The sequence below is a fragment of the Antechinus flavipes genome, chromosome 1 (genome assembly GCF_016432865.1).
Source record: "Antechinus flavipes isolate AdamAnt ecotype Samford, QLD, Australia chromosome 1, AdamAnt_v2, whole genome shotgun sequence".
NCBI lineage: Eukaryota > Metazoa > Chordata > Mammalia > Dasyuromorphia > Dasyuridae > Antechinus > Antechinus flavipes.
In genome coordinates this window covers 85,181,432-85,325,610 of record NC_067398.1, presented here as the reverse complement: position 1 = coordinate 85,325,610, position 144,179 = coordinate 85,181,432, and the positions used below count along the sequence as shown (strand labels likewise).

The following is a 144,179-nucleotide window of genomic DNA, read 5'->3' as shown; positions in this document are numbered from 1 at the left end:
GGTGACCCCTCACCATTTCTGAGTCACACAGTACAATACCTGGCACATAGAAATATTTTAAAATGCTCATTTCCTTCCTTAAACAGATTCTCACATTGGACATGATGCAATCTAGATATGGGATACCTAAATGAAATTAGGATTTAATTGAGGTCTAGGGGTAGGTTTGGGGTACAGGGAGTCAAATAGAGCTCCCCTGCAACCCCATTGGATTCAGCACAAGGATATGGAGTTAAATGAGGTCCAGTCATGGCGTGAGTCCCCTGCAAAGGAATTTACAGGCCCAAAAACCTAGATTGATAAAAGAGGTTTATTATGGGGTTTGGAAATAAGGTTAAAGTATCATTATGGAAATAGGTGAAGATAGAGATAAGAGGACACTGGAAACAGGATTCCAGCGGACAGAAAGTCCCTGGAATGCCAGGCGTAAGGCTGGCATGTTTGGAACCTCTGCAAAGAGAGGATTTCAGTTTGGCTCTTTTATAATGAGAGATTTAGCTAAAGGGGCCTGTGGGTGGAGTCCCAAGTTGGTTCCTCACTGGATTTCAGTGGGGGCTTGAGTTCCCTTGGTGGGGGTTGGGAAACGTGAGCAGATCATTAGAATGGGGGCTGGGACAACCCAAGTTGGCTCAGATCCGATGGGGGTTGAGACAAGCCCGGATCTTCTATTGGAATTCAAAGGGGTGCTTTTGACCAGGATTTGGGAATCAAAAGGTCCTAGCTTCCTGGATTGATCAGCTAGGAGGGATTGGGAATCAGAAAGACAGGAATAAATCAATTCTTAAAGGGACCACAACCCACATCAGACATAAGTTATAGAGTTAGAACTCAAATTTAGATTAGGGTTTCAGTTTCTAAATCTAGGGTACTTTCCATACCAGACTGATTCCTTAGATAAGCTCTTATAAAATATCATCATTAATGTTCTTTGTTATAGGTTTTAACCCTTTTTTCAGCAACTGTGGGAGGAAGGAGTTGTATATTAATCAATAAGCATTTATTAATCATCTATTATGTGTCTGGCACTGTGCTAAGCAAGAGGGACACAGGTGCAAAGAATGAAATCATACTTATGTGCAAAAAACATACCTATGTGTACATTCTAGGGGAAAAAGGGAGAGAGAAATACATATATAAACATAGACAGAATAAGTAAATACAAGTTAGTTTAAATAGAAGGTATTTTGGAAGGCAGTCAGCTACAAGTTGGTGGTAGAGATTAGGAAAGGCTTCATGTAGAGGAAGATAGAGTTTTGGAGTTTTAGTCTTTAAGAAAAAGAGGATTTTGTGAGGTGGAACTAAAGGGAAAGCTTATTTCAAGCATTTGGGACAGCCTGTTCAGTAAATGGGAGATGAAATGCTACGTAAAAAATGGAGAAAGGCCAGTTTGGTTGCATCACAGATTCTTGGAAGTGGACTAAAATACAAGCAAAGGAGTTATATTGGAGTTTAGAGGTAATCTGGGAAGCAATGGAATTTAATGAGCAAGGAAGGAACATGATTGGATGGATCTGTGTTTTAGAAAAATCACTTTGGTGGCAATGTGCAGAATGTATCAGAGTTAAGGAGAGGCCTGAGGTAAGGAGGCCAGTTATGAGGCCATTACCACATAATAGTTGAGAGGAGAGAAGACTTGAATTAAGGTAGTGACTGTGTGAATAGAGAAAAGAAGTCAGATGCAACAACTGCTGTAGAGGTAGAAAAATCAATATCAACTGGATATGAAGAGTAAGGGGGGAAAAAGTAGTTGAGGGTAGTACCAAAACTTGGGAAATTGGAAGAATGGTGATACCTTTACTGGAAATAGAAAAGTTTAAAAGAGGGATGGATTTGGCAGGGAGGAGGAAGATGAGTTATATTTTAGATGTGTTGATTTTGAAATTTCTCTGGGACGTGGCAGTTTGAACTATCCAATAAGTACTTGATGATATAAGACTGAGACTCAGAGGAAAAATTGGTTCTGTACATTGAGATATGGAAATCCTCTGTATATTAGAGATCCATATCATCTTCTTAGAAATGATAATTAAACCCATGAAAGCTGACTAGATCACTGAGAGAGAGAATAAAGTAAGAAGAGAAAAGGGTCTTTGACAGAGCCCTGGAAAAGATACTTATAGGGAATATGGTATCCAACATGAGTCAGCAAAGGTAACTGAGAAGGAATTGTCAGGTAAGCAAGAAACAAGGATAAAATAGAGCCAGAGAGACAAAGGTGTTCAACAGTATCCAAAGCAGAGAAAAAGTTGAGAAGAATGAGAACTAAGACAGGATCAGTAGATTTGGCAACTGAGATCATTAGTAACTTTGGAGATCTTTTGGAAAATGTTTAGTTGAGTGAAAATTTGGTCAGAAATAAGATTATAGAATTAGGAAGTGAGAGAAGATGGCATTTAGACAGCTTTTTTTTTTTTTTCAGGTAAATTGACAAAGGGAGGAGAGATATAGGACAATAGCTTGAGGGGAAAGTAGTGTCTAATGAAGTTTTTAAGGATGGAAGAGATTTTAACATATTTGAATGCACTAGGGAACAAATATATAGGAAGAGGTTAAAGATCTAAATCAAAGAATAGATAAGTGAGTGTGCAATCTGGAGAAAATGGGAGAAGAGAGGATCAAGTATATATGTGCAGTAGTTGGTTGTGGCAAAGAGGAATGATGAGATGGGGATATATTAGTGTTGGGGTTCAAAGCAGACCCCAAATGGTTGGGGTTCCAGAACAATGGTGAGGTATCTCAAAAGAATTTGCAGGCTGAGACCCATTTCCAAATCAAAGGGCAAAGTTTATAACAATGGAATGCCAAATTAAAGAGCCAGAAACAAGAAGATAATTTTATAGGAAAGAGAAAGAACGATTAGGTTGGAGTGCTTGATATGTTCATTTTATGGCTTATAGGTATAATTGAGGAATGGTAGGGGTAGGGCTACACCCATTACTGAATTCTATGGCTGCTTGAAGAGTATTGAATAAAGGTTGGAGCAGTTCCCATCACTGAATTCTATAACTTACTGACCAAGAGATGGTTCTCTGACAGCCAACATTGTTTGTGGTACTCCCAAGGTCAGAGAGCCTTATGGTTTCTCAGAAATTGCTACATTCTTCCTAGGAGATGTACCTCATCATTCCTCCCCATCAAAACCCAAATTCATTTGGGGCAAAGGGATTAAGGTCTCATCTTCTGGAGCTGCTTCAGGTTACAAGGAGGGGAGAGCTGGCCCTGCCTAACTGAATCCAGACTGAGGAGGGGAATCTTGAAGATGATGGTGGCAGCCTCCAGAGTGTGTTTAGTCTCAGAATTAGGTGGCTGGTGTTATTCAGGTTGCATAAGTAGTTGGAAGTTGATGGCCTGGAACCTAGGAGAGATAAAGCTCACGAAAAGGTCAAATAACAGTTGGCATGGAAACATGAGTAACAAAGTAGAGAATTTCTGCTTCTAGGGTAAAAAGACTTAGAAGGTCATTTAAAAAAACCATGTCTGTACCACAGGGCACATAATACAAACAGATGTTATTTCCACACTAGTAACAAACTTGAATAAAATCAATTTTGTCATTGAAGTAATACAAAATATCTCATTAAGTTACATCCTTCTAAGAAAACTGATTGCACGAAAGTTCTTTTCTAAATCATACTGAAGATATTTCAGATTTTGTTTCAATAATCAATGAAACAATAGGTTTCATAGATAAGCGTATCCATTTAGGAATGTAATTTTATATAGATGTAAGTTTATATCTAGTAACAGGTAAATGACTAGGCCAAATACTTATTTAACATCAATTATTTAGGATATAATGACTACATATTTTCAGATAGAGATATGGCAAGATCGTACATACTTTATTGTGCTCAGCTCATGGCTTATACTGACCACTTGCTCTGATTACAGAAATTTGCTATAAGAGGAAAAAGCAGGGACATGATTTCCATAACATCAAAGCAGGCCCTTCAGGCTTCAGCCTGAGAGCACAAACATGACAGGATAAAGTATCCTTAGCTCTGTTTCACAAATAACAACCAATATATGCAGCAACAATTCCATCTCATAGTCAGACTCAGGAATAATAACGGTGGGAAACAAACACACAGAACTGGGAAACTGAGTCAGAAGGATTTGACCTTGAGCAGAGGCCAAGGTTGTCCTCCCAATTCTTTTCCAGATAGGTGTCTATCTGGGACAATTCAGGAGGGCATCCTTCGGAGTTACTTATGGCATTTCTCTCGAATGGTGGGTACTGACTTAATGATCCATCAGAAAATCATATCCAAATTCAAAACGGAAAAGAATAATCAGTTACAGTCCCAAAAGGTTTTATCTTCAATAGCAAATTCTATTAATCATAGTCTAGGACTAGATACATTATTTTTACTCTTAGGAAGTTGCAATAAACAAGATTAGCGATTCTTAGTAAACACATTCTTTGTTTGGGAACTATACATCCCAAACCAGTTCATTTCTCAGGGTTTTGTGTGGGATGGGTGCAAGACCCCCTTTCCCAATGAACTAATCATAGACATCATCAGGTACAAAGAGGAAGCATTTATTTAATCCCTGCAGGGAGAGGCCCATTCACACCTGGGAGACACCCCAACTCCCCCACGTGCTCCTGGAACCTGGCCAGCTTCAGGCTTGTCCAGGATTTAAAAGCAAAAGACCCGAGCCTTCTCATTGGATAGACTAAAAAGATGTGATCATCCCTGACCAGTGGTCACCAATGTGGGCTGCCTCCCACAGGTCACATTACTTCCTCCAACTTCACTAACTTCCTGTATCCCAGAGTTCAAAGTTCATCCCTCCAGAGATCATATGACCCCTCCCTCAAGAGTTCCAGCTCTGGGTACAGGGATCATGTGACACAATACTGAGAAATACTTCATCTAATCAGTCCTATTCAGTTTAAAGAAAACAGTCAAACTTACAAATTAAGGAGAATTGACAGATACCGGAGAGAAGGGGCTGAGCTCGCTGTTGCCCCGGGCAACTATTGGCTTCCATGGTTTGTGTTGTTTGAATGGGAAAAAAGATAAGGTTTTCACCTCATTCCTCTTGTTCCATACAGAGTAATTATCAATTTTAGGTTTGACACAATGACAATAACTTCTAATAACTTAGTTAACACTCTTAAAATATTCATAAGTAAATAGCCAAATAGTTTTAGCTGTAATTTCCTCTTAATTTTCTAGCAAAGTTGGAAATAATCTATTTCCCTAAATTACATTTATGCAATAAACTTCCCACCTTCTTTTAGTTCTTAAATTTATTCTGTCCTCAACTTGATGCAGCTTTGGAAGTTCTCAGGGAGGGTTCCAGCTTTCTCTCATGTTCCCTTAAGTAAGTTTCCTTTTTTGTTTTAAGGAGAAAACAAGATAATTCTTAAATTTGAGATAGAATAGAATCTATCAAAAATATGAATAGAAGTCTCATAATTTACAGTCAAGTTTCCAATTTTAACATTAAAAAAAGTTATTTTTAAATTTATTTAACTTCAGTTTATAAGATTCCCTAAATTCTAATTAAATGTTCCAGTCAAACTGAATTACTGCCAGAGTTTTTAAAGTAACAGCAAACTGCTTTTCTCTCTCTTTTTTTTTTTTAATATTTTATTTTATTTAATAATAACTTTATATTGACAGAATCCATGCCAGGGTAATTTTTTTTACAAGATTATCCCTTGTACTCGCTGTTCCGATTTTTCCCCTCCTTCCCTCCACCCCCTCCCCTAGATGGCAAGCAGTCCTATATATGTTAGATATGTTGCAGTATATCCTAGATACAATATATGTGTGCAGAACCGAGCAGTTCTCTTGTTGCATAGGGAGAATTGGATTCAGAAGGTAAAAAACAACTCCGAAAGAAAAACAAAAATGCAAATAGTTCACATTCGTTTCCTAGTGTTCTTTCTTTGGGTGTAGCTGCTTCTGTCCATCATTTATCAATTGAAACTGAGTCTTTGTCAAAGAGATCCACTTCCATCAGAAAACATCTTCAAACAGTATTGTTGTTGAGGTATATAATGATCTCCTGGTTCTGCTCATTTCACTTAGCATCAGTTCATGTAAGTCTCGCCAGTCTTCTCTGTATTCATCCTGCTGGTCATTTCTTACAGAACAATAATATTCCATAACATTCATATACCACAATTTACCCAACCATTCTCCAATTGATGGGCATCCATTCATTTTCCAGTTTCTAGCCACTACAAACAGGGCTGCCACAAACATTTTGGCACATACAGGTCCCTTTCCCTTCTTTAATATTTCTTTGGGATATAAGCTCAATAGAAACACTGCTGGATCAAAGGGTATGCACAAATTTGGTAACTTTTTGGGCATAATTCCAGATTGCTCTCCAGAATGGTTGGATTCGTTCAGTTCCACCAACAATGCATCAGTGTCCCACAAACTGCTTTTCTCTTTCCCAAAATTCTCTTAACTCTTAAATCTTCTGTTAATGCTCTCACTGCAAATAGATTACAATTTACATATATGCCTTTAGTGGACTTTGATTAAAGCTCCTTTAAAACTACTTTTACTATTGATATAAATTGTGTCCCCTTTTGGGGGAAAGGGTGCTCTTGACTCTCAACCTCCTGCCTCTGGGAGGGGCACACCCTTCCCAGACAACTCCTAAAATAAGTAATCTCATTCAATTTTGAATTGAATCGAATTGAAAATCTTCAGATCTCTCAACTCGGGGCCAAAGATCAAAGAAGTTCCAGACTTCAGAAGGCTTGTAAAAGACAGCTCTGAACCCCAAAGCTTTGCTAAATGCCCTTCTGGACTTGGCCCACTGATGAAGATATTTTCTTTTCAGTGTAAACCCATCTTTGCTAAATTCCTAATCAGGAGTTTGCCAGCTAAGAAAGCTGTCTTCTTAGCATACTGCTTTCTTAGGGTGAATAAACCCATTCTTTGCCACAAATCTGGTTGCAAAACCTGCCACCAGCCAAGGGGATCCCATTGCTGTTAGAGAATTGTTATCTCAATTCTCACACCTCATCACTATCATATCTCAAATAAAAAATTTCACGGAACTGACTATATATTCTTTCTCTCTCTCTCATTCCTCAATCCATGTATCTGAAAAAGGGACCCCGAAACTCTAAAACTGCTTGAAGGAGAAAATCTCCTTCAACTCTGCCTCAGTGAGGGACCCCACCCAAGGGGAACAGAGCAGTTTCATTCTGCTATCTTCTATTCAATTCTGTTCAAATTCCAGCTCAAGTTGAAACCCCGCTAGTAGATGAGCCAACTTAGGACTCCACCCTCGAACCCCTTTCAGCTTGCAGCCAAAGCTCCTATTATAAAAGAGCCAACCTAAAATCTTTTCTTTGCAGAGGTTCTAAACATGCCATGCTGTGCCAAGGAAATCTCGGCCCACTGGATAATATTCTTTTCCATTGTCACCCTCTCTTTACCCTCTTTACACCTATTTCCCTAATGAGACTTTATGCCTCTCTCTCTCAGGATTTTTAACCTTACTTCCCAATCCCTATAATAAACCTCTTTAATCAATCTAGGTTTTCAAGTCTGTAAATTCCTTTACAGAGAATCTCTGCCAAAAGAGGGTTCCCCAAAAGTCCCTACCCTTGCGCCAAATCCCAAGGAGTACAGGGGAGCCAAACCTCTCCATTTGGTTCCCTGAACCCTGAACCTGCCATTAGACCTTATCATTTAACTTCCTGACCACCAGAAACCCTAATCTCATTTTGGTTCCCTAAATCTAGATCTTATCATTTGGTTCCCTATTAAAGGGAACCCTAAAACCTAAACCTCATCATATTTTTGGTTTCCATATCAGGAGCCCCCCAAACTAGACTTTACCTCATCATATCCATGCTGCAGTCAAGGAAGGAGAGAAAGGAGGAAGGAAGAGAGACTTTCTTTTCAAGGTGCACTATCCTCCTTGTCCTGGGGAACCCAGGCATGGCAACCTTAATTTAGTTCAATGTGCTTCTAAGTTATTTTTACACACACACACACACACACACACACACACACACACACTCATACACACACACACATCATGAAGCTCAACATTGGCCTATGGTGGTCACACCTAAAAATCCATACAAAGTTATGGGATGCAATTACATCCAGTAAAACAGGCAGCTTTCATATAGCCTTTAATTCATACTAGGTACTTTTGCTATTATGTGATCTTCACACTAGCAACAGAAAAAATAATTTGCCACAAATTACATAGCTAATAGATTTCTGCAACTGAAACAGAGAATCCCTCAGGAGGCTCACCAAATGCAGAGGCTGATTGGCTTTCTCACCTCACATTGCCATGCTAGGTCTTGCCAGGAGCACCTGAATTCTTCACAGACTATTGCTGGACAGAAGCTGCTGAAGGCTGGGGTGGCTAATGCCAGGATTTTCCTTTGATGGTAGTTTCAGGTGCCAGGTATCAGGGAATGGTGACCATGGGGTCTGAGACTCACTGTTGACTATCACCTAAGGTGGGTTGGAGAGGTGCTTGGGCAAGGTGTCTGAAGTCCCCAAGGCTGTTGCTGCTTCTCCCATTTCTACAAGCAGGGCAGAATTTGAGTTTCCCTACAGTTCTTCAGCATTATCTTTTCTTAATCTGGCTGTAGAGATGAGAGGGACATGGGCTATATCGATTTAGCAGCCTCTACAATTGAGATACACTCAGGATTCCAGGAGTGGATCATGTTGAGTTATCAGGGTTAAAAGGCTTTGTCAAAAACCATAAAATTTCTATTCTTATATCATTACCCTTCTCTGACATCCCAGGGAGAGTAAAAAGATGGCAAAGGTTCCTTAAATAGGACTTTGCTGAGAAATGGCAAGAAATTCCAAGTCCAGGTATCCCTGATCAAGGAAAGTTTGTAGAACATGGAGCTCCTGAAGACCCAAATAAGCCTTCCTAGGTGCTTGGAGTGTCCCAGTATAAAATGAGGGAGAAAAGAATAGGGAGGTGTACCTGAAGCGAGTTGTGGTCCCTTTAAGAAACTGCATTTGTGATTCCTTTCAGATTGATTTGTGATTCCTTTCTGATTCCCAACCCCTCCTGGCTGCCGCATTATCAATCCAGGATGTCAGACCTTTGAATCACAAATCCTGGTCAAAAGCACCCCTTTGAATTCCAATAGGAGATCCAGGCTTGTCCCAGCCCCCATTGGGATCTGAGCCAACTTGGGCTGTCCCAGCCCCAATTCCCATGATCTGCTTGGGTTTCCCAACCCCCACCAAGCAAATTCTAGCCCTAGCTGAAACCCAGAGAGGAGCCAACTTGGGACTCCACCCACGGGCCCCCTTTAGCTAAATCTTTCATTATAAAAAGAGCCAAACTAAAATCCTCTCTTTGCAGAGGTTCCAAACATGCTAGCTATACCATGCTTGGCATCCCAAGAAGCCTCTGCCCACTAGAATACTCTTTTCCAGTGCCATCCTCTCTTTACCCTATTGATTTCCCTAACCAGACTTTATACTTCCAATCCCCCTAATAAATCTCTTTTATCAATCTAGGTTTTCAGGTCTATAAATTCCTTTACAGGGAACTTCTTGTGCCGCTAGAAGGGGTTTCCCCAAAACTCCCTATCCTTGCACCAAACCCCAAGGGGGTGCAAGGAAACCAAACCTACCCTGAACCTCAAACCTGCCACCAGACCTCATTTAACTCCCTGACCACCAGAAACCCTAATTTAATTTGGGTACTCCAAACCTAAACCTCATCATACTTTGACAAGGAGGGGGTAAAACCAGGGGAGACCAGACTTTCCCCATACACAGGACCACCAAATATTGGCTTCAAAGGAGATCCCAACAGGTTGGGGCTCCAAACCAGTGTGTGAGGTATCTCAAAAGAATTGCAGGCTCACACCCTCTCCAAGTCAAGGAGCAAAGTTTATTATAATTGAAATGCCAATTGAAGCGGTCTAAGTTCTAAAGTAATTTAGCAAAGGGTCAGAAGCAAAAAGATAATTTTATAGGAAAGAGAAAGATCAGATTCTAGTCTCTGATATGCTAATTTTATGGCTTAGAGGTACAATTGAGAAGTGGTAGGAGAAGATTGCACCCATTACTGAATTCTATGATTTCCTGAAGAGTATTGAATAGAGGTGCAGTAGCTCCCATCATTGAATTCTATAGTTTCCTGACTAAGATATGGTTCTTTGACAGCCAACATTGTGGCATTCCCAAGGTGGGATAACCTTAGGGTTTCTCAAAAATTGCTACATTCTCCTAGGAGCTACATCTCATCAGAAGCACCGAATCCCAAAATATATTAGCATTTTAGGATCTCCAAAAATATATTGGGGCTCCTCTATGGACCACCAAATGTTGGTAGAATGGGTTGAACCCCCAAAATCACAAGGTATCTCAAAGGAATTTGTAGGCTTGCACCATCTCCAAATCAAGGGGCAAAAGATTTTATTGCACTGGCTAATTTCTAAAAGGGAGTTTTAATAATTAAAAAGGGGAGAGACCTGGGCTAAATTCCCTAGTGGAACTCCCCATTAACAAAAAAGAAGAGACCATTAGGCAGGGCAAGTTCCTTATAAATAAGCTACAATAAGGGGAAGGATGCCATAAAGTAGGCAAAAGTTCCTAGAGAATTTATTGTTCTAAGGCACTTAGACACCAAAAGAGGGTTGAATTTCTAAAGAAGTTAGCTAAAAAGTAGGGTACCAGTAGGTTCTTTTATAGGAGAAATCCTGGAAGTGGGGAGGAGTTGAAATCATAACTTGGCCTTCTGATTGGATAACTGTAGAGTCATGATGAATTTGGTCAATTCAAGGAATGGCAGGAATTCAATAAAAGCCTGCTGCAAGAAAGATCTACTTAGTATAACCAAAGGCCCACTTAAGGACAGGTAATCCTATGGGTGCTCCTCCTTGCTTGCCTCAGGGAGTAAACTGGCTTCCCAATTATTCATTGTAATTCAGTAAGCCTTTTCCAGTAAATGCTCCTCTATCTATCCATCCACTCATCTGTCTAATCAGCTATCAAGGCCCTGGGGTCTCTTTCTTGGGGTCTTATTTATTCCCTCAGAACCACCTTATTTTCAAAGATGGAGTAAAGGAAGAGAGAATGGACAATGCTATCAAAGAGTTTCCAAGTGAACAAAATAGGAAAAGAGCTAGCGCAGGTTAAATGGCCTCATTTTCTTAATAAATTTAAGAGGAGAGGGCCTCAGCTGAGAAAAGGGAACTGGAGGTATGAGAAGAAAAAAGAAAGCAGAGAATAGCGTTTGTGGGAAGATGTGAAATCAATTATGGGGAAATAAAAAGATAGCCTTGTTGCAAAGAGAATTCAGTTCAAGTTGAATGGATGAATTTGCATTATATTCAGTTAGCATAGTTATGTGACTTCTCTAATTTCATTCAGCAGGACATGATGATAAAAGAATTCCAGGACAGAGATATGATAGGAAATAAGTGGTGTTAAAACAAGAGGATGAGGGATTTGGGAGTAGAGGACATTTTTTACTTGAATTGACTAATCATAGAGTTGAAATTGAAAAGGGAAGAAAGTGAAGGCAGAGCAGAGAAAGACTTGAGAAAGTACTGAGGAGTACAAGGAGTGGAGATCATGATGAGAGTAAAAAATAAGTTTAAGGACAGATGAGATTGATGAAGTGTGTGAATGAATGAGATCCTTTTTGCCTGTAGAGGTTCAGAAGCTGATGATTGCTAGCCCCAAGGGTCTGTGGAAAAAATGAGGAGGTTTTCCCTTAGTGGGCATATTTTCTTAATGAAGAAAATTTGTCAAAGAATGACTGGCAAAGACCTACTTTTATGAGCAAATCTGGGGCAGTTGAATTGATAATCAGATCAGGATTTCTCAATTGAATGAAAATTGAAAGTTTTAGAATTTCCTGAATGAGGATGTGACTTCCCAAGAGATCAATGGGAGTTGATTTGCCCTTGAATAATGCTGCTTATCTCACCCTGAGAGGATGGGCCTTCTCTCTAGATTCCTTGGAGCCTGGGAAGCCCTGATCTCTCTTTTTCAGATCAAAGGGGACATGGTTTCAGTGATTATTTTACACAATTTTCACAGAATTCACTTGTGTTGAGATGAAATGATAGGAAGTCAAAGTCAAATAGAAAAATGTCAGTTTTTTGATTAAGTGGAAGAAATATAAGTGATGTGTGGAGGTATGAGTAATGTGTCATGGTACTCTCTTTGAAAGAATTCAGCCTCAAACTCTCCAAACCAAGCATGAGCATTTACTGATTATAATGTACCCCTACCATGTGGGCTGTCCTCAAGAGAGGAAGGCAGTCTGGCAGAGTAAGGAAGGGTATTATATTGAGAAGGCAAAATAAGAAAGAACAGAAGAACTGGGTAAAACAGGAAAATTGGACAATCTCAGATAAGATGGGTGTGGGAAAAATCCCTGTGATTAGATATATCTCAGATAGAAAAGGAAAAATCCTTTTTTCTTCCCCTAGTGAGGAGAGAGAGAGAGAGAGAGAAAGAGAGAAGAGAGTGAGAGTGTCAGGATATTGGGGCTAGGGTAGCAGCTAAGATTCCATCAGTGATGAGATTCATGGTATAACAATCTTTATATATAATTAAGATGGAATGAGAGAGGAGATAGTGGGATTTAAAGCCACTGAAGAACTGGGGAATTGAGTTTGAGGGAACATTCATGTAGATAGTGAAGTTCCCCTAATTTAAGAGCAGGAAACTGGGAGGAGAGAACAAGGTGAGCCAGACACTGAACTCTCAACGAGAAAGGAATGACAAATTAGCACAATTTGGATTGAGTAGAAAACTGTAATAAACTTCAAAGAAGAAGTTGCTGAATGATGGTAGTAAAGAGAGAATCTGGGGTGATTAGGGAGTCAGCTATAATATTCTGCCTCTCTTAGTAAGACCATTGTGTGATGACCTGATGACCACTATTTGACTGCCCTGTGGAGAGAGGAATATAAACTATGTGAATTTTAAAAGTCTGTCAAACATCATTGTCAACACTCCCTAGAGTTTCTGTATCACAATGGGAAGTTTGCTCATTGCAGCTCCAGTTAAATTTGGATAACCTCCTCCTCCTCAAAGGAGTTAGGCAGGTCCCCAGGAAGCAGTAGCAGAAGATAATTGGCCCAGATTAACAGAGGCATTGCTCGCTCCCTATCATAGTTTACCCACAGTTTATAACACCAGACCAGACTACTACAGAGGATATTGGGCTTTATGTCCAGGTATCTTGGTTGTAGACTCTAGTGAAAGTTACTAGTCTTTGAATCAGAAGTTAGTAGTCATGTGATTCAGTGAATGTCAGTGCCCTGCTCTGAAACTTTCTTCATCCATAAAATGAGGCTAATGAAAAGATCAGCCTATCTCATGGGGTTGTTGCAAACTATAACCTGTTATCTCATGCAATTTGCACTTTTGTGGAGAGGGGAGCAGTTACCTTCTCAGAGGCCTAGTATTCTAAAATTGAACCTAACCCACTTTGAATAAGAAACAGGTCAGAATCTTGATCAGACTCTTCCAACTCAGGTTCATTGCTTCCTTGGATGTAACACCTTGTCTTCTCTAAAGTTAGAAAAACAAAACAACCAAAACACTATGGCCTTGTTCATCTTCACCACAGTAGATGATATAAGCTGATAAAGACTCAAATATGGAAAAGGTCTGAGCACTAAGTATAATGGGAAGAAGCTTTACTCTTGGAATCAGGTGGCCTAGGATCAAGCCCCAGCTCTGCTACTTCTTACTTATGGGATTTTGGGGCAAGTTACTACAATTTCAGTTGAGTCATCTGTCCAATAAAGGGTTTGGACTAGAGAACCTCTAGGGGATTTGCAGCTCTATAATTCTGTCTGCCAGAACTCTGGTCTAAGCACATAGATTAACTACAGTGCCTTTGGCAAAAAGGGATCATGGAAAGATACAGGGACATTCAGAAATAAGAAACGACAACTTTAGTGAGCCCAGGCTACTCACTATTTTGAACCCTTATATACATGCCAATTTCACATTATTCATGACAGGAGGAGAAAGGTACCAGGACATGTAATGCAGAAATAATTTAGCATTGGTCTTGACATGTCTCATAGTAATTTTTCTCAGGTGTTTTGCCTAACTACATTTTATTTTTCCTACCTTCCCCTTCCTCCACTGATTAAAAAAAAAATCCATGTTATAACAAGATCAAATAAAAACAAATTCCCACATTGACCACGTCCAAAAAATGAATGTCACATTCTACATATGAGTCTATCCCTTGTCAGGCAATGGGTACTGTTCTTATCATTGGTCCTCTGGAATCATGGTTAGTTATGTTAACAACTTAGGTTTTGAAAGTTTTTAAAAGTTCTTAGGTTTTAAAAATTGCTCATTTTTTACAATGTTACTGCATAAATTGTTCTGTTTCACAATATTAATTTGTGTAAGTCTTCCCAGATTTCTCTCAAACTGTCATCCATCATTTTTTATACAAACAATAATATTACATTCATATTCTATAATTTGTTGAGCTTTCCTCAATTGATGTGCATTTGTTTTTGGTTCTTTGCTGCTGTGACAAAAAGGACTGCTATAAATATTTTTGATACATATAGGACTTTTTCCTTCTCTCTACTCTCTTGAGAGATATTGCAAGATCAATGGATATGCATGGTCCTAATTAAACTTTACATTGTATATTAGAGAGGCAGTCTGATATAGTACATTAGTGTTAATCTCAAATAGAAAATGATACCTTTGGGTACATCTTGATTTAGATATGGTCAGTTTGGGAATTTGTTTTTATTTGATCTTATTTGTTATAAACTAGTTATCAACTGAGAAATGACTGAACAAAATGTAGCATGTTCTAGTATATTAAAGTTTTGGAATATTAGTCAGAAGTATCTGGAGTGGGAATTAGTAAAAGGAGGTTTCAGATTCTAAATTTGCCACTTACTTCCTGAGGACTCTTAGGCAAGTCACTGAATTTCTGGGCACCTTAGTCTCTTCCTCTATAACATGAGAGGTTTAGATCTCTCAAGTTCTTGTTTTCAATCTAAGTCACTTTATGATCATCTTAATAAACATAAGAAATTCAGAGAAACATGGGAAGATGTGTATGTGAACTGATGCAAAGCAGAAATAAAACAAGAGAATGACAAAAATGTAAATGAAAAATCATACTAAAAGGCAGCTGAACTCAGATTAAAGGCAATGATCCATGTAGATCAGATCTATGATGAAAACAGCATCTGTTTTCTTGATAGATAGTTGGAAGGATTATGGGTGACAAATGTTGCAGATAATATCATGGGTCCATTTTGTGACAGGGAAGGGATGGTGATAGAGAAGGGGAAAGAGATAAGTAGCAAGATGCATCTTTGGTATTTATTTAAAAAAAAAAAAAAAAGGCCTGGGGCAGCTAGGTGGCTCATGGGTAGAGCACTAATCCTGAAGTCAGGAGGACTTAAGTTCAAATCTGACCTCAGACACTTAACACTTCCTATCTGTGTGATTCTGGGCAAGTCATTTAACCCCAATTGCCTCAGGAAAAAAAAAAGGCCTCAATAAAACTTTTAAAGCATCAGAAAGGTTGGACAAGATGTCCAAAAAAGATCTTTCAGATCTTAATATCTCATTATCTAAGAAATATAACTTTGAAATATGTTTCTAGATATATTATATCTAAAATATAAAGATGACTCTTCATTCTAAGTTGTGACAATTGAGGAAGTTGAAAGAAGGAAGTCATCTGTTGGGGGAGGAGTTGTGTAAGAGGTAGGCAGCTTGGTATTTATCAGCTTTAACTTCTCAAAAAAAAAAAAGCAACCTGGCTGAAGGAAATTTTTCTTTTCTTTCTAAATAATTTTTGTTGACATCTTTTGTTTTTACATAGCCTAAAATTTCTCCTATATCCTGCTCTTTTATTCTCCCATAGAGTAATTCCATATAATAAAATAATTTTTTTTAGTAAAAAAGAGGATGGGGGGGAACAAAATCAATAAATTGGAAAAAAAATCTGTCAATATATTCTATATTCCATATTCATGGACCCACACCCTCTATCTCTCTCAAGAAGTTGGGGGACATGCTCTGCTCTATTTCTTCCTTGGGCCAAGTTGTTCTTTGTTTTGTTAAATAATATTTAATTTTTCTCCCATTACATGTAAACACAATTTGAAAAAAAAAGTTCTGAGTTCCAAATTCTATCCTGGCTGAAAGAGAATTTCTAAAAAATGATCTCTTTCAAATCTTGTCTCAAGACCTTCTTGGGCCCCCACAAAACAGGCTGAGTATCTAAAGATAGAGCCATGAATGCAAAACAGTGCAAAGGCCCCTAGCAGCTAAGGTCACTTAGCAGTCAAGTAGCATTCCTGCCCTAGCTATTTCTCACAGGCTCCAAAATTGCAGTGTTATATCTTCAAGAGTTTTCTGAGCCTTTCCCAAAACAAACTCTCTCTGTTATTAGTACCTCTAATCCCCAGTAATGACTTTGTCTTTTACATACTTACAAACATAGACACACACATATGTGTATATATACACATACATGTACATATACACATATATGGTCAGCATGGTGCAATTGAGAAAGGAGTGTTGGAGTTGGCATTGGAGAGTCTTGTTTCAAATTCTATTTGTTCCATTAATTCTCTGTGTGACCCAGGACAAATCATTTAAACTGAGGATTCACAGGTTCCTCATCTATAAAATGAGGTCAGTGTACTAGATAATCTAGAACCCTTTGATGTCCCTTCAAGCTGTAAATATGTGATCCTTGAGCTGTATGCATCCCCTTCTCACCCACCCTCACCCCAAAATAAAAATATCAGCTCTTTGAAATCAGTCATTTTTTGTCTTTAGATCCTTAACTCCATAAATCACACAGTAGATGATTTAGTAAATGCTTATTGAATTGAATTTTTTTAGCTTCCCTTACACTTCTGAAGGGTAGGACAAGGTAAATCAAGGAAAGCTATTTCACAAATTATAGATTCAGACTGGGAGGAATCCAGTTCAACTTCTTCATTTCAGAAAGGATGAAACAGACCCAGGAAAGTTTCTTGAGATCACAAAGCTTTTAAGTGGCACAGCTGGAATTTCAACTTAAATCCTCATATTCCAAATGCCTAACTCCTCCTCCTCCTCCTTCCCCATTCTTAAATGCATAAAGGTTGGGCTTATTAGACTTTTAGAAGGCCAGAGAAATGACCCCTATAAAAGATGGAAGGACCTTTTTAAAAAATTTACATGGGGATTAATCATCAGATGTCAAGTATTATTAAATTAAAAGCATTGTGGTCAAAGGGAATAAGTGCTGGGGGGAAAAGTGAAAAGCTTAGGAATCCAGTCCTGGCACAGACTCAGGAAAGCTCAAGCCAGCTCTAGGAGGTACCTTTCCCTTTAATGGTTAATTTGAGATGACTCAAATTAATGAGGGGAGAAAGGACAGCAGACATAGGGCAAAAAATTTTGTAGGGGAAAGGGTAAGGTTGTGAGATTCTTGGAGAGGAAGGGTAACTAAGTAGATATTGTTCTGAGGCTCCCAGGAGGTTGGAATGGAGAACTTTGAAGAAGTGGGAAAACAAGGATGAAGGTTGTTCTAGGAAAAGAGCCAACTTTTTTTTTTTTTAAGTAGTTTTTGTGAATGTACGAAACATTTGGGGTTAAGCTATTTGCTCAAGATCACACAGTTAGGAAGTGTTGAGCATCTGAGGCTAAATTTGAACTCAGGTCCTTTTCACTTCAAGGCTTGTGCTCTGTCTACTTCACCACCTGCCTCAAGAGCCAATTTTTAAATAGATTTTTAGACTGTCATAATTGGGACCAAAAATCAGAAGCACTATACAGGTCTCCTGAATTACTTGTAGTCAATCAATCACTTTTTACAAAGCTCTTATTTTCTGCCAGGAATTGTGCTTAAGCCTGAGAATACAAAGAAAAATCAAAAATAATTCCTCTCCTCATGAAGTCCACATTTAAAAAGGGAAACAAAATGCCTATAAATTGGTACATTCATGATATATATGGAGTAGATAGAAAGCAAGGGGATGAGGGACCAGTAGCTAGAGGGACCAGAAAAGATTCTAGTTCTCAAAGGCAGCTCAGAATTTGTGCAACACTGGGTGAGGAGAGTCAAGGATATCGAATAAAGAAGAAAATTTAAATAAACAAAAGCTATAAATAAAGATATAAATAAGTAAAAAGAGGAAAGAGTAGGAAAGCTACAGGTTAACTGGATATAGTAAAGAGACTTCAGAGACCAGGTGTTCACCTTAATTCTAGTCCCATTAATTCTCTGAGCCCCTTGGCTAGCTTATCTCCCCTTTAGGGTTTTTATCTTCTTGGTCTGTAAAATGGAAAAGTTGAACTAGATTAGTTCTAAACTCCAAAATCTCTCCCAGCTTTGATATTCTATGATTCAACAGAGAATATGTATTTTGACATTGTTGCTTCTTCCTACACAATATTATTCAGTGTTTTGTTTGTATTTACTTATAAGTGTATCTGTTACTGAATAGAAGCTTCTTGAGGGCAGGTATTCTTGCTCACACTTTGTCTTTATCAGACCAGCTCCTAACACAAAGCTTGGCACATAGTAAGTTCTTCAACAAATAAGTTTGTGGCCTAGAATACTCACTTCAGGGATCCTGGGGAGAAGTACAGGGTGATCAAGATCCAGGCCAAAGGTGTCGTAAAATGCAGCAGCCAGTGCTGTTTAGTAGCCTCTTTTCTATTTGAATCGATCCCACAAATCAAAGTAAAAACCAACTAAATGATTGTATGATCAGAATGGCCTTTGGGCTGCTTTCTGTTTCCCCTCTGTTTTAGAGGGTCCTTTCCTCAGGATAAAACCCTAGATAAATTCCTGGAGCTTAACAGTTTCAAGATGGAAAGCAAAGAACTGTACTGAGCTCATTATAGCTGGAGGGTTTTTTTAAAAATAGATACAAGTTTGCCACACAAAAGACACAGTATCAATTTTAAAGGATGGGAGAAGAAAAAACTCTTTTTCTTAGATGCTTTATCTTATAAGTCTTAATGGGAGTCTCTAGGCCTACAGAGGACAATGATTCTCTGGTGTGAACACCAGCAGGGCCAAGTGTATTTCTGCCATATAAGTACTTAATTGGTAGCTTTGCATTAGGACTCCAGCTTTCAAGGTGGGGTGGGAGAAGCGTTTCAACAAAAGCACTCAGCAAACCTTAAATTGTGAGTCATGGTGCTTATATACATGTTCTATCTCCCTGACAAGAGAGGAGGAACAGGGATTTGTTCTGCCTCACTATATATGGCAGGTGAAAAATGGGTCTGCTGACTGATTTCTTGTGAAGCAAGTTCTCTCTGGGTCAATGCTTAACAAGGAAAGACTTTAAAAATGTATTCTACACAGTAGAAAGCAGCCTTTGCAACTCTAAAAAAGGCTATCTAAGGCTAACAGGAGTACTACTATGCTCAATAACAGCCAGTCACAAACACTGGATTATCACTTTTATCACCAGCCTATATCCTCTGCCAGGGGGTTGACCTTTTTTGATAACAAAAGGAAGGTAGCAGGACCAGGGGTGTTTAGGGGGAAATCATGAAAAGAAAAAGGTAGAATTTCACTTATTTCATTCCACCACCACCCCCTGACCCCAGAGGCTCCCTGAGGCGTTTGCCTTAGTCTATGGAGGAGGAATGGAGTATCCAGACTGATGGACTGTTTGATCATATGCTCCCTAAAAAGCCTGTTAAGACTCAGCATGGAAGTGGCAGGGAGTTCAGGTATTTAACTGTACATAATGTGGCAGGACAAGAATTTTAGATTTTTATTAAGAAAGGCCATGGCTGACTGAACAAAACAGAGTCTGTGATCTGAATGGAAGGTGGATGAAAAGAAGCCAATTCTATTTACTGAAAAGAGAGGCAGTGTGGTAGTGATATATTAGGATCAGCAGATGGAGGTTGGAATATAGCTTAACTAATTATTAGCCAAATAACCTGGGGCAAAATAATTCTTTTCCACTTATAGGATGGTCTCAGATGATCTTTAGGGTTTCAGCCTGTCATCTCAGGGAAGAGACAACATGAAATGTGTTTGGGAAAGGAAAGGAAATCAAAGGCCAATTCTGTAAATGAAAGACATATTGTTTTTCTTCTGGACTTTTATTAGAATACACAGGCACTTGAGCTATCCAGAGTAAAGGCGAGGCAGGCCACTAGAGTCTCATGGAGATTTTACAAGCAACATCAAGTATTCTTTCTCCTTAAAGGTTTAAAAAGAATACCATCATAGATAAAACCCACATGGACCATTAGCACCTTTCTGCCAAACCCCAGACAACCCATTTCAGAGGAGAAAATCGGGAATGCTCTGAGCAGTAGCTGCATCTTCTTAAGACATGGGGCCTTAGGCTTTTTTGGGCACCTTGGCCAGGAGCTCCTCGATATCCTTTTCAATGTTGATGGTTTCAAATCGCCTGCTGTACCTCTTCACTGGCACACCATCAGGATCCACCAGAAACTTCTCAAAATTCCAAGAGACATCATTCCTGCACACTGGAGACCAGATGATGAACTTGGGGTCGGTCATTAGAGAAATGGCATCATCACTTGGGGCCGGCAGTGCCTCCCGTAGGAAGGCAAAGAGAGGGTGAGCCTTCTCTCCATTCACCTCACACTTCTCAAAGAGCATGAAGTTAGGCTCAAACCCGTTGCCCGGTCGGACGAATTTCAGGGAATTCAGAATCTCCTCATTCTTGCCATTCTCCTGGTAAATCAGACACCAGAATCATATTATGGAGGGAGACAAAAAAGTTAGGCCAATGTTCTCTGAGCCCCTATTTGGGGGAAACCTTTAAAAGGCAAAATAATAAAGGATTTCTTTATTTTCCCCCATAAGTCATGACAGGGGTGTAACTCATGGCAGCAAAAAAAAAAAAAAAGAAGAAGAAGTGGCTTAGCAAAAGCCCTATATTGCAAAATTCAACTCGGGACCCCTAGCCCCACTAAAAAAAGTCTTAAGACATGCTTATTTTTAGTTCATAATTCAAGCAAAGTCCCCAGGGGACATTCTCAGAAAAGAGTCATACAGGAAATGGTTTGCCTGTTAATTTCCCTTTCCGTATTCTCTATTCCAGACAAACAGGCCTGGCATCTTCATTCTCCCCATTCTGCCCTTTGATGAGGGCACTCCCTATTCCACCCCCAATATCTCCATCTCTTGAGGTTCATTCAAGGCCTCAATGGGGGTAGGAACTTCTCTATGACAACCCTCACCCTCATGATCTCTCTTTCAGCCAGGATCATTTCTTTATTTTCCTACTAGTTTAAAACATCCTCGTTCATCATCTTTCCCAACTCTTTTCCCCCACATTACGAATTCCCTATTTTCCTAGCTATACCTGTCCTTGCTCATCATCTTTCCCAACTCTTTTCCCCCACATTACAAATTCCATATTTTCCTAGCTAAAAACTTCCTTGTTCATCATCTTTCCCAACTCTTTTCCTTCACATTACATATTCCCTATTTTCCTAGCTAAAAACTTCCTTGTTCATCATCTTTCCCAACTCTTTTCCTTCACATTACAAATTCCCTGAGAACAAGTCTGGGTCATACCTATTTTTGCCTATTCAACTAATAGAGTATTAGATTTTGCATAATGGAAATACTTAATAACTATTTGCTGAACTGGATTTACAATATGAGGCCTAGGCCTGGGCCTGCCACAGTCCCTCCCACCCTCATCCTTTATTCATCCTTTAGCATCACTTAGAACATTTCCCAGGAGGCTTCCAATGAGTAACTATTTTCTTCTCCCCTAGACCTCAGGCAACATTTTGTTTTATGACTGTTTAATGGACTTCAGTATTACACTGTAATAATTATCTATGTTTTAAATTGGTGCCTCACTCCCCAAAGAGGGAGGCGTTGAGTCTTATCTAAGCTTGCATTTCCCCAAGCACTGGACTCTGGACTCTGTGGGATACTGATTGAAGTCAAAACACCCAATTTACCTCCGAGGAAGGCGCCTCCCTTTACCCTACCAGGGAAGTGGGGGTAAGGTGTGGAAAGTTTTTGGCCCTCCTTACAAGTACCTAGTACATTTCCAGTATTTCCTGGCAACTTTAGTGAGATTTAGAGAATGATTAAATCGATGTGTATATATGCCTACTAAGTTCTGGGCCTCGGGTGGAAGAGGGGGAAGGGGGGGAAGCAAATTAGATTCATCTGCCCACAGTCTAGAAAGACTAGCAGAGTGACCTTGAGCAAATGATTTAATCTTTGGGATCCACTGTTTTCTCATCTGTAGAATGGAGATGATGTTTGCACTGCCTCGCTATCTCGAGGGGCTGTTGCGAGGAAGGTCACTGTCAATCTTCAAGCTTGGAAGATCCTGAGCTCTTCTACCCACGGAAGCTAGAGGAAGGGCAGTTCGAAGGTTGTTTGGTTTGGGTTTGGGTAACCTTTGCACCGCCTCAAATTTCCTTTTCCCAGGACAAAGGCGTCCTCGGAGGCACGAGAACCCTGACGGGTTTAAAGAGGCTTTACATAGAGTCGTTATGGGACTTGATCTTTGTAAGCTGTAAACGACACACAAGGGGCCAGTGGACGGGCGAGGGTTAACCTAAAGGCTGGGGGAGGTTGGGACTTGCGGGGGGCCGGGAAGTGGGTGTCTGGGCACCCGGCGAGTGCCCGAGGGAGCATGGGAACCACTTTCTTTTGTGTGGACTCGAGCAACTTCCTTCCCCCTCCCTAGGCATCTCGGCCGAGTCTGGAGGTGGCCCCGCGCTTCCCGCCAGGCGCCCCGCTCACCTGGTGGCCAAACTGGTTGCAGGGGAAGCCGAGCACCACGAAGCCGCGATCGCCGTGGCGCCGCTGCAGCTCGTTCATCTGCGTGTAGTCGCGGACCGTGGTGCCTCAGAGGGACGCCACATTCTCGATGAGCAGAACCTTGCCCCGCAGGGTGGCCAGGTTCACCAGCTCCCCGCTGCCCAGCAGGCGCGCGGAGAAGGCGTGCACGGAGCGCGGGACGGCCGCGGCGGCGCACATCCTGGGGCCGGTCGCGAAGCAGCCTCGGGACCCCGCGGGAGAGATGCGGAGAAGCAGAAACCCTGCAAACAGCGGTCTACTGGGGCCTCCGCAGCCACGCCTTTTAAAGAGGCGCAGGGCGAGCTTTGACGTAGGGCGGAAGCCTGGGCCCCAGTACCAGCCCCAACCCCAACCAAAGGGGGAGGGACAGTCCGTTCAACCTCCAGTCACCAAATGGGGGAAGGGCCCCCGGCTTCTCCCTCTTCCATCCCCGCTTCTAGGCTGACCTTTGTAGCTCACCTTGACACTCTAGCTCCAGCCTTCCAGATGAAGCAGGGAAGAGGAAAGGGAGACTTCTCCCTAGGCTCACCCGTTAAACTATTGGAGCTGGAAGAAGCATCTGGACCCACCCGTCTTGCTCTCCCATTATTTCTTCTCTTTTTATGGAAGGCCTGAGCCCCAGGGAGACAACCAAGATCACAATTAGAAGGGTCCTCAGAGGCTCTCAAGTCCGCTAGATTATCAAGCCCGTTACAACACTGGAAAGACCTATTAGGAGCTTTCTAGTACACTTAAATCTGTCTGGCCACAGTTTCCACTTCCATCTATTGCTTTGTGGGGCTAATGATAATAGCTAACATTTATGGAACACTTATTGTGTGACAGGTGCTTAAATATTTTCTCACTTGATTCTCACAATAACTGGGAGAGGTAGGAGCTGCTATTCCCATTTTACAGATAAGGAAAGTGAGGCAAACAGAGGTTGACTTGCCCAGAGTCACACAGCTAAGTATCTGAGATCAGATTCAGGTTTTCCGAGTCCAGATCCCAGCCAGGCTCTATCCATTGTAATACCTCTCTGACTTGCTTGCCAAAAAGAACAAGGCTTATTACTACCACTACAAGGCCATGCATGATGCAGTTTAGCATAATGGAAAGTGCCATTACCTTGGAGTCCCAAGACCTCACTTTGAACCTCAGTTCTTCCATTTACTGATTCCAGGAACCCGTGAAATAATGTCTCTGGTCCTCAGTTTGCTCTTTGAGGTAGTCGGACTAGAACACTGGAGGACCTCCAAGGTCCCTTCTATTAAAGCCAGTTTTCTTTTTAATTTTTTTATTAAAGCTTTTTATTGTCAAAACATATGTACAGATAATTTTTCAACGTTGATTTTTGCATAGCCTTGTGTTCCAAATTTTCCCCTCCTCTCCACCCTCTCCCCTAGATGGCAAGTAATCCAATATGTTATAAGTTATGTTAAAGTATATGTTAAATCCAATACAGGTAACCATATTTATACAATCATCTCGCTGCACAAGAAAGGTCAGATCAAAAAGAAAAGAAAATGAATAAGAAAACAAAATGCAAATGAACAACAACAAAAAGAGTGAGAATGTTATGATATGATCTACACTCAGTTCCCACAGTTCTCTCTCTGGATGTGAATGTCTCTTTTCATCACGAGACCATTGAAACTGGCCTCAAGCATCTCATTTTTGGAAAGCATCACATCCACCAAAATTGATCATTGTATGATGTTGCTGTGTACAATGATCTCCTGAGTCTGCTTATTTCACTAAGCATCAGTTCTTGTCTCTCCAGGCATTTCTAAAATCATCCTGATGATAGTTTCTTTTTATTAATTACTATAACTTTTTATTTACAAGATATATGTGCATAGGTAGTTTTTCAGCATTGACAATTGCAAAACCTTTTGTTCCAATTTTTCTCCTCCTTCCCCCCACTTCCTCCCCAAGATGGCAGGTTGACCAATACATGTTAAATATGTTAAAGTATAAGTTAAATACAATATATGTATACATGTCCATACAGTTATTTGCTGTACAAAAAGAATCAGACTTTGAAATAGTGTACAGTTAACCTGTGAAGGAAATAAAAAATGCAGGCGGACAAAGATAGAGAGATTGGGAATTCTATGTAGTAGTTCAGAGTCCTCTCCCAGAGTTCTTTCGCTGGGTGTAGCTGGTTCAATTGATAACTGCTCTATTGGAACTGATTTGATTCATCTCATTGTTGAAAAGGGCCACGTCCATCAGAATTGCTGATGATCGTTTCTTATAGAACAATAATATTCCATAACATTCACATACCGTAACTTATTCAGGCATTCTCCAATTGATGGGCATCCATTCAGTTTCCAGTTTCTTGCTACCACAAAAAGGGCTGCCACAAACATTTTTGTTCATGTGTTTGCAAACAAATTTGCAAAGACAAGTTTTCTTATCTATTTACCTCTCAACCAGGATCTTGAAACAGAAGCCTAAGTGTTGGATCCATCTATGGGACCAGAAGTTTCTACTATTTATTGGTTCAGTCTTGCTTTGTTTTTCTTCCTGAATAATAATGATTTTTTTTAGTTTATCCATATCCCATGTTTTGAAGCTTCTCTAATTTTCCCCATTAGAATAATTTCAATCAACAAGCATTTATCAAATGCCTAGTGTGTGCCAGAGACCAGGCATACAAATAAAGACAAAAGCAATCCCTACTTTCATACAGCTTAAATTTTACCTTGGAAGATGTGTGTGTGTGTGTAGAATAAATAAGAGAATAAAGGCAAATGATTACATGGTAACTAAATTTTCAAAGAGGGAGCACTAGCAGTTGAAGGAATCTGCAAAAGCTTCATGTACAAGAGAGGGCTTGAGTCCCACTTCTACATGAAGAAATATAGATTTTTTTTCAAGGGGAAGTGATGAGATTGCATACATAAGGAATGGCCAGTACAAAGACAGGAAAACAGGAGATGGAATGAGGAAGAGCTAGGAGAGCCAGAAGTAATATATAATGAGTCTGGAAAGATATCTGGGGACAAATTGTGAAAACTTTAAACGTGGAACTATGGTGTTTCTTTTTCTTCTTTAAAATAATATAAAATGAAGGTTCTCTCTGGGGGAGAGTAGGTTTCTCGGGGAGGTTTTCTGAAGGCAGCCTTAGTATCAGTTCAGATCAATAATTACCCCAAATGCAGCCAGCTGGGAATAATACAAATGTTTATTTCTCTTTCCAAATCTTGTCTCTTTCCTTGGGCCCGGCTAGCTGGATTCTTAGAGGCCTATCTCTCTGCTTGGTTCCAAGAGCTATTGCCTCTTTGTCCTTTGCTTCTGCCTCTGCTTTCTTCAGCCTTCAATCCAGCTCCACTCTTCATGTAATTCTGTTGAAATCTGTCCGAGAGCCTCTGTCTGTTTCTTTTATACGAGAGAGAGAAATTGTGGGATATGAGAGAGAGGGATTATGGGTTTTCTCCCATAGTGCTCTCTGGCCCTAAAAGCTTCAAAGGAGGTGTGAATTCACAAAGTTACAAAGTTTACTTTGTGAATCTCACATACTTGTGAACTCCAATGAGTAAAGGTGTAAACACAAGCATTGTATTAATTAGTACCTTAGTACCTTGTTTCAGGTTCTGGCCCAAAACATTTTCTTGTAAGATTAGATCAATAATCTATCAACTCTAATGAGTTAGCAGTTTGTAAAGATTCCAACATGAAACAGAGGAATTTACATTTGATCCTAGGTAATAGAGAATTAATTTGTAGGGGAGTGACAGGGTCACATTTGTGGTAAAGGAAAATCCCTTTGGTTGCTGTGTGGGGAGGATGGATTGGAATGGAGAAAGATTTGAAGCAGGGAGTTCAATTAGGAGCACACTCTAATCATCCAGGAAAGAAGAAAGTTTAAAAGAACTAAACTAAAGGTGAGAGCTATGTGAGTGGAAAGATGAGAGCTCTCAGAGACAAGTAACAGCAAGCAACTGATTTAAGATATGTGGGATGAAAGAGAAATGGAACATAGCTCTCCTGAGGCACCTGGTGGTATAGTGAACAGAGTGCTGAGCTTGAAATCAAGAAATCCTGAGTTCAAATGTGACCTCAGGCTCTTATTAGCTGGATGGCCTGAGTTAAGTCACTTAATTTCTTCTTTCTTTGAATAATAACTTTTTATTTTTAAAATACATGCAAAGATAGTTTTCAACATTCTCCCTTGAAAAACCTTATGTTCCAAGTTTTTTCCCTCCCTTTCCCCAACTCCCTCCTCTAGACAGCAAGTAATCTATTATAGGTTAAACGTGTAGTTCTTGTATACGTACTTCCACATTGATCATGCTGCACAAGAAAAATCAGATCAGAAGGGGGAAAAATGAGAAAGAAAACATCTAATCAAACAACAAAAAGAGTGAAAAGACTATGTTGTGATCCACATTCAGTCCCCACAGTCCCCTCTCTGGATGCAGATGGCTCTCTCCATCACAAGTCTCTTGGAACTGGCCTGAATAACCTCATTGTTGAAAAGAACTATGTCCATCAAAATTGATCCTCAAATAATCTTGTTGCTGTGTACAATGATCTTCTGGTTCTGTTCACTTCACTTAGCATCAGTTCATGTCAGTCTCTCCGGGCCTCTCTGAAATCATCCTGTTGGTCATTTCTTACAGAACAATAATATTCTATAACATTCATATATCATAACTTATTCAGCCATTCCCCAACTGATGGGTATCCAGTTTCCAGTTCTAGGCGGCTACAAACACTTTTGCACATGTGTATTCTTTTCCCTTTTTTATGATCTCTTGGGGATATAGGCCCAGTAGTGAGATTGCTAGATCAAAAGGTATATGCACAGTTTGATAATACTTTGGGCACAGCTCCAAACTGTTCTACAGACTTGTTGGATCAGTTCACAACTCCACCAACAATGTATTAGTGTGCCAGTTTCCCCACATCCCCTCCAACATTTATCATTATTTTTTTCCTGTCATTTTAGCCAATCTGACAGGTGTGTGGTGGTACTTCAGAGTTCTCTTAATTTGCATTTCCCTGATCAACAATGACTTAGAGCATTTTTTTATATGACTAGAAATAGTTTTAATTTCTTTGTCTGAAAATTTATCCTTTGACCATTTATCAATTGAAGAATGGCTTGTATTCTTATAAACTTGAGTCAGTTCTTTATATTAATTGGCTCAAATTTATAAGAATTCAAACCATTCTCCAATTGCTAAATGGTCAAAGGATATTGTTAAGGACTATGCCTAAGTGTGAAACCCAAAAAACTTGTAAAGGGTTAAAGGAGAATGTCCATTAAGGGGCTAGGCGTTCTCCAAAAGCCCCCACTGCTGTGAATCATAATACACTTGAAGAAATTGCAAAGTAGCCTTTACTGAGGAAGATGTTGCTTGTAAATTGGGAATGAAATAAATCAGAGGAAGCAAGAGGGAAAAGGAGAGAAGCCAGAGAATGCACCTGCCTCTCAGAGAGTTTCCTTGTAGTATCATCCTCTCTCATGAAGAGATCCATTCTGCTGGTCAGAATTAGATCTCCAGCAGCCATTAGCAGGTGGTTCCCATAACAGGATATGAACAGACAATTTTCAGATGAAGAAATTGAAATCATCTTATTCTTTTTGTTTGTTTGTTTGAATTTTATTTTTTTTTCTCATTTTTAAATTTTTTGATCTGGTTTTTCTTATGCAGCAAGATAATTGTATAAATGTTTGCTTATATTGAATTTAACATATATATATATATTTACCATATTTAATATATATTGGATTACATACATGCCTTCTAGGGGAGGGAGTAAAGAGAAGGAGGAGAAATTGGAACACAAAGTTTTTTCAAAAGACATTGTTGACTGTGGAAGAGGAAGGAATTTATGACCAAAGAAGAACTAGAGATCATTATTGAGCACAAAATAGAATATTTCGATTATATCAAATTGAAAAGTTTTTGTACAAACAAAACTAATGCAGACAAGATTAGGAGGGAAACAATAGACTGGAAAAATATTTTTACAATCAAAGGTTCTGATAAAGGCCTCATTTCCAAAATATATAGAGAATTGACTTTATAAGAAATCAAGCATTCTCCAATTGATAAATGGTCAAAGGATATGAACAGACAATTCTCAGACGAAATTGAAACTATTTCTAGCCACATGAAAAGATGCTTCAAGTCATTACTAATCAGAGAAATGCAAATTAAGACAACTCTGAGATACCACTACATACCTCTCAGATTGGCTAAGATGACAGGAAAAGATAATGACAAATGTTGGAGGGGATGTGGGAAAACAGGGACACTGATGCATTGTTGGTGGAATTGTGAACACATCCAACCATTCTGGAGAGCAATTTGGAACTATGCTCAAAAAGTTATCAAACTATGCATACCTTTTGATCCAGCAGTGTTACCACTGGGCTTATATCCCAAAAAGATCTTAAAGAAGGGAAAGGGACCTGTACGTGCAAGAATGTTTGTGGCAGTCCTCTTTGTAGTGTCCAGAAACTGGAAACTGAGTAGATGCCCATCAATTGGAGAATAGCTGAATAAATTGTGGTATATGAATGTTATGGAATGTTATTATTCTGTGAGAAATGACCAACAGGATGATTTCAGAAAGACCTGGAGTGACTTACATGAACTGATGCTGAGTGAAATTAGCAGGACCAGAAGGTAATTATATACTTCAACAACAATTACTATATGATGATCAATTCTGATGGACATGGCCCTCTTCAACAACGAGGTGAACCAAATCAGTCCCAATAGAGCAGTAATGAATTGAATCAGCTACACCCAGTGAAAGAACTCTGGGAGGTGAGTGTGAACCACTACATAGAATTCCCAATCTCTTTATTTTTGTCTACCTGCATTTTTGATTTCCTTCACAGACTAATTGTACACTATTTCAAAGTCCAATTCTTTTTGTACAGCAAAATAACTATATGGATATGTATACATATATTGTACTTAACCTATACTTTAACATATTTAACATGTATTGGTCAATCTGCCATCTGGGAGGAGGAGGTTTTGCAACTGTCAATGCTGAAAAATTACCCATGTATATATCTTGTAAATAAAAAGGTATAAAAAATTAAAATTAAATTAAATTAAAAAAAGAAATAAAACAAGCTTTTCTCTAATATAGGTAAGAAAAAAAGTCATTGTTGAAAAATTATCCTTGCATATATTTTGAAAGTAAAAAAAAAAAAACTTCAATAAAAAAAAAAGAATGAGGTCTTTATCAGAACCCTTGAAGATAATTTTTTCCTCTCAGGTTTCTCCCCTTCTAAACTTGGCTACATTGGTTTTGTTTGTACAGAAAATTTTAGTTTAATATAATAAAAATTATCTATTTTGCATTTCATAATATTGTCTAGTTCTTCTTTGACAATAAATTTGCTTCTTCTCTATAGATCTGAGAGGTAGACTATCCTTATTCTCCTAATTTGCTTATAGTATCGCTCTTTATAAGTAAATCATGAACCCATTTTGACCTTATCTTGGTATAGGTGTTAAGTGTCGGTCAATGCTGAGTTTCTGCCATTAAGTCACTTATTCTGCCTCAGTTTCCTCATGTTAGAAATAACACGACACTGAAAATCAAGTTGTCTTAACGTTTCTGGACAGAAGCAGGTCCTATTTCTCTCTGGGAAGAGAAGTGGGAGAACCTTTATATTTGCTAGTGTGGTGCAACCCTTGGTCTGTTCTTCCGGGTTACAATCTCTCTAATATGCACATTACGTTTCCCCTTAATATGTATAAAACATGCTCCCTCCCTCACCTCATACATTTCATGTTCAGAAATGTTGGAAAACTCCTTCCTCTGGGGTGTGTTTTTAATATTCAATTAGCCTGTTAAGCAGGCACAGCAGTGATTTGTCAAATCTTGTCATTGACCCCAACTAGTTTGAGCTGGATGGGCTATTATCTTAAGTTTATGGTTTTCTCAATGAATGGATGCCCATCAATTGGAGAATGGCTGGGTAAATTGTGGTATATGAATGTTATGGAATATTATTATTCTGTAAGGAATGACCAGCAGGATGAATACAGAGAGGACTGGCAAGACTTACATGAACTGATGCTAAGTGAAATGAGCAGAACCAGGAGATCATTATACACTTCGACAACGATATTGTATGAGGACATATTCTGATGGAAGTGGATTTCTTTGACAAAGAGACCTAACTGATTTCAATTGATAAATGATGGACAGAAGCAGCTACGCCCAAGAAAGAACACTGGGAAACGAATGTGAATTATCTGCATTTTTGTTTTTCTTCCCAGGTTATTTTTACCTTCGGAATCCAATTCTCCCTGTGCAACAAGAGAACTGTTCAGTTCTGCAAACATATATTGTATCTAGATATACTGCAACATATCTAACATATATAAGACTGCTTGCCATCTAGGGGATGGAGGGAGGGAGGGAAAAATCGGAACAGAAAAGAGTGCAAGGGATAATGTTGTAAAAAAATTACCCTGGCATGGATTCTGTCAATATAAAGTAATTATTAAATAAAATAAAATAAAATATATAAAAAAAAGTTTATGGTTTTCTCAAAACCACAAGCCTCTGATTGGCTGAATTCACCTCTGCCTTCCTAGCCTACCAATCCTTGTTTACTGGAAGCTTCTATTGATCACTTAATTGTTCTGTGGATCCTAATCTTCCTTAACCTCTCACATTCTGAAAGCCTCTTGGTCAGTAATAGCCTCTATCCCACACTACCTCAAAGCTTGCAGCACTGTGGAAACCCAACTTTACAGCATTTCTCACACTCTAGCTGTAAACTGGGGATAACCTACCTCCCAGAATTGTCACCAGGACCATAGGAGATATTGTTTGTAAAGTATTTAGTCCAGTGCCTGACACATGGTAGATAAGATATATTTTTAAGACTAACAATTAGATTTTCCTCTTTCTTTTTTTTAATCAGGTTTACTAAGGGTTTGTCTATTTAGTTGGTTTTTTTCATAGAACCAACTCTTTCTTTTATTAATTCATAGTTTTTTTACTTTCAATTTTATTGATCTCTCCTTTTATTTTTAGAATTTCAAGTTTGGTGTTTAACTGGAAGTTTTTAATTTGTTCCTTTTCTAGCATTTTAAATTAAAATTTAATTAATTCATTGACCTTCTCTTTCTCTATTTTATGCAAGAAGGTCTCTAGAGATAGGAAATTTCCCCTTATTATCACTTTAGGGGCATCCCACATATTTTGGTATAACATCTCATTATTGTCATTTTCTTGGGTGAAATTATAAATTATGTCTATGATTTGCTGTTTCACCCAATCATTCTTTAGTATGAGATTATTTAGTTTCCAATGATTTTTTGGTCTATTTTCCCCTGGCTTTTTGTTGAATGTGATTTTCATTGCATCGTGGTCTGAAAAGGATGCATTTACTGTGATTTCTGCCTTACTGCATTTGAGTTTGAGGTTTTTATGTCCTAATTTATGGTCTATTTTTGTATAGGTGATAAATAGTATAGTGATAGTATACAAATATGTATACATATAGTATATAAATAGTATAGTGTATAGGTTTCATGAACTGCTGAGAAGAAAGTATATTCCTTTCTGTCTTCATTTAGTTTTCTCCAGAGATCTATCATACCTAACTTTTCTAGTATTCTATTTACCTCTTTGACTTCTTTCTTATTTATTTTGTGGTTTGATTTATCTAATTCTGAGAGTGATAATAGTCCCCCCTCCATTCTTTCTCTCAGATATAATAGGTTTCCTTTGCCTCTTCATGAGATGTAGTACTCTCACTTTACCCTTTTTCTGGTACAATTTCCTTTCCACCTCTAGTTTCTAAAACAAAGTATACATGTATTCTTTATATATCTTTATAGCAGAAATATAGTTCCCAAGATTTATTTTTACCTTTTTAGGTTTCTCTCGAGTTCTATATTTGTAGATCAAACTTTTTGTTAAGTTCTGTTTTTTTCATCAAAAATAGGTGAAATTCGCTTATTTCATTGAATGTCCATCTTCTTCCCTGGAAAAAGGTGCTCATTTTGGCTAGGTAAATCCTTTAATGTGGATGCTGCTAGATCCTGGGTAATCCTTATTGTGGCTCCTCTATATTTGAATTGGTTTTTTTCTATCCGCTTGCAGTATTTTTTCCTTCGTCTAATAGTTCTGGCATTTGGCCACTATATTTCTTGGCGTTTTGATTTTAGGATCCCTTTCAGTAGGTGATCCATGAATTCTTTCGATGTCTATTTTACCCTCTGTTTCTATGACTTCGGGGCAGTTCTCTTTGATAATTTCCTGGAAAATAGTGTCCAGGCTCCTTTTTTTCATCACATTTTTTCAGGAGTTCAATAATTCTCAGATTGTCTCTCCTATATTTTTCAGGTCTGTTGTTTTCCCAAAAAGGTATTTGACATTTTTTTCCATTATTTCGTTTTTTTGGTTTTGCTTGACTGATTCTTGTTGTCTCCTTGAGTCATTCAATTCCATTTGTTCGATTCTGATTTTCAATGAAGTATTTTCTTCACTCACTTTTTAAAAATCTTTTTCTAATTGTCCAATTGAGTTATTTCGTTCTATGGAATTTTTTTCCATTTCGCCAATTTTGTTTTTTAGAGAGCTATTTTCTGTTTCCAGTTCACTAATCCTGTTTTTCAAGGATCTTATTTCTTTATCCACTCTGTCTTTAAATGAGTGGGATGACTTCTCCAGACTCTCTTGCCAAGTCTCCCTCTCCTTTTCCCATTTTTCTTCTAGCTCTCTTGTGAGAGCCTTTTTAATTTCTTCTATGAGATTCATCTGTGCTGAGGAACAGATGATCTGCTCCTTTGGGGATTCACCTAGAGACAGTCTGTTTTTAATCTCCTCAGGGTTTAGAGTCTGCTCTCTATCCATATAGAAGCTGTCAAGGGTTAAAATCCTCTTCAATTTTTTGCTCATTTTGTCAGAGAAGAATCAAAGACAAGCTAGCAAAGAAAAAAAAAGAAAAAAAACCCTAAATGGAGTTTGCTTTTTGGGGAAGGGGCTGGGTGGTGTTACCGAGCTTCCTCTACAGACTGCAGGGACAGCAGCAAGACACTAACAGGACAGCAATGGCTGTGCTGCGCCTGTGCTCTGAGACTCTGAGAGCGTGCTGAGACACTGTGGGGGATGGGTGGCCAGGTCCCGAGAGACTCCAGCTGTTTGGGGCTGCCTTCTTCACCCCCTGGGTGTTTTTAGCTTCTCTGCTGGGTTACTGACTTGCTGCCAGGGAAAAGTATCCAATCCTGTAACAAAGTTCTCCCTGCAGAGACGGCTGAGATCACACCCCACCACGTTCCGATCTGTTCGGCTGTGAGCTGCCTGCCTGGCTCTCACTGCCACTGCCTGCCCTCAGCCTGCGCCTGATCTAAAACCGTCCCCACCCTCAAGCAAAAACAGACTTTTCCTGGGGAATTTCAAGGATGTCTTCTCTTGCTAATTATTTGTGGGTTTTTTTCAGTCAAGCATTAATTCAGAGGCTTGTAATGAAATGGATTCTGAGAGAAAACGTGGAGCTTACACAGCTATGTGCTTCCTCTCCACCATCTTGGCCGGAAGTCTATAATTAAGCATTATACTACATTCTTAGGCTTTGGCATAAAAATGGATCCTTGGAAGATGTGAGGCAGAAAGAGACGTATATTTGTGTGTGATAGAGACAAGGACAGAAACAGAAATAGAGTTCAAGTCAGTGTGAAGATCATGGGATCACTTGAAGTATTCATTCTTGTCAGCTTTAAGTAGTGTTAGATATGTGACCAAGAACTCATTTGTCATTAGTTCTCCTAAGCAGGGTCACTCCAGATTAACCCAACCACAGATCTTCAGCAGGCAGACTGATGAAGACAACAGCACCATTGCAAAAAAAAAAAAAAAAGTAACAGGTCAATGCTTCACAAAGCTCAGATACTCAATCGTATTGGGTAGATGCACCAAAAAAAGGAACTGAGGCAACTTTTGTCAGTCAGTCAGTAATTGGTTGACAAACATTTATTAAGTATTTATAATGCACCAAGTATTGAACTGGAAATCTTTCTCTGTGTGTATCTTTGTATCTCTGATTCTGGAGGTAGGTAGCAGAGCTGGAGAAACCTCCTGTATAATATCAGATCTAGAAGGAAATTAGGAGAAACTAAGAGGCAGACGTGAGTGAGGAGTACATTCTAGTTATGTTCAATAGCCAATACAAAGACACAGATATAAGTAATGGATTGTCATCTTTAAGGAATACTATGTCAGTGTAGAGGGATCATATGGAGGTGAGTCAGGTGTAAGAAGACTGAAAAGATAGAAAGAGGTTAGTTTGTGAAGTTCTCTAAATACCAAAGAAGTTTGTATTTGGTCCTGGAGGTAACAGAAACACACTAAAGTTTATCAAATATAGGAAGTCAGACCTACTTTAAAAAACAAAAACAAAACCCAAACCAAAAAAAAAAAAAAAAAGTTTTTTTTTAAGTCTTTGAAATGATCAAAGGATATGAACAATTTTCAGACAAAGAAATTAAAACTATTTCTAGTAATAATGAAAAAAATGCTCTAAATCACTATTGATTAGAGAAATGCAAATTAAGACAACTCTGAGGTACTTCTCCACACCTCTCATATTGGCTAAGATGACAGGAAAAGATAATGACGAGTGTGGGAGGGGATTCAGGAAAACTGGGACACTAATACATTGTTGGTGGAATTGTGAACTGATCCAACTATTCTGGAGAACAATTTGGAACTATGCCTAAAATTCTATAAAACTGTGCATACTCTTTGATCCAGCAGTCTCACTACTGGTCTGTATCCCCAAGAGATCATTAAAAAGGGAAAAGGACTCACATGTGCAAAATGTTTGTAGCAGACCTGTACCTGGAAACTGAGTGAATGTTTGGAGTTGGCTGAATAAATTGTGGTATATATAAATGTTATGGAATATTATTGTTCTAAAAGAAATGAACAGCAGGATGATTGTAGAGAGGCCTGGAGAGACTTACATGAACTAATGCTGAGTGAAGTGAGTAGAACCAGGATAATATTGTACATGACAACAGCAAGATTATACAACCACAAGATGGACGTGACTCTTCTCAACAATGAGATGATTCGGGCCAATTCCAATAGATTGGCGATGGAAAGAGCCATCTGCATCCAGAGAGAAGACTATGGGGATCGCAACACAGTATTTTCACCACTTTTGTTAGCCTTTTTTCTTTCTCATTGTTTTTTCCTTTTTGATCTGATTTTTCTTGTGCAGCATGATAAATGTGGAAATATGTATAGAAGAATTGTACATGTTTAACCTATATTGGATATTGTTTTCTAGTAATATATTGCTGTCTAGGGGAAGCGAGGGGGATTGGAGAAAAATTTGGAACAAAGTTTTGCAAGGATGAATGTTGAACATTATCTTTGCGATTATTTTGAAAATAAAAAAATATTTTAAAAAAGCCTTTATTTGAAAGCCTTTATAAAAGACTCAATGATTAATTTTTAACATTCTTTTTAAAATTTTGAGTTCCAAATTTTCTCTCTCCCTATAGCCCTTCCTCTACTCATTGAGAACACAAGCAATATGATATCAATTATACATGTGAAATCATTCAAGTCATACCTACAGTTAAAGAACATTCCTTTGGCAACTTTGTAGACAATAGATAAATGGGAAAAAAAACTTGTGAGAATCCAGGACACATTTGTAAAATTCTGATCTCTTGGAAAGAATTCTCAGGAAAAATAATTTCATTCCCAACATATGTGTTAGGACTGTAAAAAATAACTCAAAGCAAAAAGGTCCACCCTTGAACATCTGTATGGACAATGCAGTAAGAGTGTTTCTACTGAGCTTATATCCCAAAGAGATCTTAAAGGAGGGAAAAGGAGCCACATGTGCAAAAATGTTTGTGGCAGCCCTTTTTGTAGTGGTGAAAAACTGGAAACTGAGTGGATGCCCATCAATTGGAGAATGGCTGAATAAATTGTGGTATATGAATATTATGGAATATTATTGTTCGGTAAGAAATGACCAGCAGGATGATTTCAGAAAGGCCTGGAGAGACTTAACACGAACTGATGCTGAGTGAAATGAGCAGGGCCAGGAGATCATTATATACTTCAACAACAATACTATATGATGATCAATTCTGATGGACATGGCTCTTTTCAATAATGAGGTGATTCAGACCAGTTCCAATGATCTTGTGATGGAGAGAGCCATCTACAAGAGTGTGGACCACAACATAGTATTTTCATTCTTTTTGTTGTTTGCTTGCATTGTTTTCTTTTCTTTTCTTTTTTTTATTTGATTTTTCTTGTGCAGCAGGATATTTGTGGAAATATAGAAGGATTGCACATATTTAACACATATTGGATCACTTGCCAACAAAAAAAGAAAAAGTAAAGAAAATGCAGCAGGTCTGAGTTGTGATATTCAGATCCTTGATGATGTTTGTCTATACCATTCTTTGTCCCATCCTCTATTTGGTGCCAGAGGATGTTAAGAACTATCTAATATTTGGAGTTAAGAAACAACTATGAAAGCATTCCAGAAAAGAGGAAGAAGAAGAAATGATTGCCAAGGAATAGTGATAGTCACATTGGGTGCTATTTATGTGAAAAATCACCTATAAGGATAAGGGGAAAAAAATGTCAAAGTGATCAGAACTGTAACTAGCACTTATTTAATTTGAAGTAAAAGTTTGGGATTAGATATGATAGTGGCAGAGAGGTAAGTCTGAATATAGGTAAAGTGCAACTATGCTGAGAAAGAGGCAATCCTTTCCCCAGAAAATTTAATTCTCACTTCTTTGAAGGGGTGGGTCCTGAGACCTTGATTATATTGACTGTGCTCTTAGGTGAGAACCTGACTCAGGCCAGTACATTGATAATTTAGGTCTGGTGTTTGAATGAAAGGAGACATCCATAGATTGTTCAACAGTTAACAAAAGTATCAAGAGAAACGTTAAGAAGAAATGGGAAGGAAGGAGATCTAGAAGGGCCACATCTCAATCCACACAACAATTATAAAAAATTCAGGGGTTAGGGTGGTGTAGTGGATAGAACACCAGCCCTGAAGTCAGGAGGACCTGAGTTCAAATGTGACCTCACACACTTAACACCTCCTAGCTGTGTGACCCTGGGAAAGTCACTTAACCCCAATTGCTTCAGGAAAAAAAAAAGTATTAGGTTAATTATCAAAACAATTTGATGCTGGTTGAAAAAAGTTTGATCAGTTTAGCAGATTCTGTACACTACACACTGAACACTTAAATATATGTAGTTATCTAGTATTGATAAACACAAAGACTCCAGCTACTGGGATAAGGATTTGATATTTTAGCAAAACTATTGGAAAAATTGGAAAGCAATATAGAAAAAATTAGACTAATACTTTGCACCTTATAAGTTCCAAATGGACATGTGCCCAATGTTATCAAAGGCACACTCTAAATTCAATATACATGGGGGGAAAATTACCTATCACATCTAAGAATAGGAGAAAAGTTCAAGACCAAACAGGTAGTAAAGAGGATCATAGAAGATAAAAGGAATCATTTTGATTCTATAAAATTAGTTTTTATATAAACTAAAAAATGAAGATTAAAAAATCTTTAGAACAAGTTTCTTTGATGTTTTATTTTTGAGATCTATAAGGAGCTAATTTAAATATATAAGAAAGTAAGCCTTTCCCATATTGATAAATGATGTAAAGACATGAATAGACAATTCTTAGGTGGAGAAAACCCAGGCTATCACCATATGAAAAATTGCTTCAAATCACTAATAATTAGAGAAATGCAGATTAAAGACATTATGAGATGGTACCTCATACTTATCAGAGTGGCAAAGAGAATAAAAAAGAAAAAATAATAAATGTTGGAGGAGCTATAAGAAAATAAGCAGTTTGATGCATTTTTTGGTGGACCAGTGAATGGGTACAATCATTTTGGAAAAGAATTTGAAAATATACTTTAGAAATTACTAAACAGTATATGCCCTTTGACTCAGATATACTATTGCTAGGCCTATTGTTTGCCTGCTTCCCTTCCTCCCCCCAAAAATAGGAACATACACTTTTTATATAAAATAATTTTAGCAACTCTTTTTGTGCTTACAAAAAGGTGAAAGGGGATATCCAACTGAGATTCACCTGAATAAGATATGGCATATGAGAGTGTAGAATACTGCTGTGCCGTAACAAATGAGGAAATAGATGATTTCAAAAACTAATATGAACTGATGCAAAGTAGGTAGAATCAGAAAAGCAATCTGTACTATAACATCGAATTTTAAAAAATGAACAATTTTTAAAACTTTATAAACCTAAAAATGATATAAACAGAATAACTTATACAATAACTATTTTGAAAGTTGCAAGAACTATAATCAGATCAATGAATATTTGAGATTTCAGAGGTTTGATGATGAAACATGCTATCATTACTGAAAAATGATGGATTTAAAGTGCAGAATGAGATACTTTTTTTTTTTTTTTTTTGGGTTATACAGCTATTGAGAAAATTTGTTTTGTTTGGTTATGCATTTTTTTTTAATTTTTTTTTTTAGGTTACAGTATATCCTGGATACAATATATTTGTGCAGAACCAGACAGTTTTCTTGTTGTACAGGGAGAATTGAATTCAGAAGGTATAAATAACCTGGGAAGAAAAACAAAAATGCAAGCAATTTATATTCATTTCCCAGTGTTCTTTCTCTGGGTGTAGCTGCTTCTGTCCATCTTTGATCAATTAAGGCTCTCTTTGTCGAAGAGATCCACTTCCATCAGAATACATCCTCAAACAGTATCGTTGTTGAGGTATAATGATCTCCTGGTTCTGCTCATTTCACTCAGCATCAGTTCATGTAAGTCTCGCCAGTCCTCTCTGTATTCATCCTGCTGGTCATTCCTTACAGAACAATAATATTCCGGTTATGCATATTTGTTACAAGCAAAAATTATTTTTCAATGTGTGAGCCATGGGAGAGAGGGAAAAAAACAAAGTTTGTTTTTTAAGAGCAGGGGAAGAGTTTGCTATAGATGGGAAATGTTTTGTGTACTTTCTGATGGGGTTATTCCCTTACCTTGTCATGAGGGGCCTCTCCTGAAGTGGGATTAATCTATAAATGCTTTTTATGTAAAAAACAAAACTATTAAAATTTAAAAATATTTATATTCGTATATATCAAGCTTGGTTCAGATATTTTAATGGCATAAGAAAAATTGATGTATACCCACTTAGATTCAAGTTGTTTTGCTTAGAACTATTCTTTTCCCATTCATAGTTTCCCTCTCATATTACTCCCTCATTACTAATTGTTTCCCTGTTGATGTATGTCTATACCAAATTGTGTGTGTGTTCTATAAGATTGATTGATAGAAAAGAAAAATAAGTGTTGGAGAGGATGTGGAAAAATTGGGTCTACTGCCTCGATGTAGTTATGAACTGATCCAACCATTACAGAGAGCAAATTTGGAATGATAAAATTGTCCATTCCTTTTTCTTTTTCTTTTTTTTTGCTGAGGCAATTGGTGTTAAGTGTCTTGCCCAGAGTAACACAGTTAGGAAGTATTACATATTGAGGCTGGAATTGAACTCAGGTCTTCCTGACTTCAGGGTCAGCACTCTATCCATTGCACCATCTAGCTGCCCCTCTGTCCACTCCTTTTGATATAGCAATACCACTACCAGGTGTGAATCCCAAAGAGATTTTTTTAAAAAGGGAAAAGGACCCATTTGTTACAAAAATATTTTTAGCAACTGTCTTTGTGGTGGCAAAAAACTAAATATTGAGGGGATGTCCATCAATTGAGAAATGGCTGAAAAAGTTGCAATAAATGATTGTGATAAAATACACCACATGTACCATAAAAAATGATAAGCAGTATGATTTTAGAAAAATTGGGGAAGACTTGTATGAACTAATGCAAAGTGAAATGAGTAAAAAAAGAATATTTAAAAAAATATTTTAGCATTTTATATTATTTTTCCAATTGCATGTAAAGATACTTTTCAACCTCCATTTTTGTAAGATTCTAAGTTCCAAATTTTTTCTTCATCTCTTTCTTCTCCAAGACACAAAGCAATCTGATATAGGTTATTATATGTACAATCATTCTAAACATTTTAAATTCTGTATCACTTATATTGTGAAAGAAAAATCAGAACCAAAGAAAAAAATGAAAAAGAAAAAAAAAAAAGGTAAAAATTGCATGCTTCAATGCCACATTGAATCCATAGTTCTTTCTCTGGATGTGGATATCATTTTCCAACCTAGTCTGTTGTAATTCCCTTAGATCATTGTATCATTGAGAAGTTAAGTTTATCATAATGGATCAGCACACAATCTTGCTATTACTATGTACAATGTTTTCCTGGGAATCACATTATACAGAATAATATCAATATTTATGAAGATCAACTATGAATGACTCATGATGAAAAATGTTATCCACATCCAGAAAAAGAACAGGAATCTGAATACAGATCAAAATATACTGTTTTCCACTTTTATATTTTTAAATTGTCTTCCTTCACCATTTAATATGAAAATAATTTGCATAATTGCACATGTTAAAATTGCTTAACATGTCAGGGAGAGGAGAGCTGGAGAGAAAATTTGGACCTCAAAATTTTTATTTTATTATTACCTGTTTTGACAGGTAATTTGGGGAAATATTTTTTAGAATTTCATAATGTATTCCCAAAGGAGATTTTTTTAAAAAGGAAAAGAATCTATATGTGCAAAAATATTTCTAGTAGTTGTTTTCTTAGGTCCAAGAATTAGAAATTTAAGGGGATGCCCATCAATTGGGGAATGGCTTAATAAACTGTAGTATGTGATTTTGTTGAAACATTGTTCTATAGGAAATGAGCAGGATGTTTTCAGAAAAACCTGATAAGTCCTCCATGACCTCAAGCAAACTGAATATATTGTGTATAAATAGCAATGGTTATAGGATGATCAGCTGTGAATGATTTTACTCTTTTCAGCAATACAATGATCCATGACTACTTATAATGAAAAATGCTGTCCATACCCAGAGAAAAAACTGATTATGCATACTTTTTTTTTTTTTAAAGCTTTTTACTTTTGTGTGTGTGTGTGTGTGAGTGAAGATGGTTTCTTTTGTGACATGACTTTCATAAAAATGTTTTGCTTAACTTCACATGTCCCTTCTTAGGGGGGAAAGGGAGCTGGAGAGGATGTGGAGAAAAATCTGGAAAAGTTTTTTAAAGAAATGTAAAAAAAAATTGTTTTACAGGAAACTGGGTAAAATAATATGAAATAAAAATCATACATCTATTTAACTTCACTCCCTTCATGCTTTCATGTTGTATGTTATCATATATGAAAAATAACAAGTCCTTTTTATTTATATACATATTTTTTACCCTCAATTCTTTCCCTTCATAAAACTTTTAGAAAAAGAACCCATTTACTCCTAGGTTTTTTCTTATTTAACAAAAATGCCTTAAAGACTTAAATTTTGGGAGAAAATTTTTCCTTCCCATTTAGAAAATCTGCATTATATGTACATACATTCCTTTCCAATTATTCATGTTAACCTTCCAAGAAAAAAGGTTGGCTGGACTTACGTGCTCAGTCCTGGTCTTTTCATCAGAAATACTTAATTCCTTTAGTCCATTAAAAATCCTTCTCTTTTCCCTGCCATTACTCAGATTTGGAGGGCTAGCTAGCTAATCTTGGTTATAAGTCACTCTTTCGTTTTTAAAATATTTTATTCCAAGATGTCCACTCATTTAAATAAAAGCTGCTACATTCTGTGCTTCCTTTGTACTTCAACTGCTTTTGGATATTTGAAATATTTTGTGATGTGGGGATTTTGGATTTTGGCAATGATATTTATGGGACCTTTCATTTTGAGTTTCCTTTCAGGTGGTGATTCAATTTCCATTTTACCCACAAATTCTAATAGATGAGTAGTTTTCATTTATGAGTTCTTGAAATAGTGCCAGCTTTTTGCCATTTTAATTATCAAATAACTTTTCAGTTTTAAAATTTTAACGTTTTCAATGAATGAAAATTGACTTTTCTTTCCTCCCACTTTTAGCAATTAAAAAAAAGTTAAAACAAAATAACCCACAATTTGTCCAATGGCTCAAATTATCTTCAATCTTTTTTGCAATTTTAAAAACATTTTTCATATATTTTCAATTTTTCAAACTTCTGAAATTTAATGGGAGTCATTATTTGATCCGTTCTAGTTCTCAGGGAATTTATAATTTGGATAAGATGCATCATTTTATCTTCCAAGCCATTTTCTTTCCTCTTTTCTCCAGATCTTGTATGTGAATTTTTTTTAAAAAATTGCTTGTATTTAATTATATATTTACTGTTTTGCTTCATTTCTTCTTTGAATCTCTGCTTGCTGTTACACTTTTTGGGGGGGGGAGGGAGGAATCCCTAGATTTGCAATAATTTATTATTAATTTCTTCATTTCTCCATCATGTTCCTAAATTGGAAATTCATGGCAGGACTCATCTGATATGTTTTTGGGTAAAGTGGTTAGGTTTTATTTTATTTTTTTAAATTTTTAATAGCTTTTTATTTACAAGTTTTATGTATGGGTAATTTTACAGCATTGACAATTGCCAAACCTTTTGTTCCAATTTTTCCCCTCCTTCCCTCCACCCCCTCCCTAGAGGGCAGGATGACCAGTAGATGTTAAATATATTAAAGTATAAATTAGATACACAATAAGTATACATGACCAAACCGTTATTTTGCTGTACAAAAAGAATTGGACTCTGAAATATAGCCTGTGAAGGAAATCCAAAATGTGGGCAGGCAAAAATATATAGATTGGGAATTCAATGTAATGGTTCCTAGTAATCTTTCAGAGTTCTTTCCCTGGGCGTAGCTGGTTCAGTTCATTACTGCTCCATTGGAACTGATTTGGTTCATCTCATTGCTGAAGATGGCCAGGTGTATCAGAATTGATCATCATATAGTATTGTTGTTGAAGTATATCATGATCTCCTGGCCCTGCTTGATAAAGTGGTTAGTTAACCCTGCTTGGTCTTACCTTAGGATCTTTGAGATTCAGAGTGATGGATCTTCAATCTGCCTCAGGGACAAAGTATTAAGATTTTGACGTTTTGGAGTAAAGTATCCAACTTTACTCTTAGTTCCTATCAAAATCACATTGCTACTGCTAGAGGTTTCAGTGGTATATACCTATTTCTGATTCATTTTTGACCACTTTGGGTTTGTTTGGGCTGATGGTCCCCCTTTCTGTTATCCATTGACATTTCTGTGCAATCTTGGGTTGGAAGGACTCACTTTAGCTTCTCATTAAATGTCTTGATCATTACTCAAGTCTGGTGTGGAGGTTTTTTTGGAGTAGGTATGGGGGGGTATGGAGAACATCAGAAAGCTATTTTGCCCTGTTATGTAACATTTTTTCAGTGATTGGAAGGTAGAGATCAAATATGTAGATAAGAAAGTAGGGATAAATGACACTTAAGTAACAGGATTCAAAAAGACCTTGGCAAACTAAACTATTAGGTTAAATTGAATAAGATGAAATGTCATTAATACTCTGGTTCAAAAATCAACTTTAGGAGTATAAGACAGGGGGAGTTGTGGCAGCTGAAAATTTTAGCATAATAGAATGAAAACCCAATTAGGAGGCTGTTGCAATAGTTCAAACTAATATTGATTAGTAAGATGAGAGACATGAGACATCAAGGTAGAAATGGCAAGACTTGGCAACTGATGGGGAAGAAAGATGAGGTCAATTTTGCACATGAGTCTAACATGCTTATGGGATGAGAAGTTTATATGGAAGACCTTCTCTTCCCCATACTAGATTTAAGACTTCCTACTGGACTACCTTACTTAACTCTATAAGGATAAGGATCATCTTTCTTAATCTAACTCTTTTTGTGACCATTAGTGTTCTGCATACTGCAGGCAATATGTGTGTAAAAAATGTTTGCTGAATTTAAGTATAATTATTCCCTAATCTAAAAGGATTTAAAAGACTCCTCCAAATATGCTATCTTTGGTCTTCATTTCCCATACTCAACAACCACTGGCTGACTAAAGGCATTCTACCCTCGACCCCCTTCCCTTCCAGGGACAACAGTCATAGCAATTCTAATTTTAATCTAGGGCAAGTTAGGCTGATTTACATGCAACTCGTAACACTACAAAGTGCTGCTTTTGGTAATTTCATTTTCTTCCCGTTCTCATATCTTGGGAAGGGTAATACTGTCTCCATACTCCTCAGAAATAAGAACAAGAAAACTCTTAACAGGCTAGCCTTGAAAATAAACCTCAATTTTTTTGTTCCTCTCATAATCTTTATAACAGAGGCCTGACTGCCAGACTGATGGGCTAGATAAATAAAATGAAATTAAATGTGAGAATCTCATCTATTTTGATATCATGGTCTAATTCTGCTATTTTGCCAATTATTAATCATCAGAAACATCATATGTAAGGAACAAATTATAAGGCAAAAAAACCTGTCAAGGTTATGCAGAATCCAAAGTATTTTTTTCTTGAGGAAGCAATAATATTAGTGAGAAGAGGTAAAATGATTATTTCTGTTTAAAGTCCTCTCTCCTCCCTAGTCAACCTTCAAAGGAAAACATGCCCTGTAAATGCTACTCTCAGAATCCATTTTACTTGCTAAAAAGTGGACTCTGGAAAGCAGATCTCAAACTGGGGTCCATACTCAAGTCTTATGAACAATTTTGGCCCTTTCGGGGTTACCTCTTCCACTCCTGTGTATACTGCTGGTTCCAATAAACTGCCACCCAGAAATGTTAATAACCTCTTTACCAATCTTCCTACTTACTCTTTTATTGATCCTTCAATCCTAAATATGCTATATCTAAATTTTAAGTAATCATTCTTAAGTTAATACATTTGGCCCCACTAATTCCACTTTAGGAATTGTTTCCCAGGTCAGGAAGGACCTTCTTCCTTCTATAGTATTTTATTTGCAACTCTAGCCAAGATAGTATGGCTGTTTTCCTACTGCTTTTCTGAATCTCTCCCTCCCCTCTTAACTCCATGAGGACAAGGCTCCTATTTTACTAAGGCTGATTAATACAGGATTCTGGATCCAATAGAGACAATGTTTTTTTTTTTTTAAAGCATAACTAAACCACTGAAGTTAGTCTATCTCAAAGTTTGTCCTGGGACACCCCCCTCACCTGCCACTGTTGGCCTGGAGAGTGAGCGAGACAAATACCAGGATACAGGAAGTTTAGAAAACTGCCTTTATTCTATTAGTAGTTGGAAAAATTAACTGATACAGAAAAAAGTTTAGTCAGCTGGAGAGGAATGAGAAGTTCTTCCAAGGGGGGACTTTGGCCACCAACAAAGAGAATGGGTAGCAAGCTCCCCAAGGAAATTAAGGGGAGTCACCACTTTTAGAGTAAGAAATAAGAAAACATTATATATACCAAGATGCTGCAACTTGAGTTTAGACACCATCACTCGAATTTCTGAACCCATAGCATTGCCTTACAGTGGAACAAATTCCCCATTCACTGGCCCCAGCTCCAGGGGATGAGGTGGACACTGGAGTATGTTGTGTAGAAAAGGAACTGCTAATGGCTGTCATTCACTGGAGAAATTGACAAAAAGGGATTTCAAATGTTTTTCCACTGACTTTATGTTCAAATGTTCTTTAAAAAAAAAAAAAAAACCAAAAAAAACCAAAAAACCCCATAACAAAAACCAAAGAGACCTTCTGTAGAGATAACAAATATCAGTATTAGGAAATCCAATTATACAAAAAAATACTACATCTAAGCTGGGGTAGATATATTTATTTTTTGGTAACATACATTAAGTGGCACTAATTACACAGTAACTCTAAGGTAACTAACATGAAACCACAGAACTGTAGCTTTGCTACAGCTGCATGGGAACTTACTTGTAGCCTATTTGGCTAGGTCCCATTTTCAAATAACTGAATAATACCCCAGAGTTATACCAATAAAAGCCTTATAAGTGGTCCTGCTCTGAAGTGACTCCGTATTTATTCCCCAGAGGGCCCTGCAGCTGACAGCAACAGGACATGTTAGGTATAAAAGTAGTTAAAGCCCAATTCACAAAAGTTATCACCTTTCTCTTTCTAGAAAGAAGCAAGAAGTTAAGAATTCCCTTGAATTAGTGCCAGATGTGCTGGTTGGGAGAATGAAGAAGGTTATTAAGAGTAATGTCAGAGGGACCCTGGTGTGCACAGATGTGTTGGACACAGACTGTCATTAAACAATCATGGTTGGCTTCTAAATACTGGTAGCAAGATGATTTCTGATTTGTAAATCTCTTAAAGTAAATTATAGATAAATGAAAAAGGCCAGTAATCATACACTAAGATTAATAAACAGCACTTCAAAAATTAACCGAGTGAGGGCTTGGGCTTTCCACTGTGTTTACAAGACAAGGCACCCGGATTTTTTCTTTCCACGTCTGGCTTGCAAAGCCGCTCTTGTGGCCATTTCAAAAACCTCCCTCACACCGTCTTTGGTCTTTGCTGAACACTCCATATAACCAAATGCACCAATCCGATTTGCCATATCTCTGCCTTCTTCAGGTTTCACTGGCTCCTGTGGAGAGAAAAGAAACCCTTTTAAGAAAGTAGGAGTGAATTATATGGCCATATCCTGGGAACCATCCACACAAACCATCTACAAAAACTACACTAAATAATTAATATTTATTCTGACCTCTTCATTTCACTTCAAGAGGAAACAATAAAAGTAACAGAGCTAGGACATGATAATCCATATTCTCTGAAACTAGCTAAATTTATGTTTTATACTATAAAATTTGAAAAGATACTATCCTCAGGCACTACTTATGACTATAATCAGCAGAAGGAGCTTCTCTACCAATTTAAGATGGAAAGTAGGGGGAAGTTTTCTAATGCCAATTCCCAGGAGAGCAATAAAACACTAGGCCAGATAAATATCTGTTAAAGGATTCTAATCTCAAAATATCTATCCAGAGACTGAAAACCTGGCTGGCAAATACTGGTCTAAAATACAAATTCTCTCTTGAAAGGGACATATTTGCTTTCTTGAAAGGCTGTTGAGATTTGTGAGAAAAGGCAAATATTATGGATAATAAGGACATCTACCCCAGAGTTCACACCAATAGCCATATGGTCCCTAAATAAACCCAGGACCTCAATGTCTCTTGGGCTGTTGACCCTAAGAGTCAGCTGCTTCAATTCTGGTAGAAGAAAAAGTTCTCATGAGCTCACTTATATACAGTCAAAGGAGAACTAGAATGGACTTTGGAGAACACCAAATCCATCTACTACAACATCCTAATTTGACAGATGAGGAGAAAAAAGCCTAAAGAAATGAAGTTATTTGCTATTGTATATCCAGAGCTGAGATCTCAAAGTGGTGTCTGGTAACTCTTCCTACTTAAAAGCATATGATCTTATTCTGATATACCTAATATTTGATTTCTTGAGCTGAAAATAATCATTTCCTATATTCTTCTCTAAACCACCATTAATATTCATTTTTGGTGAATAGAGTTATTTATTAAAGTGATGGAATCCTTATTTTAAAAGCAAAGCAAAAAGTACTTTCAATTCATCTTCGTAACAGTCAGGAAAATGGAGATTTCTATGAACCTCAATGTCTTTGTTTGAAAGCAGCAGAGTCTAATGGTAGAATGCTGCAACAAAATAGGCTTTGGAGAGATCTGATGCAATCCTTTCACATTTTATAGACGAACAAAAATGAGGCCAGAAGAGAAACACTAAGTGGGCAGCAGAGCCAGAAGTAACTAGTTTGACTCTGTAACACAAAATGTGGATTACTGAATCCATCATTTTGGTTCTGCAGCAGCTACTTAAGGACTCTAGGAAGTTTTTTTCCCTGCTGCCCCTCATCGCGCCCCCCCCCCCCCCAATATCTTTCTGTAACATGGAGGTAATTATTTCTACCTAAGTTAGAGAGTAAAATGGCTGAGATGGAATCGGCAGTCAGATGCCCACTACTTTCAGTCTCAAGCTATTTTTACTTTAAGCTCGGATTTCTGGGGAAGAACACAGAGAAGACCTTCAAAACATTCTTCTCAGTGACACCCAAGCCAAGCTTGTTAGTTGTGAAGAGGTTGAGAAGAGTCTGGGCCAAAGAAAGAGCACACACACAGCTTCCCATATTCTGCATATACAGGGCCCGGCAGTCCACTCCCCTCTTCCCCTCCTGAGGACATGCCTGTTTCATCTTGGCCAGCTCCCTTCTTGTGTGCTCATCATTTCGAAGATCCTTCTTGTTCCCAACCAGGATGATGGGCACATTGGGACAGAAATGCTTCACCTCTGGGGTCCACTTCTCTGGGATGTTTTCTGGAAGAACCAAAAACAAGAATCATGAGGGCATAGAAGTACATAAAAATTACAGAAAGAGCTCTGATTAAAAAGTGTTAAGTATTTGAGGCCAGATTTGAACTCAGATCCTCCTGACTTCAGGGTTGGTGCTCTATCCACTGCATCACTTAGCAGCCCCGAAGCACACTATTCTCTATTAATTTTTTTTTTAATTTTGTCTTTTTGGTCTGTTTCTTCTTTTACAACACGACTAATGTAGAAATTTGTTATTTAAAATTATTTTTAGGAAAGGAAAAAATTTCAAACTCAAAATTTTCTTTTTATTTTGAATACTTATTTTCAAAACACACAGTTTTCAACATTCACCTTTGCAAAACAAACAAACAAAAAAAAAACCTTGTGTCCCAAATACTTTTTTCTCCCTCCTTCCCTTCCAACTTCCTCCCCTAGACAGCAAGTAATCCAATATAGGTTAAACATGTGCAGTTCTTCTATACATATTTCCATAATTATCATGCTGCAGAAGAAAAACCATATTAAAAAGGAAAAAAAGAGAAAGAAAACAACAATTAAAAAGTGAAAACACTAGGCTGAGATCCACGTGCAACTTCATAGTCTCTCTCTGGATGCAAATGGCTCTCTCTTCATCACAAGACCATTGGAACTAGTCTGAATCATCCAATTGTTGAATTGTTGAAAAGAGCCACATCCATCAGAGTTGTTCATCATATAATCTTGTGGTTGCCATATATAATGTTCTCTTGGTTCTACTCACTTCACTTAGCATCGGTTCATGTAAGTCTCTCTGGGCCTTTCTAAAATCATTCGCTGATCGTTTCTTAGAGAACAATAATATCTTACAACATTCATATATCATAATTTAATTCAGCCATTCTCAAACTAATGAGTATCCAATTTCCAGTTTTCTTGCAATTATAAAAAAGGCTGCTACAAACATTTTGCACATGTGGGTCCTTTTCCTTTTTTTAATGATCTCTTTGGGATACAGGCCCAGTAGAGACAATGCTGCTGGATCAAAGAGTATGCACTCTTTGGGCATATGAATTCAAATCCCCGCCTCCCCTAATCAATGTTTTAAATTGTCTTTGTGTGTAATTGGAAAAATAAAATACCATTAAAAAATTTACTAAGTACTTTCCTTACCACGACCCCCAAAACATATCTATAATATCTATAAAAGAACTGAAGAAGGCTATTATGGCAAACGACTCTAGTATTTCTGTCAAAAAAAAAGTACCAGAATGTGGTCACAACTGAAATGAGTCTACTTTTCTCACTAAGACACTTTTACATAGACCTACCTGCCTTTGTGACAATTAAAAGAGACTTTAAAGTTACTTTAAGGCTGGTTTACCAGAGAACCTTACTTGCTCCAATTCACAAATATCCCAGGGCCTTAATTACTTAATTGCAGCCTATGGAGGGACTTTTAAGTTTATCAGGGAAACATGGGCTTTTTATCAATTTAATATAGTCAGATACATTTGAAGGGTGACAACAAGTTTCTATCTTTTGGCAACATCATGGCAATCCTAAAAGAGGTTTAAGTAACTTTAAACACAAATTATTCTTACACCCTAAAACTGAGACATTTACCCAATTGCTAAGACTATTATCATAAGAAGCATATTATGCTACTGGGCCAGAATTCTATTTTGTAGAAGGGAAGTTTTGTCATATCAGAAAATAAGCACCAGCTCACCAATTATTCTCAATGCTATTACTTTAGCATACTAAATAGAAAACATCACAACGCTTCAACTATAGCTAACTTTATTAATATACTGATGTTGGAAAATGAATAGATGCTCCTCAATTGAGGGGATGAATAAATCATGGTATGTGAAATAATGGAATATTTTTTGTAAAATAAAATGAACAAGTTGGTTTTAGAGAGATCTAAAAAGATTTTGCATGAACTGATGCTGAGCTAAAGAAGTAGAATCATGAATACAGTGAACACATTAATAGAAAGATTATGTGATGATTAACTATGACAAATTTAGTTTTTCTCAGTGGTTCAGTGATTCAAGGCAATTCCAATAAACCTTGGATAGAAAATGCCATCTGTAGCCAGAGAGAGAACTACGGCCACTGAATATATATCAACACATGCTATGTTCATTTTCTTTTTCTTCTGTTTCTCCTCCTTTCTTTGTGTTTTTTCCCTTTTGTTCTGATTTTTCTTTTCCAACATGATTCATAAAGAAATGAACATATTAAAAAAGAATGTACATGTATAATCACAAAACAAAACAAAATAGATAGCACTCGAAACTATTATTATGATTATAGAAATCTATTACAATTTCATTAAACAAAATCAGTATTAAGAAGGTTTATGGGCAGAACAACAACAAAAAGTGCTGCTATTTTAAACCAAAAATCTTAAAGAACTAAATTTGTATTTGGAATATACTCCTTTTCCCGGAAAATTTCCCCAAATTTCAAATTTGGAAACAGGGTACTTTTATCTCCTTAGAACTCATGGAAGTTTCCCAAACTGTCATCCTGAGTTTGCTGGCTAGGAGTCTCTCTATGTCATAGTCATAAATTATATATCAGAAAAAAAAGAAAGATTAGAAGAACTAATCCCCAGAACAGAGGATTTTCTCCCTGGGATAAAACAGTAGCTACAAAAACTAGTGTTTCTCAAGATTTAGACATTTTAGATGGCTGAACCTTTATTCTATTCATTGTTGTCTCTATTCGTGGAAATACCTCCTAATTCTCAGCTGAGTGTTTCTAACTTCCACAAACCCTCCCTCACACTGTTGTGCAATCTGGCCCAGATCTTGCCACATGACGCTTTAACTGCTTGGTGCATGCATCTTGTTACTTAGTGATGGGAAATGGATGGGGGATGGACTAGGGTAAGGGTGGGATCCAAATCTAGCACTGCAACTTACTCAACAGGAAGTTACTGTCAAACAAATGAAATTTTATCACTAGATGTACATGTACAGGGCTTGATTATCACTCCTCCACATTTACCCATATACAAAGCATTACGACTTACCTAAACTATCAGGGCTATCGATGGAAAAACACATAAGTATAACATCGGTATCTGGGTAGGAAAGAGGTCTAAGGCGATCATAATCTTCTTGACCAGCTGTGTCCCACAAAGCCAACTCCACCTATATGGAGAAAAAAGGCAGATTATTTAGGTAAGATAATAACCACAACCATAAGAAAGCAGGATGAACATAAAGTACCTACATCTGGACAGAAGAGATTCTTTCAAAAGATGAAAACATCTTGTTGCTTTCAAGATTCACTGCTTCTCTAGGTGTAAAAAGTTTACAGAAGCACCTACATTTTACATAGATGAAAACCTTTATGGAGAAAGAATAAATGGGGTACAGATAGTAAATTGCACACTTATTGAATTCAGGCCCCTTGAATCTAAGATCAATACTTTTATACTATATTGTGCAATCTCCCAAGCTGGGGGTAGAATTGGGCAGGGATTAAACTAAATTTTATATCATTACTGGAGTTTATCCATGACCTTAGTCACTAAACTTTTATGCAGAAGGGGAAGTGGGCAGTCAGAAAGGATAAATATGAACTGCCAAGGAAACTGAATGAACTATAAATAGCAATCTACTGGCTGAAAAGAGGATGAGCCTGTCCAGGAGACACATTTGCACAGAAATTCCAACCTAACCTTTCCTGATACACTCCTGCCAGAAACACTCCAGAATTCTCACTCCCTTCAGTGTCTGTTAGTTGTAGCAGAAATAGGCTAACTTGGAAAGGGGGGAGAGGAGGGAGGGAGAATCTACTGGAAGCTGGTAGAAAAGGCAAAAGGAATCAGAAAGGATCCAATTTTTCCCATTTAAGGATAAGGCTAAACCACAGTTATGAATCTGTGGAGTTCATCAGATGAAGGAACATGGATTATTTTGTATCTCATCTATCAGAGAAGATGCTATTTCAATAACATTATTTATAGGTTATATTCACAGAAGATAGTCCTATCAAATCTTGCTATTTCCAATTTGTAAAGGTTTATTAGCTGTGGCAAAGGATGAAACTGATGTATAAGACCTGTGCAACACCAAAAAAGTGGGAAGGAATAAACATTTAGTATCTAACTGATTCTCATGATCCTATAAAAACAGAAACTATTATTATTATAATTTTACACTCGAAGAAAATAAAACAGAGAAAGGTTAAATGATCTGTGTACAGTCACAACGCTCTATTAAGTGACCAACACTGGATTTTAAACTCTTGTCTTACTGACACCAGGCCTAATGTCTTATACACTGTCCAGCCTGGCTGTCTGAGTTAATCCTTAGGCACTTAGGTCATCTAGCTCAAGACCCACAACCTCTGTGTATTCAGCTGTCACAGAAGAAGCAACACTCCCCTGTTCCTCATCAACTGGCAAACAGTATCAAACAGCCAATGCTACTGAGCGCTGTAAGGTTTGTAAAGCACTTTTTGTGCTTTTTGCATGCCTGAGCCTCATCTCACAGGGTTATCCCTGTGAGATGAATAATGCAAACACAATTTCTATTTTATAGACATGAAGCCTGAGCTCTAAGTAGTTAAATAAATGATTCACCTACTGATAGGACCAGCAGTGGACATGGCTCTGGGCCTACTCTCCTTTAAACCATTACTTCTCTTCTCTTTCCCCACCTCCCCCAGGACAGCCCTCTTTTAAAGACCAGCACCTGCAATGAAAGGGCATCCCCCTCTCACCTCTGAACAGTCAGAGGACAGGAAGGTTTTTCTTTCTACTCTAAGGTAGCTCAACATTTGTTGCTCCAGCAGAATCTGTCCTGCCCCCAGGACAACTCCACTCCTTCTCCTCTACAGGGAGTGTGGACACTTATTAGGGAGTAGGAGAAAGATGAAGACCAAGGCCCAGCTTCTCAACCTTTGGAGGGTGGGAAAATTAGACTTTATCCCTTACACCTTTTCCCATAATGATGGGGAGCACTACGCAAAGTGGTCAATGATAAAGGTCATTAGGGAAGACTACAGAATAAGACAATCCTGGGCCTCATTTTGCTTTTTTTATAAACCAAGAAATTTATATTTTTCAAGGTCCTTTCTAGTTGAGCAATGATATACAGGACATATTGCAATTCATTCAAAAATAGTGATCACCTGGAAAATCTAAGCTGCATCTTCAATTATCACTCAAGCAACAAATCATAACTTTCATATAAACATATTTATATGGTAATGGAAGTGAAGCAAGAGATATACCTTACCCCAAACAGCTGTTGAATCACAGAATGTATTCTAAAAAAGGACCATTAGACTGCTGAACTATCAGCTATACATGTGGTCATATCTGTAGCACCCTACTTTAGTGGACTATTTGTGAGCACCAAGTAAGAATATTCATGTAAAAGTGCTTTGCAAAATGTAACATACAGCTTGTTATTATATAGTGTATATCCATTTCCATTTAAAAAGCTTTACAAAAGAGCCTGTTTGGTACTGTGTAAATAAATAACCTGCTTGGTGTATTTGGAGTTAAGAGGAGTCAAGTTAAATCTTGACTAGTTTGTATGAATGCACTTTAAAGGGAACTTGGAAGGAGAGAACAATTCTTCCCTTCCCAAAAGAGTATTTCACTTCTTCATGTAAACCGACAACACTAATAAGAAAAGCCTTCATACCAGAAAACAGAGTTGATGAATTTTTGTTAGGACTTCTCAGTCTGTTTCTCTGGTGATATTGTCCTCTTTCGACTTAAACCTGGCATAGCTCCACAAAGGGCATGACCTTTTCTGCTGTTCTAGTCACTGCCACCTGTCACAGTCATTAACTATCTTAACCCATGGATGTCTCTTCTTCCCATAATATGTTGCCTTCCGCTCCCCTGTCCCCTCCCCCTATTTAACATTTCTCAATCAAAAAAGTTGAGCTCCCCTGGAGTTTATGTTTTTGGGGAAAAAAATGGTAACAATTCTAGACTGCCCCACAGGAAAAAAGATGTTGCCAATGTACAGACATTAAACTCATGGATCTCTGTAGTTCGGGAGTGATCTTCATATCTCAGGATGATGAGAAATATTAGATGGGTAGTATGAGGATGGGGGAAGGGAAGAGAAGAAATGTGATGTAGTTTAAGAGTACTGATAAAGAAGAACTATATTTATGTTCTTGCTATATGAATTAGGGAACCTCATTTTTTCTTCCCTGGGTCTCACATTTATAAAATGAAGATATAACTCTTTAGTAATTACTTAGTACTCGTTCTTGGCATATAACCATTAATTACCCCAAATTGTTTTTCATACAGCCCGTTAGGATGGGTTGTATGAAAAACGATTTGGGGTAATTTTTAAGATGTTACATAAAATTGAGCTTTTTAGACAAAATGAACTGAGAAGTCACAATCAAGTTCTTTCACAGTGACTAGTACATAAAAACTGGAGGAAAAGCATTTCTAAATTACTACCATCTGAAATTGGCTAGATGTCTATTGCCCATCTACTAATAAGAGTTCCAGGACCATGGTATTTTTAAACAGTAAAAAAACAGAAAATCGTGGTCCAGGGTGTGCTAAATAGTTCTCTTGCATATTGTAAGGTAGGATTCTCTTTTATTGTATTTCAGATAATAGTTTCAGCATGTGGCATACGAATCCTAGGCCTGAATCTAAGAATGGTATGATGAGCCAGGAAATATATCTAAATTGTGGATTGAATGAGAGATTATCTTGGTATAAAGAACTTCCTTCGAATCCTTATTTGTTGACAAAGGCCAAGATCAGGAATAAATTTAAGGAGCCTTCTGTTTGAGAGGATTCATGGTATACTTTTGTCACAAATTGGAGGAATAGATTGGATTGTATGAAAGGATCTAGGATAAATTAAGATTTTTTTCTTTTACTATCACTTTGCCATTGAAAGCTATCTGCTTAGGCTATCTTGTTAACAAACCTAGACAGGGCCAACAGGGGATTAATAAAAGAGATGAAATGTTACCTTTTAATACCATTTACCTTCTCCAAAGAACCTTGTTCTAAGGCCAGCAAATATACTTTAAGATTACATATTTTCCTACTATTTTTATGTATGACAAAATGGGAAATATACAACAGCTTTCATAGAATGTCCACTTACCTGTTTTCCATCCACTTCAATATCTGCTACATAATTTTCAAACACCGTGGGCACATAAACTTCAGGGAATTGGTCTTTGCTAAATACAATCAGCAAGCATGTCTTCCCACATGCACCATCACCAACTATAACCAACTTTTTTCGGATGGCGGCCATAGCTGGAAAATAAGAAGAGGAGAAATTTGTTACAAAAGTACATTTACACTTAGCATATGTGAATACATGATTTTCTTGGGCATGCAGGTAGATAAAACAGAAATGCAAAAAAATGCAATTCTTACAGGTACCCCTGGGACTTGTTACTTGTCCAGAAATATCTACATTTCCAGACTGATTGAAAAGAAATTTTATCAATGAATAGTCAACATTATATAGTTAATTTAGGACTAGAACAGATTTCTGAATTGAGGAAATAGAGAAACACAATTCAATTCCTTCTTGCTTCTATTCAGAACCACCCTCATTAAATTAAAAAAAATTATTACATCTTTATTTACAAAACATACATAATGGAAATTTTTTCAACATTTGACCACCCTTGCAAACCCTTCTGTTCCAAATTTTCCCCTCCTTCCCCCACCTCTCCCCTAGATGGCATGAAGTCTAATACATGTTAAACATGTTAAATTATATGAAGGACCCTCATTGCTGGTGTTCACACATGTCTGACTGAGCCCCCAAGTGAGGTTCTTTTGGCAAAATTATTGGAATGGTCTGCCACTAATTTGCTCCATAGATGAAGAAATTGAGGGGATGTTAAGTGACTTGCCCAGGGTCACATAGCTAAAAAGTGCTCGAGGCTGGATTTGAACTCGGAAAGATTAGTCTGACTTCAGGCCTGACACACTCTATTTTATTGTACTGCTTAGCTGTCCTCAACCCTTTTAGGAGTAGGACATATGAAATTCACTTTCTAACCTAAAGCCACTTCTTTTCCAATCAATAGTGACAATATATATGGCAGCTAGGTGATGCTGTGAATAATGAGAGTAACAGATGTGCTCCCTTGCACAAGTCACTTAACCCATTTGCCTCAGCTTCCTCACTGTAAAATAGGAATAAGAGCACAATGAAATATTAAGGAATCTGCAAAGCAAATTTTGCTTTGTCTGACAGGAGTATATAAATGTTAGCCATCAATGCATTTTATAGCTCCTTTTCCAGTTCTTAACTGAAATGTGGCATAAATAATGCCAATAATATTTTATAAAAAGTCAGATCAAGAAGGTGGAAAAAGGCTTGAGATTTATGAAACTGAGATTATCTGCTGCCCTGATTTTATGAAAGTATACAAAGTCAGGCCAGACTATTCATCATCTAGTTGGTTCCTTTCTCCTAAACATTTCCCAAGGTGGTTCTTAGGAATGAGGGTGATGTTTGAGAAAAAGAGAAGAAAAGAAAAGGCTATGATGAAACTGACACCTTGAAGACCTCAGTTCTTTCCAATCAAGTTGAATATTATAACATCTATAAAAGACTGAAATAATATGTTATTAGGGACTATAGTACAGTGGAAAGAACCCTGAATATATAGTCAGAAAGAAAAGCCTAGGTTTAAATTTTAGCTGTGATATCGACTAGCTGTGGTAACACAGGAAAGAATAACCCCAGTTTGTCTACTGATAAAATGAAATTATACTAACTTCACAGGATCTTTTTGTGAGGCTTATGTGAGATAATATATTCAAAACCCTAAATAAATATCAACTACTATGCAGGGCTGCCTAAATTGAAATACATGAGACTAGAATAGAAATGACATACTGTTCTAATAAAAATCACTCACAGCAGGATCTCCAAGTATCAGCTGAAAGCCTACTTAATTTTTTTGACTTGCATTTCATACATTGTGCTGGGGAGGAGGAGAAAGAAGGTAAGAGGGGAAAGGACATCTTTCAAAGTCTCTAGACGTATGGTAACAGATATGATAAAAGCCACACTCAGAACTCTAGAGTCCAGCCTGCTTCTAATAATAACAAGCTGTGTGGGCTATAGGCAGATGATTTCTCTCTAAAACTATAATTCCTTCCTTAAAACACTTCTAATGGAACTGATTTCATAAGGAGTTAAAAAGAAAGCATTTTATGTGAATTAGAAAGATCCTATCTCAAGGGTAGGCAACCCCCCCAATATTGATTTGATTCCCTAGACAGAGTCATACTTTCTTAAGGAAAATTTAGAGTCACTTAGTATGGTTTTGAAATTATTCTAGCACCAAGAACATAAACCATTCCCCAATTGATATGAACAATTTTCAGATGACAAAATTAAAGCCATTTATAGATATGTGGAAAAAAAGTTCTAAATCACTATTGATATTGAGAAATACAAATTAAAATAATTCTGAGGTACCACCTCACATCTCTCAGATTGGCTAAGATAACAAGAAAAGACAACAATAAATGTTGGAGGGGATGTAGGAAAACCGGGACACTAATGCATTGTTGGTGGAATTGTAAATTGATCCAACCATTCTGGAGAGTAATCTGGAACTATATTTAAGGGCTATCAAACTGTACATACCCTTTGACCCAGCAATGCCATTACTGGGTCTGTATCTCAAGGAAATCGTAAAGAAGAGAAAAGGATTTCACATGTGCAAAAATGTTTGTAGCAGCCCTTTTTTTTTTTTTTTTTTTTGGTGTGTGTGTGTGTGTGTGTGTGTGGTAGCAAAAAATTGGAAAATTAGTAAATGACCTTCAATTGGGGAATGGCTGAACAAGTTATGGTACAAGAAGATAATAGAATGTAATTGTTCTATAAAAAATGATGAACAAGCTGATTTTACAAAAGCCTGGAAAATTTTACATGAACTGATGCTGAGCAAAACAAGCAGAACCAGAAATACACTGTATACAATAACAGCATTGAATATACAATAATTAACTATTAAAGACTTCACTTTTCTCAGTGGTTCAGTGATCCAAAGCAATCTTAAGACTTTGGACAGAAGATGCCATCTGGATCCAAAAAAAGAGCTAATAAGACTGAATATTTATAGCAGCTCTTTTCTCTGGGCAAAAAATTGGAAATTGAGGGGATGCCTATCAAGTGGGGAATGGATAAATAAATTGTGTTAAGTGGTTGTGATGGAATACTATTGTTATATAAAAATTTGCAAGATATTCTCAGAAAAACTTGGAAAGTCTTCCATGAGTTCATGCAAAATGACATGTGTTGTGTACAAAGGAATAGCAATGATGTGGGATGATCAGATGTGAATGACTTTGCTATCCTCAGCAATAAAATGATCAAAGTCTACTTTGAAGGACTTATGATGAAAAATGTTATCCATACCAGAGAAAGAATTGATTACAACTGATTGTGTCTTAAAACAGATTGAATCATACTTTTTTTACAGTTTATTTTTCTTAAGTTCTTTTCTTTTTTTTGCTGAGGCAATTGGGGTTAAGCAACTTGTCCAGGGTCACACATCTAGGAAGTGTTAAGTGTCTGAGACCAGATTTGAACTCGAGTCCTCCTGACTTCAGGGCTGGTACTCTATCCATTGTGCCACCTAGATGCCCCAGGATTCTTCTTTAATGCTAGTGACATTCATTTTGTTGATGCAAAAAGTTTTCAATTTTATGTGATCAATATTATCTAATTTACTTCCTGTGCAGCTGTGTCCTAACCTGTTTGATATTAAGAGCGAAGATCTTTGATTTTCAATTCACTCATTTATTTTAAATTTATTGAGGAATAAGACATAAAATGCTGGCCTACTTAATTTTTCCAGAATGCTTTTAGTCTTTCCAGCAATTTTTGTCAAATAGGGAGTTCTTTCTAGGTAATCCTGTATTTAGATCTATTCAACACTGGAATTATTGAATACTACTCTTTGCTTATTCTTCCTTGTCCACTTAAGTCTGTTCTACTGATCTACTTTCCTACTTACTAAGCAATACTTAATAGTTTTGAAGATTATATGTAGTCTTAGGGCTGGAGGTTTATTTCCTCCCTCTACTCTTTCTTTTAAAATCATTTTTCTTACCACCTTCTTCTGTGACAAGTAAGATTAAGCACCATTCTTCACTATTACAATTTTTAAAAACCCTTTAAAACAAATGTTGCTAACTCAAATCTTACAGGATAAATTTGCTTTTATTCTCATTTATGTCAAGACACCATATGACATAGTAAAGAGTTCATCTGTATTGTTTTATTCAGAATCAATAAAAACAGAGCCTTTTATTGAAAACAAAAGCCCAATTCCAAACACAATTTCAACTGGAGAAAAGTGAAAATGCTAACAGTACAAACCTCTAGGCAACTGTTTTGAAGAGCACCTAAATACTGAGAAGTAGACCACTATTCTAGTTACAGGCTTAAGTAGGAACAAAGGAAAACTTCATAGTTAGGTGGATTCTGGACAACATAGGCGTGAAAAGAATATCATATGAAAATAGAGACATTATAAGACAGATAACAGAAGACAAAAGACTTGCCATTTTTCCTCTTTCTGCTTTTACAGAATCTCTTCACTATGCTATTACCTAATTTTTTTCAAACATGGCTGCTTGCCAGTTTGAGAAAGGAAACCATCTCAAGCTCTCCCCGCACAGCTTGGGTCAGATGACTCATTTTCCTGAAGGGTTTTACTGAGGATATTTCCAAAGTCCGTCTAGCTTGTCTAAGAGTTAACTGCAACAGCTTTTCTCAAGGAGTTTCATTCCATTATCACTCATAGTTTCAACAAATTTCTTTACTAGTGACCTGGAAGAGTACTATAAATTTAAACCCCCCCCAAAATTTTGAGTTTCTTCAAGATAGGCAATTATAAAAACCATTATAATACTTGGTATCAGAACAACCACTGATCAGGCCAATGGAAATAAACAATTCAAATTCTGCTTCTAGTTCACAGCAAAGGTATGATCAAAACAGGATAATGAAATCTTCCTGTTTGTACTTTTACTTTACTTCCCCTCCCTCTCCCCCGGCCCTCTGTCGAGACAGTTGGGGTTAAGTGACTTGCCCAGGGTCACACAGCTAGGAAGGGTTTAAGTGCCTGAGGCCAGCATTGAACTCAAGTCCTTCAGATTCCAGGGTCAGTGCTCTAACTTTTTAAGAATTCTGCCTCTAGAATTAGATAGACTACAAAAGGTCCCATAGATAACTGACATTTTTTGGTTCTTTCAGATTTAAAATCTGGGTTTGAGACTTAGGTCTCCTACTATGTCATTTAACTTCTCTGAAACTGATTAGAAATCTAATTTGTCAGTGAAGTTCCTCTTTCAAGCTCCTATCTTTGATACGATATTGTTGCAACTTCACATTTGACTTGACCTAATGCTTTCACATACTTTTCAATTAATTTTTGCAAATATTTATCTGAATTTTTCATTAGACATATCAATCAAAGAATCCCAAGCCCATGTTCTCTATAGGACATTGTGCCTCTCTGGGCTATTTCATCTATAAATCTAAATCCATCTTCTACCTGTGTGACAGAAGTTCTGCTGGCCAACAGCTACTTCCCCCAAACCCTTAACTAATCCATCTTTCTCAAATCTGAATGGAGCAGTTTTGGAATAGCAAACTGGAAGAATCTTTTTGGAGAATTATCTGATAGTACAAAGAAAATATTGGACAGAGAAGTTGTTTTGGTTTTTTAAAATACCTTTGATGTAATGATACAGTTCAGGGTCTCTTATGGGGCAATCTTATGGGCCCAAACTATTATGAGTAATGTAATAGAGGAAGGGGGAAAAAGAGATGAGTTGTTGAACCATTGACCTCCTTTAATGTCTCTTTCACTTTCCTGCAAATCTTGTGCTTACTGGATACCATGAAATCTTTCACTTTCTGACCTTATATTTTTCACACTTCTTAAACATACATAGAATATCTCTGACCAAATCTCTCCACCTAATTATTATTTTCCTTTCAAAATTTAGTATTCAATTAGTTGCCCTTTCATTAGGGTTTTATAATATTCAATCAGTCATTAGTTATGAAAATCTGGCTATCTTCACACAGTTCAGCTGTGATGCTATACTGGGGTAGGGATAGAGTATATTTAAGTGATCATACGGTGTCAGAAACCTTCTATTATTTACTCAATGGTTAATCTCATTTTCAATTTTTAAAGTGGCTTATAAAATTTAGAAGACTATGAAACTAATGTTGCTATGATACATATTTTATACTACCAAAATATACCTCTTGTCTACAATTACAATCTCAAATATCTACAGAGATTCAAAGACCAGCAAGCAATGACTATGAAAATGACAAGATACCAGTATCACAGCTATGAAAAGAAAACTACTCCAAAAGTCCTAGATTCTCATCTTATTTCCTGATTCCTAGATGGGAGCAGAAATTAAAATGTAAGATGATAAAATAAAGGCTATCTCTACACAGGAAAACTAAATTTATCTAGCTTAAAAAGATTTGTCCATGAGTTTGGGGAAATACACACACACACACACACACACACACACACACACACACACACACACACACACACACACACACACAAATAACTTCAGTCTACTGTTGCTTACACCCACATCATTATGAGTCCTGGGAGAAACAAGTAGCCATCTTCCCACTCACTTCCTGTCTCCCTCTGTTCCCAGATGCAGCTGCTTCAGAGAACACAGGAAAAGGAGAGGAATCGTTAACTAACAAGGAAATGTGAGATATACTCGTCTTGCTTCATTTCTAATCTCTCCTAAATCCCTGGGGATCGAGGTCTTAATCTTTGCCGCTGTTTAGGATTGAGACCATTATTCAAGTCAGTTAAGAACAATTTCTAGGAGCAAGAAAAAAGCTACCTGCCCAATAATTTTCTTTATATACCTAGATTTCACTCCTTTTTTTTGTCTGACCTCTCCCAGAGGGAAAAAGAGGTATAAAAAATTTTAAATCAGTCAACACATCAAACAAAAATAATTTAACATTAAATGTAATGTTCTATATCAAGGTCTACAAATAGAGTACAGGGAAATGTCTTCTAGTCCCTTTTTTGGGAAGGCCAAGCTTGTTCTTTATAATTTTATGGTTCAGTTAAGATTGTGGTTTTACTCTTCATATTTTCATAGCTGATGTCCCTGTGTACACTCCTGGTTCTCCTTATCTCATTTTGGTCAGTTACACAAATCTTTCCATACTTCTCTTTGGGTTTATCATCTTCATTCCTTACAGCTCCCCAATGATTTAAAATTCACTATATTTTATGACATGGCTCAACAATAGAGTTATTAGGTCATCTTGGCACTAAGTAATTTCATCAGAGCGGTTTTCAGAACAATCGACTTTAAAGCTATAGATATTTTCACAAGATTATGTGATGAAGTCAGGAGGACTTGAGTTCAAATCTCACCTTAGACACAAACACTTCCTGGCTGTGTGACCCTGAGTAAGTCACTTAACCCCAACTGCCTCCCTCCACCCTCAAAAAAGATTGTGATGATTTCTTTTCAACAACATGGTGATTCAAGGCAATTACAATAGACTCGGGATAGAAAATGCCATCCACATACAATGAGGAGTATGGATTGAAGCATAACATTTTTTACTTTTTGTTTGCTTTTTCTTCCTCATTTTTTTTCTTTTGGCCTGATTTTTCTTGTATAATGTGACAAATATGGAAATATTTAAACTATATCAGATTACTTGTTATCTTGAGGAAGGAGTGAGGTAAGGGAAGGAGAAAGAAAAATTTGGAACACAAAGCCTTACAAGAAATGAAAGTGGAGATCTTTACATGTGTTTGGAAAATAAAATATTGAAAAAATTAAAAACCCTACTTGCGTCCACAATTTGAAGTCACAGTTCTGGAAAAGACTTTAATGCCATTACAGATATTCAATGTTCAGTGTCTGGGGCCAAATTTGAATTCAAGTCCCCCTGATTCCAGGGCCAGTACTCTTATCTACTGTGCCATCTAAATTTTTTCTGCACTCTTCACATCAATTCTTTATTCATTATTTCATAAAGGTCTTTCCAGATTTCTCTGTATGTCTTATCCTTGTTGGTTGAATACAGTATTTACATTCCATTAATGTACTACGATTTCCAGTTGACACTTAAACTGTTTAAGTTTACATATGATGTTGCTATAAAAGCAAACAGATTTTTTGAAAAGTATTCCCACTCAAAGTAGTATCATTACATCAAAGGTATTAAAAAAAACCAAAACAACTTCTCTGTCCAATATTTTCTTTGTACTGTCAGATAGTTCTCCAAAAAGATTCTTCCAGTTTGCTATTCCAAAACTGCTCCATTCAGATTTGAGAAAGGTGGGTTAGTTAAAGGTTTGGGGGAAGTAGCTGTTGACCAGCAGAACTTCTGTCCCACAGGTAGAAGATGGATTTAGATTTATCAATGAAATAGCCCAGAGAGGCACAATGTCATATTCAGGTCATGTATCTTCTGGAATACTTACATGTCTCTACCTTAAAGGGTGGTTGTGCCAGCACTCTCACCCCAGCTATATGTAAAAACATTTTTTTGAGGGTACATATTTCCATATGTATCATATTGGGAGGAAAAAAAAATTACAACAAAAGAGAACAATCATAAGGAAAAAAAAGGTGAATATAGTATGTGTTGATCTACATTCAGTCTCCATAGTTCTCTTTCTGGAAGTGGATGGCATTTTCTATCCAAAGTTTATTAGGATTACCTTGGATCACTGAACTGAGAAGAATTAAGTCTGATCATTGCACAATCCTACAATGTTTTTCTGTTCTGCTTGCTTCACTTCATGTAAATCTTTCTAGGCCTTTCTAAAATCAGCCTGTTCATTACTTTCATGTATCATAACTTATTCAACCATTCCTCAATAGATGGGCATCTACTTATTTTCCAATTTCTTGCCAGCACAAAAAGGGCTTCTACCATTTTGCACATATATGGATTCTTTCCCCTCTTTTTTGATTTCTTTGGAATACAGACCCAGTTGTGTGCGTTTGCCAGCATTCTATAGTATACAGTGAGTGCTACATAATTATGTGCATGTGTACATGAACATAATTGTGTACATGAATCTGTACAGTATAGCAGAGATGTAATGTGATGTGAATGAAGGTCTCAAAATCAGTGCTTTGCTATTACATTCCAGATCAGATTGCAATCTGGACAGAGGCTTTCACCAAACCTTTCCAGAAAATCCTTAGAAGATTGTGATGACTAATTTGGGTGTTAGGATGAGACTAGAAGCAAATGTCCTCTAGCTCTCTTTGAAAGCCCTCTGCTTTCAAAAAACTAGATTAAGTTAGAATGCCAAGGGCTGGAGTCAGAAGACTCATTTTCATGAGTTCAACTCTGGCCTCAGACACTTACCAGCTAAATAATCCTGGCAAGTCACTTAACCCTTAGTTCCTCTCATCTTTAAGATAAGCTGGAGAATGAACTCACAAACCACTCTATCTCTGCCAAGAAAATGCCAAATGGAAGTCATATACAGTTAGACATGACTAAAAAGACTGAACCACAACAAAGCTCTTTTTAGGTACCATGCTAACCCCTTAAGATGGCTCTTTGGAAAATTGGGGTCCTTAGACATGTTGATAATGTGGTTTAGATGAGAGATTCCATTTGGAGTCATGGAATTCTGGTTCTGTCACTCATAATTTGCACAGCCAGAAACAAACCATTTGAACCATTTTGTTTCTCAAGTTTCCTCAAGAAGTTTCCTTCCAGTCCTACATATGATTAGATTCCATGGATTCAAATATTAGTGTTCTTTTACAGAGGCATCATTATTAAAACAACACCAAATACAGCTGTTCTTGATAGCATTTTTTTGTCCATGCATTTCAAAGAAACAAACAGTAGTCTCCATTCTCCTGCCTCTAATATTATAGTATATGCCAGGAGAATTGCCACAAAGGGAAATAACATAAAAAAATTTTTAGGCTGTAAAACGTTTGATTAAGAGTACATAAGGTCAATGCTTTGTCCATAAATACAAAGGAGAAAACTCAAAATTTTTACTCTGGATGATGTCTTTACCCACAAGGAAAAATGATCACTTCTCCAAATAAGATTAGAAGGTGGATGGTGCTCAACTTAGCTATTATTAGGGAGGGAGGGATGGATGTACACTTTGACTAACCGCTTAAGCATGGAAAATCAATGCGCCAAAGTTGAACAGCTTAGACAACAGCCATGCTCTGTACGAAAACTTCAGATGATTACCAGAGACCAGTCAAATCACAAGCACAACCTTTAAATTAAAATAATGGACATGGAGATTTGCTTTGCGTATATTTTTTATAAAATGGAGAAAAGAACTTCAGTAGTGTTCTTTATCAAATAGACCACTTTTCACTGATTTATAAAAACTATCTTCAAAGTCAGTTTTTTAAAAATTTAGATCAATAGCTTAACTGCCTTTATTCCTTGCAATATACTGCGTACATACACATACCTTATAATTTTTAATTGCACAAACCTCAAATGCATTTACATACCCAAGATAATAATTGGAAAACTTCATTGAAAGTCACCTATTGCCAGAGTCAGGTGGAACTCTGGTAAACACTGTATACATTAAAGAGAAAACAGGGGGAAAAGAACACTGATTAGTCAACAGGGGCAAGAGCACCTGGGTTCAAATATCATTTTTGATACTCTCTACCTGTGATGCTTAAGATGTTTAACAGGTATCAGCCTCAGTTTCTTCATTTGTAAAATAAGAGGTTTGATGTCCAAAGTCCCTTCTAATTCTATGATGGTACTTAATGCTTACTGTTCAGTGAGGTTACTACTACTAACAAAATGAATTAATTAGGATCCAAAAAAGCAAGGACATACCACAAAAAGAAAAACGACATTCCAATGGTCTGGCTTCTTCCAAGTTAGATGTATAATATTCTTTTCTTGGTTGATTGGTGATGTAAAGTGAAATGAATGTAGTGGTATGGGGCTTTTCTTTGACATAGGCCCTCCCTGCCAAGTTATCAGTATCTGACACCTTTTCTCTTCCCAATGTCTCCTTTTGTATCCTAGTCTCCTTGTGTTATGAAAGCTCCACATCAATCACAATGGTTGAAAGCAAGTTAAAAAAAAAAAAAATGGGACCACACTGGTCTTTTTTTTTTTTAAATGTCTTATGAATTTGGTTGAATTTTTTAAAGGCCTTATGTATTGTTGACCAGGTGGAGAATATGGTCAGTTTTCCACCCAGGCTCACCATGGCCAATTTAGAATTCAATACTTTAACAGTACAAAGATGAACAAAATGGCTATCTATAAGAATCCTAGTCAAGTTTCAGTTTTTTCATCTGTAAACACAGTGCCTACCCTAGGGAGATAAACTAGACCATCTCTACAATTCCTCCTAATGATAAAATCATTCCAGGACCCTAATTCACAGATGGTATCAGCAACATTTCTGCACATCTGACTGATATGGAAAACAATGATAATGCTCACAATTGCACTCCTTGAAGATTCTTTTAAGGAAAAGAAAAGAAAGATATGAGCTAAAGACTACCATCCAAAGAAACCAACACTACATGTGTTGTGATTTTTTTACCTGAGAGACATTAGTTATGTAGGACTTAAGAAATAGTTGTTTTGGAAATGAAATGTGACATATGGATTAGATGCCATCTAGGAAGGGGGGGAGAGGGGGAAGGAGTGGAACACAAGGTTTTGCAAGAGTCAACGGTGAAAAATGATCCTTGCATGTGTTTTGAAAATAAAAAGCTTCAATTAAAAAAAATAGAAATGAAATGTGAGTTTGCCAATGAAATAGTTGAGATCCCATACATTAAGACTGCTACTGGCAAAGGAAGCCTAATAGCTCGCCTAAAAACAATTACATTTTATGATGTAAATACCCCAGAGGTACATTTTATACTAATATGTCTTGTCTTACAAGAATATACTTTGGACAATCCCATATGAATGGCAAGAAGCAGCTGATGCTTAATATTTAACTGATAACTGCTTTGGCTGAAAGTGCATATACACCACTGGGAACATTATAGTAGCATATATATTCAAAAGAAAAAGGGTTAAGTAAAGGCCAAAATATCATGTAATTGTCAGGGGGAAAATGACAAACTAGTGGGGGGAAAATGGTTTTGAGAAAGCTACGGTTAGATATTGGAGAATTCTAACCAAAGGATAGTTGGATTTAAATTAGCCAAATGTGTTTTGTTTTAGCGAATGTAAATCAAATAGGATCTCAAACATTTAAAGTGAGTCTGTTCTTCACCAGTCAAAGATTACTACTATAGAGCAAACTTACTTATAGTTCATAGCTACTTGTATATATCAATCCCAAACCAATCTCATACAGCTTTGGTCCACACACTTAAGTTTCACAGGAATTAATATTGCTCACAATTACTTCTTAATTTCTAGGATAGACTGTAGGGAATTGGAAAATTAACCACATATTTACTTCTAGCTCTGATTAATATGCTTGCAATATTCTTAAAATCAAACCAATCCTCTAACAGTAAATGACTATTTAAGAAAGCACCTTTTGTTGGAATCCTTACTAACTGCTAACTAATTAGAGTTGATCTAATCTTACAAGAAGATGTTTTGGGCAGAACCTGAAACAAGGTACTAAGTAGAACTAATTAATACAAGGCTTGTGTTCACACCTTTACTCATTGGAGTTCAATGAGTTCACACCTCCCTTGAAGCTCTTTGGGCCAGAGAGCACTATGGGAGAAAATCCACAATCCCTCTCTTGAAGAAGCACAAATAGAGCTTCAATGGGCCAGTCAAAGAAGTTCTTCAGAGTGAAGAAGCTACAAGTCGAGATTTCACCGGAATGACATGAAGAGTGGAGCTGGCTGGAGGCTGAAGAAAGCAGAGGCAGAGGCTGAAGGACAAAACCTTTGGATTTGGCGACATTCGGAGAGAGCTCTTGGAACCAAGCAGAGAGATAGGCCTCTAAGCTAACCGGGCTATATTGGAGATAATAAAAGATCTGAACTTTTATCACCTGGCAGCGTTTTGAGAAGAAAAAGCTCACCACACCTTTAATGTAAGAGTATTCTTTCAAAATTTTTTTTTTTGGCTTATAAGTAAGAGTTACTGCCAGACTCAGAAGTCTATAAAAATTTGTCATAATTTTTAGAACCATAAATTGCCTATGTATGAATCAATTAATTTTTAAAATTAATTATCCCCCTCAAAATTCACTGTGGATAAATATTGAGATGAATATAAAGTCTCTGACCTAAAAGTATAGGGCCTCCTAGTTATAAGCATTTTATACTTTTTGAAAGAGATTCCACTAATGGGCACATATTTTCCCTCATGGAGGGCAAAGTCAAAAAGGAGATTCTACATGCAGAACAAATTTTTTTGGGGCAGAAAAGAAACAAAAACAAAGTAAATGCCCATTAATTTGGGAATAGTTAACAAGCTCAGCTATGATTTTATACCCATTAAAGGATAAGAATTTTTTTTGCCTTTTTTTTTTTTTTTAAATCTTTAACACAATACAGTGCCTGGAATATAATAAATGCATAATAAAACTTGTGTTTTTTGTTTTATCTGCTAAATGCAATTGATGTATAGGTTAGTTTTGCCTTTTCTTTCTTTCTTTTCTTTTCTTATAAGGCTGGACTCATGAAGAAGGGAAAAAAGAGAGAGATTCAGCTAGATGAATCCTGATAATGTAGTTCATATTTTTTAGGAACTGTTTTCCCTCCCCCCAACTTCCATACGCCACCACTTTACTTTTCCAGGGATGTCCATCCTTCTTAGGATGTACCTAATTAATTCATTGGTACAGCACCCATACTTCACAGTAAGCATAAAGTACTATCATAGAGCTAGAAAGAGCTTTGAAGATAAAACCCCCTTATTTGACAGATGAAGAAACTGAGGTTGATACCTGTTAAAATGGGTCTTATGAAATATAAAAAGGTTTGTTGTGACAACATTTTTACATGATTTGAAATAAAAACTTAGATCACACATGAATAAGGCCAAATGAAACTAAAGACTGAAGTTGTGATACAAAACATCACATACTTAGCACAACAAACACAGAAGTTATTTAGTTCTTTGAAATTAAAAAGTTAGTAAATATGTAACTATATATAGATATTTTTACATTGCATACACACACACACACACATACACACGAAATGATGTATTGGATGGTACACAAAACTAGATCTATTTGCAAATGAGGTAGTTATAAATATAACTTGTGAAATCTGTTTAGACAAGGCAGAACTTAAGTCGGAACATTACTCACAGCTAAGGAGGCCTCCAAGTCAACTCCACCCATGTTAGCCTATACTAGGAAGTCAATGAAATAGGCCAATTCTACTTATCCAACATGTCATGGAAATTCTGAACTCCACCTGATTAATAACTTACATAAAGGTAAGTAACAGACTCTAGATCAAAAGGCCTTTTGACATTAGACACAAACCACATTGAGGAACAGTTGGTAGTTCAAATTGGTATAAAAACATTAGATGATGGACTGAAAATGAAACTTAATGAAATAAAACTTTTTTTTTTTTGGGGGGGGGGGAAGGGGAGGGAGAGAAGGAAGCTTAATGATTAGAACTCAAAGAGTTTCCAAATCAGGAAAAAGTTGTCTTTGTCTGGATACAAACTAGAAATAGTCTTCTAAAAAGGAATAATTCTATCAAGATTTGCAGCATTTCCATCCCTCCCCCTTTTAGGTTCATTCTAACTGCAAAAATGAAGAAAAAAGAGCTTTCCCTGGGACTCAAGAGATGCCAGAGACATACTAAAATGAATGGTCTAGAACAATCATTATGTAGTATAAATGTTTTGGGACATACAATATGACACAAGATTTTTAAAAACAAAACAAATCCACAGGTTCCACTGCTATGGACTATTCTAATGAACCTGGAAACCTAGAGAATCATCTAGATAACTCAAGGAATAGTCAAGAGATTAAAATGGTTCCAGGAGAGTTTGGTGGATGAGATACTAAACCTGTAACAGTAAAAGACAAGACCCCTTATCTCTCCTTTGGGTATAGCTAGTATTGCTACCTGGAGAGACCTCTCTCCTGTATTTAGTCATGTGACTAACATGAAAAACATGAGAAAGGGATTCTTGAGAGGGTACTTTCATATGTGTCTTAGATGTAGAATGAATTTCAAATCAGGTTTCTTCTCAGAAATATGGCCATTGCTCTTTTATGTATTCATTGAACTAAAACTATGAGCTATTTGAAAATTCTCAGCTGTTACAAATTAGTTTGCTCATTTTCTGGGATTATTCCTAATTGCCACATTGGTCTTGCTTGATTTTATTGTAGTCTTTTGCTTAATTAGAATGTTAAAAGATTCTGCCTCCCTGGCCTACTGATAGAAATGAGACTATTTCCTTATGATACAGTAAATTAACAATAAAAATCTGAAAATTGTAAATAATACACATTAATTAGTCATACTCCTTGGGAGGTTTCTATTTTCAATGAAGGAGAATGTACTTGGCCAGAAAAAATAATTATTGACTCAGAAAGAGACCGATCTGCTCTAATGACAAATTTTGGGGAGGTGTTGCTTAAAAATAATACTTCCTGATAAAAATCAAAAGAGATAGACATTCCAGATCTGACATCTTCTCCAGCATACCTTGAAATTCAAACAAGAGAGAAGTCTAAGGAAAAACTTTAAGACATCACTTACAAGCAGTGACTCAAAGGAAAAATGAATTTTCCACAAATGCCCCATGAATAAAAAATGAATTAACATAAAAAGTTAAGGAAGAAAATAAAATAGTTTTGTACAAGAAAATCATAAACTTTACCTAAGGAGTACCTGAAAACTACCCAAGAGACCCAACAAATTAATGACTGCATAAGACACCAAAAAATATTAAAACAAAACCAAAATATTGAAAAAACAAAAGAAAATGTCATGTATGATATAAAAGCAAGTTGTTTAGAATATAGGAATAAAAGAGAAACTGATCATTAGTGAATTTATTGTGGAGGAGAAAGCTAAAAAGTTTAGCTAAAAAGGGGAAAAGAGCTTTAAGATGATAGCTTGAGAGTAATGCAGGATTTCTAGTAAAGGTTTTTCAAAGCTGAAAAATCAATGGATAGTGAGAAAGAGAAAAGAGGTGGAGATGACAGTGCAACTTACTAGAGAGAAGATGTGATAATTATATTAAGGATAAGGAGTCCCTCGTTTTCAAAGGCTGGGGAAGAAAGGAAGAGAATGGGAAACGATGTAAGATAAACAAGGGAGAAGATAAACTTCACTTTTGAAAGGCTTCTACTGAAAGAGAAGGCAGAGGTGCAGGTACAGTAAGCTTGAAGTGAGGAGAGAAAGTTTAGAATAGCTTCTTTGGAGAGTATGACTGAAGAATACTGAGGAAATATTACCGAGAAATAAAGAACCTGACTGGCTATATAGCTTATTTCCTTCCGCCCTGTTTTAAGAGACAACTTCTGTTATACCTTTCTTCTTCCTACTTAGTTGGATCCTTAAAATTATCCTATGATATAGATATTACAAATATTATTATTCTCATAGTACAAACCAGACAACTGAGGCACAGCAAGATTAAATGAGTACTGAGAGACTGGATTTGAAACCAGATCTTTCCTGTCTCATTTCAGCACTCTTTCTACTATACTAGGGCTTCCTAAACTCTCTTCTACTTATGATTTCTTTTTGCCAAAAATTTTTACATGATCTCAGGCATATAGATATATAAAATAGGTATAGCAATCAAATATTAACTGATAATAAATTATAATTTCATGACCCTTACATTCAGTTACACAATCCTACATGGGGCCACAACCCACAGTTTAAGAAGCTTTGCACCATACCATGCCGCTTATAAACAAACAAAACCAACACCATAACAACAGCCACCACCACCACCAAAAACCAGGAAATCTAGTAGCAGAAAACAACTGATCTTCAATGATTAAAATACTTAATAATTTTTCTAATCTGTAAAATATTTGTTTTAACTTTTTTTTGGGGGGGGGATTTAAATACTTTTAAAAGCTAAATTCTCTAATACTAAAAAAAAAAAAGTGTCAAGAATTTTAGAAGCAAAACCACATCTGACCAAGCATTCACAAGATCAAAAAATAATTCAATTTCAAATTACAAAGATAAAATTCTAAAAGCTTAATTCTAAAACATCACTATTAACATCTGTCTTAGTTTTCTGAACTGTTCAAAATACCTTCAAGATTCACTCAGAGGTAAGACTGTGTAAAAGAGCAGGCATTTACCACCTGTTCTTTGAAAGATGATGGGAATTGTCTCAGGAAATAATTTGTTTAGGTCTCTATTCCTCTAAATGACTGCTTTTCACTGGATGTCTTTTGTTCTAAGCATTAGATATATAAAGGAAAGAACACAGAAAAGAAGAAAAAGAAAAAAAATAACAAAACTTTGCAAGTATAACAAACTAGAACCCAAAGAATACTTTAAAACTTATACTTTGGTTTCCTGTTCTACAATTATATTAATTGTAATAACCAACCCTACTTAAAAAGGACTAGGAGCTTTGTTCAACAGTTACTAGTTGCCCTGTTTCATACTTGAGAGTTGAATCAAGGAAACGGGTTAAAAGTTTATCAAACGAAGATATTTCAGGGCATCAAAGTTGAAATAACTAACACTAAAGAGTAAACAAAACTAAGACAATAATAAAGTGTTCTTTGTGAAACAATAAGCAAGGGAATACTTGCTAAAATTATTTAAATGATACAAGAATGCACTTCATAAAGGACTACAAACTTTTAAAAGACAGGAACTAAATTTAAGAGGAAATGAATGCTTCCTTTGACTAGAATAGAGTGGCTGCCTACAATTAGACTAAACAAGTTCTCCTTCCTATAGTACATAGTAACACACCCTGGGCAGAGGGAAGGCGTGGCTTTATTTCACAACCATTTTCACAAAGTTAACCTGGATGATAGCTCCCATCTCATTTAAAACTAAACTTTATTCAAAACTGGTTAAACTCAAGTGGATCAATGAGCTCTCTCAATATTGGATTCTAATTTAACAACCCCTCCTTTTCCCACAATCACTCAGTTCCAAATATAACCTTCTTTAGGCACTTCTATGGTTTAAAGTACAAACTTCCCAGCGAAGACTTACATTTCCTGTCTTGGTGCTTAGTTGTATCAAAATATTTTAGTAACTCAATTTTCTTGTAATATGATTTCTCTAGAATCCTTGGGTATGCCAGTCACTCTGCTTTACTTCCTGCTACCACTGCTACTTATTAAATAAAAATAAAGGAAAAGGAAAATATTCAGTTAACCACATATGCCCGAGTGCCCACTTGTAAATTAGATAGAATGTAAAGTGTTTTGGAAAGTCAAAAAGAAGTTACTTAACCTTATGTGCCAGATAAATACTATATGATCAGGATAAAACAAAACAAAACAAAAAAAAAAACATGGTCCTGGCCCTCAAGGAGTTCATTTCCTAATGGTGAAGACAAATAAGCAACTGTGTACATTTGTGCTATTACTATTGCAAGACTCTAAATTACGTACTGTAGAGAAAACACAGTCACATTTTGTTTTCAAAGCGCTTAACATCTAATTGGAAAGACAGGCATAGAAAGAATAAGGCAACTTAATAAAAGTATAAAGTAGATAGTAATATTTCTTCTTTAATGGGGCACTAAGCAATAACTCTGCTAGTTCTTCTCTAACCAAGGCCTCTTCGCCTCCAAGACAACACTAAATATTTAGGGCATACTATTTATCTGTATGTTTAATTAAAAGATTTTTATTGATAGCTTTTGTTAAATTTAGCTAATTTGAATAATCTACCGCAAATATCCTTAACTTCGGGTCTGTAAACTTTTTGGAAACTTTTTTTTAATAACTGCATTTTAATATTATTTTCTTTTACAAACTTATGCATTTTATACATTTAAGAACATTTTAAGGAGGGGTCCATTGGCTTCAGACTTCCAAAGAAGTCCACAAGACAAAAAATATTGGAACCCATAATTTATGAAGCCATATTAAAATATATCCACAAGATTAATACCGACTGCCCTATTCTCCTCTGGTACCAGTATTAAAAAACAATTAACAGCAATGAACTGCCTTAGAAAGGTGTTTTTTCCCCCTCTAGAAGTAATTAAATAATTTTGAGTCTAAATTAGGATTAGATAAATTATTTCTGAAATACTGCAGACCTGCTCTAAACAGGACTACTAAATCTGGATGTGAAGAAAAGTAAATAAAGTCTCTTAATTATTCTACGAAATCTCAATAGCATCAAGACAGGATTTCTCTCTATCTATTAAGGTTATCTTATAAAAGTGTTAAATTTTCCTAAATATTTTTGAGAAATATTAAAAAATAAGGTGCAATAGGATGGAGAGCCTTCCAAGAGAAATCAGATGAAAAAATAAGTATAAATGGGAAACAATTACTTATAATTACTTATTAACATTTCCAGCCTGGAGCCAAAACAGGAGAAACAAGTTTTTTTAATTTTTAAATTAAAAGCCAGGGTCCAAAAGGTACAGAGAAAAGATGATTTTACAAAAAGTAAAAAAAAAGAAAGAAAGAAAAGGACCAACTCAACTATTAAAACAACAGCAACAATAAAACAGATCTAACACACTACCAAATGATGTCTGTTTTGAGAATCTTCCTAATCTAGAATGCTCATATGCCCTAAATTCAAGATACTTACTTTTCACATCCTAGATTCAGGAAACTTTTATCTCATGATTTTTTAAAAAGGACTTTAAAATATATAACTCAGAAGTAAGTTTTTACAAAAATCGATAAAATCAGAATTGAAGGGGGGGGACAGTAGAGAAAATAGGTGCTCTATTGCATTACTGGTGGGAAAACAGCTAGTATAAATAGTTTGTGTATACATAATTACAAAATAAACATATAAACAAACACATTTAAATCTTTTGATCCAATGATTCATTGCTGGAATAATTTTTCTTTTTGTGATATATTTGGATAATAATCTATCAGTACAACAATATTAATCTGTGATTTATTTCTAATAGTAAAGATCTAGAAACTGATATGGCCAATAATTGGAAATTAACTGAATAAATTATGGACTATTAATGGAGAGAAGCAATATATGCAACTGGGAATCAGCCTCAGAGTTATGCTTCTTTCAGGTATTGGAAGTGTAGCAGGTAGATTGTTAATCTTTCAAATCACATGATTAGCCCACTTTTTTTTTTTTGCTCCTGGCTGAGGCAATTGGGGTTAAGTGACTTGTCCAGAGTCACACAGTCAGGAAGTGTTAAGTGTGTGAGGGTGGATTTGAACTCAGAGGTCTTCCTGACTTCAGGGCTGGTGCTCTATCCATTGTGCTACCTAGCTGTCCTGTCCCCCTTCTTCCCCTCCCCCCGCCTACTTCTATTTTCAATCATACATGTTTTTGATATTGTTCATTTGGTCACTTCCTAAACTACTATCACTGGAAATATTCTGAAGTCTAATTACATGCTACTCTCTGGATTACTTGCAATTAATGCTTTGAAAAATGTGATGGTTCAAGATTTAGCATACAAATGAAAAGAACTAAAGTACATACTTAAAGATCAGACCCAGTGCTAAAAGTACAGATACAATTTCTTCCTCACATTTAAAATAGATCATTTTAGATAAAATATGACAGAACATATAAAAGATACTTATAAACAGTGACTATTAATATTACTAACACAGAAAATAAAAAAGCAACACACACACTATCTTTATAAAACGTAAACATGTAATTATATTTCAGTTAAAAAAAGAAATAAATTAAAATAGCTATACCCTACTTATGGCCTTCTTGTTGATCCTTGAATAAAATACTTTATCTCCCAGCTCTGAACATTTTCACTGGCTGTTTGCCATGCCTGGAACTCACTCTCCTCATTTTCTGTCTCCTAGTTTCTCTGGTTGTCTTCAATTTCCAAATTAAGTTCTACCTTCTGCAAGAAGCCTTTCTAGGGGTCCTCTTCAACCTTAGTGCCTTTCTTCTTAGATTATCTCCGATTTATCCTATAAGAGAGATCTTGTTTGTACATAGTTATTTGCATTCTGTCTCCTTCATTAGACTATAAACTCCTTGTAAGTAAATAGGGACTGTTTTTTGGTTTTCTCTGCATTCTCAGATCTTAGCACAGTGCCTGGCATATATAAATACTTGGTGACTTGACTTTAATAAATAATCTATACATATCTAACATAAATTCAGTCCTTGTACTGTCTGACTCATATAATGTGCTCGACATTTAATGAATTGCTTCAATGAATTGCAACCTATACTATTAACTTTCTTATAATACTGCAATATTTTGGTTGAATTTTTAACAGATTTACTAGAGAGGTCCAAACCTCCCAAAGCTCCCACAATCTTAGTGATTATTATTACCATCTAATAAGGGAGTCAACACAAAAGGGGAAATAGTGTCTAGGAAAGGGAGTAGTTTTGGTTTGGAAATTTACAGAGCTAGAAAGTGGAGCATTAGGGTAGCTGAAGTTCAGATAGACTTAGAAATGAACACAAAGTTAGTTTACTCATTTGGTTGATATTCAGCGTTAAAATGTTAAGAGTTTAATATAAGATTTTACTGTTTTACAAATTTCACATCTTTGTTGATATTAATTTTAAAATAACTGTTTAAAAATGGTACATTTTAGAGTTGATATAAATCAGAATCTGGTAGGCTCAGAAAGACAAAAAGATAAGGCTCTACTCCCAGAGAAATCACAACTTAGGAGTGCATGTAGCACATATATACAAAATAAAAATGAAGCAAGGTAAAATATGGCAAAGGCAAAGGAAGAGAATATTTCCAGCTGGGAGAAATGACAGAAAAATAAGAAATGGCTTCATGGAAGAGGTAAATATTAAGATGGGAGGATTTCAAATAAAGTGTGCTGGATTTCTCAACCTCTTGGGTGAATCCAAGGAGGTGGGAAGAAAAGAGCATTAAGGTTATCACAGTATATACAGTGATGGATCTGGAATCTGGAAGACCTAAGTTCAAATCTGACCTCAGACATTTATTAGCTATGTGATCCTGGGTAAAAGTCACTTAAACTGCCTCAGTTTCCTCAGAGGTAAAATGAAGATAATAAAAAGCACCTACCTTACAGGGCTGTTGTAAGGATCAAATGAGATATTTATAAAGTACTTATGACAGTGCCCAGAATATAGTAAGCATTACATGGCTGGCAACTATTATTATGGGTTATATTATGGATAATGTTAAAATAAGATTGGAAAGTAAGGTTAGAAATATTGTAAAAGGCCTTAAAATTCCATGACCAAAGAAACTAAGAAGCTGACAGATTGTGTTGTATTTTGAAAGCAAGGTAACATGATCAAGCCTGAGCATTTGGAAAGTAATATATAACATAATTATGTATTAATATATTAAATGTAAGGTAAAAATCTAGTGCCAGAATGAAAACATACTGTTAGGTGCTAGAGGAAATCCAATGGTTAGATAAACTAGCCCCCTACCCTCATGGACCATCATACAGTCTAATAGTGGCATAAAAACAAACTTAACAATAGGACTTATTATATTAGAGCTACTTAACAGAAGTTCTAAAAGGCTAAGTTTGTTAGCAACTGGAAGGAATCAGAGAAGACTTCAATAAAGTTTGATCTGAACTGGACTTAAAAGCATAGGCAAGAAACAGCTTGTCATTTTAGGTAAGACACATTTTGCTTCAACATTTCAATAACACATAATTTCTCTAGTTTGGGTAAGCCACTGACAAAATAGTGAAATACTTAACTCACCTATTTGTGATTGTGACTAAGCAAATAAAAAAAAATAGGTAGTTATTTTTTTTTTTTTGATCAAACTTCTTGTGTTAAGCTTAAGTAAAATCGAGGCTAATCCTTGACCAGAAATTATATAAAAAATGTTGCTAGCACCATATACAAAGAAAGCCTTTCTATCTTGGTAGGATATGCCTGAGCCTGTATTCTATTGGCATAGTCTTAAAAAGCATCGGGTTACCTGAGGATGTCAAGTCTTTCTCCCCTAAAACATACTGACTGGCAAAAATCAAAATGGCCCACTGATGTAAATGCATTAAGAAGAAGCACATTTTGAAACACTCATTTCTGTACCATATTCATTAAATTTACTTTCTTTTTCTCTCCCTCTTTCCCTTTAGCCCCAATCTCGCTTTCTTCCCCTCGCTGGCTCTCTCTCATAACTAAGGACAAAACAATTTTAGCTCTACATTTGGTATTCTTATGTATTTGTAAAAGTTTTGCATTTAAGAAGTAGTACAAAAAAGAGCTGCTAATTTTATGAAATAAGCCTTTCCTTAAAAGGGTTCTCAAAGTCAGCATTTCGTCATTCAACATTGTCCTTGTGGCACTAAAAGGAAAAAATAAAATTGTTAAGTATAAAAGCATTAGGATCTTGCTTTCAGGTATGCTAAATTCAAATCAAATTCAAACTTAACTCCTTACCTTCTAAATCTAAACAATTCCCAGACCATTCTACCACACTTCCTCACTCAAACTAAGTATATACAGAAGGAATGAGAAATGTGCTTTATCTTTAAAAAAAATAAAAGATTAGAGAAAGCTAGCCAACTGCGTTACAAAATGTTTAAAGGATATTTAGAATGAAATGTTGTAACATCTTTCCAAAGCAAGAATTAAGTTGGACTTTATTATTAATCCTTTAGGGCTATTAATGCAGTCTCCTTCATTTTCAGAAGAAATGCGCCTGGGAAGTTTAGGCAAATTGTTCAAGAGTAAAACCAGTGGCAAAAATCAAAGCTATCAAGCCATATGTTGACTATAATGCAACACTCTACCACAATGCAAAACAACAATGGATTGCATAGATTGTTTTTTACTTGTATACTCCTAATAAGATAAAATCCACAAGGAATAGCTGTAGTTTCCTTCAAGGTATCCAGTTACTCTACAAATGTCTGAGGAAGGTAGGAGTGCAAATCAAATTATTTATCCACCAATATCCCCTTTTCAAGAATGTCCAGGGACAGAATCTAGGCAGGGAACAGAAAATTCCCTATTTCCTAAGTAATTACAGACTAAAAATGTCCTCCCATCATTGATGTAAGCCACTAAAGTAGAGTTTATCAGCATCAGTTGAAATGAATTAAAATGTAATTGAAAAATATAAAAAGATAAAAATACAATATAGGTAAGGGTCTCAATCAATATGTGGCCCCTAGGGATCTTCTGAAGGTAGGGTTTAACTACATCTAACTCTATTTGAGTTTGACACCATTAGTATAAAGGTTCACACAATGTTGTTCCCTGGACTCTCTGACATTTCTTAAAACGTAGACACACATTGCAAAAATTTATTTTCCTTGACTATACTTACATACCACAATTTTGCAATGGGGAATAGGGAAGAGAAAAGCTCCTGATAATGTTTTGGGTTGTTGTTGATTTTTTTTTTTTTAATAACAAGGGAACTTTTCTCATTAGATGTGGTCAAAGGATATAAATAATCCTCAAAAAAAGAAATGCAAATCAACACCAACTATTTGAAAAATTTCTCCAAATCAGTATTAGGAGAAACGGAAATCAAGCAACTCAAGTTTTATTTCATATCCTGCAAACTGGCAATTACGATGAAAGATGGAAAGAATAATTTTGGACAATTTGCAGGAAGAAAGGCACATTAACAATAATAGAAAGGCTGTGCACTGATCTATTTGATTAAGCAATTTAGAACTATGTTAAGAAAGTGACTAAGATGTCCATATCCTTTGACTCAAAAGAACCTTTTAGTAGATATATATCACCTAAGTCAAGGATAGAAAGGTTCCACATGTAGTAAAATACTCAAAGCCACATTTTTGTGGTGGCAAAAGACTGGAAACAAAGATGTGTAGCCATCTGGAAATTGCTAAGCAAAACTGCAACATAAATTCAATGGCTATGTTGTTGCACCACGACCACAAATACGAGCTATTCAAAAAAACACATACATGGAACAAAGTGAAGTAAGAAGAACCAAAAAAACGTAAATAGAAAAAATACAATGAAGCTGAATGCTGATATAACCAAGTTTGGTCCCTCAAGAACATTAGAGAAAACAAAAATTGTTCTTGCTTCATTGCACAGGTAGTGGTGGGGATTGCTATAAATGCTGAATTCTGCCTATTATTGTTAGACAGGGTCAATGTATTGCTTGAGTGGTTCTGTTCAATTTCAACCCCTTCTCTCCTTTCTTTTTTAGTCTGTTATAAAACTACACTTTGATGAATAAAGTAAAAGATAAATTCATAAATATAATGTTGAAGCAAAAGGCATCAATTAAAAACAAAACTTCAGAAGAGATAAGTATGCCAAGGATATGCTTACAGGTAAAGCTGTCAGATAAAGGGAATAAAAGGAGAACACCACTTTCACAAAATCAAATTATTATTATTTTAAATTAAGCACTTGAAATATATTGGCTCTTAAATTCTCCATTAATGACAGAACTAAATAGTTAGCTTTAAACCTGAACCTAATTATAACCCAGCCACTTATATAATATTGTTTTCCTTTTTTTTTTTTATTATAGCTTTTTATTTACAAGATATATGCATAGGTAATTTTTCAGCATTGACAATCGCAAAACCTTTTGTTCCAACTTTTCCCCTTCTTCCCCCAGATGGCAGGTTGACTAATACATGTTAAATATGTTAAAGTATAAGTTAAATATAATACATGTATACATGTCCAAACAGTTATTTTGCTGTACAAAAAGAATCGGACTTTGAAATAGTGTACAATTAGCCTGTGAAGGAAATAAAAAATGCAGGTGGACAAAAATAGAGGGACTGGGAATTCTATGTAATGGTTCATAGTCATCTCCCAGAGTTCTTTTGCTGGGTCTAGCTGGTTCAATTCATTACTGCTCTATTGGAACTGATTTGGGTCATCTCATTGGTGAAGAGAGCCACATCCATCAGAATTGATCATCACATACCATCAGTATATAATGATCTCCTAGTCCTGCTCATTTTACTCAGCCACTTATATTAACCATAAAATCATTTCAACAATTTTGCTAAGTTCTTTCCTGGAGAAACATAAATGGCAAACGATCTGTGAACTTTTAACTTAGCCAATGACTTTGGTAAAATGTCAATTTTCTAAGCAATTTAAGGAGCCTTTAAGGCAAAAAAAACACCTCTGAAAACTTTTGTAGGTGTCATGAGGGACAAATAACGCACCATAATAGTGTTTGGAAGCTGAAAGTATTCTACTACCAAATGCTATAATCTATCCTGACTCTAGCTTCTCCCTACAAATTCATCTTGCATACTACTACCATATTATTTACTCATCCTCATACAATTCCTTGATCATATTTCCTGCTAAACTTCTCAGGTTTTAAGATCATCTCTAATTACCCTCCATTTTATCCTTAACAAATCTCTTTTCTATTCTTCCCCCATCACATAACTTCTGTTATAGTCAAACTGGTGTCCTCATTGTGCACGCTTCCTCCCCCTACTACTCTATATTCATGTCCATTTCTGTCTTCAATAGAGAAGTACATTCCCTAGGAATATTCTCTTTCTGCACCATCCAAATCCTTTTCAAGGTTAGGAGGAAGCTCTTCTTGACAAATGCAGCCTTTCAAATAATTTCCTTTTCTCTGAACTACAAAACTAGTCTGTATCAAAGAATTTCACATTAAGCTGTAAATTTAAATTGTGTCAAAGGCAGTAACAGCAGAAAACTGAACTCATGTTATCAAAAGTATACTATGGCCTCCATTTTAATTTTCTTCCTTCTGAAATTTAGTTTCAATTTCATCTTCTCCAAATGATTCTCTTTTTCAACTATTCTAAGGTGCCTGTCCAAAGAAGATGCAAAACTCTGAACTTCAAAAATCCAGGACATAGCAGAAGAGGGAGGTCAACACAGAAATCCAAGATTCACAAGGCCAGCCAGCAGGAGGCAGAACTTAACCCACGAAGGAAGCCCCAATTCAGAAATAAAGACTGAAGACATGAATAAATCCAAGAAGATACAGATCATTTTTTTAAAAAATCAAAACAAGATCTAAAGATATACCAAATTCCAATTTGGAAGAGAAAATCCCTAAGAATTGTGCAAGAAGAAAATCAACGAGGGAAAAAAAAGGATTTCCACAAGGACCACTGTGAATACTGAGGTTCGGAAGAGAAAGAACTGAAAGGAGAATGAGTAATTTAGGAGGAAAAGTGGCCAACCTCATCTCATCTAAGTTAACGATTCCTGAAAATTAGGATAGCCTTAACAGAATGACTTAATGACTATATTTTGAAAAACACTAAAACAAAATGAAAAACCTGAAAATATCGAATATAAACTATCAGCTATTATAAAAAAGTGACCTGGAAAACAGATCAAGAAAAAAGACTGAACAAGTATTTTCACAAATGCACATTGTTCACATAAGAACCAGAAAATAAAGTGAAGATAGGAAGAATTTTTATTCTTTCTGACAGCCTCTGAGAAAGAAGTGTGAAGGGAAAAGTTCCAGGTTTTCATAGTCAAAATCAAGTTTCTGCTTTTAAAGAAAAAAAAAATTGCAAGCAACTATAGAGTTTAAGTTCTAAGGAACCGTGATTAGAATCATACAAGACCTGATAGTTAATATAACAAATGCATCCCCCTTACCAAAAAAGAAGAAACAAATCCATCTAGTAGCCACATCTAAAAACTTATGCAATCCTGTACCATGGATCTATCTCCTCTCTTCTGGGTAACATACTTCAACATAATTCCTTTGGAGTCATAGGAAAAATGAAAAATCTTTAGATCAAAAAATGAACATATTAATTTCTTACTGCAGCACTGGGGCTACAAATTGAATAAACAGTCTCTGCTCTGAAAGAGGTCACATTCTGAAGGGAGAGAGGAAAGTTTCAGCTATAAGTAATATGGAAAAGCCAATGCTCCTTAGGATGCAGCCAAGCAGTTATTAATGCTTTTTCTTTAATGTCATTATTATTCAAAAGGTATTAAGGAAACTGAATAAAAAATAGGCTGTAGGGGTGGACTGGTTCTGTTAAGAGGGTTGGAAAAAGGAAAGGGAAGCAGGTAGAACTTGCTATTTCTGCAAAAAATGGGATGTGTATGAAGAAGGGTATACAAACATGGAAAAGTGGTAGAAGAAATGGGCAGATAAATATCATACTTATTTGAAATGGACAAGAGGCTTGAATACATACACACAATTTACTATAGAAACCTAAAATTCAACAAGAAAAATGTGAGGATAGTGAAAGTTAAGGTGATTAACAGGGAGAATAACACCAGAAAGGGAATAGTTATAAGCAAAGCAAACTTCTGGATATTGAAAGGTAGATGATTAAAAGAGGGGGAAAAAAAAGAAAAGGGCTAGATTCTAATTGGGCAACTTAGATCGACTCTTACACAAATTGTACAAATATATATAAAGTAAAGGTGCTGTTGTTTTAGGGGAAGGAGTAGTGTTGAATTTATTGCATATTCAGGAAAATCCAATTCTTTTGATATTTAGGTATATAAAAAACATAGTATAAATTAACAAAACATATCAATGATGAACATTAAGCACTAACTTGCCAGGGAATTATTAATAATTTACTATTACTTCTTTTCCTATTTGCCTAGTTACCTTGTTCAGATAAAGGGCCTTTGCATGTTATTTCCTTTACTATGCTCTAAGAATCCTTTAGTCAAGACATCAAAGGATAACTGTTTAAGACATTTTAATTTACAATAGAGCTTTAAAAAGTGTCTAATCACAGAATTCAGTATATTTTAAGATCACAAGAAAACCCAGTGAAAAGAACTTTTCATTTTATTTCCCCTTCAGTAGTATTTTGCTTTTTTCCCCAATATATAAAAAAACAACAAAAAAATGAAAACAGTATGCTTTGATCTACATTCAATCTCCACTGTTTTTCCCTCTGGATGTGGGTAGCACTTTCCAGCATAAGTCTTGGAATTGTCTTAAATAATTTCTCAGCTGAGAAGAGCTGAATCTATAACAGTTGATTATCTTACATTGTTGCTGTTACTATGTACAACAAATGTTCCCCTCGCTTCACTAAGAATTGAATTTTTTTGATGAAACTGTTCAAAAATTATAATGAGCTTTACAATGTGTACTTAAATTCCTTAGATTCAACTTCCTCTAATCAAAGTGGAATATTTATTCTTTTCTAGCATCAAACAAAGATACAAATTTTCACAAAGATGGGATAGGATAGTTTCTACTTAGAAAATAAAGATATGGATAGTTTTTGAAAATTAGCAATATCTCAAAATTTCCCTAAGAGTCTAATTACATATTTCAGTTTTCTATCATATAGCTTGCGATAAGGTTAAAAAAAAAAACAAAAAAACATAGAATTGATTTGAATAAGGTGATTTTTCAGGTAGGAATCTAATTAAATATGAAAGGAAAATTTGCCATTCTTAATTGATTCCTTGACACAGATACTGCAGATCACTATTCTGAATGAAGATAGAATTATCATTGGTGCTGCATCTATTACTCCTCTTGGATAAAGCACTAGGTACTTGAGTTCAAATTTGGACTTTGACACTATCTGTATGACCCTGGGCAAGTCACTGGCAAGTCACTTAACTCTGTTTGCCTCAATTTCTCATCTGTAAAAATGAGCTGGAGAAAAAAATTACAAATCACTCCAGTGGTTTTGCAAAGAAAACTATGAAAGGGGCCATGAGGAATTAGACATGACTGAAACAACTAAACAACAACTTGAGTGTAATATAGGCTATACAAAAGATAATGCACCTCCCATTTTTTAAATCAGACAAGAAATAAAAAGTTTTGTTTTCTCAAAAAGCGAAACATCAAAACTGATAGAAAAGTTAAAAGGTGCTAATTTGATAATGCTGAGAGCATTTATTAAGCACTTGTTATATGACAAGCATGACAGACATCTAGTAAAGTCAATCATTATGCATGATTGCAATATTAAAATTTATATTAAATATTCAACATAATGAAGATGTATACTTTACTTTCCAAGAAATAATTTTCCGTAAGCAAAGAATAGACAACATCAAGTGTTTATCAAGAAGTATTTTTTGAGCTTTTGTACAAACAAAACTAATGCAGACAACCTTAGAAGGGAAGCAATAAACTAGAAAAATATCTTTAAGTTAAAGGTTCTGATAAAGGCTTCCAAAATACAGAGAGAACTTTCTCAAATTTATAAAAAATCAAGCCATTTTCCAACTGATAAATGGTCAAAGGATATGAACAATTTTCAGATGATGAAATTGAAAGTATTTCTACCCATATGAAAAGGTGCTCCAAATCATTATTGATCAGAGAAATACAAATTAAGACAACTCTGAGATAACACTACATACCTCTCATATTGGCTAAGATGACAGGAAAAGATAATGACAAATGTTGGAGGGAATGTGGGGAAACTGGGACACTGATGCATTGTTGGTGGAATTGTGAACAGATCCAAACATTCTAGAGAACAATTTGGAACTATACACAAAAAGTTGTCAAACTGTGCATACCCTTTGATCCAGCAGGTTTTCTACTGGCTTATATCCCAAAGTGATATTAAAAAAGGGAAAGGGCCTTGTATGTACAAAAATGTTTCTGGCGGCCCTTCTTGTAGTGGCCAGAAACTGGAAACTGAATGGATGACCATCAATTGGAAAATGGTTGGGTAAATTGTGGCATATGAATGTTATGGAATATTATTATTCTGTAAGAAATGACCCAGCAGGATAAATACAGAGAGGCTTGGAAAGACTTACATGAACTAATGCTAAGTAAAAAGAACAGAACCAGGAGATTATACACTTCAACAATAATACTATATGAGAAACAATTCTGATAGAAGTGGCTATCTTCAGCAATGAGGATTCAAATCAGTTCCAATTGATCAGTGATGAACAGAAGCAGCTACACCCAGCGGAAGAAAACTGGGAAATGAGTGTACACCACAACATAGCATTTAATTTTTTTCTGTTATTGCTTGCTTGCATTTTTGTTTTTCTTCCTAGGTTATTTTTACCTTCATTCCAAGTCCAATTTTCTTGTATAGCAAGACAACTGTATAAATATGTATACTTATATTGTATTTAACATATACTTTAACACATTTAACATGTATGGGACTACCTGCCATTTAGGGGAGGGAGTGGAAGGAAAGAGGGGAAAGGTTAGAACAGAGGTTTTTGCAAGGGTCAATGTGAAAAATTACCCATGCATATGTTTTGTCAATTAAAAAGCTATTTAAAAAAAAAAAAAAACTAAAAGCATATTGTCCAGAGAGATAAACTTAAGTAACTATCAGTTCAGAAAATGCTTAATTATACAAATAACTGACAAACATACAAAATATAGACATATAAACTAAAGGATGTCAAGATTTTCTAATTTCATCATTATGAAATCCCAGAAACTTTAGAAAAACAAAATAAACTATATGTGATATTTCAGAAAACTTTTATCAAATAAAATTACCATAATAAAGTAAACAGATCAATTTTCAGAAGCATAGAATCTAAGAGTCAAAAACATATTTGAGTGGGAATTGCCTTTACTTCCTAGAAAACTGTCTACCAGGATTCATTTGAATATCTTCAAAGGGAAATAATAAACTGTCTCCTGAGAAACCCCTCCTCCCAAAAGAAGTATTTTTTGTCAACTAGCTTTAGAATGCTTAAAAATCATTTTAAGAAAGCTTCCCAAATTCTGAATATTTGTTTGTACAGACATCATCAAGTAATTTGTAATTATCTATTAGACATGTCTTTTGAGTTGAGCTTGTTTTTTGATTTTCTCTGGAAATGAGGATATTATCTGTATAGGTCTGATGAACAAGTTTTCTGCTGGATTTTTAAATAAAAAATTTCACATGATATCTAAAAGCACTAAACTCAAAATACTTACTCTACAAGTAGTCCTTGTCAAAATAATAAAATGCACTACAAGCCTTATATTGGGTAACTTTCTTTTAATGCAGTGGAATCATATTCAAATAGAACCTATTTGTAGCCACATACTGACTAGTAAATTAATATCACAGTGTATTTTTAATGTGTTTTTTGTTAAACATTTCCCAAGTAATTTAAATCTGGCTCTAGTTCTGTAAGTACCAGGTGACATTTCTTTAACCTTACATATAGATATTTTTATTGATATTTCATGCAGGACCATTTAGGAGGAGTATTTAGAAGTTGTCTGATGGCAATCAAAGCTTAAGAATCCCATCTCCTTTAGTGTTTAACATAGTGCTCCAGACACAAAGTACATAACTTTCATTTGCTTTTATTTTTTAATAAAAATTTCTTACTGGTTTTAGCTGCATTTCCATTGACATACATTCAAATTTTTTTTTTTTTAAAAGTCAGTGTCCCAGTAAAGCAGCTCTATAGCAAGATTAACTGTTTCTAAAAGTAGAAAAGAAAATGATTGCTTCCAGAGAAAACTTGACCTTTTCTAACTCTCAGGGATGCCTCAGAGCCAGAGTTCAATAGCAAGTCTCAACTCTTTGAAACATTTCCTAAAAGTAGGAAGCAAGCAAAAATATATTTGAACAGTCAGATGGATATTACAAAGTTTGTACCTAAATCTTTTCTATTTTACTCTTATAAAAACTCCTCAAAGACTTACCTAAAATTGACTCTTAGGTCAGTTTCTGACTAGAGTGAAACCTGGTCAACTGGTTTCCTAGACACAACATATCAGGTGAGGGAAAGAGAGAAAGGAGGTGGAGGAGAAAGGGGTAGGGGAGAGACAGGAAGCTGTGATGCTAACAAAAGAAAGAGCTGATGGCTAGGGAAGGAAAGGACAAAGACAGTCTAAAAAAACACAATATTTAGAGATAATATGTGGGGGGTTGGAGCCCTCTAGGGAACTATGGCATCAAGCCAAAAAGCCCATGGCTTAACAATAGAATATTTGATTGTTAAAATAGGTAACACCCCAATATCCCTAGGAATAGATCGCTAATTGTGCAGCTTGTTTTCAACATAAGGACACCTAACACTATCATAGCTCCAAATTACCCCACACTACCCCTTCTTATAGGTGTATCCAACCTTTTCTGGCTCTCCTTCTGGGCCAAAGATTGGCAATCTAAAAGTGCTAATCTTTAACCTCTGCATTTCTTTAAAGCAAAGTGATACAGAAGGAAGTTCAATTAAACAGTAACTTGGGAATAGAGATGAGAAACTACACATTAATGATTTCAAGTACATTATGATAAAACAGAAAAAATTGTCTATACAGTATCTCTTCCACATCTTGACTTTCCCCATCATGGTTTTGATATATCATAGGAAGGCATAAGAAATTAAATGGAAATTTTGAGGGAGTTTTGCAAAGCTGCAAAGGACACAGGAAAGCCAACAGATGACACAGATGGAGTTACAATCAATGATATCATTCATATTATTTCCAAACACTAGAGTGCCTTCCTCGGGTTTTCCCTACCCCCATCCCTCAAGGGTCAGATCAAAAGCCATTTTTTTGGGTAAAGTCTTCCTTGATTCTATTCTCCTTATTTGGAAATGAATACTTTCTAGACAGTAATCCAACCAAATTTTGTACCTCCTATATAATTATATTGGTGTGAAAATAGTCCACATAAATTGACTTTGTATTAAGACATGAATTACAGCCTATTTTTACCCCAATTTTAACCCAAGGACTGAGCACTGAATTTACAGTTGCTCTGAAGTCATTTCTCACATATATCCCACTGAAAAAGATTACCAAGAAATGATAAATAGGCAGCTGTTTGGGTAGCTGGATGCTGTCATGAACAGAGTACTCAGTCAGGAAGACTAGAGTTCAAATTCAGCCTCAAAATGACTTATTATATGTATCAACCTGGGCAAGTAATTTGTGTTATGACTTTTTTTTTTAAAGGTATGTATCTGTATATATATATTTTAAGATCTTGACTGAATGTGGAGCAAAGCATATCTTCACCTTTTTTTGTTGTTGTTTGCTTGGTTTTTTTCCCCCACTTTTGATCTGATTTTTCTTGCACAGCATGACAAATATGGAAATATGTTTAAAAGAATTGCACATGTCTAACCTATACTGGATTGCTCACTGTCTTGAGAAGGGAGTGAGAGGGGAAGATAGGGAGAAAATTTTGGAACACAAGATTTTGCAAAGGTGAATGCTGAAAACTATCTTTGCATTTATTTGAGAAAATAAAATACTATTTAAAAAAATAATAATAATAATAAAAAAGAACAGACATCCTTTTAGGAAGATAGCCAGTAACTGAACCAACAGTCTATTTTCTCTCCCACTAAAGTCTAAGGTCTCTGAAGGCAAGGAGAACGTCTTATTTATCTGTATATTTTACATAGTGCTTTGTATATAGCACTGAAAGGCTCAGGTTGTGATTTCAACTCTGACATATAATTTCTGAAACAATCAATTAAGTTCTCAGTACTCTAGGCTTCTTAAATTTTTTCCATTTTTGACCCTTTTTTGCCTGAGAAATTTTTAAATGATTCCAGAAATAGAAATATACAAATCAAACATTTACTGATAATAAATCATAATTTTTCTACCCCACATTTGGTTACAAGACTCCACATTTGGTCAAAATTCATAGTTTAGGAAGCTGGGCTCTAGGCAATTCTCTAAAACAAAATTGCAAAGAAAGGATGGAACTAATGGAGAGAGTTCCAGATACTAATTAAGTCACAGGTCCAGTCCCCATTCTTCTTCTATGGTAAATATAGAGAGCTGATACCTGTGAAAATTACATTCTTCATACCTGCAAATCTCAAAAAATATTGGCAGTAGTCCCTCCCTTTCACTTTAGCACCCCCACTCCTCTCCCCTCCCCCCACCGGAAAAGAGAAAGAGAGATGATAATTACATTAGGGACCAGAAGCAGCTATTTCTATAATGCTTTATGGTTTGCAAAGTACTTTTAAATTCTCATTTGATCCTTAACAACTTTGTGAAGTAGATGCTGTTTTATACTTTATTTTCCAGATAAGGAAGCTGAAGACAATTTAAATGACTTGCCCACAGTCAGTCACAGCTAGTATTTAGGTAAAAAACCCAGATCTTTCTGACTTTGGGTTCAATTCAATATACTTTACTACCAGAAAGTTCTCCTCCATATTGCCCAGCCTTCTCACTTACTGAAGTTCAGAGGTCATCACAGGGAATCAGCAAACCTCAAAGATATGATAGGATCACCCCCACAAAAGGTGGGAAAATACAAGAAAATATGTAATTCAAAGTTAATAAGCAATCTTTTTGTTTTTTAAAGAGATAAATAAACGAGGAGGGGGGAAGGGGGAAGAAAGACAGAACAAGTTCTCCTGTCCCTTTATATAAACAATAAAATAAAATCCTGAATTTTAAGCTTGCTATCAACAGTGGATATACCTATCAATGCCAATCACAATGCCAATTTTAAATTGTTTATACATTCATGAATATTTTGCTTTGAAATACTGGAAAAAGAAGTGCCTGTCTTCTTGTAGGAGGGGGAATATAAAAGTGAATTTAGACTGTAAAAACAAGAGCTTTCAAAAATTATTTTTAAATTAAAGTGTTATCATATGAATATCTTCAGTGGTTGGCAAAGGGCAAGTAATATCCCAGATAATTTTTTCTAAAGTAGGTTGAATAACTTGGTCATTGGTCACATGGCATATAGCTGGCTAGCCAGAAATAAAACCTGCTCTCAAAAAACCATCTATTTCATTCTACTGCCTTTTTCACTGAACTATCACATCTTAAAAAAAGTTAAGTGAAAGCACCAACATCTCTAGTAAACAGTAGCCAACAAATTCTATAGAGAGGGTGAGTGGGGGAAAGCAAACTCACTTTTTAAAAGGTAGTAACAAAAAGACAAGGAGCTAAAGGACCATCATTAATGAAAGGAAGAAACAGATTTTTTTTTTTAATTAAGAAGCAGTCTTAAAAACAAGTATTGTTCTCTTTATAGAAAGATGCTATTAACCATCACCAGTAAAATATATACTATAAGCTATGTATACACATTGCCATATCGACCCATGCAAGACTTCTGTCCTAGCAAAATGGAGGCTTCGTGTTAGTCATTAGTGATGTTTAATAGAACACGAGAGTTCCTTGAAAGAAGAGTTTTCCAGTTTATTTCCAGGACCTTGAACAGCTAATTGTCCCACAGTAAGTGTTTTAAAAATACTTTGCAGGTCAATTAATGCCACAACAAGAATACACAAAACACTATTTTGCTATACTTTTACCAAATATATTTACTATGCACAGTTGCATTTTCTTAAGTTAATTTCAATAGTGATACTAGGTCTGTTGTTGGGCCAAACTCACACCCTCATTAGCAACAGCATGAATTTGTTAAAACATTGCCTATGAGAAGAGTTGAAAATTGTTTCTTACTTCTTTCACGAAAAGCTCTTTTGGTTATGGAATTCTATGTATGCAGTCAAACATAGGCATTATATTAGTTGATTTTGCTGAAAAGATTTTTTTGTTTTATTTTGTTTTTTGTTTCTAACATCTTTAATATCTTGTTCCCTGGGGATCGGGGGAACAAGACATTCAGAAATGAATGATATAAAAACAAAAGACATCAATAAAACTTTAGAAAACAAGGGACAACAACAGTGCTTTAAGGTTAAGAATATATTTTGCAGCCCCAGTTTTTTTTTTTTTTTTTCAAATAGTAAAGTTAATTGCTCCATATAAGGATTAAGTTCATTACTTCAATGTCATGCTTAACCAAACTAACTATAGGGTACATGATATTCTATGAGTATAAATTTGCTAAAAGATCACTCCCCCTAAGCCATAGAAGGGCATTTTTAAAAAAACTCAGAAACTTATTCTCATGTTTCATTTAATATTTTGCTGAATATCTGAAGACTTACTGAATTATATGTATATTCTTTGTACCTCCACGTTAATACTAGTCACTGTTCAAACATCTTTAAGATGCACTTTATTCCCTTAATCCCTCTTGTTCCTGGTCTATTTGTTTTTGGTAGATTCTCCTTTATAGCCAATCATGCTTGAGTAACAGTCATAGCATAAGCAAAAAGATTAGGAAGACCAGCTGATATATACCAAAACAATGAAAAAAAAGAGGAAGCAAAGCTCTAAAGTGGCTAACGTAGAATTAAATTTCATGAAGCCATTTAGAAAATTCAATAAAAATAAAGATGTCTTTAGAAATATAAGAGCTATAGTTGTGAACAGAATATAGCAAGGAAATTAGGGGAAAGTTGAACTAGAAAAAAAGAATTAAGCAGAATTATGAGTAAAGAGTGAAAGTGGAATTTGAACTATAACTATATAAGTAAAAAGAATAAAAAAGGGCAAACGCTATCTATTTATGATCATGTATGGAACCCTCCTTCCCCCCCCCCAACAAAAGGGGAGTCGGTATTCCCAAAAAAGGCATGAGAAAATAAACGTCCCTCTTTCTTCAGAGAGCTGGGGGAACTACCATTGTGAAACCATATACTGCCAAATCAGTTATTGATCTCCCACCCCCTTTTTCTGTTATCCAGAGTACCTCTCTGGTAAGGGAGGGGAAGATTTGGAAATAAAATAAAGATACCAATAAAAAACTTTAAAAATTTTTTAAAGAGAACATTGGCTGACATTGATGAACAAAGGAATGTTAATGACAGTGACACACCTACATTTTCCCTAGCACCTTCTATTACTTGTCCCTGTAGGGAAAAAGAAGCAAAGAGCAAATTTCTGATGCATGTACCTACCTCACAGGGATGCTGTGAGAAATACGACCTGTATAGCAGATAGGTTCTGTAAAGCACCTTGAACTTCTCAGAGGAAAGGCACTATGGAAATGTAAAACAAATTTAAAAATTAAAATCTATTAATTTTCCATGGGAAACCCAAGTATAGTAATCCAAAGAAGCCTGCCCCAAGAGGTATGCAATGCAATCCAACGGTCAATGTGGGACAGAAGTCCAGGATTTAATTTCTGAGAGACATGTTAAGATTTGCAACACATACAGACACACACACACACTCTTCACCCAGCCTATTTCATATGCTATGTAAACTACATACTACTATAAACATTATAGACTTTGTAATCATTTTCTAAACAATTTATGGGGTGATAAAATTTTCTCTTTTAAATAAAAATCTAAAGAAAAAAAAAAAGACTATTATTTCCTAAGCAACATTCCCTCTAAAACCCAACTTTTTTAACACCAGAAACCTGCAGGGACATTCTAAGGAAATTGCTACTTCTAGATATAGAACTAAATTTATTTAGCTCATTGTGACTTAAATAGAAAATAATACTGGCATCATATCCAAAAGACCTTTGTCTAGAACAATTTCAAAGATGCTTGTGTAATAAGTCAGTCCAGAAGAAGGACATCATTTGTTGTTAACTTTTTTTTTTTTGGTTATATTTAAAAAAAAAAAAAATACATTTTGCTGATAGGCATGTTTTTTGCTTTCTTACCTCCTACAAAAGTCAACTCAACTTAAAGATCATTCTGGCTCCTAAGTAAGCTTAAACTGATTCATGATTTTGGTTATTCACTAAAGAACATATTACTAACTTTCACATCTCATTTTGTACTGCAGACTAGCTGCAATTAACCATGTATGTGTCTCAAAATATGATGCTATTTAACTACTGTAAGTCTGTAGTAAGATTGTAAGTCGGAGTGATTCTACATTTCAATGGGAAGCACATGAAACTGAGATAGAACAAAAATAGGGTAAAAACCCTGCTATAATTATAAGTACATAAATATGCATGAAATTTTTGAACAAGAATCAATTATGTCAACAAATTGCTATCTAGAAACTTTAAATGTCTCCTTATGTGAAGAACACTTAACATTGAATATGTCCAGAGTGGAACAGCAAGAGTTTTACTCCTGTGAGAGATACATATAAACATGCTTATTTAGTTTCTAATATAAAAGTTAAGAAGATAAAAACTAAGATAGCTAGAATTACGAAGTTGTAGAAATACGAAGTTTTGACTGTGTAAATGTAGGTGAACTTTAAGAACATAGATGTAGCTAGATATAAGTAAAGGGGATAGATTGAGGCAATAAGATAAAGATAGCTTATTTATATAGGCAGAACTGGAGAAATACATGAGTGGACTTTAAAACAATCTATGGGGGCAAATTCTAAAAAGTAGCAAATGTTTATTTGTTGCTTATTTGTTCTTAGTGATAGCAGGCCATAAGCACAGTAAAGGGAAGGAATATGTTTTATTAATCTTAGTCTCTCTTCCAGGTTTAAAATAGTATATATTATATATAACATACACTTAATCAGTGTATTACTTTTTGCTATTCATTTTTACATTTACATTTTACTATTTTTACTAGTAAAACATTTACTAATAAAAATACGCTCAAAAATGTGAAATCTAAGAAAATTATTTATAAAGTTAAAATATAAATCTATCCTCAATTACAGATTAACACTAATCTGATTTGAGATTTAGTTTTCCTTTCTATAAAGTCCAATTTGAACTAGACAATCTCACTGGGTCTCCATTTCCTCAACTGTAAAACAAATAGGTTAGATTTGATGATCACTGAGGTCCCTTCCAGCCCTAAATCCATGATTCTAGAGTCTCTTCTAGATCTGAAGCTGTAATTTTAGGATTCTAAGAACTACTATGATAAAACTAAAGTAGATGAATAGCATTTTATTCATTTCACCGAGTTGCTGGTTTTGGTGTAGAGTCTTTGAAAAGATTCTGGTGTGAATATTACTGATTATTCCACTCACTACCTGGGTAACCTTGGGCAATATACCCTAACTACTCTGGGCCTCAGTTTTTTCATTTGTAAAATGAGACAGGTAGACTAGAAGACTTCTATAAAGTTCCTCATAGCATTAAATCTATGATCCTATAATCTGATAAGAAATCTTAGGGAATCTCTTCCAAGGTTGTATTTTTACCCTATTTTCAGGAAGTAGGTAAGGACTCTCACATAGATATATATCTCCTCTGTATAACTTATTTATACTCAACCTCAATTAACAAGGAAAATTTGGTTATGATTAAATGCTATATTGAGGGGAAATTTAAAAACCAAATCAAATCAAACTAAAAAACTTTTACCCATTCATGACTAGGAAAGATGTTGCAGAGGAAAATGTTACACATAGTATTTGATTTAAAAAAAAAAAAAAGTTTCTCTGTGGGTCAAGAACACAATGAACAAGATATGTATAGCAAGAAAATTTAATCTTTGCTAGGGCTCCTATATTGAGGGAAAAGGAGATTTGGGGGATAGAAAGAACTCTTCCCTAACATTTGGGGGAAAAAAATTCCTTTGTGCTATTCTTGTGGACAAAATAGGTGAATGCGGGCTAGACAACAATACAATAAAAATGAATTAGAAATTGGGTGGAAAGTAGGACTCCAGGATAAATAAATACTTAATGGGTTCATATCAAACTTGGAGGCTTTTTGAGCAGAGTTTAGTCTTTTGCCCCAAGCTATTTGGTAATTTTACTGATGTTTTAGATAGGGATCTATTTGCCAAATTTATACACGACACAAAACCACAAAGTATAACTGGCTCAAATTTAACAAGTATACTGGTAAAATCTAATACATGAGCTTAAAAATTTATCTTCACAAGTACAAAATAATGGAATTGCAGTTTGTTGGAAAACAAAAAATTAAGAATTTTTAGCATATAAATGCAACAAATCAAGAGTGTAATATAGCAACCAAAAAAGCTAATATGATCTTAGGTTGCATTTAAAAAGGCAAAGTAATTACTTCTGAACATTATCATTGGTACTCTGACCCTGGCCAGATCACACCTAGAATACTACATCCACATTCTATGCATTATATTTTCATAGAAAAGTTGGCTCAATGCAAAGACTTCAAGAACATTCCCCACCCCACCCCCACCCCCCAAAAAGGGGGAAAATTTTATCCTGGAGAAGAGAAGGCTTTGAGTAGAGGGAGGGACCTGTGATAGCTATCTATAGTTTCACAATGTGAAAAATTGTCATGAAGAACTCACTAAATTTAGGAGTCAGGATGAAAGTTATAAGTACTCAGATGTAGACCTAATATAATCACTAAACAAGAACTCATTATGTCTGGTCTTCTCTGTTCTTGGCACTGGAGATAGCTACAAATGCCAAGAATGAAATTAACCTCTACTCAGAAGCAACTTAAGACAGGTAATAAAAACCCAATTACAATTAAGGTCACTCAAAAGTGGACTCCTTAGATTCCTCTTGGATTGAGGCCTTCAAAAGTCTAACACTTACTCAGTATGATGTTGTGGTAGGGTATAAGTTGGCCTAGAGAAGGCTTCTTAACTTGGGGTCCATGAACTTTTAAAAATAACTTTTGATAACTATATTTCAATGATTGTAACTCTGTAAATTTTTATTTTATACACTTAAAATCATTATTTTGAGAAGATGTCAATAGGCTTTTTTTTTTTTTTTTTTTTTTAAAAACACCAGACTGTTAAAAGGATTCGTGGCATAAAAAAAGATGAATTAGAATCTTGTGTACAGAGTATTGCATTGAGATTCTTAAGAAGTAGAATCTGACTTAATGAAAGGGTTCATTAACCTCCTAAGGCTGATAAACACACAGCTATTTCCATGACTTATGTAAAACCAAAGCTGCTCAGAGTCAAAGGGTCAATCACTCTATTATGAACAAGGCTCATTTGAGTATTACCGAATAACTATCTGACATTTGAGTCTAAGCCAATGCAGTTATCTTTAGTCTTGAAAAACTTCACTTGGTTTCTAGTTATTCCATAGTAAGTATAGAAGATGGGGTTGCAGAATCATCATCTATTAGCTAGTCACTTAATGTCATTAAGCCTGTTACCTCAACAAAATGAGAATAAGATGATTTGTACTACTTAATGGATTAGTGCTTTTCTCATAGAAAACTTCTTGAAGTAATAGACATATTATGCAGTTTATTAATGAAGAAACAGACTCAAGAGATTAGATGAGCTGCCCAAGAACACAGAGCTAATGGGGCACCCAGGATTATCAAATCACCCAGGTCTTCTGACAACAAATGTGGCACTCTTTACGACTTGCTCATAATAAAGAGGCATGGTTCAGTGGGAGCAAGAGGAATGAGGTTCAAACTCAAAATTCTGATCTTAGCACCCATTTCTTCTCTAAGCTCTAGTCCCCTATCAAACCAAATGCTCCAGAGCCATCACAAATGTAATATATCCAAAACATCATGATCCTCCTACCCTCAAATCCATCTCTCTTCTTCTAAACTTCCAATTTCTATCAAAGGCATCATCATTCTTCCAAGACTGCAACCTCAGCACTCCTTGGTCTCCCTCCTTACCCTACATATTCAATCAGTTGCCAAGTCTTGATATTTTTATGTACTCATCTCTCATAGCTGACCCTAGTTTCTACTTTACCATGTCCTATTTATCACCACTCACCAAGACGATTGCAGTGTCCGTCCAATTGTTCTCCCTTCCTCATGTCTGGGAGCTACTTTCTCCTCCTCACCTCGACCTCTCCCTCTTCCTTCAAGATGAAGCTCAAGAACCACTTTGAAGGCTTTTGGTTTTACCCAACTGCTAGTAGTCTCTTAAACTATACTTTGCATTTATTTCACATCTTCCTCTGAGAAGGGATTGTTTAATTCTTTAGATTGTGTCTCTCCATCAACTTGCATAGTGCTTGGCACACAGCAGATACTCTTGAATTAAACTAATTCACATTGAACTAAAACACAAAGGATTGGGACCATAAGCTTGAACTTGCTGGCCCAGACCTTTAAAGAATAAATGTTTGAGCTGAGTCCAGGCCCTTGCTGGCTTTGGATATGGATAGCTGCTACACTTACTCTCATGCTGCCATCCAGATTCAGAGGGAAAAGATTGCTTTGACAATTCTTTGGAAGCTTAAGAATTGTGATTTCCATTTGGCAACTGAATTCTGCAGATTCTTAGAAATTATAGACCATTAATACCGTATACTAGAAAGAATACTAGTCTAGGAAATCAGAGACCTGGGCTCTAATCCAAATTTTGTTACTCTGTAACCACGAGCAATTCAATTCAACAAACATCTATTAAACTCCTAATAGGTGCACAGGAGCTAAGTAGGTAAGCACCAGAATTCAGGCTGAAGGAAGCTAAGAGTTTCAAGAGACAGAAATTAGGAGGGTATTTCATGTATGAGGAACAGCCTGCTTTAAAAAACAGACAGGGAGATTGGCTATGGAATGCAGATTTCAACAGTAAGACAGTTTAGCTGGAATACTGCTTACCTCCTTTTTATTCCTCCTTTGCCTCTATTTATTTATGAAATGAAGTTGGACTAGATTATTTCTATTGTCTCTTTAAAACCAAAATCACATGAACACATAGGCCAGCGACCATTCCCATTGTATTCAAGCCTCTTTCCCTTCCCCTAACATTCCACATAATCTACATATGGGAACAGAAAGGAATAAAAAGATTAATTCAAGGTAAACTTTATTTTTTATAAAGGACCATATTACAAAGAAGGAAAAAAAAAGCACTGGACAAAAGGTAGTGGATACATTTTAAAGTAATGATGCTCAGAAATGAACTTTATAAGGAAAATTGATCTTTAAATAGCTTATTACCAAATTAGTGTAGTTTTAGTTCAAGTTATCAATAACATTTTAATGTCAATCAACAAGCATTTGTTAAGCTCCTATTATGTTTTTGCTGGGCACTATGCTTGAAAGCTATTACTTCAATTATAAAATGTAGCCATCTCCGTATAAGAAAGAACATGTATAAAGGTTTAACAAATGTATATACTAAAACATCAGGCTCCAGACAGTGTCTCAGTTTGTATATAACAATATACTTTCAATATAACAATAAACTTTCAAAATAAAAGTTCTAATCACATCAGAAATATACATAAAATGTTTAAAAAAAAAAAAAACAACTATAAAGGCAAAATGTACTAAAAGGCTTAATCAAAGACTCAAAAATCACTACTTTAGTGTCACATTCAAGCCAAACATTTATTCAGCACTTATGTGCAAGATTCCAAGTTGTAGGTTATGGGGAAATTCCTCCTTTTCTTATTCCTCCCTTAAAGGAAGGTATGATCTTATACATTAGGGAGAGTCAAGTAGTTATAACGCTTTATTTGTACAGTGTACCTTTAGGGTACAAAAGTGTTGAGAATAAAACCAACAACTTTTTAGCTCAGCTAAAATTTAGGAGTACCAGGTGGTTCTGATTTAAAGTAACATTTGAAATAGGATAATATCTATCACACCACTCTAAAATAACAAGGTCTATTTAGTAATAAAAGCTATTTTTACAAGTTAAAAACTTTATGGATAATTTTTTAAAGATTAGCTCTCTAATTTCAATCCAAAAGGAGTGCCTAAAAAGATTAATAAATAATGGGATTAGCATGTAAAATGTTTGTAATCACAGCCACAGCAGAAACAAGGAAGCACAAACAAGCAACAAACCTGGAAGGTTTCTAATAAACGTGGCAATTTCTTTCAGTTCTCAGGTTATTGTATTTAAAAACCAAAATTAACAGATGGATACTATTTTATATTATGAAGGACTTATATAAAAAAAGTATGGTGGGATTCCAGGGAACCATCTGAGAAGGACACCTTCCATTGAACACACCCAAGCTTCACCAAGCCCTCTCCCACGGACCCAGAAGCTCGCACACCAGAAGGTGCTCACGAAGGAGTCAATCTGCAGGAGCTACCAGCTACCCCCTATCTACTTCCTCTAGAAATCCCGCAGCCCAAGGGGGTTCTGAAGGAAAGCAAGTTTCTGGAGATGACCACGCTCGGGGAAGACCGATCAACTTTAAGGACAGTCAGAGGAAGCTGCTTAGAAAAAAAAAAAAAAAAAAGAAGCCGCGAGGGTGGGACTAAACCAGCCGCAAGTAAACTACCCCCCACCCCCACGCGGACCCCCCAGAGCGCTTTCCCCAGCCCGGCTCGTTCTTTCTGAGTGAATCAGGCCGGACCTTCGGTTCCGGGCTGGGCCGGGTGGCGCGGAAAAGCGCTTCAGTCAAGGCTAGCCGTGTAACAGGTAGGAAAACAACCAAGAGGCGGTGTGAGGAAGTGCCCCAAGAGGAAGGAAGGGAGGAAGGGAGAATGGGAGGGAGGAAGGGAGGGAGGAGGAGGAGGAGGAGGCTTGAACCAGGCCGTGGCCTACGGGGAAGGGGACGGAGCCAAGTAGGCAAGTGAGTAGATCTCGCCGAGGCCAGGCAGCCAAGGGTCGGCGCGAGTCACCGCTTCTCCCCTAATCCCGGGGCGGGGGCGGAAGGGAGAGCACGGCACGGCTCAGCTCGGCTCCCACCAAGTCCGCAGCCCGGACGGCCCCACACCCATTCGGCGGCTGGGGATCGAGTGCGGAGCTCGGGGGACTGAGAAGAAGAGAGTCCGAAAGGAACGTGGGCAGCGACGGCGGGGCGCGGTCCCGGGCTCCCCGGGACACACCACCCCCCACCCCGGGGCGGGGGCGAGGCGGAGGAGTTGGAGAGAAGCAGCAGGTGGGGCCCGAGTCGCCGACCGACGCCCGGGGGGCTGCCGGCTCAGCAGGCTGCCGAACCCCGAGACTGGAGTCGAGCAGCTACGCGGAAGGGGAGCGAGCAGGAGGAAGGCGCTCAGGAAGGAAGGCCCAGGGAGGCGCCGGCACCTCGGACTTGGGGGGCCGGGGAAGGGAGGGAAGGAAGGAGACCCCCAGGAGGGGACGTCTCCGCCGTCGGGTTGTCTCTTACCTCAGGCGGTTCTCGAGTCCTTCCGCGCCGGGCAAGCTGCTCCGCGAGCCGCGCGTTCTTGGACTCAGGCAGTTTCTACACAAGAAACCGGCGGGCAGCAGGAGCGCGGGCGGGCGGCGGCAGCGGCGGTGGCGGCGGCGGCGACGGCGACGGTGGCGGCTGGAGGGCGGGTCTCAACGTGCGCGCTCCCGAGCCCAGGACGAGTTCGAGCCGTGGCTAGTCGCGGCCACGCTCTCAGAGCCCGGCCCCTAGGCAACGATTGCTCCAAATCACGTAATCTCCCGAAGAGGACGCCGTTTAACCAATCACGAGCGCCGCGCTGGGAATCACGGGAGCTACAGGGCTATAAAAGACCTGGTTACTATTTTGTGCTCCGGAGTCACCCACAGTATAGGTAGGTTGTGGGGGTAGTTAGCAGTTGTGTGCGCGTGCGTGTTTTGGTGTCATCCATTCTCCTTTAACTGGCATGTCTTTGCGCATGCGTCATGGCTCTTCCTTTCGGGCTCGCATGATAGGGGCTGCTTTTGCAGCCTGATAGTCCAAGCTGTCCCCTCCAGAAAACTCAGCGCCTGCGCTGTAGCCGCTGAAGTAACCACCCCCGGGGCAAGGTGGGTGAGCGTTAAGTTGATTAGCATGGCGGCTGAATCTGGGTCCGAGTTGGGCTGGCAAGCTCTGCCCACGGCCGTCCTGGGCGCTTTGAGCACTCTAGGCAGTGAATTCCTGCGCGAGTGGGAAGCACAGGATATGCGTGTGACCCTCTTCAAGTTGCTGCTCCTGTGGCTGGTGCTGAGCCTCCTGGGGATCCAGCTGGCCTGGGGGGTGTACGGAAGCACCGTGACCGGCCTGTACCACCGCCCGTCCTCGGGTGAGCCGCCCCCCTAGCCCCGCTCCTCCCAGATTCTGGCCCCACGGCTTGCCTGAATGTATCATTGACACCTACCCCCCCCCCCATCCGGCCCGTACCATTCTTGGATGGGGGGAAACATTTGGAGTCTACCCCGGCCTGTATCACTGCCCATCTATCCTGGAGGGTGGTGATGGTTGGCGACCCTCGATAGGACTCTCTCCTGCCTCGGAACCAGTTGGCAGCAATGCTAGTTTATTCTAAAAATCGTCCCCTCACCCAGAGATGCCCCCTCAGCAGCGGATAAGAGTACCCCACCTTTCTCGAGGTTCTAACTCTCCTAATGAGTCAGACAATCTTGAATGCCCTTCTGACCACAGTAGCTGGAACTAGGGATCCAAGCCTAAACCTCTCTCAATCAATATTTATTTAGCTAGCACCCTCCGGGGGCCAGGGATTTCCCTGAATTCCCCTCCCACCCTTTGGCTATGATCATACCAGATTCCTCCGGGCTGAACCCGAATGTTGATCCTGTTATTTCTCATAGGTCTAGGAGGCCAGAATGGCTCCACGCCCGATGGTTCTTCCTTGTTTCCTCCATGGTAAGTGTCCCAGTCCAAGCTTAGCACAGGTTAAGCCTAAACATCTTAAATTTATATTCTGCTTCACTGTTGACAAAGCACTTAAGTCTCTAGAGTCCAGGTCTGTAGGGTAGGTGATCTTATCCTCATTTCTCAGATGGGATCACAGGCTTATAACATATTAGAACTGGAAGCAGAGCTCTGTAGAGCATGCAATTTGGCCTTGGGAAAACTGGCTGCAAAGCTTCTGGGATCCTGGATTTAGAACCTGAAGAGACTTTTTGAGATGACCTTCTCTTTCCCTCTCAGGAAAGAGCCTTATGGAGAAGTAGTGGGTTTGTTTAGGCTTATACAGATAATAGTGGAGATTTGCATTTGAACCTAGGGCTTTTTTCATTTTCTGTGTTTGAATGTACAACTCACTAACGCTCTGAATCTTAGTTTCCTTATCTGTAAAATATGAATGATACTACTAATACATTAATATTTTCTCTCTCATCTCTAAAGTTTAGCTGGAGATATAAAAGGTATCATCTTAGTCTGATACCTTTTATTTTACATACAGGGAAACTGATGCCTAGAGATGGGAGGTAATCATTCAAAGTATCATGGTGTGATTCCATGGTAGAAACAGAACTGGGGACTCCGTTCACCAACTCTTTAAATTCACTGTTCCCATAAAAGCTCTGGGTGGTGTGATTGGGAAGGGTTTGAGAAAGAGGATATAAAAACAAGCAAATCTGCCTTTCTTTATCATCACAGGCCCAGAAACCGCCTGATTCAGATTGCTAAAGGCTCATAGTTCAAGCTAAAAATGTAGCTAGCTCAGTGTTTCACGCTGTTCCCTCCTGTCTCCCATGTTACCTTCTTATAACCTTGGTCTTTTAGCTCTTCTTTTTCCCTCCCTTTTCATATCCAGTTAGTTACAAAGTCCTGTCAACTCCACCTACACAACTCTTTTCTTGGAGGCTCTTTATTTTTTTGGCACTACTCTAGTTTAAGGTCTCATCTCATTATTGGGTCTCTTTATTATGTGACCTCTTCTTTCTCTTATTTTCTCCTTCAATCCATTCTTCATACTTCCCTGAGAGCAGTATTTTATATTTCTATCAAGTCATAGAAGTCATCTGATCATAAAGACTTCAATGGATAGCTCACATTCTATAGCCTGGCACTACCTTCTATACCTTTCCAGCTTTATCTTATATTAGTTCCTAGCCCCACTGAGCAACACTAGGTGTTCTCAGCATTCCTTGCTTTTACTCAAGTATATTCTGTGCATAGGATATCCTCTCTTTAGTTTTTAATTTATTGGTTTTTAACCTTGCTATCACTTCTCAGTACTCCTCCCTCAATAAAAGTCTACCATGTGACAAGGAAGTATGAGTAAACAAAACAAATGGGCACATTGACCATATCTAACAACCACCTTCCATAACTGTGTCCATTTCCTCTGCCAAGAGCTGGGAGGAGTGTTTCAGCCCTGGTCTTCTGGAGCCAGAACTGGTCATTGCATTGATCAGAGTTCTTGCAGCTTTCAGTACAGTGTTGGTGGTCACTGGTGATTAGTTTTTTTGGGTCTGCCTCAGTTTAGACATATCTTTCCAAATTTCTCTGAATTATTCTTATTTGCCAATCCTTATGAAACAATAAATACATTATATTTATGTATCCTTTTCTATTTAGCTATTTAGGAGAGACAGAATGATCTCATTTGATCTGTTCCACTGCATAGGTGAGTTGTACAGCTCTAAGTCTCATAGAAAAGGCCATCAATGACATTATCAGTGACATTCTTTTGACAAATTGGTTCCATTGGTTTCCCGCCAAAGGTAACAGCAAATTAAGCTACCTTGTCAGTGATCCCAGTTTTGGTCTGTAAAAGGCCACCAGCTTCTACTTCTGATGTGTCTCTTTTCTCTCATCCCTTCTGTCCTCCCCAACTTGCCCTGCCCAGTTGATAGGAAAAGTTATAGTTTCCAAGACCAGAATAGGTAGGGCTAATGAAAGCAGCTATATGAAAAGGTTTTTTGAATATGGTGGAATTTCAGTTCTTCAAGTGTTTATTAACATCTGCTGTATATAGAACACTATGTTGGGATGTGGGGAGGAACCTTGATGTATTTCCTAGTATATTAAGAAAGATGTAATCTATAAAATGGGTGGAGTGGGGTTGTTATAGATGTCTTCTATATCCCCTTCCTACTTTTTTGTGCTTCGTGAAGGCACTTCATGAAGTGCTTTTCCATCTCCATATACTGAGCACCTTTCATTGTGCTTTGCATACAGAAAGCTTTTATTGTTTGAATGAATTTTTAAATGCAGCTGAAATTAAATAGTGATTTACATTTTATAGTATTTCATAAAAATCATGTGAGGTATTATTGCATACATTTTACAAAAGAGAAAATTGAGAGACAGATAAATATAGTGATTTGCCTAGGAGTGAAGAAGTCAGATCAGGTCTCTTGGCCAGGGTTCTTTCCACTTTACCATACTTCTAAAAGATGATGGGTGTATTACAACAAAGCTTCTTAAACTTTCTCTTCTTGACCCCTTTTTTCCTGAGAAATTTTTATGTAACCCCTGGGTAAATAGGTGTATAAAATATATATAAAAATCTAACATTTGCTGATAAAAACCTAATTTTTTGAGCCCCATATTCAGCTATTTGGGTCAAGGCCCATAGTTTAAGAAGCTTTGTGTTTTGTTTTTTTTTAATTTAATAATAACTTTATATTGACAGAATCCATGCCAGGGTAATTTTTTTACAACATTATCCCTTGCACTCGTAAGAAGCTTTGTGTTAAAAAAAAAAAAAAAAAAAAGATTGTTTGCAAGATGTTGTGGACAATCTGTCAGAGAGAAGGCCATTAACAATCATGGAAGGTTGTAATATTCTTCCCCAAAATGTAATATTCTCTGGTAGCAGGTTTCTTGGGGGGCTTCTGAGGGCAGCCTTCGTTTCAGTTCAGTAATCACCCCAAATGCAGCCAGGTATTGAAGTCCAAATTCTTTATTGTCTCTTTCCAAGTCTTGTTTCCTTTCCTGCAGCCCAGTTAGCATTCTTAGAGGCCTTCTGTAATCTTCCGAGAGCTTAAGCTCCTGCAGCCTTTTCTGGCTTCTGAATTTCCCCAACTAAATCCTGGCTGAGTCTCTGAGAGTTTCCAGTGTGCTTGTCTTTTCTGGCCCTGAGACCTCCTCCTTACGTGTTCCACACTGAGTATACAGCAATCGTTATATCACTAGGAAACTATTATTTGTTGTAGAATTAAATCAATGCTAAACTAGATTTGACCATTGTCTCCTCAATTCTACTTAGTACCTAGGTTCAAGTTCTGGCCCAAAACATCTTGTAGGATTAAATCAATCATACTGAACTATGCTAAATTAAATAAATTTTGTCTCTATCAATTCCACTGACTTAGTACCTTGTAAGAGTCCTTTGTTTATGGCACTCCTCCCCCATCCTCTTGTAGAAGTGGGTAGTATTCAGGTGTTGGCCATTGTACATAATTTCAGACTTTTTTGATGTATTGATCAATTATGCTGAATTTTTTTCTCTTTGCTTTGTCTTGTCAAATGGGATTGTTCTTCTGGAGGGAGAAAGAGGGATAGTGGAGGAAACAGTGGTGATGTAAAAAAACAAAGATGACGATTAAAAAAATTCTTTAAAAAGAACACATGGCAGGTGAAAGAAGAGATAATGTGTATGAGAGAAACATTTGGAAAGTTAAAATGACTCCAAATTGTACAGAGCCAGAAAAGATGGGATAATGAGAGATAGACAGAGAGAGTTGTATGTGTGTGTGTGTGTGAGAGAGAGAGAGAGAGAGAGAGAGATGCATCAACTAATCAGGAGATGGAAATTCTTTCTCAGACTAGCATTTCAAAGAGCTACTTAGTAATGATGTGGCCCTAACCTTGTGTGTCACATTTGAAAAAAATAATACACTACCTATTTCACAGTGAATATCCAATAAAATAATTTAGGCAAAGCACTTTATAAATTGTAAAAGCTTAAGGTTGTTGCAGTTAAGTGGTACAGTGGATAAAACATTGGGCCTTGAGACTCCAAGGGCTTGCTATCAGACCCTGGCAACTCACTTCATCTGTTTGCCTTAGTTTCCTCATCTGTAAAATGATCTGGAGAAGGAAATGACAAATCACTCCAGTATCTCTGCCAAGAAAACCTCAACTGGGATCATGAAGAATTATACACACCTGGGGAAAAAATTGATTAATAACATTAGCATTCTTTTTTTTTTTTTTAAATTAGCTGGCCAAGATGGGGGAAGTTAGTGTTCAGCTGACAAGAGGAGGAAATGAGAAATCTGACCCAGGCATCCTTTCTGAGGTCTTGCCCCACATGGAAAAAAGGCATGATCCCACTCTGAAAACACCCTCTAGATAGCTGGGTTATAGACCACAGATATCAACAATGGGATACAAGTCCCAGCTGCTCCCTCGAGGTTTTGTATGTTTGGATTAGAGGGCTGGGGGAATCTTTGGAATCATTCCATGGCCTTTTCTAAACTGGCTCATATTGACTCAGTTGCCCTCCAAGAGAACCAATTTAGACAAATTTCCAGGCCACTGGATTCAACATTATCTTCGGATGATGGTTTTAACACACAAATATAAAGTACTATTCTCTTTGTTTCTGCAGGACAAATTTAGCTTTGAGCAAAAGTCAGTGAGTTTTCTTCCTAGGGACAGTCTTCCTAATGCCATAGGGATGATCGTGACCTAACCATGTTCACCTGGACCTCACCCTGTATAATGAAGAGTTTGCATCAGATGACTCTGGAGGTCTCTATCAATTCACCTATAATCTCATGAGCCTTTGGTGGCTCCCATATCTCAGGAAAACAAAAGAAAACAAAACAAAACCAAAAACACTCTTATCTGGCATGCAAGGCCCTTAGCAGCCTGGAGCTTCCTGGTCTAGCTGACCATATTTGATACTTCTTTTTTTGTTCTTTGTACACCAGCCAATCTTGGAACCAGACCCTGTGCATTTTATACTATTTTTCTTGTGAAAGGAATGCAGATTTTTACAACATTCTCCAGAATAATTGAAGAGCCAGCAAATCTGATTGCATAGGGCAGGTATTTCTGCTCACATCCTTAAATAACATTACTCCCTTAATGGACATAAACAAGGACTGTTGGTATTTGGGCACTGAATAAATCCAAACTGAATTAAGTCTACAAGTACACATACTCTCCTTGGCAATATTTTTGATGCAAGTACCTATGATGCCCAAGTTTCAGTGATAGATGCTAAAGTCTTCAGATGAATCTGTACTTGAAAAAAAATTTCCAGACTTAGGCTTAATAACTTTTAAATGCAGAAATTGTAGAAATGTTTCTTCTGAATCTGTGCTGGCATTATGTTGGAAATTGTAATGAGGCCAGTGGAAATACTTTTCCCCCCATCTTTCATTTTGCCCTAGTGGAAAGAATAAGTATCCATGGTTGGTAGTTTAGTCTTATAATTGGAAGGTATCTCTTAGAACATCTAATCCAATCCCTGACTGAAGAATTTCTGTAATGAGGAACATAATCTTTTCTCTCAAGGCATTGCATTTCCCTTTTGGTTGAGTTAGGTTTTGTTGCTCCTAGCTAAGTATTGCTGACACGTGGCCTGTCCCATGTCATATTTTACATGGTGGAATGCTAATTCTTACTGAACTTGACAGGCTATTTATACAGTTCTAGAATATTAGACCTGAAACAGGAATCCCCTTAGGGACTTAGTCTAATGGAACCTGCAATAGAATGAGTATTGGTTTTAGAATCAGTAGAAGCGAATCTGCTATTGATTATGTGACTGTGAGTAAGTTCTTTCCATCTTACAGGCCTCTTCATTGTTCTATAAAATGAAGAAGGTGGTTTGGACTTGATACTCTTAGTTGTTTGAAAGTTTTAAATTGTGTCCACCTTAGATGTAAGCAGGCAGTGTGACTCTGTATGAGGTAAATAAATTATTCCTACAGTTAGGGCTCTCATCTATAAATGAAAGGGGCTTTTTACTGAATTTCTCAGGTCCTTGTTCCTAGGGATTGTCAATCAGAGATTGAAAACTGACTTTGTGGGAAATGTAGAGCAGGGAAGGCCTGCTCAGAGAGGTTAAACTCAATTAAGTGAACATTAAACACTCTCTATGCAAGACACTGAGGATGCAAAGACAAAAAACCCAATTGCTCCTGCCCTCAAGGAGCTCCCATTTTTCCGGGGAAAATAGATGAGATTCCGGAAGCTTGTTCAGATCAGAAATGGATTTGAACCCAGCTCTTTTTGATTTCCAGTACTGATCTTTAGCCACCACCCCGCATTCCTCTCAGATGACTTCTAAGATCTCTTCCAACCTGGAAAGGGCTGAACTTTCTAAGTTTCAGGCAGAGCAGTCTCTCTCCTGGCTAGATTTCTGCCATCACAAGTCAGAACCTAGGGAACACTTCTTTAAAAAAAAAAAAAGTCTCCATAAACCTTGCTTAACTTTATGAAGTGTGGGCTTCTGACATCAAGGTAAAAGCTTTTAATTCCTCCCGTTTCTATGTCTGAGCAGAGCCAATTGACTCATGGCATTCTGTCTCTTAGACCAACATAGGAAGTATTAGATTTCATGTTCCATGAGGGCAGAAATTGTCTAATTAAATTTTTGTGTTGCTCTTCCCTACCATTTACTACAGAGCTTTGCACACAGATATTGCCTGGATATCAGAATACATAGGGAACTAGAATGAAACTTAAGTGATTGGTTAAGCCATCTAAGCCAAGGAAGTTAAACAGTCTGTCCAAGATCATACTAGATACGAAGACCCAGCTAGAATTTGAACTCTGGCCCTCTGATTCTCTTTCCACTTTGCCCTACTGACTGTGGTAGGGACAGGCAGAAGATGGTATATACTGGCAGGAAATGCCAGACCTTAGCAACAGAGATGATTTATGTGGGAATATGTCTTATTTTCTCTTTTCAATTCTTTCAGGGAAACATCAGAAAACGAATCAATCAAAACCCATCGTGAATGAAGAATGAAGGCCTCGAGAGTCTGGCTCTCGTGCTGCCTCTGCACTAGCAGTCTTTCTCTGTTGGATTCCTATCTGCCAAGGGCCCCACTGACACCAGTTGGTTTATTTGGGGGGAGAGACCAGTCTAGGGAATGGTGTAGGTTTGAGGAAAGCAGAGGAAATAATACTCAGGTCAAACCTTAGGAAGTTTCCTCAGTTCCCCATTTTCCTTTTCTAGAGAGACTTTCTCTACTAGGGAAAGGCCAAGGCTCATACCCCCAACCTTAGTGGAAGCATGGCCTGCCTGACATCTCCTTGCTAGCCTCTCCATACCACCCCCATTGTGGTCCCTTGACAGCTGACACTCTTGGGGTAACCCCTGCCTGGAAGGAATTCAGGAGAGAGGTGGTGGAAAGGACAGCCCTCGGCCTTGTTTTTCTCATGCAGCTTTGCACCCTTTTTGATAAGGCTGAGAATTACAGCCTGCACTATCACATTGGGGTGCTACAGTTGCAGCTTTGGATAGAAAACATTTCTGGGAGGGGGGAGGGCTTGTGGCAAGTTGTCCCCAAGGTGAGGATGTTCTGTGACCTCTCAATTCCTCCCACTTTCCAGGAGGTCCTTTAGGAGTTTACTTGCCTGGGACCTGAGTAATTTCCAATTTGTCTTGTTAGAATCTGGGGGGTCCTCCAAAGCATAATGTGAACCCCAGGCTGAGCCCAGCCTTGGTCTGAATAGTGATTGAACAGTTTCCCTGACTCAGATGGGCCTGAGCCTCAAAGGAATCTTGCATGCTCCTGATCCACTTAACCGAATTGCCTTTTATTTGACCTGGGGCTGTACCCAGAGCTCCCCCACTTGGGGCAATCAACTTCACCAAGGTGTCTAGGGTACAGGCCTAGAGGAAGGCTTCAACTTGAATGATTATATTCTCCTTGCTTGACAACAGACTACATTGAACTCTTAGCTGGACTGGAGGCTCAGCAAATGCAGAATTTTCTGCATTATCTTCTGTCCTACTTTGGGAAAACTGAGAAGAGATAAAAGATGTGAAGGACCACAGCCAGCCTGTGGCTTGAAAGTCACCCATTTCTTGAGAGGCTCTCAGTTCTTCCGTGTACCTAAAGGATCTTTGAAGGGAATAGGCCAGAATATCCCATGCTCTTTAAGTGATACTGGCTTAATACAGCCAAAGGATCTAGCAGCAGGAAGCTGGGCTACACCTACACTAGTTTGCAGAAAGGATATTTTTCTCTAGGGCCTCTGCTCACTAGACAGTGCTACCTCTTGCTGGCATTGATCGATAGTGTTCTTACCTGCAAGATGGCATTTTAGAGCCTCATCCCAGGGTAAGGAGGCCTACTGAAATGTGACTTCACATTTGTTATCAAAATCTGGCAGGCCAACCAGCTGCTACCTCATCTCACCCTTTCTCCGGCTTCTGCATCTTTGCCTTTTCCCTTCTCCACTGCTTTGGTGGTACAAACTAATAAAAGTTTATGTTTGTGACACATCTTTTTCCAGATGGTCTTTGCTAGTCCTTTGAAATAATGTTGAAGAAGACTATATTTGGCCAATCTACATCTCTTCTGGATTGGGGCTTCTTAAACTTTTTCCATTTGTGACCTCTTTTTACCTGAGAAATTTTTATGTGACCCCAGGTATATAGATATATGAAATAGATATTCCTGAGCCCCACATTTACCCTAGTTCACCCTTGGACCATCATGGCATCTGTCTACCTAACTTTAGTATTACTCTTTTTTATGTAAACACGTGAAAACAATGCTTGTCGGTGTTAAGGTGGAGTTGTGTCCATATCACATCAGAATAGGAAAATATTCTTTCCAAATGACAAGACAGTAAGTAAAAAGTTTTCAGGGATATGTGAGTGGTCTGAAAGACCAGGAATACATGCTTGAACTCAGTTGGCATCCCAGTAGGAAGGAGGCATAGTTTGGAAAGCCTGATGCACCCATGGTATAGAGGTCTTTCCAGGAATGATTCTGCCTTCTATTAGTAAACTATTTTTGAAACGGGTCAGAAGAGCTCCTGTGGGCTATCCTGGGCAAAAAGAATCACAAGTTATACCCTGGATACAGGGATGATTGTACCACCGATAACCCAGTCTCCTATCTTGCTGGAGATCTGGAATATTAAACAAACTTTTGGGCTGGACACAAGTGTGCAGTATTAAATCTCTGGGAGTATACAAAGCCAAACTTGGAAAATGGAGATCGGCCTGATGGCTGTAATGTGTCCCCTGCTACCAGCCCCGCCTTGTGTCCACTGTAGGTACTACATCCTCAGGGTAAGAGTAGCTCCCATTTGTGGTTCAGTGAACTTGGCTGACAATTTTATACAACTAGTAATTGCAAAAATTACCCACATTTTCAGAAGGAAACTGGCTCAGAGTGACCATTCTAGAAATGTGGAAGTCAAGATGAATCACATTTTGTGTGCTGGTAAAACTAAAGTATCAATGATTAATGAAAAGATTCCTCAAATTATAATAGCAATGAAATTAAAGGTTTGTAAAAATGCTTTCCAGGTGATCTCCATGACAATCCTGTGAGGCAGGGACAGTTATCTTCTCTATTTTACCGAGAAGGAAACAGACTAAGTGAGAAGAAGTCATTTGTCCAGGATCACACAACCAGTAAATGTGGAAAGCTGCATATGATCTCAGATTTTCCTCACTCAGTGCATCACCTAAATGCCTATCTCTTGTAGTTACTGCCAGAATGAGCTAGCCAGTGCATCTCCAGGACTTTCTAAATGGAACCTATTCAGGATTAGTTTCAAAATAGGAGATCCTTTTCACATCAAGCTTTTTTTCCAAAGTAGGTCAGATTCAGGCAGGAAAGGGGTATGGAAACACTCTTATTCTAGTGGTAACCACCTGAAGGAAGCATGAACCACAGACTCAGACAGGAAATAAACAGACCGGGATATAATCAGGATTTCTTTATCCAAGGAAGTGATAAGGCAATGACAGGAAATGGTCAAATCTCATCCAGTACAGAAAGTGGTCACAGGGAACAGGACTAGGCCTTGGAATGTCACAGAATTGCAGGATGGACCTTTCCTTAATCCTACAGGGCAACTGTAACCATATATTTAGCTCAATTCATGTGAGAATCATCAGCTCAGGTATAGATTTTTCATGCTTTGAAATCCCCTGTGGTAAACATGGACACTCAGACTCCTTCCGAGCCTATCATACTGCTTCTCTCAAATGTTTTGGGGAAAATGCATGTCCCTGTCTAGAAATCTTACACCATTGACTCATCTTGAGCACAGCAACTCTGCTCACAGTATAGACTTGAGAAATATTGGTTGAAGCAATGAATAAAGTTATATATAGGCTCAGAAAGGCAAACTATTAGTTGTAGAACATATAACTAGAAAGAAAAATGAGAAGGAAAATCACATGACAGAAGAATCAATCTCTGTCCTCCAGTTTCATCATGAAATTAAGAGATTGGATTAGCTAGTCTATACAGTCCCTTAAGCAAATATTAAGTACTTACTATGGTCAAAGCACTATGAATTCTACAGTTAAACTTGTACTTGGTCCAAAAGGCAGAATCAGGATGGACTGAGGGAGACGTTGTAGAGGCAGAATTTGGATTAACATAAGGAAAAAAAAATTTCAACACAAAAAATTGTCAAAAAGTGAATGGGGCTCCCACTCACTGAGGTCTTCAAATAGAAGCTTGGTAATATTAGAGAGATGATGTATATTTTAGGTACCATTTTGGGTTAGATTCTTTCTGAGATTCTGTAATTTGCATTATCCAAAAGTTGAACATTCTCTAGCTCAGAAAATTGAGTGTTTAGAAAACATGGGAGATGGCAGCTGACATTAGCCAAGTCTCCTCTGTCAATACTCACAGAGCAAGAGTCCACGTGGGTAGGAAGGCAGTGCCCATGCCATCCCTTGCCACCTCTAGGATGCCTGAAGGTGGCTTCCCCAACCTTGAGTGCTCAATCTTTTTGCCATAGCTCCCGGAGTGCCTTTATCATAACTAGAGCTCCCATTTCTGAATCATTTTTCCTCCTAATAGGTTTGTGAGGTAGGTGACATTGGGACAATTATCCCTCATTTGATCAAGGAGGAAACTGACTCAAAAAGAAGTGAATTGCCCAAGATTACATCAAGAACAAGTAGCAAAGTCAGAATTTAAACCCAGATACTCTAACTCCAAACCCCATTTCCTTGACATTGTGCTGCCTCAATTATTTTCTTCCTCTCCAGCCCCAGATATCTATATTTATCTCTTTCTAGAAGGCCTTGGAAGAGCTGCTCACTTATCCACTTACTAATTTCCTCCCTCCGGACAACATTAACTAACCAATAGGAGAAACTGTGTGGTGTGTGTCCCATTCAACAGTAAAGGAAAGCGAAAAGAAGCGCTTGGAAGATCTGGTCATTTTGAGGTATAGTAGCGGGTGGGCACAAAGGGCATCTTGCTGACCACTGCCTCCTGCTGCTTCTTCCGTACCTCCACCAACAGCGGGGTCCCAATTTTACTATAGCCTCCATCCACATAACCCATGGCCACATTCTTCTTCAGGCAGGGGGAAGGGCAGCCACTGGTGATTTCCCCTGGGAAGGGAAGAAGTAACGAGACATGGAATCAGAGAACAGAGGGCTCCCCTGTGCCTGTGAGAAAGAGACAGAGTGGCTCTTGTTTCTCACACACTAGTGTGGTGGGAAGGGGAGCTTAGTTCCAATGCTACCTTCTGATAGAATCTAAGCTCTGAGCTGCCGGGGACTACTTCACGTGTCCCCGTATCTTAACAGGACCTACTGCACCTGCACATCACAGCTGAGCATGACCCGCAGTGCATTTGCCCAACAGCCACATCACATTTTGCATATTTCTAGATTAAAGTGAAGTCTTTGTGGGTACCTCATCTACTGATCTGGATTGGGAATGCAACCATTAGGACTTTGCCCATCAGTTTGGACTCAGAGACCATGGAGTAGCCAGTGGCAGCCATTCGTGTCTCCTCTCGCCTGTCTGAAGGGGACCTGAGATCCCTAGAAGCATGGACCAGTGCTCCCCACTTTCTGGCAGGGACCAAGGACTCTGCAATAGCCAACCTAAATACAAATTGGGAACACAACCCTCCCTGCTTACCCATCTCCAGCAGCCACCAAAAATGCTTCCACACCTCTACCAATGGCTGGTCCCAATTTTACTCTAACCACATAACTCACTGCCTTAAACCCATACTTCAGGATTCTTCTGCAACTACTTAAGGCCCATATTAGCTGAGACCACCCCCAATTCCTTTTCTCTGAAGCTTGGGCCCTTCATAGCTCTCAGCCCCCATCTTCACAGATCTATCTCTACCTAAACTGATCTCTGGATATCTAGAACTCAAGACTGTGCCCAGTGCATAACATGAGAATAAAGACTGAGTAGCAGCTGTACAGCACTCCTGAACATGCAGCGTTTGAAAGACCCCACCTGAGACCCTTTCCCTGACTGAAGGCCACTCAGCAGCCCATCAGCAGTCACAGGTATCACCTCATACTTACTAAATAGTTATTGATTAACTAGAAAAAAATAAAACACAACACTAAATGTGGAGTTGGAGGACAAAACAAAACAAAACAAAAATCCCAGCTCTTCTATTTCTATGATTCTGTGGATTTCTCTGTAAAATGAGGAGTCTGGCCCAGATGATTTCTAAGATCTCTTTTGGTTCCAAATCCTATTCCCTTCTACCTCCTTGCTCTTTCTCTTGGAGGAAGGACCTAGGTGTAGGTGAGTGACAAACCTAATAGCTTCTGCCTCCACAGTTCATAATAGCATTTCTACTGTGCTTTAAGTCTTGCAAAGTATTTTACAAATATTATTTCATACTCCTCATAATAGCCCTGTGAGTTAGATGCTCCTATCATCCTTGTCTTGTAGGTGAGGAATTTTGAGTCAGAAAGAAGTTAAGGGTCACATTTAGTAACTTTGGCCCTGATTCCAAGCCCATGCTCTACTCCCTGTACCCCCTGACCGTTAGTGATGACTCATGATCACAGTTCAAAGCTAAGCCCTAACTTCAGGGAAGGGGATAATTAGGATCATGGGGCAGTTGGGGGGTGCAAGAAGTCTGCTTGTAAGTTCAAATCCAGCCTCAGACACTACCTAGCTGTGTGATCCTGGGAAAGTCACTTAACCCTGTTTGCTTCAGTTCTTCATCTATAAAATGAGCTGGAGAAGAAAATGGCAAGCCATTCCAGTATCTTTGCCAAGACAACCTCAAATGGGGACACAAAGAGTCAGACTGAACAAATAACAAAAGATCATGGGATCCCCTAAGCTAGAAGGGACCTCGTACATGACCAGTCCAAAGGAGGAATCAAGGCCCCTGCCACCATCCAAACACTAAGGAGCTCTGCTAGGATTTGAACTTAGCTCTTCGCGATTCTAAATCTTGAGTTCTTTCCATCGCAGCCTCTCCTCATCTCAAGCATACTAGAGAGGGGGGCATGTACACCTGCCCTGCCCCCAACTTTTCCCCTTGGTTCAACTTACCAATGACAGCTCCCTCTGTGTTCATGATGAGGCTGTGCTGGCGAATAGGTGCTCCAGTAGAAGTCAGCCCCACACGCTTCCGGGCCAGTCTCCCTTTCATCTGGGGGACAACAATGGCAGCACCAGGGAAGTCCATGGCAGCCCTGCGGCGTTTTCCTGTAAGCAGACCCCACCAGATATGGGAGATGGATGTTTAGCACCCCCCTCCCCGGGAGGCTCATCACCCTCTCCTTTACCTTCAGGCTTAAAACCGCTGCCACAGTCAGTACTTTATGACGCTTAGTGAATAAGGATAATCAGGATGAATTAAAGGCCTTTCATTGAGGGCCATTCATCTGACCTTGGATAACTTTTCTAGACTGAAATCTAACATAGGCAGACATTTCCAGCTTCTGCTATGAATTCTCTAGCCTCCTGCACCCTAATCTCCCTAAATCCTACCCATGTATTCTACATAAGTGCCCTTTTCTTAAACACTTGCTTTGAATCCTGCCCCAATCAGTAAAGGCTTTCCCTGCTAAAAAATAAAGACTGTTAGAACTTAAAAAACAAGAACTGTCCTTTCTATAGAGCTTTAGGGTTTACAAGACATCTTCCATGTTAGAACTTTGTGAGGTAGGTGGTAAGAAGTATCATTCTTATTTTATGGAGGAGTATGTCTCAACTTCCCACTCATATCATCCTCCATCAGCCACCAAAGTTATCTTCCTAGAATACAACTTTAACCAAATCATCTTACAACTGATTTTATTTGATCAGGAAAATCAAAGGGAAAAAAAAATCACTGATTCATTTTTTCAATCCCAGTTAGCATAAGGAGAAAAGAGAGGTTTGTGGATTGGAGACAGGATCTGGTCAAGAGCATACTATGAGAAGCATTCCAGTTCAGAGAGGCCATGAGCCCATTCAAGAAGAGGTTCCATGTCCAGCAACAAGGGGCCTAACCTTGTGTAAGGAACAGGAACAAGTGCCAACTGGCAGCTTTGTCATTCACTACACAGTTCTGGATTGTAAATCAAAGATAATAGATTGAGTCGGGGATCTGTGCCTCTGAGTGGTATTCCAAGGTAAGAAGTTGTCAGGAACCCTATGATATATACTAGTCAGAAGCAAATTTAGAAGCAGTCAGCATTTGTCAGGTTCAGATCTTAAGAGTAGAGTGGGGTCTCAATTTCAGGTTCTAACCTAGTCTAAAGCCTGCCAAAAAAATAATAATAACCAGAGCAAGAATCTCAGAACAAAAGAAAAGCTATAATTCTGTCATTCAGAACTAGCAGAGCTTTCTATTTAGATAATACTGGCTGAGTCCAACAACAGTCTAATGAAACTCCAAATAGGACCTTCTCTTAAGTCTATTGCTCAGACCCAAACCCAAGTCAGGAGTTTGCAGATATCAAACCGGAGGAGGCAATGATTCAATTTTTGCCCTGGATACTTTTCTTGTAGGTCCCCAGCTTGAGTTGTCCCTAGGAGCCTTAAATTACATAATATTCTATATCCCAAGAAAGCAGCAGCTGATCCCAAGGATCAGCTCAGACATTCCCTTCAAGGGCATATAGAGTCTGGCCCTACTAAAGTCCAAAGTCAGATAGTAACCTGGAAGAATGAACAAATGGGAGGAAAAAAAGCTACCATAAAAAGCTATTATAGTTGTAAGGACACTCAAGATACAAACTCAGAAAAAAAAGAATAACTTCAAAACTTCTATATGTAAAGCTTTAAAGAAAAACACAGCTTAGGCACAAATTCAATTAGAATTCCTGGAAAAGATGAAGCAAGAATTTTTTTAAAAGAGCAAAAATGTTATTAAAAATGTGGTTACTAGAGAAAAAATGGAAAAGAAATAAGAGTTATGGGGAAAACTCAGAAAGGCAATTTGCAGTGACTTTATGAGTTCAAAGAAATATTAAAATAAAATCAAAGGACTGAAAAGATAGAAGAACATGTAAGGTAACTCATAAACAAAAAAAAAAAAATGATCTGAAAAACAGATTGAGGAAAGTTAAAAATCATTATATTACCTGAAAGTAATGACCAAAAAAAAAAAAAAATCAAAAACCAAAAACTTAGACATCATATTTCAAGTAAGAATAAAAGAAAATTGCCTAGATCTATTAGGAGTAGAAATAGTAAAATAGAAACTATTAGTTACCTGCCAAAAGAAACTCCAAAATGAAAACTCCAAGGAATACTGAAGACAAAATCCAAAGTTATCATATCAAAGAAAAAAAATTACCGAAAACAATCAAAAAGAAAGAATTCAAGTGTTGAAAGTTGCAGTTTGGATATATGGTTTAATAGGAACAACATTAATGGAGCAGACAGCTTAGAATATGATATTACAGCAAACAAAGGATATATCTATCAACCAAGAATAACTTATCCAGCAAAAAATAATGGATCTGTAAAGAAATAGAGGACTTCCAAGTATTCCTGATAAAAAAGTTCAGTGCTATGTAGAAACTTTGAAAATGGAAACACAGAAGTTAACAGAAATATAAAAAGGTAAACATGAACAAATAATGATAAAATTCTAATAGATAAGAGTTCATGGAGTTTAATTAAACAGAAGGCCTAGAAGTACGTAGAACAAAGCACTTTGTTTTGTTTTTAATATGTCTAGATGACCTTAAAAAAATGAAAAGAAAAGGAAGAGGAATATATTGAGGCAGGGAAAGGAAGGATGAGGAAAATTATCTCACACAATTGGGGTATATAATCAGAAGTATATAAAAATAAGGAAGAAGGAGTAGTGGAGTAGCTGAGATTTAAACCTCATTTTCATCTGAACTAGTCAAAGGAGGGAAAATAGCTACACACAGACTGTTGGATACAAAAATAAATTTCATTTAACAGGGAAACAGGTGGGAAAGGAGATAAGGGAGAATTAAAAGAAGGGAAGATTAAGAGAAAGCCTAATAAACCCTAAGGAAAACAAATTCTAAAATAATGTACAAAAATATTTACAGCTGTTTTGAGGTAACAAAGAATGGGAAATTGAGGAAGCGTTCATCAAGTGAAGAATGGCTTAATTAACTATAGTATATGAATATGATAGAACTAAAGTGCTTTAAGAACTAATAAAAGAGATGGCTTCAAAGAAACCTGGGAAAACTTGTATGAACTGATACAAAGTGAAGTAGTGGGCAGAACCAAGAGAACAATTTCTATAATGACAACAAATACCATAAAGATAAATAACTTTGAAAGATTTAAGAACTCTGATCAGAAATAACAACTAATTAGAATTCCAGAGGAAAAATGCTGAAATATACTCCCAATCTTTTGATACAGAGATGAAAGTAAGAGTATAGAATGAGATATATTTTCTTTTTACAGAGGCAGAAATTTTTCTTTGACTATAGATGTTTGTAATAGTAGTTTTGTTTTTCTTTCCTTCTCACTTGAGAAGGTGAGTTTGGGAGGGAGAGAAGATAGATTTTTGCTGATTAAAAAATGTAATTTAAAAAGGTCTTTACTTAAATTTACAGTTCTTTCCAGTATATCATGCTTCTTCAAGTAGCATTTTTTCCTTTCCTAATGTACTTTTCACACATTATAGCCACTCAGAAAATGAACTCAGAAGAATAAAGGACAACAGATCCCCAACCTAAGTAACGTACTGATAATCTTAAAATATGAAAATATATAGAAAAAAACCTTTCTGGAGGTTGAGGTAACATGTATAAGAGCCAGATCAATTTGTCTCTGGAGGCCTTCGATTTTTTTCATCTGTACAATGAGGGGATTAGATTAGATGCCCTTTGAAAATCAGAAACTTTATGAGCAAAACTACAAAACCCTTTCCACACAAATTAAGTCTGATCTAACCAATTGGAAAAATATTAAATGCTCTTGGACTGGGTGAGCAAATATAATAAAGATGACCATACTATCTAAACTAATCTATTTATTTAGCACTATACCAATCAAACTCCCAAAAAACTATTTTGATGACCAAGAAAAAATAACAACAAAGTTCATATGGAAAAATAAAAGGTCAAGAATTTCAAGGGAATTAATAAAAAAAAAAATCAAATGAAGGTGGCCTAGCTGTACCAGATCTAAAATTATATTATAAAGCAGCAGTTACTAAAACCATCTGGTATTGGCTAAGAAATAGACTAGTTGCTCAATGGAATAGGTTAGGTTCAAAGGACAAAACAGCCAATAACTTTAATAATATAGTGTTTGACAAACCCAAAGACCCCAGTTTTTGGGATAAGAATGCAGTATTTGACAAAAATTGATGGGAAAATTGGAAATTAGTATGGCAGAAACTAGGCATTGACCCACACTTAACACCGTACACCAAGATAAGGTCAAAATGGGTTCATGACCTAGGCATAAAGAATGAGATTATAAATAAATTGGAAAAGCATAGGATAGTTTACCTCTCAGACCTGTGGAAGAGGGAAGAATTTGTGACCAAAGAAGAACTAGAGATCACTATTGACCACAAAATAGAGAATTTTGATTATATCAAATTGAAAAGTTTTTGTACAAACAAAACAAATGCAGACAAGATTAGAAGGGAAACAAACTGGGAAAACATTTTTACAGTCAAAGTTCTGATAAAGGCCTCATTTCCAAAATATATAGAGAACTGACTCTAATTTATAAGAAATCAAGCCATTCTCCAATTGATAACTGGTCAAAGGATACGAACAGACAATTCTCAGATGAAGAAATTAAAACTATTTACAGCCATATGAAAATATGCTCCAAATCATTATTAATCAGAGAAATGCAAATTAAGACAACTCTGAGATACCACTGCACACCTGTCAGATTGGCTAGACAGAGAAAGATAATGTGGAATGTTGGAGGGGATGTGGGAAAACAGGGACACTGATACATTGTTGGTGGAATTGTGAACACATCCAGCCATTCTGGAGAGCGATTTGGAACTATGCTCAAAAAGTTATCAAACTGTGCATACCCTTTGATCCAGCAGTGTTTCTACTGGGCTTATACCCCAAAGAGATACTAAAGAAGGAAAGGGACCTGTATGTGCCAAAATGTTTGTGGCAGCCCTGTTTGTAGTGGCTAGAAGCTGGAAAATGAAAGGATGCCCATCAATTGGAGAATGGTTGGGTAAATTGTGGTATATGAACGTTATGGAATATTATTGTTCTGTAAGGAATGACCAGCATGATGAATACAGAGAGGACTGGAGAGACTTACATGAACTGATGCTAAGTGAGATGAGCAGAACCAGGAGATCATTATATACTACAACTACAATACTGTTTGAGAATGTATTCTGATGGAAGTGGATCTCTTTGATAAAGAGATCTAACTCAGTTTCAATTGATCAAGGATGGTCAGAAGCAGCTACACCCAAAGAAAGAACACTGGGAAATGAATATAAACTGCTTGCATTTTTGTTTTTCTTCCCGGGTTATTTATACCTTCTGAGTCCAATTCTTCCTGTGCAACAAGAAAACTGTTTGCTTCTGCAAACATATATTGTATCTAGGATATACTGTAACCTATTTAACATGTAAAGGACTGCTTGCCATCTGGGGGAGGGGGTGAAGGGAGGGAGGGGAAAAATCGGAACAGAAGTGAGTGCAAGGGATAATGCTGTAAAAAATTACCCTGGCATGGGTTTCTGTTAAAAAAAAAAAAAAAAAAGATTAGATGTCCTTTGAGAATCCTTCTAACTCTACATCTATGATTTGCTAAAGTACAAAAATAAGTCTGTTTCAGGTTGCTGTGTTACACTGTGAACTCCATGACTGGATGACATCACAGCAAACTGTACTTCTCCCCTTCCTAAGTAAAAGACTCTGAATACAGGCGTGTTTGGATGAATGCACAAATGAAAATGTCCCCCCATCTCTGGCCCGGCCCCCAACTTGTGGCATGAGTGGACCCAGTGGGAGAAGCTGCCCTGGGTACCCCTGCCCTGACTCACCCAGGGTCCAGCCCAGGCTCCCTTCCACAGGGGTGGTGTGCTCATCTATATCATTCCCATACAGGCATAGTCCAGCCTCCAGCCGCAGGCTGTCCCTGGCTGCCAGCCCTGCTAGCTTGACCTCCTCATTCTCCAGCAGCGCTTCTGCCAAGTGGACGGCCCTCTCAGCTGGCACCGATATCTGCGTGGAGTAAGATTGCGGGGTTACAGGAAAGCAGCTGGCTCTTCCCCAAAAGAGCACCCATGAAGCCCAAGAGCACAGCTACTCCAAGGGGGCCAAAACCGTCCCAGCCCTTCTGAGAGCCTGGGGAAAGGAAAGATGGGCACTGTATACCTCAGATTTTAAAGTGGGAAAGGGACTTGAAGGCCATTCAGTTCATCATCATTTTCAAAGGCGGAAACAGGCCTATGAGGTGAAAGAACTTGCCCAAGTTCTTTGTAAAAAACACAGCTGAGATCTGAACTCAGATCTTCCGACTCCAAACAAAATGCTCTTTGTACCTCCACACCATCCTCCCCAGTGTAACCGCAGCGTGTCACACGGCAACCAGGTATTCCAAAGACATCCATCATGGCACTGGTCATGAAGGTCAGCTTCCGGAGGTCATCGGACACCCCAGCCTGTAGCACCTGAGCTGCTGAGGGACCTGGTGTGAGGAGCAAGGGGGTCAGGGATCTGCCCAGCACACAGCTACAGTTCTGGGGCTTTACAGAACTATGGGGGGAAGAAAAGAGATTTAAGGGAGAGGTCTATTTCCTACTTCCTCTCACTGGTTTAGACCCAGACTGTCATGGCAATGCTCAGAAAGAATATCTATCACTCTGGTCCTGCCCTCAAAGGTACTCACCTTGCAGGGCTATCAAAGCATTATCAATCACCTCCAGATTCACATCACATCCAGCATTTTTCAGTTCTGATACCTTGTTCTGAAAACAGAAAGAAAGGCTTTGGCTACAGGGCCCTTGTGAACATGGGCCCATATTTAGTCTCAAAGCCAAATAGGACCAGCTTCTACTGACCTCCAGGACCCAGCTCCAGAAGTAGTTTTTTCCCCACCCTGGACCCCAGGAAATGGGCCATTCATTCTCAGGGACTTACCAGCCACTGAACAACATCCCATACCTGCATGAGGGCCATGTCCTTCTCTCGGCACCCAGCATTGGACACCACGTACAGATACTCATCAGAAGTGTTTGTCACAATCAGATCATCTATGATACCTCCTTCTTCATTGGTGAAGAGAGTCAGTGTCCCCTATCACCAAGACCAAGCACATCAACCACAGGGCACCAGCCCTGGCCTTGAGGCCTGGATCCAAAGGCTACAAAGTAAACTCCTGTAGTTCTACAGAGCAGAAACCATGATCTATGAGATCACCCCAATGACTGGGACCATGTTCATTAAAAAAACATATTTTAAATAATTTTTTCTTAAATGTAACTTCTTTTCTTCTACCTATACTGCCCTTTTCCTATTCTTAAGTCTTTCAGAATTGTTTTTTTTTTTTTACAATATTAATATTATCGTACAAATTGTTCTCCTGCAAAGTACATTAAGCATCAGAGCCATTCTTGTCTTTAATAGCTAACCAGAACACTTAACAAAGGTCTCCTCTGTAAGCAAATAGGACTCTGGTGCTAAGTATTGTTTCTAGAAAAAAAGATGTGTCAGAATCAGGGCCAGGGCTCAGTCTATGATTGGGGGAGATTGTGTGTGTGTGTGCGCGTGTGAGACTAGTTAGAGCTCACGGGCAAGTATAGCTTATGTAGTTTAATCTCCACTTCCTAACATTTCAGCTGAATTTTCTAATAGCCTTGATCATGCTTCTGCCCCCATGATAAATAAGTATAACTCAGAAGTATATCGTCACTGTGCAAATGAGATGGTCTCCAGTACATAGATTCCTCCTATCCATCTATCACTACTTTAAGAACATTTCACTGGATTGGTCTGGCTACTCCCCACTCTACTCTCAGAAATTGAAATTCTTTCACAATTTAGAAGACCGTCTTTGAGAATTGCTGTGGCTTGATATTACTTGTAGCTTGTGCTGCAAGTGATGAGGTCCTCCTCAAGCAAGTTTGCTATGGAACCACAGACATAATCTGGCACCAAGTCCATATACAAAATGTTCTAAGACTTGCCATAGATTGAACTTCTTTGGCAAAGCCTGGGAGAACTGGGAAGCCTAAACAAATTACAAGGAATAAAAACTGGACTGTAGTGGGAGGACCACCACACATACACAGCAGTTAACATAGTGTTAATACATCTGCTGTTGAAAATGGAATCTGTCAGTGGGTCTATCCTAATGGCTTTGGAACAGTTGCAGTTTTAAGTTTGGGTCTACCAGTAGTACAGATTTACTTGAGGTTAAACTTCAAGAGGCAGTCCCTCTAGTGGCAAAATAAATCAGGCATTTTTTTTTTAAGCAGGCATTTCTATGTAGGCAAGACTAAGTTGACAGGCAAGGACCTTACCTGATTTGGCTTTAGTTCAGCAATGTCACTGACCACCAAGCTCTCCATCAATTTCACTCGGTCCTTTCCAAATATCTTGGTCTTGTAAAAAGATTAAAAGATGGTTTTAGCAGTAGAACCATGGGCTTCTGTGTCAGAAACCCATGAAACAAATCACAGAGTCATTCAAACTCACAGTGAAAGGGTCCTCAGACATTTAGTCTAACTCAAAATATATTACCAAGTAATTATTATCAAAACTGGGTAAAAAAATTTAAAAACTATTTTTGAAAAATCAGTGTTTCAAATTAGAAAAACATATCAAAATATATCAGTAACATGTCAGGACTAGAGATAGAAGACAATCAACTATATACAAAAGATTAATTTTTGATAAACTCACAGGAAAAAACTGAGGAAAAGAATTCATTATTTTATAAGCATATGTGAGGAGATTGGTTAGCAATTTGTCAGGAAACTTGGTTTAGACTCATGTCTCAAGAAAATAGGAATGGTTAAATAATTTTTCATTAATATAACAGAACTCTAAAATGCAATTAAGATACAAGCATGAGGAGTGTAAATTTAGATAGATTTTATGAAATATAAAGCAAAAGAAAAAATGCACAAGAAAATAGACAGTAGTATAAACTCCCAAATATGGAAGAGGAAAATTGAATAGGAATGAATAGACAAAGATTCCAGATAGAAACTGGGAAGGACTTAAAAGGTTATGACATTTTATGTGTTGCAATTCATTTATTTAAATGTTAAACCTAGAATCAGAAAGATCCAAGTTTAAATTTAGCCTCAGATACTAAATTGTGCAACCCTAGGCAAGTTAACTAATCAATGTGTGCCTCAATTTCCTCATCTGTAAAATAGCAAAAATAACTGCGCCTAAATCCAAGAGTTGTTGTGAGAATCAAATGAGATAGCACTTAGTACAGTGCCTAGCACAAAGGAAACACTATAGAAATATTAGCTATTGTTATTAACACTTGCAAAAGCAAATTTAATTAGCAAATATAATTTATTACAAGAATCCAAAAGTAATTTTGTATCTCCTCAGTACTATCTAGAGTTAGGAATCTTCTGATTAATAGGAAGGGAAGAAAACAACTGTTTATTAAGCACTTACTATGGGCCAAATATAATTTGATCCTATTAACCACAGTGCCTCTTTAGACAAAAATATTCCTCTCATGGAGAAGAGCATTTCTATTGACACCATCCCCCCAAGTTTAAAACTTTGGAATCACTTGGACTTTTCCTTCTCTCTTACATTTTATAAGTTGCCAAATTTTGATTCTTCCATCCCCTCTTCTCTGTTTATGAAGCAACTACCCTAATTCAAGATCCCATTACCTTTCACCTGGACTATTAAAATAAAATAGTCCTTCACCTTATAACTCCTAGCAAATGACCAAGTCATCCTGGCAGGTTTAGCAACCATTGCAAATCAATAAACTGAGTGACCTCCAGGAGGCAAAGAGCCCAGTACAAGGAGTCAGGAACTGGGCACTAGCTCAGGATCTGCTAACTCCCTGGGTGGTCTCTGGCCAAGTTCTTCTTGTGGGGCCTTATTTTCGACCAAAGTAAAATGGAAGAGTTAGGCCCTAGGACCTTTCCAGGTCTGACTTGCTGTGCTTATAAATGGAGACCTTGTAAGTTGAGAGATTTTTAACAGGAAGGGATCATAGAGGCAATCTAGCCCAAACCCCTTCTTTTACAGGGAAGGAAACTGAGACCCAGGGAGATCAAGGGTCTCATCCAAGGCTACACAGGTAGCATGCGGCAGAGCCAAGTCAAGAAGCATTTGTTCATCACCTAGTATGTACCAGACACTGTGCTAAGTGCTGGAGATAAAAGGAAAGTCAAGAAAACAGTTTCTGTTCTCAAGGAGCTCACAGTCTAACTGGAGGCAAACACATACATATAATCAATCTTATATGATGGCTACATCAATATTATATGATGATCAATTCTGATGGACATGACTCTTTCCAACGAGATGACTGATATCAGTTTCAATGATCTTGTGATGAAGAGAGCCATCAACACCCAGAGAGAAACTATGGGAAGTGAATGTGGATCACATAATTCTCATTCTCTTTGATGCTCTTCACTTGCATTTTGTTTTCTTACTCATTTTCTTTCCTTTTTAATCTGATTTTTCTTGTGCAACAAGAGAATTGTATATGTTTACACATATTGGATTTAACATATATTTTAACAATATATTAGATTGTCATCTAGAGGAAGGAGTAGGGAGGAGGGGAAAATATGAAACACAAGGCTATGCAAGGGTCAATGTTAAAAATTATCCATGCATATGTTTTGAAAATAAAAACCTTTAAAAAAAAAAAAAAAGATACATCCAGGTTAAACTGGAGGTAATTAATACAGGAAGGGCATTAGTATTAAGGAGGACCAGGAAAGGCTTTTTGCAGTAGAACTTTAGCTGAGGTCTGAAGAAAGCCAGGAAAGCCAAGAGGTGAAGATGAAAAGGGAGATTATTCCAGGCTTAGGAGGAAAGCAACTGAAAAATGCTTGAAGTTGGGAGATGCAATTGTGCACAATGTGGATTGTGCAAAGAACAGAAGAGAGGTAGGTACCAATGGATTCCACAATATGTGAATGGGAATTATGTATAAAAAGACTGGAAAAGGATGAGTCAGATAGAAGATTTAATAGTTAATAGGATGAATACTGAATGACGCTGATCTATGCTTTAAGATCAGTTTGACAACTAGATGGACTATGACAGAAGAGAATTCAAGACAGAGTCCAACCAGTCCATGTATAAGGTGATGTGGGCCTGCACTAAGGTGGCAGCAATGTCAGAGAACAAGGCTTACATGAAGAGGTAATATGGGGAGAGAAGTGACAGGCTCTGGCAACTGACTGGATATGAGGGGAGTTAGAAAAGGGAGCCTGCTGATGAGAACCTGCGTGACTGGGAAGATAGCAATGTCTTAGAGTCTAGGAGAACCTGCATGACTGGGAAGATAGCAATGTCTTAGAGTCTAGGACAGTGGTCCTCAAAATGTAGTCCAAAGAATTGTTGGGGTCTCTGAAACCCTTTCAGAGGGTCTACAAATTCAAAATTATTTTTTATTTCCAATATAGTAAATAGCTATAAATATAGCCCATGTGAACAATACTTTTTGAACAGATCCTCAATAGTTTAACAATATGAAGATACTGAGAACAAAGGTCTGAGAACCACTGTCTAGATATCTAGATAGTAACAGCAATGTTAGGATCGGGCTTTGGGGAGAGTTTAGTTCTAGACATGTTGAACTCAAGCTGTCTGTGCAATACTCAGTTTGATGTTGATGAACAGCTGGAGATTTGAGACGGGAGGTTAAATTTGAGAATCATCAAAATAGACAATTTAATTGATGGGCACTTATGACATAGAGAAGGGAAGAGGGCTCAGGCAGAGCCTTGGGGAAACACCCTAAGTTCGTGGGTGTAATGGGCTGAGGCTTGAGTTGATGCACTGAGGTCCCAAGCACACGAGGCTTAATAGTAATTGGACCATACTCTATTAATATGTAAGCTTGGAGAAAGAATGGCCCCCACCCACTCTTTGTGCAGGTCCTGATGTGTTGTATGGGAAATGACGATTTTGGTGGGTGGAGGCAGGGGAGTGGAAAAGGAAGGGGAGGAGAGACTGCTTGCATTGCCATTGCCACGACCTTTCTGTTTGTTTTATTTTCTTCTTTTTGCTGAGGCAGTTGGGGTTAAGTGCCTTGCCCATGGTCACACAACCAGGAATTGTTAAGTGTCTGAGGCTGGATTTGGACTCAGGTCCTCCTGACTTCAGGGCTGGTGCTCTACCCACTGAGCCATCTCCTCCCCCCATGACCTTTCTGTTTGTTTCTCTTTTTCTTTTTGCTTTTGCTGAGGCAGTTGAGGTTAAGTGACTTGCCCATGGTCATACAACCAGGAATTGTTAAGTGTCTGAGGCTGGATTTGAACTCAGGTCCTCCTGACTTCAGGGCTGGTGCTCTACCCACAAACAGAAAGGTCATGGGGGGAGGAGATGGCTCAGTGGGTAGAGCACCAGTCCTGAAGTCAGGAGGACCTGAGTTCAAATCCAGCCTCAGACACTTAACAATTCCTGGTTGTGTGACCACGGGCAAGGCACTTAACCCCAACTGCCTCAGCAAAAAGAAGAAAATAAAACAAACAGAAAGGTCGTGGCAATGGCAATGCAAGCAGTCTCTCCTCCCCTTCCTTTTCCACTCCCCTGCCTCCACCCACCAAAATCGTCATTTCCCATACAACACATCAGGACCTGCACAAAGAGTGGGTGGGGGCCATTCTTTCTCCAAGCTTACATATTAATAGAGTATGGTCCAATTACTATTTAGCCTCATGTGCTTGGGACCTCAGTGCATCAACTCAAGCCTCAGCCCATTACACGTGGGAATGACCCAGATAAAGAGCCAACAAAAGACACTAAGTAGTATTGAGATTGATGAAAAAAGAGAGTAGTGTCATTAAAAACTGGAGAGAAGAGGGTTTCATGGAGAAGAAAATATTCAAATGTGTTAAGAGGGGCAGAAAGGTCAAAAAGAATGAGGACTGAGGAAAGGGCATTAGATTTCATAATTAAGAAATCCTTGGTAACTTTGTAGAGAGCCATTTCAGTTGAGTGGTAAGATCGGAGTACAGAAAACTGAGGAGCAGCAGACAGCCTCTGAAATGTGAAGGTTTTTTGTTTTTTGAGGATGGGAGATGTGGACATGTTTGTAAGCAGCAAAGAGGCAGCCAGGAGACTGGAAGAGACAAGATTAGTGAGAAAATAAAAAAATGACAGAATAGGAAATATACTGAAGACAGGTGGAATGAGATTACTTGTGCATGTCAGAATTCAAGCAGATCCTCTACCTCCAGAAACCTTATTCTAGCAAACCAGAGACCTATAACTTATCTGGAACCTGATTTTTTAAGGGACACATTTCCTTATATTAACTCTGTTCTTTATTGGACTCTTGATTACCCAGGTGAAAATTAAAGTTTCTGAACCTACAAACTGGGGGCCTATACATGACCCACCCTAAAATCAAATTCAGGATTTCAGAGTAAATGCTAAACTGGCAACAAAATATTCTCACTTCCTCAGTTTTATTGCTCTCAGGACAAAATAAAATCAAAAACAAAAATCACTCTCCAAAGTCTATTAATTCTTAATATTCCTTTAGAGTGGGAGAAGGGGTGCCAAGGAAAGGGCATTGTAGGAGACAATCTTGAAGGTCTCTTCTAACTTTAACATTTTGACATTCTTATTCAAGTCTACATAGTACCTGGCTGGTATTTCAAGCGCCCAGGACAAACAGTTGGCCACAGTGCAAAAACAGAACTGGCCCACCTCCCTCCTTTCATCCTGAACTTAGGTCCAGGTCATTCACCTGCAGCATGTGGGATACATCAAATAGGGAGCAATGTCTTCGGGTGTGCAGGTGGGATTCTAAGTGGCTGTCCCGGTACTGCACAGGTAGACTCCAACCAGCAAAGGACACCATTTTCCCACCATGGCTCTGGTGGAAATCAAACAGGGGTGTTTTCTTCAAGGGCTCCTGCTAGGGAGGGAAATCACTAATCTGAGAAGATGGCCTCTTGACACCTAATCTCAAATGGACAGGTAAGACAGAAATAAGATTTGACACTCTACTTGGGTTCTTTTTCATCCACTCAAGTTTCTCCTGGGGTCTTTACCTCTGACAGGACCCCATCTTCTCTGGGGCCATTTCCTTTCCTTCCATTCTTTTTAAATCCAAACTAAAATCTCACCTTCCACTAAAAGCTTTTCCCAAGCCCTCTCCACTCTTGCCTTTTCCTATTTTAACTTTTATATTGTTTCCCTCAGATTGTGAGCTTGAAGGGAGCAGTTTCTTGCCTCTGTAATCCCAGAGTTTAGGCACTGTGGCTTCCCTCTTCCCTGGTTTAAAACAGTCTCCAGGTACTAAAATCCCCTTTCTCCAACTCTTAAGCCTCCTTTCCAAAGCTATCATCTTCCCCTACCTCTGGCTCTCTCCAAGTCGGTTCTTCTCTTTCCCGGCCCATATAAACTTTTCCCCCAGGCCGAAGTGCTCCCTTTCCCGATCCCCTTATTCTTTTTCCTCTTTCTTGCCTGAACGCTCTTCCTTTTACCAGTCCCTCTTCGGGACCACTTCCTTCCCCAAGATTCTTCCTAGGGGCTTCAGCCGAACCCTTCTCCCTTTTCCTACTTAACCCTATTTAGAACCGCCCCCTTCTCATGCCAGTCTCCTGTCGGTAGAACAGAATCCGGACGCCCTTCCACCTTCCCCTTGCCAGAACCCTATTGGGACCCCTGCTCTGCTCTCTCCTTCCCTGCCTGTAGACTCTCCCCAGGGACACCACCACCTTCACTTTCCCTTCCGGAGCCCCCTCTCCAAGGTTTCCGCCTCTTCACCCCTTCTTCCCCCTGCCCCAGACCCAAACTACTCATCTCTTCAAGATTTTAGCACCACCACCCCCTTCTAAGTTTGCAGCCTTTCTCCCCAGAGGCATCCCTTTTCCTCTCCCCTGGGGGTCCAACCCCCTCCACTTAAGGCTCATCCCCCTAGGCCGCAGCTCCGGCCGAACCGGTCCCACCTGCCCCGAACTAAGAGGCCGTCGAGTTGCTGTGGGGCAGCCACTTCGCACTCCCGCCGCACCAACGCAAAGGAGGTCCAAAAGTCCCCAAGCCGAGTTCCTAATACGCTGCATCTTCGAGCTGAGAAGCTGGGACGGGAATCCCTAGCCTTTTGACTCTGCTCTGACCGCGCAGGTGCTGGCCGGCTGAGCAGCAGAGGACAGTGGGAGATGTAGTTCCGTCTCCCCCTCCATTTGCCCAGAGGTGGTCTCCAGAATTTCAGTCCCAGCCCTAGGGCAAACTCCAAGGTTTTCTTTTTACTAAACACTTAAAATGGTACCAATCGCTGCGTGTTAGGACCAGGTATGGGTGCTGCCTTTCAAGCAAAGTTTCCAGACCATCATTGTATTCCTATGGGTTGGAAAACGTGTTTCATTACAGTAGATAAAAACAATTTAGGTACACATGAAGCATATTTTCCTTAAGCATTAACAAAATTCTTAGAATCAGAACAGCAAGAAACTTCACTTGAACCGCCTGAGAAACGGGAAGACAATAGAATATAGCCTGTATTGTGGGAAAAGCAATATATTTGGAATCAAAAGACCTGAGATTGAAAACCGTAATCTGCATCTTATTGTGTGACTGACAGCAAATCACTTAACCTCTCAGAAATAGCTTCCTCATCTATTAATACCCAGAAAGAGTCCTGCCTGCTTGAAGGACCAGAATGAAGATACCCTGGCAAGTCTGAAATCCTCTTTTCCATATGGAAGGAATGGATTTGCTTATCCTTGTAAGCTTAAGATACAATAGTTCTCAATTTTATTAAGAAATTTGTCAACTCATCCAAGCACATACAACAGGAGTGGTCTGCTCACTCCAAATGCATCTCTATCTCTTTGGCTTCCATATCTGAAAATAAACTAAACACATCCCTGACTTCCAGGGTAATGCTCCGGTCACTGGACTGTGGTGATAGTTCCACAAATAAGCCTCTGTGGAATGTAAAGGAACTTAGCTTTTTAAAGAGATCAAGCAGTACTTTTGATTGTGGTCAGGAGAAGGCATTTAGGGGGAAAATAGTTAAACTTTAATTCAAACAGGAGAATGATAGCCAAAGCAATTAACTCTTTAGTTGCTATCAGAAATTTCCAATTTTTAAATTTGTACCAGAGTACTGGTCTAGTCTTTAGCCCACTATCCAAGTAGGAGCTGCACCACCACAATTCTTAAGTAGGAAAGAGATCTGGCAGGTTTCTGCTACCCACCTGCATGCACACAGTGGCCCCTTAACTTTCTTAGTAGGAACGCCTTTCTGCTGCTAGCACTTGTTCTGAACTTAGTCCCTGAGCTCAATAGACTAATTCATATCTTGTCAAGTATTGAAGCATTATTAGTCATAAACTTTGCTGGGAACCAGAACAAATGGGGCAATATCTATATTATATATCTATATTAAATCACATTTGGGAAGTTGGCTACCTATTTTAAGTAGAATACTCAAAAATGGTCCCTCTTGAAGCCAAGTACCAAGACGGCATGACATACAATTTTGATTACAGCAGGTATAGCGTCTGCTTGGCTCTGCATGAATTCAGCTTCTGCTGGGTTAAGTCAGAGTGGGGAGGGGGGAAGAGGGAAGAGGGCCGGAAGAAACAAACAAGAAAGAGGAAGAGGGGAATAATCTATCCTAAGAGAATCCATCCAGTTTTCTCCTCTCTTTCCTCCAATCTGTGGCTTGTACATTCTAACTAGGAAAAGAGATGGTTTGTAATTGACAGGTTGCAGGATCTTGGGGAGGTGGAGTAGGATTGTAGTCAGTTCAAAGGATGAAATGGGGGCTTCTCTCCCCAAGTACCTTTGGGCCTTCTATCTACTCTGGACGGTAATTTAGATAATGACTACTGTTTGGAGTTTCCCATGACTAAGACAGATTCCTGAAGCTTCCAAAGACCAAGACATTTAGTTCAGGTTTAAACTTAGGCCAGAGCCAGGTAAGAGGTAGAGAAGTACCTCAAATTATGTCTTTTTTTTTTTAATGTACCTATATATATGTACATATTGTCTTCTCCATTAGAATGTAAGCTCTTTGTGGGCAGTCTTTGTCTTCTGTCTTTGTATCCTTCGGCACCTAGCACAATGTGGGACACACAGTAGGCTCTTAAAAATACTTTCTTGATTAAAAGACCTCATACTGTTGACAGGTATGTGAACAATAGTCATACGGCAGGATGAAGTTATCCCAAGCCCAAATCAGCTCAGGATCAGAAATAATAGGAAGACACAAGTTACCATTAAGGCAATACATAGGCAGGACTGTGACTATCCAGGGGTGGGAAAGGCTAGAAGGAACAGACCGTGTCAATACTATGCACACATTGCTTCTAAAGAAATAACATTGGTGAGTTTTTATGATGAAGCTGAGGCAGGGAAGGAGGGAAAGTTGGCATCTCAAGAGTTCAGGCTGAAGCCAGAGGACGGGAGAGTTTCCACCCAGAGCTTACATTCAAGCTGTTTATCAATACCAAGAAGTCTTGGCAGCCTCAACTAGAAGCAAAGAGGAGAATGATATTCTGGGAGCAGACAATGGACACTGAGCCTCTTTTGTTTGAGATGGCCTTGGTCCTCAGCAGGAATAAAAAATAATCATCTCAGTCATGAACAAAATCTGGAGGCCAAACAACCTTGAGGGTTCACGTGTAGGAGAGCAGGTTCAAGTCATAACAGCCATCCACCTGTAACACAAACAGAGCTAGTCAATCCTGGCCACGTAAGAGCTAGGGGGCTAAAAGCAGAGGCAGCTGGACAACTCACATCAAAGCGGCCAATACGAGCTGTTGTTCGGTTGGCTCGGATCATCTCAGTCAGCATCCACATCTGCTGTACCTCTGAAGAGACCTTATCTGGGTCAGGGAGGGCTTGCTAAAAAAACATAGCAATGACTTACTAGAAGAAGGGAATGAAGGTTGCTAGAATTAAACCCCTTCTACCTCTGTGGGACTTTCACAACCATGAGTAATAATCACAGCTTTTAAATAGGTCTAGAAGCAAGAGCTAGCAGTCCAGAAGGAGGTAATAGGTCATGGATAGAGTAGGGTGGGGCAGTGAGTGAATCAGATGTATTCAATATAGATGTACAAACCATTTCCATCCCAACACCAGAACAGCCAGTCACTCCCTACTGTCATGACCCTTTTATTAGTGCCCTTCCTTTCACTGTGTTTCACTATTATGCCAAAGTTCCCTTTTAATGTTGTGACCCAGTTTCTCCAATTGTCCTATTTAGTTATTCTGCCTTAGGTTAACCTTTCCCACTTAATGTTTGAGATAAAGGGTTTATAGACATTCCTTCTTAATGTTTGACAAGATAAAGGTTTATCCATTTTAGATGTCATTAGAATGTCAGTAACCTCCCTTCCATTAGGTTCTCCCCACCGAGTTATCTCCCTTATGTCACTGTTCTTGTTATTCTATAAAAACTGTCCCGATACTCAGGGCTAGACTCTTTGAAATGATAGTCTTATCTAGCCCTGGGATCAACCATGGATCCATTGGTCCCATTATTTCTCTCCATTTAATAAACTATTGGTCTCTAATCTCTTGTCTTGCTCAGTTTCTTCGGCATTACATCACAAACTTCAAGGTTTGTGGTATCAGGAAAAAGTGGACAGTGTTCCCAGTTTAGTTTTATGGCATGTCCACCACAGTCAGATTCTTGAAGAAGGAAGCCCAGCACCAGACCAATTCAATCTGACAAACTTGTACTGATAACTGAAAATACAAAGCTTTGACCTAGGTACTACGAGGTACTACAAGGATGAGGGTGGGTGAGAGAAGCCAGAAAAATATATACAAAGGTGAACTTACCTGAAGGAGGAGAGCTGGTTGCTCATAGGGTGCTGGGTGGGAGAGCCACTTGGTAAAGGCTGATGAAGGGCTCTATTAGGTAACCATCATCAAAGAAGATGGAATTGGAGGAAGAAATGCAACATGTTCAGAACAGAATGTGTTCTTTCATTTCCATAGTCCTCCTAAATTTCCTTCTTTCTACATAAGAGTACCATTATTCTTCTAGTTACCCAAGTTCATCCATCTCCTTTTCTCCAATGACATGGGCCACTTAGCCCAGTTCAGATCTTCACACTTTTGGCCTGGACAATTATTGCCACTAGTTTCCTAACTGGTCTCCCTGCCTTAAAACTGTCCCCTTTCTAATCTATCCTCCATAAAGTTGCCCAAATGATTTTCCTTTTAATGTCCAGGTCAGATGTCATTCCCTTCAAAAAACTCTAAAAACTCTTACTTTAAGGATCAAATATAAACCTCTCTATTGGACATTTATAATTCTTTACAACCTGAAGCCAATCTACCTGTGCGGACTTATTATAGGCCTTATTCCCTTTAGATACTTTTTAGTTTAGCCAAATTGGCCATCCTGCTATTACTCACAAAAATCAGTCCATCCAGACCTTTGAAAACACTATCCTCTCCTTGCATTGTTCTAGCTTTATTTTGATTTTTTATTTGGTCTATTTACTTCACATAAGGTTGTTCAAAATTATGGTGCTAAGACCTTCTAGAGGAAGGTAATTCAAAGATTTGAATAATTACAAGAGAAAGAGTGGGGAATATTGTACCAAAGTTCCCTTTTAATGTCATAACCCAGTTTCTTTTAATGTCGTGACCCAGTTTCTCTAATTGCCCTATTTAGTTACTCTGCCTCAGGTTGTAACCTTTCCTTCTTAATGTTTGATGAGATAAAGGTCTACCTCAGTTGCTCTGCCCCAAAACCCCAGACTATAATCATTCCCCCTTAAATTGTTGATGAGATAAAGGTTTTATATCTTTAGGTTATAGACATTCCTTCTTAATGTTTGACAGGATAAAGCTTTATCCATTTTAGATGTCATTAGAATATAAGTAACCTCCCTCCATTAGGTTATACCCACTTAGGTACCTCCCCCATTATGTCACTATTCTTGTTATCCTATAAAAAAGCTTGCTGTCCCAATACTCAGGGTTGGATTCTTTGAGATGATAGTCTCATTCAGTCCTAGGACCAAGATCCATCTGGTCCCAGTATCTCTCTCCATTTAATAAACTATTGAAAAAAAAAAAAAGAAAATACTATCCTCATTGCCTTATCTCTGATTTTTAGAATCACTAGCTGCCTTCAAAGTTTAGCTCTCATACTGCCTTCCTAAAGATGTCCTTAGCTGTCAAGGCCGTCCCACCACAAAGATCACCTTATCTTTTGTAAATGCCAAAGATGTTTCCATGTTGTCTGCCCCAACAGAATACAAACTCTTTGAGGATAGAAATTGTTTCATTTGTTTCTTTGTATAGCCAGCTCCTAAGCTCAGTGCTGGCATGGAAAGGCCTAACTCTTTAAGAAGCAGTTCTTCTTTCTGCTCTTTTTTCTAATTCAGCTTAACCATTATTCAATCCCTTTAAGGACTTAGAAGTGACAGGAAAGAGTTCTGCAGTCCTGGCTGCACACCAGAGGAGTCATACATATGCAAGAATCACACTGCCTTTGGGATACAATCCCACATACCAAACACTTCCCTTCCCGCCAAATACTGAGGATTGTTGGAATATTTCTAAATATCTGATAAACAATTTGCAGCCCCAATTATACCCATGGGACCCTTCATTATCCTGTCCTCACTGTTCTAACATGCTATCTCTCATGCTCCTTTCATACACCCATGCTCTTCTGGTCTTGACTTTCCATGCTGCTGGTTAGCCCCAAAGGTAAACTACCCATTTTCACTTTCTAATAGACTGTGTGTTTAGACCAGGCCATATATACATGTGGTATCTTACCTAGTACCTATCCAAGAGATTTGGACACAGTAGGTATTTAATAAAAACTTGCTGAATAACTATCCAGGCTTTGACCCCAAAATGGAAGTGTATACCCACAGCTGTAAGCACAAGAACTGATTGTCTCAATACACTCCACCCCCTGCTTTTTTTGGATGCTTATTGTTCCTTTTATAAGTTTAACATGTACAGTCTAGCAAAAGTCTCAGAACATTATCCATCTTATCTGATAGTATTTTTCTTCAATCATGGAAAAATCTCTCACCTGTGGTCCATGCTGAAAAAACTGTAAGTCCTCCAATGTGAAGTTGAGCCACAGTGGGGATGGCTGCCGCAGAATCAGGCGCAGCTCCAGCACCTTTTCCATGTCACACAGCATCTGCACAAAGGTAACCCCACCTCCATCACCACCATGTCACCTTTGGGACTCTTCCCAGCCATAGGGCCCTTAAATACCAGGGAATAACCAAGGGAGCTACAGCCTCCACCCAAGCTCATATTCTGGAGTGGGAGAGAACTCCCTCCTTTCTAAAGGAGGAGATCTTGAGGACCTAAGATTCTGGGATTACAGACTAGAAGGCCCTATCACTTGTCCTGTCAACAAGGTCCCCAAGTCCCTATATAAATGCCATATAATAGCTAACAAATTTATATTTGTTATATAATGTGCCAGGTCCTGTACTAAATGCTTTATAATTACTATCTCATTTGATTCTCAGAACAATCCTGAGAAGTAGGTGTTAACAACTATCCCTCTTTTATACTTGAGAAAAATGAAGCAGATGATGGTTAAATGACTTGCTCAGGGTCATACAAGTGGCATCTGAGGTGGATTTGCAATCAAGTTTTCCACCAGCACCACCTAGCTTCTTGATTCTTCCTTCTTGAAGAGGAAGAAAATGACATTTAGTTGGAGTCAAGTTACAGTGTGTCAGACCGTGGCTGATCAGAACACAAGCTCAAAAGGCTCTATCATAGGTAGGGCACAAATAGTCTATATGAACATTTGGGGTTTGTAGATGTGTCTTAATTTATACATCTCACATTTCATTTGAGCTGCTGCAATTCTGCTTTGCTCATAGAATACAGCATCTTTGACGTGAGCACTCCATGCTGGGAAGACTTTTACCAGCCTTTCCCATGTCACACATCAATCCCAAAATTCCTCAGAGAGCAGTCTATATAAAATATGAGCCAAATATTCTCTGCTTGAATAGCTATTTCCTTAAGTCCAGAAAAATATCTAGAAAGTGAGAGGCACCATAGAAATCTAGCTTTGAGCTTTTAATTGGCCCAGTCTCTGGAAAGCAATTTGGAACAATTATAGCACTACTAAGTTAACAACAAAGAGTTAAAAGATAGAGATGTACCAAAAAATTATTCCAGAGGACAATTATAATCTATGGCTCCTACTTCTTGACAGAGGGGTGATAGAAAAGAGGTGAAAAATGAGACATACATTTTTGGATTTTGTTTGATTATGTCTATTGATTACAAATAAAGTTTATATTTTTGTTTTGGGGAATGGAAAACTGGGGGAAGGTTGATAATGTTAGTTGTACAATAAAAGAAATGTCAAAAATATCAATGAAGTATTAAAAAAAAATTTCTCCAAGTAGAACAGAAAGAGGTTCAGAGGAAACACAGACAAGTGGGACAATTTTGGAACTAATATCCTGAATAAATTACATATCTATAAAGAAAGCAGCTTTTTATAATGGAGATTTTTCCTTTCCATGTACAATCTTCTTTTTCTGTTCTTTGTATGTTGAAATGCTAATATTTGGGGGGCATTTATCAAGTATAAAATAATCAAATAATGCTACTTTTTAAAAGACAGACATCTAGCCTCTGGATTTTTTTAGACCTTTACACTTCCTTAGTAAATATTTAACTTTGTTAAATGAGCTGTGCAGGACAAGAAGTCAGGTCTCTTCTCCCCACTGCCCACTCCTCCCCTTAACTCCAGTGGAGAAAGAGTTCTCACTGACCTGATGCTTATATAGGGACACATAGTCCTGGGCCCCTTCCTCATTATGTGGATTGGGCATTAAACAGTAGTCTCGTAAACAGGTAATCCATTTGTTCGGGGAACCAGGCTGGCGCACACGGATACTCAAGAAGGCTGTGTAATAATTCTTAAAGGTGATTTCCTGTAACTGAAACACAAATAAGGGTTCCAGTTAGGGCTGGCACAATTTGGAATCAGACCAGGTCTACAAAAGTTTTACTTAATGCTCCAATAATAAATATGATAAATACAGTGGACAAAACCAGGACAAGGTTTTTGTGTGTCCAGGTAAACATGAAAAGTTCATACATTCACACACAAGTCTGTGTGTTCAAGAAAAATGTTAAGCTTTCACAATAACATGCAACTTGACTTTTTGAATACTTCAGTGGATAAGGGGTTTTCCTCTAAATTTCTTGTTGTTACAAGATACTGATGAAGTACACAGATTTTGTTACCTCTTGATCCAATTACATGATTAGCCCACATCCTTTTCCCATCCTACATCCCTCTGATATCCCATTTGCTACGTCTTCTATATGATTCTTCATTGATAGTTTGTTACAGCCTACTGTAGAGCACTGTGTCTCTCTATTGTTCCATCTCTCCAAACTGCTATATGCTTATGACTCAGAGCCACACACCAGCAGCAGACGGATAATGATGTTTTTAAAAGATAGGCTTTTGTTCCAGGGAAACAAGAACAGTCATTAAAAGAACTTCATAATTGTTCAAAAACAATTCAGCTTAGTCTCTTCCTCTTCAATTCTGGGCCTCAGTCCATTATCCTTGCACAATATTTGTCCACATTATAAATACTAATAGATGGATTCTATGTATCATTTACACAATTTCTTATCAAAATCTGGTCAAGTCTTCTTCCATTTGAACTCTGCATTGGGAAGCCTTCATAAAGTGGCAAATGTTTCTCTATTTTAAATTCCTTTTAAAGTTAACAGGTGGCTGTCAAGCAAAATCATCTCTATTGAGCCATCTTTCAAACAATTTTCTATCATATTGACATGTGCATTGGAATTGTTGGAGGGAAAATATAAAGGTTCGAATTCTAAAATACCATAGTCAATAGGCAGTCAGAAAATGCTCAAAGTGGGTGTAAATAGGCTTCAACAAATTACCAAAGAAATGTAGTACCAGTCCTACAGTAGCAGAATGGATATTCTTATCCAAGAGATGTATAACCAGGAAAAAGAGGTGGCTAGTCATATGAGTTAACCAAGGGAAAGCCCCGAGCTCCACTGCAGCAAAGTTTTGTAGAAAGAGGTTGGAAGACACAGATTTAAATTCTACTTTTGACACTCATTAACTACTATGCAATTCTGGACAATTTACTTAATCTACTTTCCATCTTGTGAAGCTTACCCGAAATACCTGCTGCATATTTAAAGCACGGTATGTGTCAGTTATTAGTTATGTTTATCAGCTCCGTTGGTATTAACCTACATAAATGTCAAAAAAAACTAGAGAAAAGGCATTTGGTGGCGTCCCTTTCAAAAGGACATCGGGTAAGAGTAGAACGGGAGGGGTCAGAGTTCCCATTCAATTCCATGAGATCACAGGTCCCCCAGTTTTATTGGGGGATGGGATGTGGTTATTTTATTTAACTCCCAAAGTCATTGTGAGCAAAGCCTTGGCCAAAGAGAAATTGAAAGGGGAAGGGGGTCGTTATCTTCTTCATGCACACAGCAGGCAGAGATCTAAGAGGTCATCGGTCCAACTATCTCATTCTACAGATAAACTAAGCCCCGGAGGTGGGAGGCGGCTTGCTCCGGTTCACTGGGCTTCTGACCTCACTCTTGGCACTGCACCGGCCGCCCAGGGGCAGAGTGAGGGCCGGCGCTTGGAGCTGCAGAATCGGCTTATCTTTCTCGGAATACAGGAGAGCTCGGCCTTCCTCCTCAACCCCGCCCCAGCCCGGCCCCGGCCCAGCCCCTCGGGCCGGCGCTCACCTCAATGGGCCCGGCAGTGGGGAAGGTGACATCGATGACCAGGACGCCGGGCCGGCCCTGAACCGTCCGCACATCGCCCACCTGCAGCGCCACAGCCCCCTTGATGTGACAGGGCACTTGCACCCGGGACATGGCGCCGGCGGCCGCTGCATAGAAGCCTTCTCTGGTCCGAGAATCCGGGGCTGGGAAAAACTACACCTCCCAGCAGACCCTGCAGCCTGACAGCAAACTGTCCTATCAGCATTCAGTAGCGTCCTAGTCTAAGGCGGAAGAGCCTCCGGAAGCTCCCTTTCAACCAATCACCGCTCCTCTCCTAACCTTGTAGCCCCGCCCCTGACTAGAATCCCTAGAGTCGGACGGGGCAGAACTGGCTGGGATTCTCAACCGCTCCAGACTAACCGTCTAGTACGACCAACGGCCATCATCTTTCGGCCTTACGGTCTTCCAGTCTCCTCGAAAAGCCCTAATCCTGATGGAAAGAGGAAGTCGTGGTTTCTAAAACCCTTGCAGTAGTGCTGCGTGTGAGAGAGTCTTAGCAAGATACATACTAGGTGTATACCACCGCTAAGTGGCGTAGTGAGGTACCGCTACTTACAAAGGGCCCGAGTTCAAATGCTGCTTCCCCAGAACGAGTCACGGAAGCCCACCGTGTCAAGTTTTCTCATTAAAATGGGGATAATACTAATAATATCACCTGTTTCTCAAGTTAATTGTGAAGATTGAATGAGAAAGAGTTTTGCAAATCCTAAAGCAGTTATATAAATTCTAACTACGATTATAGGAAAGAAACAAAATAAATCGCTCTATGGACACAAAGGAGTTTTGTTTCAAGAATTCTTCCTTCCACGCCCCCCTCTCCACTTTTTATTTGTTTAGTTGCTTTTATTGTCTTAAGATACTTTGTCCACATCAATTTTGTTCTTGGGTTCTTGTTCCACCGAGCTCACTTTGCATCGAAGAATTATTTATTTCAATCAATCAAAAAACCCAACAGAACCCGCATTTAGTAAGTGCCTACTCTATGCTAGGCCCTGTGCTAAGTGCTGCTAGAGATAACAAAGGAGGCTGTCCTCAAGGAGCTCACAATTTTAATCTAGGAGAAGCTTAAAATCACAGTCATTTTATGTACAAGGAAACAAGTCCAAGAGAAGAAAAATTATTTATGTAGTAGGTAACAGAAGTGAGATGTGAAGACAAAGCTAGCCTTCTGAATATAAATACAATACTGTCCTCTGCCCCACTCTGGACTGCTTCAAGGAACCATGCTTTCTTCAAAGAAAACTGAGTTTCTTCATATTTGTTCTGTTTGGGGAACAGGAATACCTGTTTTTTTAGATCAGTTTTTTTTAGCCATTCCCAAATCTTTGCATCTACAAGTTGTTTCCTGTTTACCACTAACTAGTCTCTTAATATTTTGATATATGTCCATCTTTTTTCTTTTAATGAAAATAAAATCATAATTTGATAAAGTTTATCTTTAGGATAAAAATCCCAACAGCAGAATCATAGCTAGTTAATTCTGCTCCTGGGCCAAGATTATGATGCTGTACCTTTTTGACTTAATGACATGGCATTCTTAGAATAGTACTGAATATTTTATTTGTTTTTCTTTGCCTCCCTCAGCTTTGCTTACCTCACCTTTGTTATAGCCATGCCTACAGTGAGATTAGTGGAGTCAAAGGTTTGTTTTCCTAGGTCAATTTGACAATGTTAAATTGCTTTCCAAAAAGTCTGAAACAGCCTAGTAGTTAAAAAATGTGGCAGAATGCCTGTTTCTCCATAGCAATGTCAACACTGAATTACAGTTTGTTTATTTTTTTTTGTTGCCAATTTGGTAGATATAAGATATCTTAAAAGTTGTTTTGATGTGCATTTTTTGTGTGTGAACAATTTTTTAAGGGATTAGTAATGGTTTGTATTTCCTCCTTCAAAAAATTTATGTTCTTTTGTAAAGCCGGAGAAACTGAGGCAGGAGAGAGATTAGAGAGTTTTAATATTTTTATTAATGGGAGAGTAAGATTGACTGGACAGGACTCTCGTCTCAGATTATCCAGTCAGACAGAGATAAGTATACTGGGACCAAGGAATCCATATTGGTCCCAGGGCTGGAGGACCCAAAGAATCCAGCGTCCAGCATACAGCTGCCAGATGCCATTCTCCAGCCATGAATGGAGGAACAACAACTTCTTAAATACCTTTTTGGAGACAAAGAAGAGAAAGGGAGGGAAGATTTTTTTATCAGGGAGGGGAAGCCATAAAACCTAAAAATTCCAGAGACAAAGAAGTAAAGATATCATGGGTTGGTCTTGGAATATTCTAAAGGAATATTGTAAATCCATAAAAGAATCAGGAGATCTACTCTTTTATCTTGCTAATTCATAACCCGAGAGCGAATAATCCTTAGTTTTACTGGGTCAGAGACAGAACAGTTAAGGTAACTGAGACAGGGAAACTGAGTCAGGACAGTTAAAGAAAACTGTGGCA

General features: G+C 37.8%; 5 protein-coding genes across 8 annotated transcripts; 1 reads left to right on the top strand and 4 right to left on the bottom strand.

Annotated features, from left to right (window-relative positions):
- Positions 1 to 20,065: 20,065 nt before the first annotated feature.
- GPX1 (glutathione peroxidase 1) lies at positions 20,066 to 23,065 on the bottom strand. The gene is made up of 2 exons (XM_051986742.1): positions 22,735 to 23,065; positions 20,066 to 20,688 (listed from the first exon to the last, which is right to left on the bottom strand). Exons 1-2 carry the CDS (start codon positions 22,969 to 22,971, stop codon positions 20,329 to 20,331), a joined length of 597 nt encoding a protein of 198 aa, XP_051842702.1. The 5' UTR covers positions 22,972 to 23,065; the 3' UTR covers positions 20,066 to 20,328.
- Positions 23,066 to 45,991: 22,926 nt separating this feature from the next.
- Positions 45,992 to 102,062, bottom strand: RHOA (ras homolog family member A). Of its 2 annotated transcripts, XM_051986764.1 has the most exons (6): positions 101,900 to 102,062; positions 93,889 to 93,969; positions 56,213 to 56,370; positions 52,129 to 52,249; positions 48,976 to 49,106; positions 45,992 to 47,343 (listed from the first exon to the last, which is right to left on the bottom strand). In XM_051986764.1, exons 3-6 carry the CDS (start codon positions 56,366 to 56,368, stop codon positions 47,170 to 47,172), a joined length of 582 nt encoding a protein of 193 aa, XP_051842724.1. In that variant the 5' UTR covers positions 56,369 to 56,370; positions 93,889 to 93,969; positions 101,900 to 102,062; the 3' UTR covers positions 45,992 to 47,169. The 2 variants fall into 2 exon arrangements, with proteins under 2 accessions (XP_051842724.1, XP_051842716.1); XM_051986756.1 differs by lacking the exon at positions 93,889 to 93,969 and having other exon boundaries at positions 101,900 to 102,061.
- Positions 102,063 to 102,299: 237 nt separating this feature from the next.
- Positions 102,300 to 122,703, top strand: TCTA (T cell leukemia translocation altered). Of its 2 annotated transcripts, none has more exons than XM_051986796.1 (3): positions 102,300 to 102,764; positions 103,291 to 103,345; positions 122,605 to 122,703. In XM_051986796.1, exons 1-3 carry the CDS (start codon positions 102,533 to 102,535, stop codon positions 122,639 to 122,641), a joined length of 324 nt encoding a protein of 107 aa, XP_051842756.1. In that variant the 5' UTR covers positions 102,300 to 102,532; the 3' UTR covers positions 122,642 to 122,703. The 2 variants fall into 2 exon arrangements, with proteins under 2 accessions (XP_051842756.1, XP_051842748.1); XM_051986788.1 differs by lacking the exon at positions 122,605 to 122,703 and adding an exon at positions 110,320 to 111,852.
- On the bottom strand, positions 113,294 to 132,186 carry AMT (aminomethyltransferase). Of its 2 annotated transcripts, none has more exons than XM_051986670.1 (9): positions 131,906 to 132,186; positions 130,699 to 130,869; positions 125,294 to 125,374; positions 123,936 to 124,067; positions 123,661 to 123,739; positions 123,314 to 123,459; positions 122,813 to 122,993; positions 116,890 to 117,045; positions 113,294 to 114,953 (listed from the first exon to the last, which is right to left on the bottom strand). In XM_051986670.1, the coding sequence occupies exons 1-9, from the start codon at positions 132,017 to 132,019 to the stop codon at positions 114,775 to 114,777; spliced, it is 1,239 nt and encodes a 412-aa protein (XP_051842630.1). In that variant the 5' UTR covers positions 132,020 to 132,186; the 3' UTR covers positions 113,294 to 114,774. The 2 variants fall into 2 exon arrangements, with proteins under 2 accessions (XP_051842630.1, XP_051842638.1); XM_051986678.1 differs by having other exon boundaries at positions 130,699 to 130,866.
- A 271-nt stretch (positions 132,187 to 132,457) lies between these two features.
- On the bottom strand, positions 132,458 to 142,492 carry NICN1 (nicolin 1, tubulin polyglutamylase complex subunit). The gene is made up of 6 exons (XM_051986731.1): positions 141,696 to 142,492; positions 139,709 to 139,876; positions 137,983 to 138,096; positions 135,756 to 135,827; positions 134,703 to 134,810; positions 132,458 to 134,623 (listed from the first exon to the last, which is right to left on the bottom strand). Exons 1-6 carry the CDS (start codon positions 141,825 to 141,827, stop codon positions 134,582 to 134,584), a joined length of 636 nt encoding a protein of 211 aa, XP_051842691.1. The 5' UTR covers positions 141,828 to 142,492; the 3' UTR covers positions 132,458 to 134,581.
- Positions 142,493 to 144,179: the final 1,687 nt, after the last annotated feature.

Excerpts from the sequence above, each read along its gene's own strand:
- RHOA (XM_051986764.1), bottom strand. The coding sequence starts at position 56,368 with ATGGCCGCCATCCGAAAAAAGTTGGTTATAGTTGGTGATGGTGCATGT. Across the intron at positions 52,250-56,212 it reads TTGAAGTGGATGGAAAACAG|GTGGAGTTGGCTTTGTGGGA; the intron begins GTAAGTGGACAT and ends TTCTCCATATAG. Across the intron at positions 47,344-48,975 it reads AGCTGGCCAAGATGAAACAG|GAGCCAGTGAAACCTGAAGA; the intron begins GCATGTCCTCAG and ends TTCTCTCCACAG.
- TCTA (XM_051986788.1), top strand. The coding sequence starts at position 102,533 with ATGGCGGCTGAATCTGGGTCCGAGTTGGGCTGGCAAGCTCTGCCCACG. Across the intron at positions 102,765-103,290 it reads GTACCACCGCCCGTCCTCGG|GTCTAGGAGGCCAGAATGGC; the intron begins GTGAGCCGCCCC and ends TATTTCTCATAG. Across the intron at positions 103,346-110,319 it reads TCTTCCTTGTTTCCTCCATG|GGAAACATCAGAAAACGAAT; the intron begins GTAAGTGTCCCA and ends CAATTCTTTCAG.
- AMT (XM_051986670.1), bottom strand. The coding sequence starts at position 132,019 with ATGCAGCGTATTAGGAACTCGGCTTGGGGACTTTTGGACCTCCTTTGC. Across the intron at positions 117,046-122,812 it reads GAGCCTGGGCTGGACCCTGG|GAAAACGCCGCAGGGCTGCC; the intron begins GTGAGTCAGGGC and ends GTCTGCTTACAG. Across the intron at positions 114,954-116,889 it reads CACAGAGGGAGCTGTCATTG|GGGAAATCACCAGTGGCTGC; the intron begins GTAAGTTGAACC and ends TTCCCTTCCCAG.
- NICN1 (XM_051986731.1), bottom strand. The coding sequence starts at position 141,827 with ATGTCCCGGGTGCAAGTGCCCTGTCACATCAAGGGGGCTGTGGCGCTG. Across the intron at positions 139,877-141,695 it reads CCACTGCCGGGCCCATTGAG|TTACAGGAAATCACCTTTAA; the intron begins GTGAGCGCCGGC and ends TTTGTGTTTCAG. Across the intron at positions 138,097-139,708 it reads TGTCCCTATATAAGCATCAG|ATGCTGTGTGACATGGAAAA; the intron begins GTCAGTGAGAAC and ends ACCTTTGTGCAG.